This window comes from Sminthopsis crassicaudata, chromosome 3 (genome assembly GCF_048593235.1).
Source record: "Sminthopsis crassicaudata isolate SCR6 chromosome 3, ASM4859323v1, whole genome shotgun sequence".
Classification (NCBI taxonomy): Eukaryota; Metazoa; Chordata; class Mammalia; order Dasyuromorphia; family Dasyuridae; genus Sminthopsis; species Sminthopsis crassicaudata.
Window position 1 is genome coordinate 53,542,284 of NC_133619.1, and position 144,179 is coordinate 53,686,462.

The window sequence follows — 144,179 nt, forward strand, 5'->3', positions numbered from 1 at the left end:
AAGTCTCTCAAATGATAGACTCTTTAAGAATACTTCTCAGGTAGGAATCAACTCTGGTTAACGATTAATGAGAGAATACATATTACAATGAGGGGCTGAGAGTCATGTCACCCTTGGACGGAGAGACTATCTCTAATTACCCCCAGTCTTGGACAATTTAGACAAAAGGATCTATCTCCAACCAAGGTTGATTGAATGGACTTCACCTAAGACTAGAATATCCTTGTAAGATTGGGTGGGGTCAGATAAAGGAGAAGGTTAACTCAACTTTCAGAGACTGAGGTATTGAAAATTGAAAAAAGTGGGAATTTTGAATCTCCCCAAATCAGTACTTATTAGTAATCATTTCTCTCTCAAAGTTCCTTAAGGCAGAGTTTGTTTTTACCTCTCACCTATTGGATAGATACTTAAGTTTATTGAATACTGATTGACATTAATATTACTTTATATTTATAGTTCTTAATTAATAAGCGCTTCTTGATTAACTTATCATTGGGTACAGACTGTATTCTTCATCATACTTAATTTTATATCATTTTGAATGAACTCAAAATAATCTTTAAACAAAATAACCCACCAACCCTGAAGTCAGGAGAATCTGAGTTCAAATCTAGCCTCAAACAGTTAACACATCCTAGCTATGTGAGCCTGGGCAAATCACTTAATCCCAATTGCCTCAGTCAAAAAAAAAAAAAAAAAAAAAAATTTGCTAGGGCAAGAGCCAATGCCTATTATTAACATTGATCATTTCAGAAACTATTTTCATAGTTACAAAATATATAAACAATATCTGATGGAATTATCATAAAGATAATTACAATTAAACTTTGTTCCTTATTAGGTCAGGTGCCCTTTACTCTTTCCTGTTGCTAAAGTACTTGGTCCTTAAATGTTAAAGAACCATCTGCTAAGTGATTAACTTCTGCATATAAATAGACTTAATTATTATTAAGTCAAGTTTCAACCTTTCTCTCAGAAGATTGGATCACAACAAAGGGCAAGATCCAGCGATGAGAGAAGAAAAAGGAAGAGAAAAGAAATAACTAAAAGGTTTTTTCCTATAGATCTTCTCCTAATGTTTACATTAGGGTGTTGACAAGAATCTGTTCATTGATGATTAAAACATACCTAGACAAGCAATGCTAGATAATAAAAGGTGGGGGAAATCCAGCTATGCAAAACTCTGGCTTTGGATCCCTCAACTAAACTTTCCTCAGCTACTTTCTGGTATTTGTCACCATAAGCAAGACCAGCAGAAAGAGGAGAGGAGGAAGAAAGAGACTAAAAGGTCATGGAAGTTGGATTTCTTCAGATCTCCCAAATAACAGTTGAATACATTTGTATTAGGCTCTTGGCCATCTGGGCAAGCAGAGCCAGATAATGTTCGAAAATATACCTACACACACCTATAGAATTCCATTTATAGATAACATGCATATATGCAATATACTGAGCAGCTTGGTGCCACAATGGATAGAGTGCTGGGCCTGGAGTCAAGAAGACTCATTTTCCTGAGATCAAATCTAGCCTCAGACATCCACTAGCTGTGTGACACGGCACAAGTCACTTCACCCTGTTTGCCTCAGTTTCCTCATCTGTAAAATGAACTGGAGAAGTAAATGGCAAACCACTCTACAATCTTGGCCAAGTAAACCCTAAATGGGATCATGAAGAGTTGAATACAAGTAAAAAATGACTTAACAATAAATATATATATATATATATATATATATATATATATATATATATATATATATATATATATATATATATATATATCCCATATGTGTGTGTGTGTTTAAAGATTCTTTTGGGAAGACTAAGTGACAAAGCACATCTCTACTGCCACCCCCAATAAAAAGGCACAATAAAGAACAATAGTAAACAAGATCAATTAGTAATAAGAACCACCAAAAAACAAAACAAATAAAAAAAATTAGTTTTCACAAATATGGAAGTCAAGAAAAATGTTTTGTTGACTTTAAGAACTTGAATTATATTTATATTTCTTCCAGGTCCAAGTAATAATTAAAGTATACATGTAGAATCCACATTGGGCTACTTTCCCAATTTATATTTACATTTCAGGTAGTTGACTACTCTTAGTTTTAGAGTGGATACTCTATAGTTACCCATTTCCAAAGCTATGGTTCACAAGCCCCCCATTGGTGTGTTCCTCAACAATCAACTAGTAGATTCAATCATTTTGTAGCAGAGGCATAACATTTTTTACAGTCACTATAAAACATTCCTCCACAGAGCTATAATGTATTCTCCCACAAATATACATTGTATGGGAATAGTGGGCATAGAGTAAAAATTGGAATGTTACTGAGTTCCTCTTTGTGAATGCATCTATGCCAAGACAACTCCCAATTCCAGAACTGAAAAGCCCAGAAGTCCTTTCTTTGAGTAATCCTCTCAAAGATTCCTTTTCAGTGTAACACTTCTGCTGATCACTCCTTGTGTCCAAAAGTCAGAGCTATCTCTAACTAAACTCTAACAAGTTTAACACCTTGTTACTATATCAGGATCTCATAATTTGTGATGTAACTACATCGCCTGAGTTGTGAGGCAAGGAAAAGAATCACATCCTCTTCCCAGTTTATTGGAAGAACCATTAACTTAATTAATTTTAGAATGAATGAAAGAACAGTTAAAAAGAAGTGGGGAATTGGTTCTCTAATCTCTAGTTTATGCAAATGAAATGTTCCGGAAAAGAAAGGAAAAAACAAATTTTTATATGAATGAGGGTGAGACATGGATATAAGAGAAGTATAGAAGAAAATTAATTTCCCTTCTCTCTCTCTCTCTCTCTCTCTCTCTCTCTCTCTCTCTCTCTCTCTCTCTCTCTCTCTCTCTCTGTGTGTGTGTGTGTGTGTGTGTGTGTGTGTGTGTGTGTGGATATCTGTGAGATAGAGGGAATGCTTAGAATGGAAAAAAAATCTGGTAATGAACAATGGAAATAGGAATAGAAAAGATGCTGTGGGAGTATAAAACAGATTGCATGATGACCTCTAGAACCAGATCTCAAAACAACACAGAGGTGGGGGTATAGTCATTATGTAGGTCTTGAAATATTCACACATCTGCTCAAAAACAGTTGTTATTCTGTTAAAAAGCAGAGCAGCTCAGTTTTTAAAATTGTCTTAATAATGTCATTTGCAAAAAGTGAAGAGCCACCTAGGAAACTGAAATTCTAGACTTGGCATTGACCAGTTGGAGAAGTTGGATAAACAAGTGGAGACATTTGGAACCTTAAGAGGAAGCAACTCCAGGGGATCAGATTTCAGAGGAAAAAATAATTAAAATCCTATGGCCTGGAATTCTTCAGAAGAAGTTAGTTCATGAGCAACATGCAAGGACTTCTGATAAAATTGTAGAACAGTAAAAAATCAGGGAATCCCAAATTCCTTCAATTATTTACAAGAATTACTTGACTTATTATGCTTCAATTCAGAAAGACTTGATTAAAGACTAAAAAGAAAAAAATTATTTGGACAAGAGTTGCTATAACTACTGTAAATAGAAATTTGCTATATAGCTTCCTGGGCAAGGCCTTCAGAACATTATGCCAATTAGCAACCCAAATAGAGACCACATATTATCTTCCATTTAACTCTCACAATAAGTAGAGGAAGTACAAGTTGCTGAATGTTTCTGCCACAACTCCTGCCCCTATATATTTGTCCTTGGACAGTCAAGACCTGATCTATCTCAAAGTTGATCACTAGTTATAGTAGAACTATGGAGTCTCTACCACTGCCACCAAAATCCCAAAAGTTCTTCAAGCTCATAAACTTACTCAACATCTACCTCTTCTTCCTTTACCTAATAAGGATCTTAGGACCTAATCAAATACTCAGGGAGCCTTTTGGAATCTTCACTACTACTATGATTATTACTACTGCTGCTACTGCTACTCCTGCTATTACTATTACTATTATTACTCTTATTCCTACTCCTACTATTGCTACTACTGCTACTACTACTGCTGCTGCTGTTGTTGCTGTTATTACTACTACTACTGCTACTACTGCTTTTAATACTGCTGCTACTCCTACTCCTACTGCTGCTGCTGCTCCTACTATTACTACTACTACTGCTGCTGCTACTCCTATTCCTACTATTGCTGCTGCTACTATTACTACTACTACTACTACTGCTGCTGCTGCTACTGCTGCTTCTTCTGATGTTGCTGCTACTACTATTACTACTACTACTACTACTACTACTACTACTACTACTGCTATTACTACTGCTTCTTCTGATGTTGCTGCTATTATTACTACTACTACTGTTGCTACTGCTGCTGCTGTTGCTACTACTACTGCTGTTACAGCTGCTTCTCCTACTGCTGCTGCTACTACTACTACAGCTACTACTACTACTATTACTATTGCTGTGTTGCTGTTACTGATATTACTGTTACTACTACTGCAACTACTACTACTACTATTATTACTTCTGTTGCTGCTGCTGTTGCTATTACTAGTAGTATTAGTACTACTACTACAACTATTACTACTACTATTACTACTGATGTGCTGCTGCTGTTGCTATTACTACTATTGTTTCTGCTGCTACTGTTATCACTGTTGTTGATATTATTACTTACTAGCCAACCTGCTAACCTTTAGATAGTACTTTAAGGTTCACAAAGCACTCCACAATTTGATCCTTACAATAGCTCAGGAAGTAGGTGCTATTTTTATGCATTACATAATATATGGATATATATATCATGAATATTATAGGTATGTGTATATTACATTATGTGTATGTTATACATATGATATATTGTATATATATATATATATAATAATCATTGTTATTCTTATTATCTATCATGAGACCAGAACAATGGTATCTGGTCAAAGTTGAATTAAAACTATAAAACACTGAATGGCAAGGGCATGATTTAATGGTGAAAGGAAAAATGGATAGCACATCTATATATAGACTCATTTTTACAAGCATCAAATTTTGACAACTAAATACATAAAAGAAATATTAATTATAATAAAAGAAAATACAAATATAATAATAGTAGGAGATAGCAACTCTCCATTACCTGAATATGAAAATCTAATGAAAATAATTAACATTAAATATGACTAAATATGCAGGTCTTAATTGCATTAATTATTAATTTATTACTAATGAAATTAATTTATATTTGAAAAGAATTAAATTAGAAGCAAGGAGCACACAAATTAATTTTAAGTAAACATGGAGTATGCATAGGGATTAATCATGTACTAGATTATAGAGAAGCCCTACAAAGACTAAAAAAAAAAAATACAAGTGATAATACTGTACTATCATACTGTAATACTGTACAACACAATCTAACAATAGAATTAACATTCTTACTGTGATTTTGAATGACTGTGAGTCACAGATCATTATACTGTCTGAAGAATTAAAGTTGAAGGTTGTCTAAAGGCAAATGTTGAAGAGCATGGTAGACATGAAAAGGTCTTTCTTTATACATTATAATTTACACATTAGAGAAGAAATTATGAAAGAGATGCAGTGTAAAATGTGGTTGTGGTTAGATGATATTATCGAGGAAATGTATGATTGAAAAAGAAAATGAATTGGACATCTGATAAAAACCAGAAAATAACCACTAGATAGTCCGTATTCTACATTGATTGCCTCATAATGTCAAGAAAATGTGAGATAGCCTTCTATCACACTGGGTAGACTCCTTTCTGCAGCTTATTTTATGTGAAGACATGAACAAGAGCCAGCCAGCATATGATTTACAATTTAGATCATTTTAGGGAATATGCACAGTTCTGTTAGAATATTAACACATAGCATTAGCAATAGTTATAAAATTGTATAGAAACTACAAATCAATTTACTGAACCATGAAGTTAAAAAAAATAAGAAGAGACTATTTAAAAGATAATAACAACCACAATATAAATCAAAAGTTATGGGATACATCCAAAGAAATTCTTAGAAGCAAATTTCTCTCTTTGAGTGCCTGTTTAATAAGAAATAAAAAAGGAAATAGTAAATTAGAATCAACTAATTAAAAGTGTTAAAAAGAAATAAAGCAATAATCCACGGGAAAATTTTAAAAGATTGTGCACCTAAAAATTTAGATCAGTAGAAAATAAAAACATAATTTAATTGATAAAACTAGACAATAGTTTTTGGGCAGACCAATAAAATTGATCAGCTTTTAGAAAAGTTAGACAGAAATGGAAAATTCAACAAGTGAAATAAAAGCAATCATTGCAAACACAAAATACATTAAGAATATTACTAGAGGGACTTCCGGCCAAGATGGCAGAGAGGAGGCCCACAGCTACTTGAGCTCCACGTTTTCTCTCAGAATTTACTTCATGACAAGCCTCGGAATTAATGTTTGACCAGAAAAAAATCCACAAATAATTACCAACAGAAGACATCCTTTAAATTCACCAGAAAAGGTGGCAGGAAGCTCACACTGCTCAGACCAGAGGTGGGAGAGGTGCGATCTCTGCTGTTTCTGCAAAATGACCTTTACCCCAGTGTGGTTATTCCATCTTGGCAGCAAGCCAGGATCAGCAGAGAAGGTGTAAACACCGGAGGTGAAGAATAAAACCCTGGAAAGCTAGCGTCTCTCCAGGACTGCAATTCCCACCCTCACCCAGAGTGATTCAACGTGTTCTTAGAGCCTCAGAGCCTCAGAGCTCAGAAACAGCGCAGCTATGGCTATCCTGGTAGTGCCTCGCTGCTGTCTCCTGCAGTCTGTAGGGGAAGCTCAGTAACACAATCCAGCCCCATTCCCCCCAGAAACAGACCAACTGTTTCTCTTGTCAATTTATTTTCTTCAATTCTGCTCTGACAAAATGAATAAAAAATTTAAAAGGGCTCTAACCATTGACAATTTCTGTATGGATAGAGAGCAGACTTCAAACCCTGAGGAGACTAAAAGCAGACTGTCTCCATAGGAATCTCCTAAGGGGGATATGATCTGCTTCTCAATACACAAGACTCTCATAGAGGAAATCAAAAAGGCTCTCACAAGAGAGCTAGAAGAGAAATGGGAAAAGGAAAGGGAAGCCTGGCAAGAGAGTCTGGAGAAGTCCATCCCACACATTTAAAGACAGAGTGGATAAAGAAATCAAATCATTGAGAAATAAAATTAGTGAGTTGGAAAAAAAAAACAGCTCTCTAAAAAATAAAATTGATGAAATGAAAAAAAATTCCATAGAAGAAAAAAATTCACTTAAAAACTCAATTGGACAATTACAAAAAGATATAAAAAAAAAGTGAGTGAAGAAAATACATCATTAAAAATCAGAATCAAACAAGTAGAATTGAATGACTCAAGGAGAAACCAAGAAGTAGTCAAGCCAAACCAGAAAAACAAAACAATGGAAAAGGATGTTAAGTACCTTATTGGGAAGACAACAGACCTGGAAAACAGATCCAGGAGACACAATTTGAGAATAATTGGACTCTCTGAAAAATATGAGGAAAAAAAGAGCCTGGACACTATTTTCCAGGAAATTATCAAAGAGAGCTGCCCAGATGTTTTGGAAACAGAAGGTAAAATAGACATTGAAAAAATTCATCAATCACCTACTGAAAGGGACCCTAAAATCAAAATACCAAGAAATATAGTGGCCAAGTTCAAGAACCAATAGACGAAAGAAAAAATATTGGAAGTTGCTAGAAAAAAGCAATTCGTATATGGAGGAGCCACAATAAGGATAATCCAGGATCTATCAGCATCCACATTAAAGGAACGAAGGGCCTGGAATATGATATTCCGAAAGGCTAAGGAACTTGGTATGCAGCCAAGAATAACTTACCCAGCAAAAATGAGCATTGTTTTCCAGGGAAGAAGATGGACATTTAAAGAAATAAATTAATTCCATCTATTCTTGATGAAAAAACCAGATCTACACAAAATGTTTCATCTTCAAATACATAACTCGAGAGATTTCTAAAAAAGGTAAAAAGAAATCTTGAGAACTATATTTCTGCCATAAAGATATGTAAAGAATACATGTATAATTTATCCTAGAAACTAGAGGTGGAAAGGAAATTATATCATAAAAAAAGGGTAAAGTGGTGGTACTACATCTCATGAAGAGGCAAAGGTTACACCTATTATAGAAAGAAAGGAGGGGGATGAACATAGTGTGTATCAATAGACATATTCGATTTATGGTGAAACTTCTTCCACTTCATTGAAAAGTGGGAAGGAAGGAGTAAGCTAAGGGGAAGGGAATACAGAAATTGTGAGGAAAAGGGGTAAAATAGGGGAAGGAACTTTAAGGTAGGGGAGAGATACTAAAAAGGGAGGGCTAAGAAAAACAAGTGGTGCTCACAAGTTTAATACTGGGAAGGGGGGTAAGAGGGAAGAAAAGGAGAAAAGCATAAGCAAGGGTTAACAGGATGGCAAGCAATATAGAATTAGTCATTCTAACCATAAATGTGAATGGGGTAAACTCCCCCATAAAGAGGAAGCAGTTAGCAGACTGAATTAAAAGCCAGAATCCTACTATATGTTGTTTACAGGAAACACACCTGAAACAGGTTGATACATTCAGAATAAAAGTAAAAGGGTGGAGCAGAATCTACTATGCTTCAGGTGAAGCCAAAAAAGCAGGGGTAGCCATCCTCATCTCAGATCAAGCAAAAACAAAAATTGATCTAATTAAAAGAGATAAGGAAGGGCATTATGTCCTGCTAAAGGGTAGCATAGATAATGAAGCAGAATCAATATTAAACATATATGTACCAAGTGGTGCAGCATCTAAATTCTTAAAAGAGAAATTAAGAAAGCTGCAAAAAGAAATAGACAGCAAAACTATAATAGTGGGAGATCTCAACCTTGTACTCTCAGAATTAGATAAATTAAACCACAACATAAATAAGAAAGAAGTCAAAGAGGTAAATAGAATACTAGAAAAGTTTGATATGATAGATCTTTGGTGAAAGCTGAATGGAGACAGAAAGGAGTACATTTTCTTCTCAGCAGTTCATGGAACCTATACAAAAGCTGATCGTATACTAGGGCATAAAAACCTCAACATCAAATGCAGTAAGGCAGAAATAGTAAATGCATCCTTTTCAGACCACAATGCAATTAAAATTACATTCAATAAAAAGCCAGGGGAAAATAGACCAAAAAATAATTGGAAACTACATAATCTTATACTAAAGAATGATTGGATAAAACAGCAAATCATAGACATAATTAATAACTTTACCCAAGAAAATGACAATAATGAGACATCATACCAAAATGTGTGGGATACAGCCAAAGCAGTAATAAAGGGAAGTTTTATATCTCTAGAGGCCTACTTGCATAAAATAGAGAAAGAGAAGGTCAACGAATTGAGCTTACAACTAAAAATGCTAAAAAAGGAACAAATTAAAAACCCCCAGACAAACACAAAACTTGAAATTCTAAAAATAAAAGGTGAGATTAATACAATTGAAAGTAAAAAAAACTATTGAATTAATTAATAAAACTAAGAGTTGGTTCTATGAAAAAACCAACAAAATAGACAAACCCTTAGTAAATCTGATTTAAAAAAGGAAAGAGGAAAAGCAAATTGTTAGTCTTAAAAATGAAAAGGGAGAACTCACCACTAATGAAGAGGAAATTAGAACAATAGTTAGGAGCTACTTTGCTCAACTTTATGCCAATAAATTTGATAATTTAAATGAAATGGAAGAATACCTCCAAAAATATAGCTTGCCCAGATTAACAGAGGAAGAAGTAAATAGTCTAAATAGTCCCATTTCAGAAAAAGAAATAGAACAAGCTATTAACCAACTCTCTAAGAAAAAATCCTCAGGACCAGATGGATTTACATGTGAATTCTACCAAACATTTAAAGAATAACTAACTCCAATGCTATATAAACTATTTGAAAAAATAGGGATTGAAGGAGTCCTACCAAATTCCTTTTATGGCACAGACATGGTACTGATACCTAAACCAGGTAGGCTGAAAACAGAGAAAGAAAATTATAGACCAATCCCCCTAATGAATATTGATGCTAAAATCTTAAATAAAATATTAGCAAAAAGAAAATCATCCCCAGAATAATACACTATGACCAAGTGGGATTTATACTAGGAATGCAGGGCTGGTTCAATATTAGGAAAACTATTAGCATAATCGACTATATCAATAACCAAATTAACAAAAAACATATGATCATCTCAATAGATGCAGGAAAAGCATTTGAAAAAATCCAACATCCATTCCTACTAAAAACACTTGAGAGTATAGGAATTAATGGACTATTCCTTAAAATAATAAGGAGCATATATTTAAAACCGTCAGTAAACATCATATGTAATGGTGATAAACTAGAACCTTTCCCTGTAAGATCAGGAGTGAAACAAGGTTGCCCACTATCACCATTACTATTCAATATAGTACTAGAAACTCTAGCCTTGGCAATAAGAGCCGAGAAAGAGATCCAAGGAATTAGAGTAGGAAATGAAGAAATCAAATTGTCACTTTTCACAGATGACATGATGGTATACTTAGAGAACCCCAAAGACTCTGCTAAAAAGCTATTAGAAATAATTCAGAATTTTAGCAAAGTCGCAGGATACAAAATAAATCCACATAAATCCTCAGGATTTTTATACATTACCAACACAATCCAACAGCAAGAACTACAAAGAGAAATTCCATTCAAAATAACAGTCGATAGTATAAAATATTTGGGAATATATCTACCAAAGGAGAGTCAGGAATTATATGAGCAAAATTACAAAACACTTGCCACAAAAATAAAGTCAGATTTAAATAATTGAAAAGACATTCAGTGTTCTTGGATAGGCCGAGCGAATATAATAAAGATGACAATACTCCCCAGACTAATCTATTTATTTAGTGCTATACCAACCAGACTCCCAAGAAACTATTTTAATGACCTAGAAAAAGGAATTTGTGACCAAAGGAGAACTAGAGATCATTATTGATCACAAAATAGAAAATTTTGATTACATTAAATTAAAAAGCTTTTGTACAAACAAAACTAATGCAAACAAGATTAGAAGGGAAGTAACAAATTGGGAAAACATTTTTACAGTTAAAGGTTCTCATAAAGGCCTCATCTACAAAATATACAGAGAATTGACTCTAATTTATAAGAAATCAAGCCATTCTCCAATTGACAAATGGTCAAAGGATATGAACAGACGATTTTCAGATGATGAAATTGAAACTATTTCCACTCATATGAGTGTTCCAAATCACTATTGATCAGAGAAATGCAAATTAAGACAACTCTGAGATATCATTACACACCTGTCAGATTGGCTAAGATGACAGGAACAAATAATGCTGAATGTTGGAGGGGATGTGGGAAAACTGGGACACTGATGCATGGAGTTGTGGAGTTGTGAAAGAATCCAACCATTCTGGAGAACAATCTGGAACTATGCCCAAAAAGTTATCAAACTGTGTATATCCTTTGATCCAGCAGTGCTACTACTGGGTTTATATCCCAAGGAAATACTAAAGAAGGGAAAGGGACCTGTATGTGCCAAAATGTTTGTGGCAGCCTTTTTTGTAGTGGCTAGAAACTGGAAAATGAATGGATGTCCATCAATTGGAGAGTGGTTGGGTAAATTATGGTATATGAATGTTATTGTTCTGTACGAAATGACCAGTAGGATGAATACAGAGGGGCTTGGAGAGGTTTACATCAACTGATGCTGAGTGAAATGAGCAGAACACAACACTACCTTAGTTGGGCAAGTCACTTAGCTCCAATTACCTCAGCAAAATTAAATAAATAAACAAACAAACAAATGGATGAATGAATGGATAGATAGATAGGTAGATAGATAGATAGATAGATAGATAGATAGATAGATAGATAAAAGTAAATGAATAAATAAAAATAATAATAGAATATAAATATAAAGATGGGAAAATATATATATCTAACATGCCATAGTAATATACTTCTTCATAATTAATAAAGGTTTTACTTTACAAATATTATCTCATTTGATCCCTATAGCAACCCTGATAAGTGTTGTTTTTGTTGTCATTATTATTATCCTTTTTATGGATGAGGGAATAGAAGTTGAAGAAGGCAGTGACTTTCCCAAGACCACACATCTAATAAATGTCTGAGGCAAGATTTGACTTTGGATGTATGTCACTCCAGATCCATTCTATCCACTGGATCCCCTAGATATCTCTAAGATAATAAAATAAATAAAGAAGTAATTATGAAAAACAATTATGTATTGATCATATAATTAAGTTACATAATACATAATTCTATAATATATAATTATTTAATGTACTTCAAATAATATATTATAATAAATTATATTGTATAATTAAATACAAACATATTATTTATATAATTAAAACTTATACTTGCATGCTATATAATAACATAATAGGTATTATACACTTATATATATTTAATTGTATAATCAACATACCAATGATTATATCTAGTATCTATTATATAATTATATTTCACATAATCATAATTAAATTATTTGTTATCATAGTTATATTAAGCAATACAGATAAAGCCTCTGATAAAACTCTAACATAAACTTGAAAATAAGTACTGAGGATAAGAGTATTTTTAATCAGCTTAAATAAAAACGCCTACCTTAAACCAAAAGGCAGTACAATTCTAATAATTGTTAGTTATATAGGATTCTAAGACTTACAAAACTATTATTAGCTTAATTTTACAGATGAAGAAACCATGGTTCAATGAGATTTATTCATGCTCACACAGCTAGTAAATGCTGTAGAATTCATGTTTCTCTTGACTTCAATTCCAGTGCTTTCCCCACTATACTATAATGCCTCTTTATAATATAATCCAAACAAAATTTTTAAAAATGCAGTGGAGAAACATCAATTACATTTAGCTAGGGAAAAAAAGACATATTAAAGGGATGAATGTGGAAAATAAAAGAGGCAAAATAACATTACTTACCAATGACATTTTAGTATATCTAGAAAATCCAATATTAATCAAAAGAAGAACAGAATACAAGAATAATCCACAAAATAGTTCTCTTTAGTAATTATTTACAATGGTCAAGAAAACATCATAAAAACTATTTATAACAATCATAAAAGCTATCTTAAAACTCCTATGACCTGTACAAAAACAACAATAACTTCCTGTTTTAATGCAATAATAACTAAACTATAAGAATGATTTAGCATAGAATCAGATGAAATTCATATGGAAAAACAAGCAGGCAAAAATTTCAAAGGACTACACATTTGAAGAGAGATGTTGATGAAGATTGTTTTAGCTTTCCAGGTTTTACAAACCAATTACAAACTTTTTGGTCTACACTCCTAAAATTAAAGTGGATCATTAAACTAATTAAAATACTGATAAATTTATAAAGAATTAAAACTGGAGACTAGTGTTAGCAAATGTATTTAGGAAAACTGATAGGAATTTGACTTTAATTTTTATTTCAGTATACAGTCCTCTATGAATTCATGCTACATAGTTAAACATCTTCAAACAGAAATTGAGGAATAAAAGAAAACAGAAAAATGGAACAATAAACTTATCTCATTTCTCTAGCAGAAATGGCTTATTTCTTTAAGTAAGTAGAAAGAATGATTAGAGACAAGATGGCTGTCCCAAATTATTTTTAAAATTCTACCTTAATTATGGAATAAAAAGAAAAATAATAGATTATGAAAAATTACTAATGGTAAGTATAGAAGATTTTTAAATAGCATTTAAAATATATAAGGAATGGTCAAAATGTTACAAAGATCACTATTAGATCAATGACTTACTGCTCAAATGGTAGGAAGTCAATTTTCAAAAAAGAAGCAAATACATGGTAATAATCACCCGAGAAACTGTGTTGTATCATTAATAATCAAAAAGGTAACACATTAAAACATCTATGATATTGGCAAAAAAAAATTAAAAGCAATAAAATTCTATGTTGATAGGGTTCTGAAGATGTGCATCTATTCAGTCATGGAAAGAAATACAAACTGCTGGAATTTATTTGGTGAGCAATCTGATGGTACAAAATACATTTTTCAAGAAACCACATCCTTTTACCCAGAAAATTCATAGTTTAGATTGTACTTTTAAAATGTTATCAAAATTAATAAACAAAAATTTTTTCACAACCACATTATTTATAATTTCCTGGATTCTCTGCCTTCCCCACATTCAAGGAGAATCCAACTCCTTTCCCTCTGTTCTAAGTTCTTTCTCCTTCAACCTAATTCACACAATTCCTAGTTTTGATTCTGAGGGTCATGATATTTTAACCTTGAAATTTATTTATTTAATGTGAATGTTGCAAAGCAAATTTGGGGGGAAAAAAAGGTAGAACTACCCAATTCCAACTTTGGTTGTTGTTGTTTCTACAAAGGAGGATGATCTTCAAATTGGAAAGTATATGGAACAAAGATCTATAAGAGGAAATTCAAATCCAAAGTAATTGAAGAGAGAGTAAGAGAACTTAGCAGGTTTCAACTTATTGGATTTAAAAAAAAAAAAAAAAAAAACTGCCAGGATATTAAAGTAATAATTCAGTGTAATTACTGTACTTTAGGAAAGTGACAGAGAATGGAAGAGGTTCAATATTACTGGGAACAGATATTGTCTTGGTTTGCAAGAAAAGGTCACAAGATGGATTTTTCATGCCATAGATTGTTGAGTTTGACTTTGATCTTTAGTAAAATTATAAGAGTGGATAGGTGGTACAATGGTCAGAGTATTGGACCTGAAGTCAGGAAGACTCATCTTGTTATTATCAAATTTGTTATTATCAATTATTTGTTATTGTTATTGTCAAATAACCTATAGTCAATATATTGGTATTATCAAATTTGGGCTTAGCCACTTAGATAAACACTTAACCCTATCTGCCTTAGTTCCTTATTTATAAAATGAGCTGGCGAAAGAAATGGCAAAACATTCAAGTCAAGAAAATCTCAAACAGGGTCACAAAGAGCTGGACATAACTAAAAAACAACTTAACAATAAAAATTACAACCCCCCCCAAAAAAAAAAAAAAACAGTATTAAGGGAATTGAGTTTGTAAGCATTCACAAAGTGAACCAATATGAAACACACTTGAAACAGAGACACTAAGAGTTAAAATATGGGAATGGAGCAAAATTTATATTTAGCTGAGCTTTAAAAAAAAAAAATGACAGGGATAAGCAATAATGATCTAAGAAAAAGCAAAAGCAAAACTAGACCTAATTTAAACAAATAAATGGGAAACTACATCTTGCTACAGGGTTACACAGACAATGAATTAATACAAATTCTTAACATAAATTCAACAAATGGAATACCATTTAATTTCTCAAATGAAAAATTTTGTGAATTTTAAAAAATAGACAATAAAACTATAACAGTGGGGTATCTCAACCCATTGAGACTTAGAGAAATATCACCATCAAATAAAAAAGAAAAAAGCTAAGAAGATGAATACAATTTTATGAAAAATGGGTTTACTAGATCTGGAAAATATTGAAGAATACTTCTCAACTTTATTAGGCATAGACATATTAAGACATAAAATTCTCACAAAAAAATGCAGAAAAGTATACATACTCAAGGCATTTTCTAAATATAATACAATAAGAAATACATTTACTAAAGGACCTTTAAAGGACAAATTAAAAATTAGGAAACAACAATCTTAAAAAAAGAATGGGTCAAAGAATAAATATAAATAATTAATAATTTCATTAAAGATAATGATAACAATTAGATGACATACCAAATTTGTGAAATGTGGGGAAATTATATATTTGAACACTTTCATCAATAAAAGAAAGAGCAGATCAACAAATCAGGCATGGAAGCAAAAAAAAAAAAAAAAAAAAGAAAAACCCTAAAGAATTCTAACAAATTAAAACCCACTATTAAACATCAAAATAGAAATAATAAAATTAAAAGAGATTAACAAAATTAAAATTAAAAAATTAAAATAAATCAAACTAATAAAAGAAACTGGGAGCTTTCAAAAAAACTTAATAATATAGATAAATTATTGGCTAACGATTTTTTAAAAGAAAGAAGAAAATCAAATTATTCATATCAAAAATTTGAACTTAAGACCCATGAAGAAGAAATAAAAGCAATTTTATTGAACTATATACCAATAAAACTAACAATGTAGATGATATAGATGAATATTTGCAAAAATATAAAAAACAGGAAATAGAATGCTTAAAATGCTTAAATAATTCTATAGAAAGAAAAAATTGAACCAATCATAAATGAACTCCAAAAGGGGAAACAATCTTATTATAGACGGATTTATAAGCAAATTCTATTCGACTTATAAGATCAGAAGTAAAGCAAGATCTGCCCTATTTGCCTTGGTTACCTCATTTATAAAATGAGCTAGATCATGAAATGGCAAATCACTCCAGGATCTTTGCCAAGGAAAACTTAAATGGGGCTAAATATGACTGAAACAACTGAAAAACAACTATATATAATGTGTGTGTATATATAATATATACACTATATATGTTACACATAGTATACATATTATATAATATACTATATATAATGTATGCATATAGATTTATATAATGTATATTTAGCTGACTGTTTGGATCTGGGACCTTTTGTTACCTGGAACCCAATGGCCCTTCAGTTTCTGTGGGTTGTAATCACAGTAGTGGTAGCTGGCTCTTGCTGCTAGTTGCCAGCTACCTAGCTGCCCATTTAAGACAATGTGAAGTCATGAATCCATGGTTATGCTGTGGCTTCCATTCCTAGTGTGTCTATTTTTTTTCTACCCTAGGTAAAGGAGATAAAATGGATAACACTATGACCTTAAAAGCATCAAAAAGTTAAGAGAGCCCAAGTAGGAATTTGGACAAGAAACCCAATCTTTATAAAGGCTAGATATAACATGATTGCCTTCTTTTTTATAAAAATTAATTGAGAAACAATAATTTCATCTGCTTTTTAAAGGTTATTGTTTTTATTGTCTATATTTCATGGTATTATTATTATTATATATTTACTTATAGCAGATATCGACTTTCTATACTTTTAGTCATCTTATGTAAATGCTTGATTTTGTTTTATTCTTGAAATTAGTCATGTGTCGAGTGACATGAATTTAATTGAATGGCTAAATTTATTGTGATATTTAAAATGATTGTTTGTAGCACTGATTGAATATAATCAAAACATCCTTAAAAACTGAGTAACATGTCACTCTGGACATTGGCAGGAGTATCTCAGAATCAGAAAAAATGGATGGTCTACAATCTGCACATTGGAAGGAGTATCCAATTTCTTACTATCACATAGTATCAGAATGCTGCATGTTTCACTAATCACCAATATGTGTTTTCTTTCTCTTGCAAAGAAATCACATTTTAAAGGTGTAACCTATATTCAAGGGCAAACTATATTTGCATCCATATTGCAAATACAAAATAAATTTGAAGTTATTTCTTATTTGAAAGGAGAAAACATGTTATTTTATAATTGATCTCCCAGTTTTCTGTGTATATCATCCATAATATTTCAAAACTCTAATTTTATAGTTGAAAGGAACCTCTTTGGTCATCTCATACAGATATATCATCTCTTCAGAAGAAACATACAATAGGGAAATTTGCTAATTGGCTGAAAGTGAGGCAATTGAGCAGTATCTAAATATTCAGATAAGAAAATTCTGAACTAACTAGGAAATGGGGCAGGGAATGAGGAGGGATATATTGAATTAGAAAATGTTTTCTTCTAGGTTAGGAAGGAGCAAGATGGTTCATGAATAAGAAGGAATTGTTGACCTAGTTAGATCCAGGAAAATAGTAGCTGGATCAAATAAAGAGCTCTCTTAGAAATTAATAACATCTAGCCCAAGGTGGAGTAGTTTTATTTTATTTTTCAACTATCTTCCTCTGGTATGCTATTTTTTTAAATTCCACAGTCTCTTTTTTCTTGAAAATAAGCCCTAGAAAACCTACTTTTCTGATCTGTGGTATCTAGTAGACAAAAATAAAAAGTGAAGAAGGGGAAATCAAACTCTATTGGAAGTTGCAGAAGGAGAATCAGAAAGAAAATCTTAACTCAGAGATGCATTCAGGCTTAGGGACCTCCAAATGCCAGAGGATTTGGAATCTGGAACTGGGATTCAGGGAAGAGTAAAAATTTAGAAAATATTGAAAGTCCCACCACCAAGGGACAAAGGTCTTCTGAACCAGTCCCAAGGATAAGCTGGAATTCCCAGGGAAGCTGATCTAAGTCAGTAACTATAGCCTATGGCTGCATCCTTTATATTTCCTGGTACAGGAACTAAGTTTTGCTTCTTCTCTGTCCTTTCCCAATGCTACTTTAATGCTGGGAACAGACTGTGCTCAATAAATAATCATTGAATAAATAAAGAAAGCTGTCTTTCCAAATGGGGAACTGACTCACCCAACTTCCCAGGGCTTTGTAAAGTTCTTTTATTATTAACTCTACACCTAGTTTTTAAATGAACTGACATGAAATAGAGGTGAAACCTCTTTGTGATACATATCATCAAAAGAACAGGAGGTGAAAAAGAGAAATAGTCAACATTGACAAGAGCCAAATGGAAATTCATATCTTAAAACCTTCAAAGTGTTGGGGTCTCTTCTCCAAGTCTCAAGAATAGCAACCAGCTCTTCCACTCAGGCTCCTGAGTTCACAGATTAAGGGCTAGAAAGGACCTTAGAAGCTAACTAGTGAAACTCCTTCATTTTGCAGATGAGAAAACAAAGACCCAGACAGCTGAAGTCATTTGCCTAAGGTCACGGAGGCACTTACCATTTGATTTGATCCTAATTCTTTTGGCTCCATATCTCATTGTTTCATACCACCACACCTCAGATACTAGTTGCTTATTGTTCTTTTCATTTTCACAATGAAAATTCATACGTTTCCTAATATAGCTAAATTTCTGCAAGGAATCTAATCTTGTTCATCCAAGGACCAGATAAAGGGATATAAATTGAATGGGAATACAGTTGGGTGAACTTGAATGATAAAGGCAGAGATTGATGAAGAAATGTCAACCTAAAATGCCACAGGATTCCTTCTTTAGCCCCATTCTTTTGATCAGTACTCAGATGAAGGAAAAGATGGTAACCTTAACAAAACTGTTAATGACAATCTATATTAGATGCTAGAATCTGGATCTAAGAGGATCCCCAACAGTCAAAATAAAAGATTGATTCTAATAAATTGACATTTAAGAGAGATAAATGTAAAAATCCTATAATGAAGTTTTTAAAATCAACTGTAATACATCAAGGATAGAACAGTATAGCTAGATAATAGTTCATGTGAAAAATGTTTATGCATTTCCTAGTTTTTGGAACTATATAATGCATTTCCTAGTTCCAAAAACTTAATAGTATAACATTGGGAATTTAAAAGTTAATATGAATATATATTGAATCAACAGAAATACAGTCTCCTGTATTTGTGATACCATAGCTGGAATATTATATTCAATTCTGAAAATCATATTTTTATGTAGGGAAAACTAAGAAAAATGGAGATTGGATGTATCACTAGGGAGAAGTGAGACAAAGTTCACGTCTTTAGTTTTCTGTAGATAGCCCACCTATTTTTGTCTGTATGGGAAATGGACTGGTATTTCCACAACTCAAATGATCTACAGCCCTCTCCTATTTTAGTTTTCTTTTCATTTTTACTTATACTAAATTTCAATTAGAGTTATTATAACTTGCATAAAATCTATACCAAATCTATTGGTGTAGAGGACTTCCAATGAGGGAACTCCCTTTAACAATACACATTATCAATTGTTTTGCAAGTGATTGACTTGGTGCTGAAGCAGTGAAAGGTAAAGTAGGAGGCGAAGGGAATAAACATTTGATATACCATCTACCATGTATGTGTTGGACCCTCCAGTAAGCACTTTGTACAAATATTATCTTCAATTTCCATAAGTGGCTCTGCTTATTTTTTTTTCTCTGGGGAACATACGCCTCTCCCAACATAATCTTATCACCTGAAATCTCAACACCATACAGATTGATTCAGATGTTTTGTTTTTGTTTTATTTTGTTTTCTTCAATTCCCTCTTTTGCCTTTCTCCCCTAATTGAGGAGCCAGTAAATTCCTTAAAAAGTCTTCCTTTATACGAGGCTTAAAACTTTCTAAAAATTTATTTTTCCCTTATGTTAGGTTCTTACTAAGTGCTAAAGAGATAATGAGATATTAGGTTCTTACTAAGTGCTAAGTCTTAAGTACTTAACAATTCTCTAGTTCTGGCCTTTCCTGGTAGTCTGACTTGTGAATTCCTAAGGAAGAGCTTGCCTGCTTGGGAGGAGCAAACTCATTGGTTGAAGTGGTTCTTCCCAGAAGCCCTTACATTATCCCATGCCCATTCTCTTTCCTTAGGAGTTCACAAGTCAAACTACCAGAAAAGGCCGGAACTAGAGAATTGTTAAGTACCGACTTAGCACTTAGTAAGAACCTAATATCTCATTATCTCTTTAGCACTTAGTAAGAACCTAACACCCTTAGTAGTTTTTCTTAGTTTCTACTTCAGGAATATCAAGCTTTTCTGCTGAGTATCGTTTTTTGGTGTTTCTCCCCCCTCCCTTTTCCAAGGCCATGTGTATATATGTATTGTCTTCCCTCATTAGTTTGTAAATTCCTTGAAATCAGTCTTTCTTTTTCTTATTTGTGTGTCCAGCACTTAGCATGGTACCTGGCATATGGCATTGAATTGAATATTATCTTATTTGATTCTCACAGCAACTACTATTGAGGCAAACTGAGGTTAATTGACTTTTCTAAGATGATAGAATCAGTATGTGTGTTAAATGCAGGAAGAACTAGTTTGCAAGTTGTCCTGACTCTCTAGCTAGCCTTTTCATCCATTACATCAAATATTTCTCAAAATCAGAATATCAGAAATTAGAGTTTAACTTCATTGAAACACACACACACACACACACACACACACACACACACACACACATTTTTCAGTTCTTTTAAGTTGGACTCAATTAGCCCAGAATTTTGTTTCTGATCAGTTGCTCCTAGCAGAAAACAGGAAAATGTATATTTCCAGAGATTTTCACTAATGACCAAACCTTGTCGATTGTATCCAGTTTGTGGATGTGATACAGGACCTTGGAGTTCTCTGCTAAGGTCCTCAAAAAAACTGCACAGACTATTGCAAAGGCAGAACCGTAGTCAGCATGGGCTTTCTATGTAGGTGCACTGCTTCTGTTGCCCAATTCCCAAGAACATGGATTTTATTTACATCTTTGTCCCTGTCAGAATCCAAGGAGTTTCCCCAGTATAGGAATAGGGAAACCACCCGGCTCTCACCATCTCACCAAGGTAGCTGGAGGGAGAGAAGGGATTGGCACCTTTAAACAAATTGCCATTTGCTTGATCCTATTCAAGAGAGACATAATATACAGGGAAAACAAAGCTGAATATAGAGGCTGAGAACCTGGATTTAAATCTAGATTTTTACCATGTACCTGGCTAGTTTGAACAGGTCATAAGGGTCTCAATTTCTTTTTCTGTAAAAATATAAATAAATTATTAAATAAAATATATAAGATAAATAAAATGTAAAAATAAAAAAAATTAGTTTTCTATTTCTGGATGGACCAGAAGACCTTTAAGTTTTCTTCTACCTTTAAATTTAAGGTGCTTTGTAATACTAAGTATTGTATTCTATTCTTTTAAAATTATTTTTCTAAGAAAGGGTTCATAGACTTTATCAGACCAGCTGCCAAAAGGGACCATGACATAAAGAAATAAATAGAATCATGAATATAAATATCCAAGAAATTATTGTGGATTATTAAAGTTTGCCCCCAATCCTTTAATCTTGATCCAATATGCCTAAAATTATAAATAATCAAAAATAATTATGCTTATAAATGCCCTAAAATAGAATTTATTAATAAACATATGCCACTGTAATATTCCTAATTAATTGTTCTGGGGACACAGTCTTCATATCAGTCTTCTGTAATATTAATAGTGATCCTAAGTGGAAATCAGGCTGTTCATTTTTCATTTCTCCCACATTTATTTTGAATATCCTATTTCCAAACTTCAACTATCTTGACATGAGTCCTTTATTTTGAACAAATCCATCAGTTGCCAGATTTTCCCCCATTCAAATTGATTTTCAAGTTTATAGAATTTTGCACTTGTTTTCTCTCTTGATCATTATAACTTCCATCTTTAAACATTTGTTCAATAAGTATTTGTTCAGTGCCCACATTCTAAAAGGAATTCTGCTAGAAGCATACTAATTTTCAATGGGAATCTGTAACTATTAAAGAAATTAGAATTTAAGAATCAGAAGACCTGGGGGTTATGTCTTAGTTCTAGTGTGATGACATTTTGGGTAGGTCTCCTCAAATCTCTGAGGTTTACTTTCCCTATCTGTAAAAATATAATGAATTTACTTATTTTTGCTTTCATTGTTATTTCTATAAATATATCTGTATAGCTCACTTACTTAACTTCTCTTCCCCTGCCCAACCCCTCCCTTGTTCTAGTCCAAGAAATGCTCATGATCTAAACTTATTCTAATCCTTCTCCAGAAGATCTACAGTACTTTTAAACATATTTATATGAATACACACATACACACACATATACATACAACTATATCTATACCTATATATGTGGATATGGCAGAATTTTCACATTGATAAGAAGGGAAAAGACAATGTTCCCCAATGGATAGAAAACTGGCATCAAAGTCAGGAAGAACAGTGGTCAAGTCTGGCATTTAACATATAATAGGTCTGTGGACTGAGCAAATCATTTCCTTTTTCACTGACTCCCAAGAAAAATTCTGAAACTACAAATTGGAGAAAAAAATGCTAATCTGAGTTTCTACATAGGTAAAATTTCTCTGCACTGGTCCAGTCTAAGGGAGTAAAGACTTTCTATTATTTTTTTAATTTTATTTCTATTTCTAGATTTTAAAATATGTATAGTTCTAATTTCTTTAAATTATTTCTATATAAATTTAAGAAATAATTTCTTGACATAGGAAGGAAAAAATGCTAGTGGGTAGAATCTGACTTATTTGAGACTGAGAATGAAATGAAGTGTCAAGAATATGGTGGCTAAAAGAACCATGATGAAAAAGAATTCCAGGTACTGGAAACAGTGAGTGAAAATGGCCCCCAGTTGGGAGAAAGGGTGCCATATGGAACAGCATATCACTGGATCCTGGAATATATAGATGGGTAGAGGATGTAAGAGAAGACTGAAAGGTAAGAAGGAACCATGTTATTGTTATGGTTCCCCTTGTCTTTTGTTTTTTAAAAGGACCGTGATATCAGGAAGTTCATACCATGACATACAAGTAAATTGGATTTAAATGAGGGAGGGTTGTACAAGAGTCACCTGCTTCCCTTTCCCTTCCAGAGACCTCTGGGTTGTGTGGCCAGATACAGATCTGGATAACTGGAGATGGCCCTGGATGCATGCAGTAGGAGACCTTGGGCTATTTAAGCTATGGTCTTTAGTAGATTTCAGTTTGACAGGCAAAGGGGTAAGAACTGAGGCAAAGAATGGTCTGTGGAAGTTGTAAAAAAAAAGACTGGAAAGGTAAGAAGGGATCAGATTAGGAAGGGCTGCAAAAGCTAAATGAAATTTTATATTTAATTCTGGAGGTAACAGTGAGTCACTTGAGTTTACTGAGTGAAAGGAGGCAGAAAGGAAAGCAGCATTGTCAAACTTGCCTGTAGGAGATACTTGAAGGATTGATACTCTTGCTTTGTCATTACATCAGACCACACAGAAATTACTGTACATGTTTATGTCTTGGGCATGTGTGCTTATGTTTATTCTGTCTTCCCATCACATGGTTGTTGACTTCCTTTTTAACCACTCATGTCTATCACACAGCACTGACTCAAATGATGTTGACTGGCTAGATATAAACATTTTTACAAAGTAATAAACCAAATTTATATCATTTTAGTAATAAAATCTTGGGTACATGCTGAAAGTTTAGATTAGGTATACTAAGACATAGAATAAGGTAGGACAGAAAAAAAACTAAATTGAATTTATATCCCAGGAAGTTACATATAACTATGGATTAGTGGTCTCTGAATCCAGATGAGAAGAATTGGAGCAGAATGATGAGGAGGAGTAAAGTGCAGGAATATATTCAGTGGGACTATAAAGTTTCCAAATAAGTTTCTCTATCTCTGTCTCTTTGTCTCTGTTTCTCTCCCTTTTTCTTTCTTTTTCCTTCCTTCCTTTTTTCTTTCTTCCTTCCTTTTTTCCTTCTTTTCCTTCTCCTCCTCCTGCTCTTCTTCTCTCTCTCTGTCTCTCTCTATCTCTCTGTCTCTGTCTCTCTCTGTCTCTGTCTCTCTCTGTCTCTGTCTCTCTCTTTCTCTGTCTCTGTCTCTCTCTCTCTCTCTCTCTCTCTCTCTCTCTCTCTCTCTTCTCTCTCTCTCTCTCTCTCTCTCTCTCTCTCTCTCTCTCTCTCTCTCTCTCTCTCTCTCTATCTCTCTCTCTCTCTCTCTCTCTCTCTCTCTCTCTCTCTCTCTCTCTCTCTCTCTCTCTCTCTCACTTTCTCTCTCTTCCTCTTCCTCCCTCCCTCCCCTCTATTTCTCTCTGCTTCTAACTAACTCAACATGCCCTATAAGGAATCTTCTTTCTATTGCTGGTTAAGATGTTTATGAAAATAACATGCTATTCTCAGTGAATGACACATTTGTAAACAAACAGTTTAAAAGCTTTTGCTGGTTAGTCATGTTGTTAAATATAGCTAAGCTGAGAAGTAAACACCAACAACATTTCTCTGCAATCGGAAGACATTAAATTCTGCCTTAGCTCCCCACCACATTCTTATTCTAAAACTTCTGTGATTCCTTAGCTACTAGAAAAAAATAAGAACTCTTCTATTTGGCTTTTAAAACCCCTTCAAGGGCAAGCTAGTAGCACACTGGCCCTGAAGACCAAAGGACCTGAGTTCAAATTCAGTTTCAGACTTATTAGCTGTTACCCTGACAAGTCACTTACTCCAATCACTTCCACAACCCCCAAACCTTCATAATTTGTTGCTAACCTACCATTCAAGGCTTATTGGTTATTGCTCTTCTTCATGCATTTTATGTTTTAGCCAAACTGGCTAACTTACTTTATCCTCAAGCCCAACTTTCTATCTCCCCGTTCTATTTTTTGGCTACCTGCATGCTTGGAAGGCACTCTCACTTCACCCCTGCAGAGAATCCCCAACTGCTTTTAAGCTCAGTTCCTATGTTGCTTGCTATATAGCATCTTTAATGATCCTCCTCCCCCACCCCAACCCCATTAGATTTTTATATTCCACACTACTTCAAAATTGCTTTGCATTAATATTATATTTACTTGTGTATGTGCATGTTGTTTTCTGAAAAATAGAATGTGAACTACAGGAACTACTTCATTCTGGTTTATGTATCCCTCGCGCCTAGTACAGAGCTTGGTACAACTATACACATTAGATGAATGCTAGTTAAATTGAATTGAGTATCCTCTGGTTCCAGGACAATTAGTATAACCAGAATAAAATTGATATATGTACTTGGTATTTTAACCAAATTAATTAAATGATTTTCCAAGAGATTACAAGTGTCAATACCAAATATCTTCCCAAAGTCCATATTTACATACTATGATCTGGGTGATGACTTGAAGAGAAAAATAGAAAATCATATTAAATTAAAATATACTTACCAAGAGTTAACTAATCAGTCAATAGGCATTTATTAAGCATCTCTTATATGCCAGATATTGTGCTAAGAGCTGGGATACAAAAGTGATAAAGAAAATTATCCCTTACAGAACTCTGAACTTGAAACAAAGGATTCTTACAAGGTACTAAGTCAGTGGAATTGATAGAGACAATAATTAGCTAATTTAGCATGGTTCAATATGATTGATTTAATCCTACAAGAAGATGTTATGGGCCACAACTTGAAACAAGGTATTAAATGGAATTGAGGAGACAATGGTTAAATCTAGTTTAGCATTGATTTAATTCTACAACAAATAATGGTTTCCTAGTGATATAATGATTGGTTTTTACTCAGTGTATTATATTTTCTTTTACAAAAAAGAACTTGTACAGACAATAAATTGGAACACTTCAGGAATAATATAACAGAATGTAACAATATATTACATGATGTTTGACAATAATGTTGTTAGCCAAAAGAAGAAGAATTATAATTAATATAAAAAAACATTGTTGGTACTATTATTGGGTTCTGAAAATAAAAAAAATTCAACAAAAAAAAAAAAAAAAAAAAAATTATCCCTTGTCCTCAAGAAGCTTACACTCTAAAGGGGGAAGATAACATACTAAAGAAAGTTGAAAAAGGGGAAGTGGAAGAGAATATATCTGGTGTGGGGGTCATGATGGGAAAAGCAAAAAAGTTCAAAAAGAGTGGGAAATGAGGTGATGGCTGTGTTGGGCTTCCTTTTTTTGGGGGGGGGGAGATTTTAGAGTTGTGGCTCTGCCCTCTAATCATTAGAGGTACAGATAGTATTAATGAAATATGAATATAAAGGCTGATTAAATCTTAAAGAATGAGATTTTGTGTTCATGAGGTGTTAAGTCCGAGTTAGCTCCCTGTTGACCTCAGGATCAGCCAGAGTCAGGATAAGCAAAAGTCTTTGGTCTTTAAGGGGAGAAGTGAAGGGGATTGCTCAAGCTCTTCACCATTGACCTCCCTTCTTATTGTCCTCCTCCAAAGTGACTCTGGCTTGTCTTACTCCACCCCCTAATCCCTCCTACAAGTATCTGTATACACCAAAAGATGAAGCCAGCATAGACTAGTGGGCTGGTCCATTTTTCCAAGCATATGCTAATACAGTATTGGCCAATAGGTAATTAGCTTTAAGTGCTCAGTTGTCTGATTCCAGTGCACCTATTCAGAGTTTTAGCCCTTTACAATGAGGTTTGTGGAAGCATGATAAAGTGAAAGAAATCCCAAAGGAGTGCAGCTGGGTGGAAAAATGTATCTGACAATATCTATCATTTAATCTCTGAAAATAAAGATGATGGAATAAGACAAATACCAGTGTGGATCTGTGAATTCATCAGAATAAGGAAATCTCATTGTGTAATTTTTTTCCACTAAATAACATTATGATTTAATAGATAAATCTTGGGCAATTGTCTGAGGTACAGAGAGTTTAAGTGACTTCATCTCCAATTTAGTCTGACTATACCTCGTTTGTACATTGTTGTTTGCATGTGCATCCCTCCTGACTAAGTTCTTTAAGGGATTGTCTTTTGACTTTCTTTGTATCCCTATCATTTAGTCCAGTGTCTAGCATACAATAGGTACTTAAAAAGTGCTTGTTGACTGATTAAAATACATAAAAGACTGAATTTTGAACTCAGATCTTCCTGGGTCCAAACTGAGCAGTCTCCATTATATTTGGCTATCTAAATGTCAATTATATTTGCCTATTTCTAACATACCTCACACAATTATACTGTAGAGAATTTAGCTCTCAATAGATTACAATATGTATTAAATCCTCATTATGTTTATAATAATATAACCATAAAAATTATCATGTGACTTACTGACCACCTTTCAAATATGGGCTACAACTCAAACTTTAACTAAATGCAATCTCTCCTTTATTAACTGTCCAACTTAACACACACTTCAAAAAAATTGTACATACAATACTTTATGGAGTGAATTAATCTATCTCCATTTGAATTGAACTGGTTAATGCATGAATTCTCTCTGTGGAATTTTTTTTTTTTTTAACTAGAGTTTTTAATTTTCAAAATATATTCATGGATAATTTTCAAAATTCACCTTTTTAAAATCTTGTGTTCTAAATTTTGCCCTCCCTTCCCTCCACCCCCTCCCCTAGATAGAAAGTAATCCAATATATGTTAAACATGTGCAACCCTCCCTCCCTCCCTCCCTTCCTCCCTTCCTTTCTTCCTTCCCTCCTTTCTTTCTTCCTTCCTTTCCTTCCTTTCTTAAGACTATACATATTATACATACATACACTCATACATATACATGGAATATTTTTAAAATAAGTTCCTTGAGGAGAAAGACCAGATGATGTTTGTCTTCACATCTTAAGTGTTTACCTCATACAGGGCTTTGTATGCTGTAAAGGCTTATTAAGTGTTTGTTCATGGTATAATAGAGGATTCATTGCCCAATAAGATCATTCCTTATAAGCCTGCACAAAGTGCTCAGCTGATATAAACTTCTCGGGAAATTTGAAGCATGCACATTATGCTTCTGTAGCTCTGAAACTGCTCCTGGTGTGGAAGTGATGGGACCTCTACGTTTGATTACATAGCCAGGATGAGGAGCATTGAAAAAGTGCAAGCCAAGGAGAACTTGGTCCTTTTCTGAATGACATTTCTTCCTGTATGATGGTATTCCAGTGAAGGATATTGAAAATGGAGGTCCAGGAGTGGAGGCCAGGACAAGTTTTCAATCAACTCAGCATCGATGTCTTAAGGATCAGCCTTTGAGATCTAATATATCAGTAGTTAAGAGAGGGATTCATCCAGCACAAATGTGCTGAACTTGTTGGAACCACTTCTATGCAGAAATGTCTTTAAATCTGAGTTCATTTCCCCCCAAACCAAGGTAGTATGTGATTTGTACCTTAAGATGTTGGAGGTGGTACTGTTTGTATTTCTGTAGTTTCTATATCCCTTTGTAAAAACTAGTTGATATAAGTTGGTTAATAATGGAACCAGGGCACACTAATGGAAGCTAATAGTTGGGGTAACAAACCAGAATGGAATATCAAGCTGATAGAATTAGAGGAAGACATTCTCAGTCCATTAGGGTATACCTAGCACTTGAGAGAGAGTAAGAAGTAGCTAATTTCCCTCTAGGAAATTGAGGAAGAGCTGTTTGCTACAGTGGATTCATAAGATCATACATCTTGAGGTGGTAGTGACTTCAAAGACCATCTATTCCAATCCCTTCATTTTATAGATGAAGAAATTGAAGCCCAAATGAGATTAATTCATTTGCCCATAATCAAATAGATAGTATGGAATTTTAACTTAATATTATTTTTCACAAATTTAATATAAAAATCCTAAATCTTAAATCTGGATTTTTCTATTATAAATTAAAGGTCTGATTTATGTTGAAGGGGAAAAAAAATCTATTCCTCATAGGTCAACCCAGTATATTTAATCAAGCTGATTCATGTATTTTTCAAAGTAACCACTTAAACATATAAAATCCTGAGAGAATTGGAAGATAATTTAAATTCTTAATATCCTATTGTTATTTTAATGTAATACTATCCAGGATGGAATTCAGAAGTCTTTGCCATTATAGAAAGCAGGATAAGATATATGACTTTCAAGGCCAAGATTTGTACTTATATGGACAACTATTCAATTTGAGAGGCTAGCATATGTTAAATCCAATTCAATGTAATTTTGAATTAAATTTCAATGATCAATAAACTGTAAGTGACAGATAAGGTCAGTAAAAACTAAATCTAAATTAACTCCTCCATGGAAATAACTCTGCATATACCTACAGGGAACCTAAAAGAATAAAGAACTAAAATTCCTCCACAGCACCACTAGGCATCCATGCATAATTAAAAAATACTTTTTGACGTCTGTTTGCTAAATTATAAAAGCCATTTGCAGTATAATCAAGATGATGGAACAGACAAGGAGAAAGTGGAGGTTTTGTTTGTTGCTTTTTATTTTGGGTTTTATTAAAACATTTGAAAATAGTTTTCTTTGTAAGCACAAAAGCAATAGAAAAAAACATGAAAATTACAGGCTATGGAAAAAAAGATTAAATATAGAAAGGAATAAAATCAGGAAAATAAAAGTTACATATTAGAATTCAATATAGTTAATGTATCTCATTTAGGCTGTTTTTTGCCTTTGTTTTGAGTACTTTGTATTGTTAATAGCAACATTCTTCAATCTCAGAAGTCCCAGTGTTTGAGGGAAAAACAGAGAGAAGTGAAATAGATAGGCAGAGATAGAAGAAAATCTTACCTTCATGCTGTACATGTGCCCCCACACATGTTGGTGATTCCTGGAGGCCTTGTTCTGATCACTCCTTTCTAGCAGCAGCATTGCTTCTTACAGCAGCACTGCTGGCAGCATTTCTGTTGGCAGCAGCCCTTGCCACAGCCACAGCCCTTACCACAGCCACAGCCGCAGCCACAGGAGCCACAGCCACAACCCCCACAACAGCAGGTGCGGCGGCAGCAGACCACTGTAGGGCTGCAGCAGCCACCACAGCAGCCACAGCAGCAGGGGCAGCAGCCAGAGCAGCAGCCTACCCGGCGGCAGGTACAGGTGGTACAGCAGCCGCCACAGCCTCCGCATCCGCCGCAGCCACAGCCACCACAGCCACCGCAGCCACCGCAGCCACAGCCACCACAGCCACCACAGCCACCGCAGCCACCGCAGCTGCCACCACAACCTCCACAGCCACAGCAACCCATAGTGTCAGTACAGAGGGTACAAGCAAGGTGAGGGGAAAGATCTCAGGAGTGGTGAGTGAAGTCTGATGCTCTCCTTCTCTAGGATGATCCTTATATATCTTACTGGGGGTTGGCCCAATATGTCACAAGGTACTTTCTTCTTGTTTTTTTTTCCTAGTTTTCCTCCAGATTTTCTTATTTATGTCTCTCTTTACTTCCTCCTCTGAAATATTTTTACTGTAATTAAATAGCTTATTTTAACTTTTACTAATTTACTACTTTGTTACATTATGATTCAAACACACACACACACACACACACACACACACACACACACACACACACACACACACAGGGGAGCTGACTTTGTTTTCCATCAAGCCATCTGTCAAGTTTTTGTCATGTGATTATGGCCCAAGACCCTTCAACAACAGGATATTTCCTTCATTACTTACCAGGGTTATCCAGAAAAAAGTTATTGCTCACAGATTCCAAAGGAAAGTCTTCAAGTGTAATTAGCATCCCTGTTGGACAAAGAAAAATATGTAAATCTAAAACACGGACACATTTTCTGCTGTTTGAAATGCCCCATGTCAAATCTAGAACTTGAAAAGGAAGAGATCATGGTCATTCTTCATTATTTTCAGGTCCATTTGTGACCCTGATTCACTCAAGATAACAAAAAGAATCTAAAGACAGCTTTTGAAAATAACTCTTTGGGAATTTTTAATCAATCAATCAATCAACATGTACTTATTAAATATTTTCTAAGTTCCAGGTATTATGCTAGGAGCTGAGAATGGAAATTGTAAAACTAAAATTGTCTTTGTCTTAAGGAATATACCTTCCATTATAAACTACATATATACTTATAAATAAAAAAATTAATGAAATCAAAGTAATTAAACCAAATATTTCCACTATTTTTTAAAATTTTGTAGTTTCTCTCAATATGTTACAATCGCATCAAGATATAAACCAAGTTTCATTGACTCCAAATCCTCTTTCCACCACTCCCATTGTTTTGTTCAGTCTAATGTATTCCAAAGTATAAATCATCTCCCAAAACAAAACACACACACACACACACACACACACACACACACACACACACACACACACACACAAACACCTTCCATAAATCATTTTTATGTTAGTTTATAATGGTAAGTTATTATTACACCATAAACTAGTCAGCTCTACTTGTAGCCAGTCTCTGGGAAACTGAATCTAAACATTAAATGCATCTCCACTGGAAGCAGAGCTGAGACAGTCAGAATTAGAAAAATGCTGAGAGGAAAAGATAAAATTGACTCCAGATATACCAGGGACTGAATACAATAAATTCCAATGACTCCTTGGGCAGGTAGTTGGTACCATAGATAGAAAGCTGGACGTGCTGTCAGGTAGAGCTGAAGTAGAACTCAAGACTTTTTAAATTTCTCCATTATGAGCACATACTTCCATCTTTTTTTTTTTGTACCCTGATCTTCCTTTCCCTCCTAGACTATAAATTTTTTGAGTGGGTGGAATGTGTCCAGTTAAAGTACTTTATTGTCTTGGACATAATAGTTACCTCTTCCTTTGGTAGCTACTGAAGATATGTGAATAAAGAATATTGATTTCAGAAGCATCTAGGTGGAACAGTGGATAGAGCACCAGCCCTCAAGTTAGGAGAACCTGAGTTCAAATCTAGTCTCAGACACTTAACATTTCCTAGCTGTGTGAGCCTGGGTAATTGCCTGGGGGGTGGGGGAGGAGAATATATTACTTCATCAATATATGGGGACTCTTAGTGGGGAGATTTCCTCCATCAATCCATAGCTTCGCTGAGTTGGTAGATGAGTCTTTTGGAATTGCCATAATTCACAGGATTATAGAGAAAGCAAGAGAGTTTCAGAAAAAAACAAACAAACAAAAAAAAAAAAACTTCTATTTCTGCTTCATTAACTGCAATAAAGTTTTTGTATGGATTTTGTTGTGACAAAATGTGAAAAGTCCTCAAAGATATGGAAGTAGCAGATGATCTTATCTCCTGGGGAACCTGTATGTAGGTCAAGAAGCTCCAGATAAAACTAAACATGAACAAAGTGACTGTTTTAAGAGTGTAAAAGGAATACAAGAAGACTGCATAGTGTTACCTGATTTATTTAACTTAAAAACAGAGCACATAATGCAAAACACCAGGCTGATTGAATCAAAAAACAGAATTAAGGTTACTGGGACAAATAGCAATAATCTCAAATATATAGACAATACTACTCTGATGGCAAAAAGTGAAGAAGAAAATTAAGAAGTTTCTTGATGAAGGTGAAAGAGGAGAGTATAAAGACTTACTTCAAGTTTAACATCAAAAAAAAAAAAAATCCTAAGCTCATGGCAAGTGATTCTATCACTTTTTGGTAGATAAAGGAAGAAAAACTGGAAACAGTGTCAAATCTTTTTATCCTTGGGCTCAAAAATCACTTACAGCTATGGAATTAAGAGACACTTGCTTTAAAAAAAATTTTTTTTAAGATATTTGCTCCTTGGAAGGAAAGCTATTGAATATTTAGACAAAGTACAAAAAAAATAGAGATATTACCCCACTGACAAAGGTCTGACTAGTCAAATCTATGGTTTACCATTAGTATGTATGGATATAAGGATTGGACTATAAAAAACCAGAGTGTCGCAGACCTGACATTTTCAAATTGTGGTGCAGGAGAAGACTTTTGAAAGTCCTTGGACAGCAAGGAGAGCAAATCAGTCAATAATTAAAGATATTAATTCATACTTTTTATTGTAAAGATAAATACTGAAGCTGAAACTTAAATCCTTTAATCACATAATGAGAAGCAGAACTCATTAGAAAGGACTGATCTTGTGGGAGATTAAAAGCAAAAAGAGAAAGGAATGGCAGAGGATGAGATGGATTGATAAAGTTATGAAAGTAATGAACATAAGCTTGGACAGAGTGCAGGAGAGAATAGAAGTTAAAAGATAGTGGAGGATGGAAGGGTCTAACATGCTAAGGGACATGAGTTCAAGAAGAGTCTGAACAAATGAATAAACAAACTTTGCAACTGCTTAAGGAACATAAAAGCTAAACAACTTGAGCCACCACATCACATAGCTATCACGAGTTACACAGTAAGTGTCAATAGTGAGTACAAAGGTGGAATTTGAATCTTGGTCTTCCTAACTATAATATCAGCATTTTATCCACATACTAATATGTTTCTAGTTTGTTTTTTTACTATAAAGAAGAAAATTTAGAAACACCCTACCTTCAAGGAACACATATATATTTATAAACCTAATAATATATGCATGCATATTCAAATTCATTATCTGCCCAACTGTAGGTATATATACATCATGTGGTTTGTGAATTTAAATAAATTCCTTGAAGGCAGAAACTTTTTTATGTCTATTGTCCTGGGATTGTAGATTTCCCCAGGTCTCTGTCTGAGTCTTCTTTCAGTTATCTGATGGTGTCTTTTCCTATAACTTTTTCTAAGGTTGTCATTTGAGAGAGAATTCAATAGAACAAAATCTTGATAAAGCATATTTGTAGAGGAAAAACAAAACTAACTCATCAAGAGCTGAAGAATTGAATATGTTATAAAAATAAGTTCTTCAGAAGGTTTTACAAGGGTCAGTGTTGAAAAATTACCTATGTATATGTTTTGTAAATAAAAAGCTATTAAAAAAAGAAATAAGTTCTTATTAAGAGCACACACTTGTCTGGTCTTGTTCTCTGGTGATAGGATATCATGGTTATACATGTTAGAGACAGAAGATTTTAGAGATCACTGAGATAATTAAAATCCACGGCAAAACACAATACACATTTTCTGTTAGTTGTTTCTTTATTTTATTTTATTTTATTTGCTGAGGCAATTAGGGTTAAGTGACTTGCCCAAGGTCGCATTAAGGCATTAAGTGTCTGAGACCAGACTTGAGCTCAGGTCCTCTGACTCCAGGGCTGGCACTCTATCCATTGCACTTACTAGCTGCCCCTGTTTCTGTTTTGTTTTTTGTTTTTTAATTTATTTATTTAATATTTTCCCCAATTATATTTAAAACTATTTCTTTTTACATATATTTTTAAAACTTTTGAGTTCCAAATTTTCTCTCTCATATCCACTCCCAATTAAAAAAGCATTTATGAAGTTATGCAAAACAATTTCCAAAAGAACATGAGAGAGAGAGAAGAGAGAGAGACAGAGAGAGACAGAGAGAGACAGAGACAAAGAGAGGAGAGAGACAGAGAGACAGAGACAGAGAGAGAGACAGAGAGACAGAGAAACAGAGAGACAGAGAGAGACAGAGAGACAGAGACACAGAGAGAGAGAGACAGAGAGACAGAGACAGAGACAGAGAGACAGAGAGAGAGACAGAGAGACAGAGACAGAGAGAGAGACACACACAGAGAGAGATAGAGACATAGAGACAGAGAGAGAGACAGAGACAGAGACAGAGAGAGAGAGAGAATGCTTCAATCTGTATTCAGACAGAATCAGTTTTCTGGGTATGTATTGGATTTTTCAGTTCTTCAGACTCATGGTGGATCACTGTACTACAAGTTGTTTCTTTATCAATAATGTTACCAAATAAAGTGTTACCAACTTGAATAGATATCCTTGATACTTATTTGCTCATTTGAGCTATCAATAGAGAAAGATCAGTGAAGGAAATAGACCCAGAGAAAAAAGAATGAAGAAAGGTGTCTGATTTTTATCATAGTAGTTTGAACCTCTGCCCACTGAGGCAGATGGGCTAGTTGCAATCAGCTGATGAAAAACTGGTCTGTGACCCAAAGTTCACGTGAATAATGAATTGTTTCTTCCTCCTTTTCCCCAGTTCTCTATCCAATAAGAAAGATGACTAAACCAAAATATTTCTGACCCCCAGACTTTTGTACTTACTGTTTTAATATGTATCAAAGCCATCCATAATAATGCCTAAATTTTCATGATGCTTTAATGTTTACAAAATAAGTTGTATATATTATTTGTTCCTTACACCAACCACGTGAGGCAGGTATTACTATTATCTTCATTTAACGAATGAGAAAATTGAGTCCCAGAAGGTTTAAATAATTTGTCCACAATCACAGAACTAGTACACACCTGAAGCAGCATTTGGATTTAAGCCTTACTGATTTCAAATCAATATTCACTATGCCATCAAACCTAATTATTCCCTTTTGTATATATCATTAATGGAAAGGAAAGGGAAAAAGAATGGAACTGGTGAATAGCTTATGGTACACAGAGATTTTTAAAAGGCTCAAAGTTTGAATATTGGTTTAAAATGCCAGGCTTCTATGGGGCTCTAACTTAAGAGAGAAAGAATCTTAATTAATTTGATTTGTTAATATTTATAAATGCCCCACTGTAAATGTTGATGCCCCAGGTCAAAGCCTTGAAAGTCCCAGACTAGTTAGGATTCTGTAGACCTGAATTTATATTATAGTCAATAGTTAATAAACATTCATTAAGCACCTACTGTATGTCAGGTACCATGCTAAGTATCTGTCTTAAAAATGAAGCACATCACACTGAAAAAACCCATCATTGAAGATTACTCATTCATGTTGGAGATTCAGTTGGGGAAAAAATATCAGCAATTTTTCCCAAGTAGAGTGTGAGCTCTACAAAAAAGGAACATCACTGGGACCACTGTAAATTTATGTTATACAACTTCATCTGAGCTCTCACTGCTGCTAGGCAATCCTGCTATACCTCCTTTATCACTCATTATCCCATTCTTTACAGTAACTCTGAGCTGAGAACTTTTGCCTTACTTTTATGTTTTAGAGGGAAAAAAATCAAGGTCATTCACTGAGAAATCCCTCTTCTTCCTTCTTTCTCATCTCCTGACATCCATCTGCCTTTTACCACTCTCTCTTTCTTCACCCATGTCTCACACAATGAGATGATGGTTTTTTCTTACCAAAGCTAATCCCTCTACTTAACACAAGTGATCTCCATTCGGTCTCCAACATGATGTCTCCTACCTTTCTCTATTCTTTTACTTATTTTTAATCTCTTCCTGTCTACTGACTCATTTCCTACTGCCTACAAACCTGATCCTGTCTCCCCAACCTGAAATAAAACCTTCCTTGATCCTTCCATCCCTGATAATTAGCATCCTATATCTCTTTTGTTTTTTTGAAGCTAAATTTCTCAAAAAGACTGTCACAATAGGTGTCCACACTTTCTCTCCTCTCACTCTTAATCCCTTATAATTGGCTTCCTACCTTATCATTCCACCATCTCCAGAATCACCAATCATCTCTTAGTTGGCAAATCTAATAACTTTTTCTCGATCCTCATCCTCCTTGACCTCTCTGCAGACTTTGAAACTATTGTTCCTTCTCTCTTATTTGCTCTCTCTTCTCTCTGAGTTTTTGGGACACTGCTCTCCTGGTTTTCCTCCTACCTATAAGTCTATTCTTTCTTTGTATCCTTTGCTAGCTCCTCCTCCAGATCCTCTATCCACAGGTGGCCCTAAGCATTCTGTCCTGAGCCTTTTTCTCTTCTCAACAGCTTGGAGAAGTCAGGAAAGACTTCATAAAGAAAGGTTTACATAATAAGAGGTTTTATCTGTTTTTCCTTTTATTCCCTTAAATGTTTAAGGACATGGTAAATTACCCAGAAATGTGCCAGACACAGGGGATAGAAAATGCAATAGCCCTGTGCTAGTCAGGTTGGGTTTCAAGGAACAGTCATATCCAGTTGATAGAAAAATAGAGTCGCATTAGTATAATTATGGTGTACTTCCCTGCTGTCAGTTGGGTCTTTGTTTTCTGTGTGACTTCTTCCAGGAAATGGGGTCTATCCAAACACATAGCAGCCATGGGATGGTTGAAAAGTGTTAGTTGTTGTTGTGTAATTTTCTACTGTGTTAGACAAAGCAAGTGAGAATCTTTTAAAATATAAAAGTCTGAAGGAAAACATAAGGTATTTCTGAATACTTCAATCATGAGTAATTTAGTTATGGCTAACTACAAAGATTGGGGGAATCTCATCAGCTTCTATGGTTTTAAATATCTCTATGCTGATGATTCTCAAATCTGCCCCAATCTCACATCTCCAAAGATGCCTTTCAAATACCTTGAATTGGATTCCAGTAGACATTTTAAATTCAGTATATCCAAAATAGGACTCATCTTTTCCTTTAAATGTTCCTCCCTCTTCCCGTCCCTATTACTGTAGTAGGGGACAACTGGTGTCTCAGTTCCCTAGGGTCTCAATCTAAATATTATCCTTAATTCCTCTTTCTCTCAAAACCCTTATATCCAATCTGTTGCCAATCTTTCAACATCTCTCAAAAATACCCTCTTCTCTCATTGGACAATGCTACCACTCTATTACAGGCCCTCATCACCTCAAACCTGGATTATTACAATAGCCTCCAGGTGGGTCTGATGGACTCAAATCCCTCTCTGCTCCAATCCATTCTCCTTTCAGTCACCAATGTGTTTTTTTCCTAAAGTTCAGTGTTTCTCACACACACACACACACACACACACCCTCAGTAAACTCTAGTGTCTCATTCTTGGTGTTCTTTCAGAGACTACCACATATTGGCCAGCTTACCTTCTATTCTGAAAAGATTAAGCCAGTCAGTAGCTGGAACCAGATCAATACATTAAAAGACTCTTGAATCCTCTTTTTTATTTAATTTTAGAGGCCTTTTTAAATTCTCATCACAGTCTACAACTTTTAACATTAAAAACAACTTGCAAATATTAGTAAGATGAAACAGGAAACTACATATAGGACAGAGCAAAAATGAATCATTTTTTCCCTTGTTCTACAAAGGTCAGGGATTAAATATTTCACATATATCTCTATTCATCCTTAGCTCTGCTGGCTACCATGCTCTCAACAGGGTTGTTCTGCTGTTAACCTGTGATCATCTCACAAAGAGCTGGTATTTCTGTTTTGCTCAAGAACTCAAAGTTATGAACTGACCACCTTCCATTTCACAGACATTTAGAGATAGCTTCAGAAGCAGTCTGCTTCTCATATATTTATAGCCTTAAGAGCCAAATACTATATCAAACTAGTTTTTCTGGGAAGTTATATGACAAGAGCCAGATTAAGCTGTCAAGAAGACTGGTTAGACTGGGATCCTTATCCAAAGAGGAGGAAAGGGAACCTGTAAACAGAGATGGTTAAAATGACTGATAAGCATCCATGAGTATTGCCTTTGACTCCAAAAAAATTTCCCCAACTTTTGTGGTTAGACATAACTGAACTACTCATGATTGAAGTATTCAGAGATGCTTTTTGTCTTCTTCCTTCAGAGTGCTATATTTCTAAAAAGCTCTCATTTGCTTTGTCTTCCCCAGTAGGAAACTTCACAACTCCTAACTCCTTTCAACCATCCTGTAGCTTGAGTGGATAGACCCCACTTTCTGGGAGAAGTATTAAGAATAGTTTCTTTCCCCTGAAACACACAAAATGCATGGACCCAGCTGATAGTAGGGAAATAGACCACACTTTTCTTGCACTTTTTCACTAATGTGATTTGAATGGTTCTCATTGGCTCTATTTTTCTATCAGCTAGGTCTGACTCTTCCTTGAAACTCAGCCTGATTTGTTCAAGGCATTTGGGGTTTTTTCCCCTGTGTCTGACATGTCTCTGGGAAATCTATCAGCTCCTCAAACATTTAAGAAAAAAAAAGGAAAAAGATAAAACTTCTTATGATGTAAACCTTCCTTTATATATATATATATATATATATATATCTTTCCTGAATTCTCCAAACTGTTGACAGGTGTGCCATCATTTAATTAGAGCTCTAAGAAAATAACCAAGCTGGTGTCCTGCAATAAAGGGCATTTTCAAACATACTCTACTTATTACTCAATGAGTACCTGCATGTTACAGCCAATAACAACAACCAAAAAAGAAAAAGAAAAGAAAGAAAGCCTTCACATTTCTATTGTGTATTCAGGCTTACAAATACTTCTACAAAAACTATACATAGTCATTGCTATTATCTCTGTATTAGAAGTCGGAAAACTAGGTCTCAAGATTGCAAGGTGACTTGTTTACATCATGCAACTGGTTTCTTTCCATTTCTATTTTACCTTCTGATTGTAGACTATCAGAACAGATTTTCTTGATAATTTTTTGAAAGATGATGTCCAGGCTCTTTTTTTGATCATAACTTTAAGGACCAATAATTTTTAAATTATCTCTCCTGGTTCTATTTTCCAGGTCAATTGTTTTTCCAAAGAGATATTTCACATTTTTTTTATTTTTTGGATTTTGCTTTATCGTAACTTAATTTCTCATGAAGTCATTAGCTTCCATTTGCTCAATTCTAATTTTTAAGGAGTTGTTTTCCTCAGTGAGCTTTTGTACCTCCTTTGGCCAATTTTGCTTTTTAAGATATTCTTCTCCTCATTAGCTTTTTGTATTTTCTTTTACACTACTCTCAGTTCTTTTTCTGATTTTTCCTCTATCTTTCTCACTTGATTTTCAAAATCCTTTTTTGAGTTCTTCCATGAGATCAATTCTTGTTTTTCTTGGAGACATTAGACTTTTTTCATCATCTTCTGAGTTTGTGTTTTGATCTTTCTTGTCACCCTAGTAACTTTCAATGGTCAGAAACTTTTTTTGTTGTCTGCTCATTTTCCTAATCTATTCCTCAGCTTTTAACTCTTTGTTTAAGTAGGGTTCTGTCACCAGAGTAGAGGGTTCATTGTCCTGAGCTTCAGGGGTTTTGTGCAGCTATTTTCATAAATCCTTCTAGGAATCTAACTACAAGCACTCTTTTCTGCCCTGGATCTGTTAGGTGTGTCCCTGCCCCACTATAGCTGTAAGATCTGATATTATGCAACTAATTTCAAAGATATTTAGGTTCCAATCCTGACTGCAGGTCACCATAGCACATTACTTTTGTATGGAGAAGTTCCCAGAAATTGAGGAGAGCCCCATACCTCTCAGGTGGAGAGTTAGTCTTCCTAGTAGAGGGTCACCGGATTCCTTAAAATTTTTATATTATATTCCCTTTTGTCAATCTGATAAAGTTTTTGGACCCTTCTTAGAAGAATATTTTTAAATGCACAAAATAAAACACCAGAATGACAAAGAAATTCAATTATACTGAAATTGATATTGATTATATTAAAAGTTATCAAACTACTTAAAGAAAAACAATTTGATGGACAACAAGTTAAGGATCTCTGTTAGAGATATGGAAAGAAATCATTCAGGGAAAAGGTATTTCTAATCCAGGAAGGTTCACATGAACAGGTAGGTGGAGCAAGGGATACTCACTAGACCAGGAGACAGAAAGATTTGAGTTCAAATAAAGTTTCAGACAAGAGGGGATCTAAGATAGATATCTCCTCATTTTCCCACCTGGCTTTATTTCTTTGACTTCTTTATAATAGCCCCAGTCTTACCCCACAAAATACCCCACTCTTCTTCTATTTCTTTTTTGTATTGTCTTCCCCCATTAAATTGTAAGCTCCATAAAAGTAGAAACTATCATTATTTTTCATATGTGTGCCTCTCAGATCTTAACTCAGTGCCTATCATGCAGGAGGTGCTTAATAAACACAGCGGCTGATTGATTACTTAGTAACTCAGTCAATTCACTTAACCCCTCTGTGCTTCAGTTACCCCATTTGTAATGAAGGAATAACAATACCACTTACATATTAGAGTTCTGGTAAAGACAAAATGAGATTCTAGTTGTAAAGCACTTTGCAAATCTTACAGCATAAAAATGTAGGTTGATTGTTATTATTATTATTATAGACTGCTGATGTATTCTCAACAAACATCAAATGTCTGTTATGTGAAAGACATCCTAGGCACTGAGAGAAATAAAAAGATAAATAAACTTAGGGAGAGTAGAATCCAAATGACTGGATTCATATAACTTAGGAATCCTGAAATATTAGCTTACAGTAAAATAAAATTTTCATAAAAATATAGAAATCTCTTGATTTATTTATAATTTTACAATATAGTTTTACTAATTTGCAATATATTTGAAAGCTTGAGATTTACAACCCCTAACTCTTTGGCTGCTTCCTCTCTTCACTCTCTGCCCCCCAATCCCTCATGTTCATGCAACATTCTCCATTTTGGTCAGACTGGCCTGTTAGCTATTCTCCATTCATGACATTCCTGATCAACCCACTTATTGGCCCACTCTCAGAATTACTTTGTCTTATGTTGTATGTACTTGGAATGCTTTTACTGGTATGTATATTATATCACCTTAGAACAATGTAAGTTTCTTAATGACTGGGACTTTTTTTTTCTTTTTCTTTCCAGCACCAAGAGTGCCTTGTATACAGTTGTTCAGTTGTTTTTTTCAGTCATGTCCAACATCTTTGTTACCCCATTTGGAGTTTTCCTGGCAAAGATGCCAGAATGATTTGCCATTTCCTTCTTCAGCTCATTTTATAGATAAGAAACTGAGATAGGGTTAAGTAACCTGCCCAGAGTCACACAGCTAGGAAGTGCTAAGCCCAAATTCAAATTCAAGTCCTCCTGACTCCAGCATTGACACTCTATCTACTGTACCACCTAACTGCCTTGGATATAATAAGCACTGGATAAATAAATACACATATCTATCCATTTATCATTTCAACAATTAACATTCCTTTTAATTTACAGGACTCCATCTATGCTTGTGTCTAATCTATCACTACTACACCTTTTCTTACCAGAGAAATGTATCTCCTGTACATTTCAACCCACTCTGCCATTGTTCACCTAAAACACAGGATCATATTTCAGTGAATTCAATGGCTATGTTTGTGATGTCAAATAGCAATAAAGCAATAATTTAAAACTGGAAAGAATAGGATAAAATATATGACATATTTTTCCTTGGATTCTATAATTCCAAAAGAAAGCAAAATTTATCTCATTTCTCTAATAAAAGCACTTTGATCTTGGAATCTAATTTAAAAGTTTTGCTGACATAAGAAGTGAGTAATTAAGCTCAGTGCCATTTTTATATCTCTTGTCTTCTCTCATAAAAGGGACTCTTGGGACGAGGTACACCCTGGGAAGCCTAATTACATGCTCCCCAGATGAGGCTTTTTCTGCTCATACTCTGGCTTCGTTACATCTATCTAAATGTTGTCTTAGGAATGCTCCCAATATAGCTAAAGTATAGCTCAGGTCTAGGGTCTCTCTAAAAGAGATTAACAGGGTCCCTTCTATCCTTCAATTAACAAACATTATTCTAGGCTTATTATGCACAAGACATTGGGCTAACTGCTGAAGATACAAAGAGAGAAAACAAAAAAGGCTCTCCCATCTCCTCTTTGCATTCTAATTGAGAAAATAAGAAATATAAAATCAGTATTTATGTAAACATATATAATATACATATAGATTATATACACTTATGTATACAATAATTGTATATACATATATAAGATATATACAATAAATGTATGTAAAATATATACAAATTATACATAATTATACATAGATTAAGTACATATAAGTTATGTATAAATATGGAAGGAATTCTTAGAGGGAAAAGTTTTAGCAGCTAAGTGGGCTCAGGAAAGGCATCTTAGTGAAGGAAGCACAATTAGAGAATTATTAGCAAACAGTTGTTCTAAAAAAGCCACAGTAAATTTTGACTGACTGATTACTTACAAGTAATGTGATCTGGACTATTCACTCAGACTCTTCAAATATAAAATAATGGTAATAACAGCATGTACATCCTAGGGTTCTTGTGAGAATAAAATGAGATGAGGATGGAAATGAGGGGGAGGTTCAATATGAGTTAGCAGTGTGATATAGCAGCAAGCCTCCAGAAAAGAGGAGCTAATAGTTCCACTACTTTGTCCTTGTGAAACCTCATATGGAATAATACTATGTTCAGTTTGGGGCACCACAGTTAAGACGTGCATTATTAAGGGGCAGCTAGGTGGTGCAGTGGATAGAACACTGGCTCTGGAGTCAGGAGGATCTGGGTTCAAATCTGGTCCCAGAAATTTACTAGTTGTGTGACTCTGGGCAAGTCATTTAACCATGAGGAAGAAAAGAAGGACAAAGAGAAGGAGCAGGAGAATTCAGCAAGTATTGGAAGACCACCACACTAAGGATAGTCCTGCCTTCAAATATTGGAAGAGCCACCCAACAGATAGATTAAGCATCTTCTATTTGGCCCTAGAAGGTAGAACCAGAAATAACAGAGAGAAGTTGACAATTTAGGCTTGATGTAAGGAAAGACTTGCTAATAATCAGAGTTCTTCAAAAGTGGAACCAGGTGCTAACAATTAAGGAAAATTTCCTTGGAAATTTTCAAGCAAACATTGGATGACTACTTGTCCAACATGCTACAGTTGAAATTCCCTTCATAAAGTGGTAAACTAATTGACTTCTAGGGCTATGGCCCAAATCTCAAATTCTGTGATTCCAAAACAGGGATAAATTTAAAGTCTTATACTTGGATGGAAGAAATCACCTCAACATGTATATGATGTAGAAGTCACAGTTAGAAAGGACTCTTTTTTTCCTAAAAAACATCTGGTGATTTTAATGGATTGAGAATTCAATATATAACAACAGTTTGCTATAGCAACCAAAAAAACTAATGTGATATTAGACTTCATTAAGACAGGTTTGGTTTAAACAACTGTTTGGACATGTATACATATATTGTATTTAATTTATACTTTAACATATTTAACATGTATGTATTGGTCAACCTGTTATTTGGGGGAGGGGGAAGTAGAGGAAAAGTTAGAACAAAAAGTTTGGCAATTGTCAATGTTATAAAATTACCCATGAATATATCTGGTAAATAAAAACTATTAAAAAAAAAAAAAAAGACAGGTTTGACTTCTGGAAATCCAAGCATTCCCATTTTGCCCTTTTTGGAACATGACTGAAGAATTATGTTCAATTCTAGACAGCAACAAAAAATAATGCCTAATATTTATGTAGCGCTCAAAGATTTACAAGGCGGGACTTCTACATATATTATCTCTCTCTTTTTTTCTTTTTATTTAGGAAGGATATTGATAAGCTGAATAAGAACTAGAAGACAGAAATGAAAGAAATAAGGACCTCCCTTCCATGGTGCAGGAAGATTTGTTGAAGAGATATTTTTTAGTATTCTATGTTATGGAAATACATTTTTTATTCCACAAATTACAAATTTAATAAATCAAAATTTAAAAGGAAGAAGAAGAAACTGGAAATGTTAAGCCTGCTAGGGTTTTAATTTTTTTTTAATTTATATGATAATTTTACTATAATAAAAGGAAGTTATATCTAATAATTATATATAATAAATTTGGAGTTGTATGTGCATTTTTATTATACTGTATTATGGAAATGTTTTATTCCATAAATAAAATAAATAAATGTGAGAGACAGACAGACAGACACAATAGACAGAAAGAGAGAGACAGTAAAGAGACAGAGAAAAACAGACAGATAAAGAGAAAGAGAGAGAGACAGACATGCAGAGACACAGAGAGAGAGAGACAGAGAGACAGAGAGATAGAGAGAGGAGAGAAAGAGAAAGGGGGAGAGAGGGAGGGAGAGAAAGAGAAAAGGAGAAAGAGGGAGGGAGAGAGGGAGGAAGAGAGAGGGAGAGGGGAAAAAGACAGAGAAACAGAAAAAGACAGAGACACAAAAAGACAGAGAGACTAAGAGAGAAGTTTAATGGGGAATATGACAATTTTGGAAAAGATCAGGCTTTTCTTTTTGTTCCCAGATCACAAAGTTAGGAATAATTCATGAAAAAGGCAAGAAGGCAAATTTAGGGTTGATATCAAGGAAAATTTCTTAATAATTAAAGCTACACAAGGTGGCTATCTCTTAAAGTACCTCTCTCTAGAGATCTTCCAACAAAGATGAGGACTCTACTTGTTGGATATTTTGTAATGTCTCTTTTTTTATTCTGGCTGTGAGTTAGTTGTTCATTGTCTTGGTTGTTAATCTATATTGTATTGTGTTTTTATTTGTTTTGTTAAATATTTCCCAGTTACATTTTAATTTGGTTTGAGCTGTACTTGGGTATTCTGTTTGATATCTCTGGTCACTGAGATGTTAAGTGATTTTTGTCCAGTTCTCCACAGTCAAGGGGGCATCGAGGTGATACAGTAAATAGTATATAGGCCTGGAACCAGAAAGACCTAAGTTCAAATATGACCTTAGATATTTACATGCTGTAAAACTTTGGACAAATGACCTCTTTTTTTTGCCTCAGTTTCCTTATCTGCAAAATGAGCCAGAAAAGGAAATGGCTAAACCCCATAAGTATATTTGCCAAGAAATCTAAATGGCATCACAGTCATACACAACTGAAAAATGACTCAACAAATGGGCTAAATATAATATTGCATTATTCTTCAACTTTTGTATTACTTTTTTTTACTATGTCTCACTTATGCTCAAGTTTAAACCTATTTGAAGTAGAAGACTGTGAGTTGAAGTCTACAGAAAGATCTCCTCAAAAGATCTTTTCAATTCAACAAGAGCTTCTGGTAAAAGTAGATCACATCTTGGTGGAAAATAGGTTTATATTAGCACCTTATACAAGATATCATATTAAATTTCGAATAAATAGTTGATCTAATTTAAAATCACATCTTGAAAAATTAGGAGAGATGGGAAAGTTACATCACAACTTTGAATAAGGGTGGATTTTTAGTAGCAAAATAGAGAAAATTAAATATAGAAAATAATTATGTATATTCATAATTTTTAAAGTATAATAATGCATAACATACATTTATAACCCATAATAAAATTAGTTGCTATGAATTATTAACATATAATCATAGTATATATGTTGGATATTATCTTATACTATGTGATTATTTAATTAGCATAATTATACATTCTTGTTTAGTTATGTCCGACTTTTTGTGACCTTATTTGGCAAAGATACTGGAGTGCTTTACCATTTCATTCTCCAGTTCTTTTTATAGTTTTGAGGAAAATGAGGCAAAAAGGGTTAAGTGACTTGCTCAGGGTCACACAGTTAGGAAGTGCTTGAGACCAGATTTAAAGTCAGGAAGATGAGTCTTTATTATTCCAAGTTTACCACTCTATCCACTGAATCATCCTGCTGCCTTAATTAATAATTGATACATTATTATTGTATGTATTTGTATAAGTCTGTGTGTGTGCACGACAAAGGTAATGTGGATAGTATATACAGAGGTGGCTTCAAAGCCACTAAAGACTGCTTTAAGACCCATATTGACTTATGGCTGTTCTTTGCCCTCTCAATGCTCAGAGTTGTCAAGTGACCCCAAAACTCCCAAACCAGATGCAAACACAAAACCATGTACATCTGAAGAAGAGTATAGAAGTCTCCTGAAAGTGTAGAAAGTGAAAGGGATAAAGGTTAAATTTTTATTAATTACAAAAAATAAAATTTAATTTGAACATTTTAAAATTATTTAATAAAATAAAAATATAATATAGATAAGAGTTAAAATGTTTCTCTTTGATTTTGGCACCTGCTGCTCTGGGCAGCTCTGTAAGATGCTAAGATGCATCAAAGATGTCAATTTTTTTTGGTATGGGTGATTTTTTCCCAGAGTTGAGAATCAGAGGAATAGTACCTATTCCTAATAAATTCATTGCTATAATGGAACTTCAAATTTGTCTAACCTTCTTAGGAAATTGTGAAAGCAAAGTTACCAGAATATTCCTAACTTTTAACTCTGGGGGTTTGTATCCCAAGGAGGTTCCCAAGTAAGAAAAGACAACATCTGAATAAAATTACTCACAGCAACATGATTTGCAATGGCAAGAAGATGGAAAAAAAAAAAAAAAAAAAAAACCAACACTGTATGACCAGTGGTTGGGAAATGGCTGAACAAACTATAATTTGTATCTGTAATGGAATGTTATTGTTCCATGATGAATATGAAGATTTTTAAAAATGTGGTAAATGACATGGATCAAAGAGAACAAGATCCATGTATATACTCACTGATTCCAATTATAACAAAGAAAATTATTTTAAAGGGCAACTCAGATAAGAAACACTGGACAATGTTGATTCATTGATTAACTTATCAAGTTATAGCACACACCCTTCATTTCTTTTCACAAATAGCAAACACTCAAATAAGAAGATGCATATACTGTGAATCCTATTCCTTTTTTAACATTCTACTTCATCATTTTCAGTGAAAGTAAGAGAATGAATGTTGAATATAGAGGCTTTGTTTCTGAAACAAAATAACAGTTAAAAAAAAACCCACAAAATCTTTCCCTTTCCCCAAATATTTTCCCACTGATTAGCCTAAAATTCTTAGCATCAGATATTCATTCCTTTGACTGTGGGTTGGGTATGTAGAAATGTTCCTGGGAGGGATTATACCTTCAGTCATGCTATATTCAGAAGATAAATGTATCTGATCCTCCAACCAGAGAGCAAGGTGAATGAAAATAAAACATAGGAGATATCATTTTGATGGGCCTGTTGGAGGGATGGGTCCAGAGCATAAGACAAGATCCAGAATTGGGAGGGTAGAGAGGGGAGGGAGGGGGCTAAAATGATTCTCTAATAAGAGAAAAAAACAAAATTTTTCAAGGTTATTTCCTGCATGAAGTTTTATTATTATTATTTTTAAGCTCTTGATCCCCAGTATGAACACTTTAGCTATGATCTAATTATCTCAGATCTATTTCTCTATGTATGCATTGTAACCTCAAATAGAAGATACTTGGGGTTAGAGAGGTTAGAGAGACTGTTTTTCATTTATGTTGGTATCCCAAATCTAGCGCAGCATTTTAACCACAATAAGTACTTTTTTGGGGGAGTTGATTTGAATTGGATCGGGTAGAAGTATGTAGAATATAGGATTGGGAGCTGGGAAACTTGACTTTTTTAAATTTACATTATAGTTGTTATACATAGTACCATCCTATTAGCTAGACCCATTTCACTTTACATTTCATGTAACTTTCTAATTATTTTTCCATATCCCTCATTACTTGTGGTGGGGGGGAGCAGATGGAGTGGGAAAATCATATTTTTGATCAAAGGAATTGACAGTAAGGGAACTCTCTCTATCAAGAAAGATATCTCCTTCTTCTATAACTTACAATTTTGAAATAAGGATTTATGGGGCAGCTAGTTGGCACAGTGGATAGAGCATCAGCTCTAAAGTCAGGAGGACCGGACAGATATCACATCCTGGCTATGTGACCCTGGGCAAGTCACTTAACCCCAATTGCCTCAGCAAAAATAATAAATAAATAAGGGTTCATGACCTTTTAAAAAAGCATTTTCAAAATTGTATTCCGATATAATTGATTTCCTTTGTAATCTTATATATTTGATTTTGTGCATTTAAGATAATGCAGTTAATAATAATGTAACAATATATTGCATATATTATATAAATAATGATTTAACAATAACAACAAATATGCATTAAAATACATTCTTTTTGAAAGGGATCCATAGGTTTCTCTGGACTTCCAGTAGGATTCATGATAGCTTAAAGATTAAGGATTTCTGTATTAGAGGATTGCCATGGGGACTAAGAGGTTGTGATTGGTCCAAGTTCATGTCACCAGTATGTTTCATAAGTGAAACTTCATTGCAGGTCTTCTGGATCCAGGGACAGCTCCCTTTCTGTCATACTACACTGTCCTATTTTATACTGTACAATAACATTTTGTTGCGTTCACATATTGGTTTTTTTTTCAGGTGTTTCTCAATGGATGACGTCAAAGAGATCCAGTTAGACAACACACAAAGCCTTGTGCTGTGGTTCAAGCATTCAGTCGAAGAACCCCAAGTCCCTCAAGAACCACAGAAATATCCATCCCAAAGTATCAGCACTGGCAACTTTATAAGAGAGAAGAAAAAAATGAATAGTCGGGTAAAGGGTTTCATCACCCCCTTGTGAGAGGGTAGGTAGTTGAAAAAGCTACCAGAGTCAACAGGAAGGAAATAATGGTCCCTAAATCTTTAAATGGTTGCACAACCCATTCAGGTTACAGCCTTATTCACTGGGAAAGTTCCTCAGTTACACAATGATCTGTAGGCACTCCCAAACTCAAGCAAGTCCAGGTCATTTACATCAGAAATTCTTCGAGTCATGAAAGAAGTTACAAAAGGACCAAAATGAACTGGAAAGTAACTAAGTAATCTTGGTCAAAAAGGGAATCAGCAAACTTTTGCAGTTAAATCCAAGTTGGTAAGGGTTTCTTTAAAACTTTGAGAAAAAACTGGAGACAGACAAGCTAAAAATCAAAGTTCCTTAAGTTAAAAAAGTGTGTCTATGAAATTTATGTAACAGGGTTGTCAATGAAGATTCAGTCCTTCAAGCAGTCTCACCAAAATGTCTCCATGGTATTCTAAATGGCCAACTCCTCTTACATATTCATGTTCATATTAAAAACTTTCAGGCTATAGTGCTATTGTTTTGCTCATTTGGGCTTGAATGAATAATATATGATTATAAATGCAAGTTATTAGCTAATTTTCCCCTATCCCTAGTAGGAATGCAAAGGACAGCTACATCACTGGATTATGAATTGTCATTATCAGAAGTCTTCAAATACATTAATTAGCCCTACTTAATTTCTGTTTTTTATCTCAGAGAAATTTAATCTCAGTTTTCTTTTTTGTGAATTTCAGAGAGAAAGATTATTATGTGACTATAGAATTAGAACTTAAAAAGATCTTAGAAATCAATCCCTTTCTTTTATGAATGAGAAAACTGAATCTCAGAGAAAGTAACAGACTAGTCCAAACTCAGAGAGGTATAGATGGAAAAACCCAGATTTGAATCTAGCTCCTAAGCCTATATTCAACCTATCTCTGCTCAATCCAATTCAAATCAATTAAAAAAAAAAGCATTTAATAAATCCTTATTGTGGTCAAACAAAACAAGTCAGTTCCCATCCTCAGGATACTTACTTTCTACTGGGTGTTACAATAGATACACAGAGAAATAGATCCGAGATCATTAGATCATGGCTAAATTGCTCACACTGGAGATCAAAATGTAAAAAAAAAAAAAAAAAAAAAAAAAAAAAAAAACATAATAATAAAACTTCATGCAGAACATAACTTTCAAAGAAGCCAGGGATCCTGAGAAGTTAAGAATGAATGAGGATAGAGCATATTCTAGGCATGAGGAACAGCTTGCACAAAGATTCTCAGAGAGAAATCTACAATGAGGAGACAGTATGTAGAAATAAACTTTAATAATAGTGGCTAGAAACTGGAAGATGAATGGATGTCCATCAGTTGGAGAATGGTTGGGTAAATTGTGGTATATGAAGGTTATGGAATATTATTGCTCTGTAAGAAATGACCAACAGGATGAATACAGAGAGGCCTGGAGAGACTTACATCACCTGATGCTGAGTGAAACAAGCAGAACCAGAAGATCATTATACACTTCAACAATGATACTGTACGAGAATGTATTCTGATGGAAGTGGATTTCTTCAACATAGAGAAGATCTAGTTCAGTTCCAGTTGATCAATGAGGGACAGAATCAGCTTTTCCCAGAGAAGGAATACTGGGAAATGAATGTAAAGTGTTTGCATTTTTGTTTTTCTTCCCAGATTATTTTTACCTTCTGAATCCAATTCTTACTGTGCAACAACAACAACAAAAAAAAAAAATCAGTTCTGCACACATATATTGTATCTAGGATATACTATAATATATTTAATATGTATGGGACTGCCTGTCATCTAGGGGAGGGGGTAGAGGGAAGGAGGGGAAAATCCAGAACAGAAGGAAGTGCAAGGGATAATGTTGTAAAAAATTACCCAGGCCTTTGTACTGTCAAAAAAAAGTTATAATTATAAAATTAATTTTTTAAAAATAAAAAAATTTAAAAATTAAAAAAAGAAATATACTTTAAAAGGTAACTTGAAATCAAATTATGGAGGGATTTAAATGTCAGGCTCAAATATTTGCATTTTATTCTAGAAGCAATTAGGCAACCATTGAATATTTTATTTTATTGTTGAAAATATTTCCAGGAGGACCCAAGTTCAAATCTGATCTCAGACACTTAACACTTCCTAGCTGTGTGACCCTGGGCAAGTCACTTAACCCCAGCCTCAGGAAAAAAGAAAGAAAGAGAATATTTCTAAAATACATTAATTCTGTGATTAAGAATGCTCCTCTCTGAAGTGCTAGTTGGCACAATAGATACAGGATTGGACTTAAAGTCAGTAAACTGAATTCCTATCTAGTTTTAGATACTTATTGGCCATGTGATGCTGAATAAAGCATTTAACTTCTGTCTGCCTCAATTTTCTCATCTGTATAATGGTGCTAATAATAGAACCTACCTCCTAAAGTGATGAAGATAAAAATGAGATAAGATTGACAAAGTATTTAACATAGTATATGGGCACATGTTATTGTTATTGTCATTGTTGTTCAGTTGGTTCAGTTGTTTTGCATTATTGGAGATGTTTGGGGTAAGGCAAGAGAGAGGGGAAAAGAAGAGACAGACAGACAAAAAGAGGAGAGAAGGAAGAGGCAGAGAAAGAGAAAGAAAAAGAGACATACAGACAAATACAGAGAGAGAGAGAGAGGAGAGACAGCAAGAAGTAGTTCACTTTGGCTGTCCTATATTTATTTGGAAGTGGCTTCTAACCTCCATCCCTCCATTAAAGCTTGTATCATTTGCGGGGGGGAGTTCCCTCGAGTTTCTGGTGTAGCAAGCTAGAGATAAGTAAGGAACAGAGGCTAACACACCATTTCATGTGGATTTTTCCTCAGAGGTTTTTTCTCCCTTCAGCGATCTAAGGAGAGGTTGGAATGGCCATCTTCTCTCTTGAAACTAGAAGTCAGAAGAGCTTGAAAAGACTGATGAGAACAAATCTCTCTTTTCTCTTGTTCCTGACAAGGCCATCCTGCCCCTCCTGCAGATATCAGGGTAGATATTTACCGATGAGTGGAGTCTCATGTCATGGGCTCAATGGACATTGAGGTTCTGATTGCAAACGCTGATTGCAACCCACTCCCTTTTTGCCCAGTCTTTGTGACTCTTGCCCATACCTTCCTATATACTAGAAATAAGAAGTCCACCTAACACGTCTTTCTTAATCTCTCCTAACATCCCAGAATATGTTAGAGGGAACTCTGGTTGCCCACCTATCAGCCCTAACCCTCATCCCTCAGCCAGTACGTTTTTTCTTCCTAACAAATGTCTAAACCTTAATCCTAAATTACTCTCACAATTTCACTCCTTCACTCCTACTCACATACTGTTAAATGGAACTGGAGAAATTTACTGTGCTGATTGGGTCCATCTACAAAATTTATATTAGTTAACCCAACGGGGTCCTCACTACAGCAAATAATCTTCCCATTACTCCTTTACTGATTCCCTGTCCCACTCACGACAAGTAGCTAGGTGGTACAGTGTAGAGAACTCCCAGGAAGCTAAAAACTTCGGTAACTGGGATGTTCCCTCCTCCTTAGAGTAATCCAGAGTGCATTTAAGCTTAAAATCATGAGAAAACATAAACTCCTGGCACAATTACTGGGGCACTGTGAACTTTAAATAAGATGGAATCCCTAAAAACTAAGAACACGCTTCAGAGAGTTACATCATAGAAAACAGAAACCAGGATTGGTTGCAGAACAATGCCTTTCATTGCAACATATGGTTTTAAGATATATAAGCAACATGATTTCTCTCAATAAATGGTTCTGTTGAATTACCAGCAACTCCATCTCTCTATTTTCATTCACCACTAGACCATTTATGTTGTGCTGGTCACAACAATACAGTAAATAGAGTACTAGTCTTAAAGTCAAAATAACCTGAATTCAAATTTGGCCTCAAATACTTATTAGTTATATGATCTTGAGCAAATCACTGTTTGCTCAATTTCCCCATCTATAAAATGGGAATAATAATAACGCCTACTTCCCAAGATTACTTTGAGAATCAATTGAGGTGATATTAGTAAAGCACTTAGTGTTTGACAAATAGTAGGTGCTTAATAAATGCTTGTTCCTTTTTCCTGTTCTATACCTTTTCCTCTCTCCCATAACATCCCTGAATCTCCAACATTTCTACTAAGAACCTCACCTCATCTTTCTGTGGAAACAATTGAGGCCATTCTTTTCCCCTCTTCCTTATCTCACCTCCTTCTGACATCATCCATAATCATCATCTTGTCCTTCACTCCAGTCTCTGATAAAGAGGTAGGCCTTTGCTTCAAAAGTGATTCCTTTCCCATCTTTTCCCATAGATTATCTCAGTCCCTATTCCCTCTCTCTAATCATCAGTCTCTCCCACTCACTCCTTCTCTAAGGCCCATGAAAAATATTGAAGTCTCCTCCAATTTGAAAAAAAACTTTCAGCAGTTCCTAGTTATCAACTAATATTTTTCCTTTATTTTTCAGTTAATCATTAAAAGCCATATATAATAATGTCCCTACTCTCTCTTTTCACAACCTCTGCTAAATTCTGCAATTTGACTTCTAATCTTATCAGTCAACCAAAAGTTACCAATGATATCTTAACAGCCAAATCTAATGATCTCTTTTTAATCTTCATCCTGCTTGACCTTTCTGCAATCTTTGATTATTTTTGTTTCTTTTTTTTCCTGTATTCTTTCCTTTCTGGGTGTTATGACTCTGCTCTCTGTAGGGTCCCCTCTTTTTTGTCTTATTTCTTCTCAAATCTTTTTTGTGGGAACTATATCTATGTCATGGTGGGTATCCAATAAGACCCTCTTGTTGCTCCCCTTTTCTTTTCTTTGAACATTTTCTCCATTGATGGCTTCATTCATTCACATGGTTTTTATTATCACTTCTCTATAGGTGTTTTTCATATACATTCATCATTGGACTCCCTCCTGGGTATCATTCTGGTATCTCTAATTTTCCATTGGAAACTCAAACTAGATGTCTTATAAAATATCTCAAATTCAAGATATTTACAATAGAACTTATTACCGGTACTTCAAATCCTTTTCTTCTTGCTCCAGCTTCTACCCCTCATTAACTTCAAGGTTACCTCCCATGTAAACTATTTATCTACACTTTTGATTTCTATACATTATCTCCCTAAATGGAATGTATGTCCTTAGTAGTAGAATTTGTATTAATTTTGATTTTTTTTCCCATTAAACATTCTTATTGTGTAATAGAATTTAAAAAGTGTTTAGTTAGTGGCAGCTACATCATAAGCTTTAACAAATGCTTGTTGTTGATTGAATTTCTTCATAAAATCTTTTCTTTCCTAGAAGTTTCTCCTTGATTATAAGTTACAGCTTGGTCAAAAATACCCCTTGCTATTATGTCCTTAGTATGATGAAAATTATTTCAGTAGTTCATAAATTATTATATTCCATATTTCAGAGATTTTCAGCACTAGTAGAAGAATGCTATTTTTAAAAAATAGATTTTTATTTCAAGGAGAAATTTGAAGTCATTAAAGGAGCTGTGTGATTTCCAGACAGCAATCCAACCCTTTTTTCTCTTCCAGAAAAAAGAGAAAAAAAGAAAGTCCTAATCTTAAAAATATGAATCCAAGACTAATCTTCTATGACCCCTATTAAGTACCACTTAATTTGGAGGCAAAATTCAAATCCTAACTGCTATTTGTTACAAGGCATTTTTCTACTCTAAATTCCAGTTTCCATATCTGTAAAATTAAAAGCTTGGAGAAGATCATCTCTCTGTCCTGGATAGCTCTATCATCTTATTGATCTTAAGTTGTACAACAAACCTTCATTAGAAATAAAACCATTTTCTCTTCAAACAAAGTTAGGGATTCTATAGAAATTTTAAAAGTACAATGGTAAACATCAGAAAGAAAGCTTTCTGATTTTAGAGGGAAATGGACCAACAAACTAAAAGTATGTGATGACTTAGGTAACTTTTTGGGTCTCTTCTCTGTGATTCATGTTTCTCTCTCTATCTCTGACTTTTTCTCCCCCTCCTCTTTTTTACCTCTCACCTCCTTCCTTCCTTCCCTTTCCCTCTCCTTTTGTCTCCTTCTCCCATGCCTTTCTGTATATCTGTCTGTCTGACTGTCTCTCTCCCAACACTCTCTCCCTCCTTCTCCCATGGCTATCTGTCTATCTGTGTCTGTCTCTCTGTATATGTCTCTTTCTATCTCTGCCTTCTGCCTCAGTTTTTCTCTATCTGCCTGCTTGCCTCCCTATCTGTCTGTCTTTCTATCTATCTGTCTTCCCCAACTTTCTCTCTCCCCCCCTCCCTTTGCCTCTCCCTCCCTCTTGGCTTCTCCTTCCCTTTCCCCCTACCTCAGGTTGAATTCTATCTAGTCTAGTCTAAAAATAGTCTAGGCTCTGAAGATCATCTGGCAGGATAAGGTACCATACACTGAGGTCCTTTCTCCCACTAAACTGCCAAACATTCTAACTCTACTGCAGAGAACACAACTCCATTGGGCTGGCCACATTGTATTGAATGCCAAATGTACACTGGCTAACAGGCAAGACTATTTTATGGAGAATTTAATACAAGACAAGCACTCACAAAGTGGTCAGAAAAAGCAATACAAAGATGCTCTAAAGAGCTCTCTTAAGGAATTTAGAATTGATTGCACTACATGGGAGACACTGGCACAAGACCACCCAACATGTTTTTACCTCATCAAAGAAGGTGGTAAGCTCTATGAGCAAAACAGAATTGAAATAGCTCAAAAACACAAGATGCACAAAGTTAAAGAAACCTCCCAAATGTTCATATGGACAATGTGTGCCCAAACAGTGGCATAATTTACCTCTCAGAGTGACATCATTTTGTTCCTCTTCAAGAATGGAGGACGACAACCATAACAATAGATGAAGAAAAGAGAGCTAAGAAAGCTAACATGACTAAAATCACACACAACTACTAAATAACAGCCAAGATTCAAGCCTCAGTGATGATTCCAAAGCTAATGTTCTTTCTGTACCATTTCTCTGGAAAGTAGCAATGGCTTTGTGTTAGGTTCTTACTAAGTGCTAAAGAGATAATGAGATATTAGGTTCTTACTAAGTGCTAAGTCGGTACTTAAAATTCTCTAGTTCCGGCCTTTCCTGGTAGTTTGACTTGTGAATTCCTAAGGAAGAGCTAGAACCTAACAGCTTTGGACAGTGCACTGACTTTGTAATCAATCTAATCCTGTCTTTGTCATTTACCCATCACCTGGATAACTTTAATTGTGTCACTTGACCTTTTTGAGGCTGTCTCCTCATTTGTGAAAGGAAGGGGTTGAACTATATGGTCTCCAAGATTCCTTCTTGTGCCAAATCTTCCATCCTATGACTATAATTTGGGCTTCTTGACTCTTCAGGATCCTACAGGCTCTAGGGATTTCTGCCTTGAACTTCAGGGCTTTTCAAGTTACTATTTCTTTTTTCTTCTTTCTTCCTTCCTCTCTCTCTCTCTCTCTCTCTCTCTCTTTCTCTCTCCCTTTCTTTCTTTCCTGAGACAATTGGGTTAAGTGACCTGCCCAGGATCACATAGCCAAGAAGTGTTAAGTGTCTGACATCAGATTTGAATTCAGATTCTCCTGCCTTCAGGGCTGGTCCTCTCTATCCATTGTATCTCCTAGCTGCCCCTCAAGTCACTCTTTCAAAGAAAACAGAATGAAAAGGGAGTTAGAAAAAAATCCCAGACTAACTCAATCATGTTTACAAATGAGAAAGTTGGAAGTTTTCTTCCAGATGGAAATGACTTGCTCAAAATCACTCAGAGCAAAGATGGCATTCAAACACAAGATTCTCTACCTCTAACTCCAGTCTTCACTTAATCACACCAAGATGTCTTTGGACTCTAGCTAACCTAGGAGCTGCTTATCTCAGATTTGACTTTGGTAGTTGGGTCCAGAGCCCTGTTGAAAGGGTAAAATAATTCTTAAAGTTAAATAAGGTGGAAGAAAAATATTAAGCCATTGCAACACAGTTCCATAATTCTTCATCTCTTCGGCTCATAGGATCCATCCTGGATGGGTTTATGCAATCAGGGTTACACCCAGGGCCAACCAGTTCAGACATGCTGGAGTTTCAGGTAAGGAAGAATGTCAAGTGGGCAGGGCCATCCTCAGGACACTCCTGAAAGGAGTCGGTGTAGTTCTTCAGGTCTGGAGCTGAATGCCAAGACTGGGGTGAAATGTGTATGTGTGGGGATCTCTCTATTCTCTTCACACGCTATAGTCCTGCAGCATAATTCGGAACGAGCAGGTTTGTTCTGGTTTTCCTTTCTTTTCTTTCCCATGTAGACTTTAATTTTAGTCCCCAGCAAAATGATTGAGTCTACTCTGGTATCCTGGGATCCATAGGTTCATTGAATTGAAAAAAAAATGTGTCTATACTAATCCTGACTATTATCCTTGGGAAGGAAAAGATTGTCTTCAAGGAAAAGAGAAAATTCTTTCTCCATGTCTATAGATCAATGATCATGGAAGACAAAAAAAAAAAGTTGTTTTTAAGATTAAGGGTGTTTCCATTTAAAACATATTTTAAAAGATCATATTTTAAAATAGCCATGCTGGAAAATTCACTTGATTCCTCATATAACAATATAGTAAGAAGTGAATTTTGCAAGGTAAATTTGCCCCTGGAAGTTTGCCCAACTCTCTGGCTGATTTAGATGATCAGGTGTGAACATGTGACAGACTTAAAATAGGAACCTCACCTTACAAAATAAAAAGAAAATCCCCTTTGAATTAATGAAAGGTAAAGAGGAATAGGGAAATGGCATAGAATCAATATTATTATCTAGCCAAAAAAAAAAAAAAAGAAGAAGAAGGCATTATTTTGCTTTTGTTGAGTATCTGGAAATTTTGGGAGCTTTTATAAGGAGATTTGTCAGCTCTTCAGCTGAATTCTACAAGGACTTTTTGAGTGCCCAAAATATGCTAGGCTCTGGGCTTTCAGATTTTTTAAAAAACTATAATCACAAATTGACCAACAAAAGGTGCTTTTCACATAATGGAATGCATTTGAGACAAATTATTTTCTTTCAACTGGCCAAAAAGATTGGTGTCAAACTGCCGTAATTGAAACTGATAATTATACTAATTAAATCAATAGATGTAATGACTGATCAACAGAGGTTTCTCAAGCAACTTTGGTTTTCCCACTTGTAAAATGGGGATGATGATGCTTGGACTATTTTACCACATAGCAAAAGTTAGCAAAAGTAACATAGTGATATGCTTTGGGGAGTTTTATTTTTAGGACTTAAAGTGCCAGATAAATATGAACAAATATTATTTTATGTAAAAATTCTTCTGATTTTTTTAATGAAATTCAGATAGAAACATCCTAGTCTATCAACAAGAAAGTATTTTACTATTATTCTTTTAAGTGTATTGTTCAACAAACTATTGTACCAGGTAGGTGTCATAAGTGTCTTTGTAGTTCAATAAAAGTGCTAGGAGAGATGGTCATTTTTTGCAAATTTATTAATTCATTCAGAGCTTCTTTGTAGCAGCAGACAGGATGAGAAGAATATCATTATGATTACTGTTATCCAAGTATTTCATGGAAATGATACATCTGTCAGTCAGTAAGTATTTATTAGGTACCTGCTATGTACCGGGAACTATGCTGGATTCCATCCAACTCTCTGATCTACTGTTCTTGCTTGTTTGGAATACTGGAAATAGTTAGATACCTAACAATGACTTCTTCTGGGAGACAATTTTGTCTCTGATTTCTCTGGGTATCTTCATTCTAGTTGACTAGAGAGTATATATAACTCCAGGCGTATAAATGAATATTAAAGTGGTATGGAGACAAAAGGGAAGCCATGGTGGGGAGGGTAGACTGGGAATCAGGAGAAATGAATTTAATTTCAGCTTTCTGATATTCAATATGTGACCTATGTACATTATCTCTCCTTTCTGAGACTCTTTTTTAATCACTTATAAAATTGATATTCTTATAATAATGATTCTTTTTTTTCTGGCTTTCACTCTTTGTCTCTCTGTTTCTCTGTATATCTCTCTCTGTGTATGTCTATCTCTGTTTCTCTCTGTGTCTCTGTCTCTTAATTTGAGTCTCTATCCCTCTCCCTCTCCTTTTCCCTCCCCCCTCTCTCTCCCCTTTTCCCTCCCTCCATCTCTCTCTCTCTCTGTGTCTCTGTCTCTCTCTCTGTCTCTCTCTCTCTGTCTCTCTCTGTCTCTGTCTCTCTGTCTCTCTGTCTCTCTGTCTCTCTCTCTCTCTCTCTCTCTCTCTCTCTCTCTCTCTGTCTCTCTCTCTCTGTCTCTCTGTCTCTCTGTCTCTGTCTCTCTCTGTCTCTCTCTCTCTCTCTCTCTCTCTCTCTCTCTCTCTGTCTCTCTGTCTCTCTGTCTCTGTCTCTCTCTGTCTCTGTCTCTCTCTCTCTCTCTTTCTCTCTCTCTCTCTCTCTCTCTCTCTCGCTCTCTCTTTTTTTCTCTCTCTCTCTCTCTCCCTCCCTCTCACAAAGTCCCAAAGAGACAACAGCAATCTCATTTGCCTTATCTATAAAATATGTATTAAATTAAACATTTTCTAAGGCCTTTTTCAGCTCTAAATCCATAATCTTACAATCCTGGCAATTCTATCTCCATAATTCCCTTTCTTAGTGTAACCACTGTTTAACTCATTTCTTTTCTTGTTTCTAATACTATAAAATCCCCACCAATTACCTTGTTTCTTGTCTACCTCTTTAACATCAATTTATTGATTGCTTTTCTGAATACCTAACTTAAAACTCCTATTGCCTGTAGGTGATTCATACAATTAATAATACAATTGTACAATTAATAATACAATTAATACAATGAGAAAACTCATCCAGAGGGAAAGAAAATGGCTCAAGCTATCACCAGTAGTGCTATTATTACACTGGAATCAAATCTAAGAATTCAAATAAGAAAGATGGGCAAAGGTCATGAAATGAACATTAACACACCAGCCCAAGTGGAATGTTGGTCATTGTAGAAAAGATCAGATCTTCCCACATATGGAGAGAAGGCCACCACATACTGCTGATAATGTTTGATTCACGTTACTTTTATGCTCAAAAATCTTCACTGGATTTTCATTGGCGACCAACTAAAATATAAACTTCCAATCCTGACATTCAGAATTAGAAGTCCTTCTAATTCCATCCTTCTGACTTCAATTTACCTTTCTATACCTATCTCATACTAATTTCCTTCATGTACTAAATACTGCAGACTCATTGAATTACTTTATGTACCAAAGGCTCATTCTGTCTTCTCCTATTTCCATGCTTTTTCTTGAACTATTGATCAAGACCAGAATTAAATATGTGTACACACCCATCTCTGCTATTTGAAACCTTCTCTCTTTCAAGTCCTATTCAAGTGCCATTTAGAAAGAACCTTCAAAGTCACTTTAGAGACCATGAAATGGTTTTTGTTTTTTTTTTGTCTGATTTACACACACACACATTCTTCCTCTTCCAATTCATTCTAGCTATTCTATATTTCCCCTTTGTATGCATCTCTCTCTTGTTAGTTATTTTAGCATGCTTCTCCCTACCCTCTCCATTACAATATAAACTCCTCCATCTAGCTTTGTATTTCCTACATATAAACCCAACATCTTAAACATGAAAACTTAATAAAATTGTGTTCAATTGAATTAAATTTAAATTAAATGTTATAAGCAGTTGCCACAATGAAATATATTAGCAGATAGACCAATTTACATAGATAGCTATGAATAGATGATAGACAGACATGAATTGATGATAGACAGACATACAAACAATAGGTAAATAGACATATGGATAGTTGATAGATAGGACATTTAAGTGCTCACTAGTCCATAAAACTATGAGTTCCTTCATTAGACTATTAGACAGGATTGTATTTTGCCACTTTCTGCATCTCTACTACCCCTTAGCAATAGACCTAAGGAATACTTTTCCTATTTATCTATCTATATTTATTAATATACTTAATTAAGCATCTATATTATAACATTTAATTTTGATATAATTCACTTCAATACAATTTATGAATCCTCATTTTTAAGACATTACAGTTTGTGTGTTAGGGATAGAAAGATCGATGGAGGAGTTTGTAGTACAGAGAAGGTAGAGGCAGAAAAACCCCAAATAGTAGGTACTTAATAATCACTTTTTGACTATCAATTATATGTCAGGCACTGCACTGCTAGGAAGCCAAAAAAAGATCTCCCAATTTTTATTCTAATGGAGGAAGATAAGGAAGAGGTTGAAAAATCTGGAGACTAAGGCATGAAGTGAGCATGTCCTGACAACTTCATGAAATGATAGTCCAAAGTAGGGATTTACCAATCAGAAGAGAGGGCCAAAGCAAGATGGCACCACCAAATCAAGAAGCCTTCTAGAGAATAGGTGGCAAAGTCTGAGAATCAAGAGTTGTAAAGGGCTAGAACTGAGCAGATGCTAGGTAACCTAGCATGTAGGGCTAATTACCATTTGGACAATTCTCTATTAACATATGCTTGGAGAAAGACCCTCCCCAACTATTCTGTGCTGGATCAGTGGGTGTGGACAAAGAAGGAAAAGAGAGGGATAAGAAGGTGGAGTAGGACAGGCAGGATCATTCTTTTGGCAGTGGAGAGGGAGGAAGGCAGTGTGGAGATTGTTAGATCTAATCCCCTGATGGCAACCCCAAAAGACCAAGAATAAAGACTTTTGCTTATCCTGAATCCGGGTGATTCTAAGATATCCAGGGTCACAACAGAGTGAAACCAGGAATGAAGTATACATAATAAATATATGCTTCAGAAAACATTTAAATTAATAGAAACAGAATGATTTGGGGGAACAGTAGGGTTTCCCTTCATTAGAAATTTTTGAATGAAGGTAGGAAAATCATTTCCTGGAGTTATTTTAGATGAAATTACTGTTAGGGTGCCATTTGGATTAAATGGCCTTTGAGATCTCTTCTCATTCCAAAATTCTGATTTTTGAGGTGGACATGTTAGATGGGCTACTGACCATGAAGCCTCCCATACTTTATGAAATCTTTGGATAGAATTCATGTATTCTTCCTGGGAAAGTACATTATTTCTTTTCTTTTCTTTCTTTCTTTCTTTTTTTTTTTTTTTTTTTTTTTTTTTTTTTTTTTTTTTTTTTTTTGATTACTCATTTGAGTTTCCAGAAATATTTCTATCTGAGAATCCTGTTTGCTTGACAGTTTGGCTCAAGGATATGGAGAGTCTCATTCAAAGGCCAAAAAAGAAAGCTCTTTCAAGCTGATGAGGAAGTTTGTAATGGGGAGGAGCAAAAGTTGGAACTGGAATCAGGAAGTTGGGACTTTGTACCAAAAAGAAATAAGCTAGGCAAAACAAAAGAGAGAAGAGGTACTTAATCTAGACATTTTCCTGATTCCCAGAAGCCAAAAACTCAAGACAGGAAAAAATATATATAGCCAGAAAGACGTAGAGACAGACACAGACAAAGACCCAGAGAAACTGAAACAAAAATAGAGACAGATCCACTCATTGTCATTAGATAGAGCTAAACTCAAGACACCGATTTTGTGGTTTTTAACCTACAGGAAAAAGAGATAAAAGAGAAGACTAGAAGTAGCTTTGAGATTATGAGTTGTGCCACAGGTGTTCATTAGGTAATTAGATGTGAAAGCTTTCATAGAGATCATTCTATTCCAACCCTTTCATTTTACAGATCAAGTCAGTAAGGTCTTAGAAGGATCTATGATTTGCCCAAGAATTTATAGATTGAAATACCAGAGCTCTATTGATAAAATTCTATTGAATTACCCTTCAGGCCGTATGTTGTCAATTTGTACAATGGAACCATGGAAGTATTCCTAGAGCATGTAAAAATAGAGGCAAGCAAGTACTTGTAGCAAGGACTAAGATATCTCACATTGGAAAGATATTTCTACTTTATTGAAATTTTATAAAACATCACTTTTAAAGTTCTTATTTCTCAAGTATTCTAACTCCTGTGAGATGTCAACTCCCAATTTTCCAGAATCAAACTGATATTTTTTTTTCTTTGTAGACAAAAAGACTTTTTCCTGGTGAAATGTGTCCAAATTCAAAGTCAGTATTTGTTAAACAATAAATATAACTATGTAAGACATTGTGTTGAGCTAAACTGGCAAAGATGAAAGCAGTCTAGTGTCTCAGCTTTCAGGAAACTCACTTGACAATCTAGTAAGGGAGATAAGGCTTGCATGCAAATAACTCCTTTGCAAATTAGACAGAAATTGCAAAGGGGAGGCCCTGACAAAGTGCTATGAGAAATATTTGGAGAGCATCAAGCACTTTGATGAATTAGGTCAAATGCAGAAAGCTGTGATTAGTGAGCTCTTAAGAAAATACTGCAGACCCTGCTAACTGCAAAGCCTGAACAAAGAGATATTTGTAGCCAACTCTAACTCCACACAAGCCATCTCTCCCTCACTCTACCTCCCAGTTTGAATACTTCAATGCAGAATTCAACTCCTATAGAACTCAGTAAATGATCTTCAAGACTTACTACAGGCCCTAAATCCATTGCCTTGTGGTCAAGAGTGATTAGTTTTACTAAATTTAGCTAGTTCATCATTCTGCAAATGATTGAAGGATATGAATAGGCAGTTTTCAAAGGAAGAAATCTGAGCTATTAAGAAACATATAGAAAACTCTAAATCACTAATAATTGGAAAAGTGTGAATCAAATATAATTACCTCATATCTCTCAGATTGAGATAGCTGACAAAAAAAAAAGGAAAATAATAAATGTTGGAGAAGCTAGAGGAAAATAGGTATATTAAGTGTATTATCTCTGTTGATAGAACTCTGATTTATTCTAACCGTTCTGGAAAGCAATTTGGAACTGTGCACAAAAAGTTATAAAACGTGTACATACTTTTGATCCAGCAGTAACTTTATTACTCAAAGAGAGAAAATAGAACCCATATGCATATTTATAGTATCCCTATTTGTAGTGGGAAAGAACTGAAAACTAAGAGGGTACCTATCAATTTAAAAACTGCAGAAGAAATGATAGTATAAATAATGTAATAAAGTATTGTTGTGCTTCAAGAAATTTTCTTCCAGAGAACTCTGGGAAGACTTTTAGAAAATGATGCAGAATGAAGTAAGAAGAAACAGGAGGATAATTTATATGATAAAAAACATTGTAAACACAAACAATACTAAAAATCTTTAAAATTCAGATTTGTACTATGACCAACCATGATTTTCTGAACACCAATAATGAAGCATAACAGAGATGTGATAGATTCAGAATGCAAATGTAAATAGAGAGGGGTGTGTGTGTGTGTGTGTGTGTGTGTGTGTAAAATGTTTGGACATGGCCAACGCAGGAATTTTTTTGGCTTGACTATAATTATTTTTACAAGGATCCTCTCCTTTTCCAGAAAGAAAAATAAAAGGGAGATAAAATGGGAAAGGAGGTTTTTTTTTTAATTTTTTAATTAATTAAACTTCAAAAAGAAATGTTATCTTTTAACCACAGGAATAAAATATATATGATATGATTCTCTTCACATTTTAAATAGATGAACAATAAAATGAGGAGAGAAAATAAGTGCTTCATAAATTAATTTCTTTTTAACTCAACAAAAAAAAAAATAATTTAGCTAGGCTGTGTTAGGCCTCTTCTCAAAGACTTTCTAGCTTGATAGAACCTGTGAGAGCTTGTGTTCTGTTGGCACAATCTTTGAGAGACCTGGGGCAATTCCATGCCATGGCCAGGTATAGGAATAGAAATTCAAAGATTTGTAGTAGATAGTAATAAATCTTTTGTAAACTTCCTTCTCTTTTTTCTTCCTTTCTTTTTTCTCTTTTCTCTCCTTTTTTTTTTTTTTTTTTTTTTGCTTTTTTCTCTTTATCCTTGTCTCTTTCTTCCTCTTCTTCCCTTCCTTTCTTTCCTTTTCTCTGATTTGAAAGTTTATGTTCTTTGCAATGTGAAGGTGAGAAGGAAGTGCACAGGAAGTTTATGTGTTTACATCTTTAGAATATACATTTATTCTTCCTGAAAATATCTTGCTTCACACGCCCCCCCCCAAAAAAAAACACCAAAAGCAATGTCAAGTATGTTGTTGAGGGAAGTATAATTTAAAATATAGACATGGTCATCATTACTATGAATTCAGGACTTCTGTTTGATGAACATGAATGAATGAAAAAGCATTCATTACATATTTTGACATGCTTAACATATAATGGATTATTTGCCATCTAGGATAAGGGGTGGAGGGAAGGTTTGCAGGAGTCAATGTTGAAAAATTATTCATGCATATGTTTTGAAAATAAAAAGCTTTAACAACAACAAAAAAAAGAAAAAGCATTTGTTAGTTACTGTGTGCTAAAATACTTTGCTAAAAGGGTTCCCTTAGGTGAGAGCCCTAGATATTTCTTTAAATCAGAGCCCTCTACTTATGTTTAAAATATGATACTGAGTTAATTGTAATCTCTAAATCATGGAAGGGAGACTGCAAGTGTTTACTCCTCTAGAGGCTCCATTCTGTCATCCTCCAGTTGCTATGGAAAACTGCATTCAAAATAAAGTTCAAAAGACATAATGGGTGTAGAAAGAGCAGAATTCTCTCTAACCTTAAGGGGCATCAGAAGCTGGGATTCCTCACAATCATATACCTTAGACTGACAAGGAGAAATACAAAAAGCACTTAGTCCTTTTATGGCTAGGGATACAGAGAAAAGTTCCCTTAGGCTCATAAGATGATACATATAGATCTGGAAGGAAATTTAGAAAGCATCTAGTACAATCATTTTAGTTTACTGATAAGAAAGATGAGGCCCAGAGGAATAAAGTCCTCTTATGTGCAGAGTCATACAGGGAGTGAGTGAAAGAATAAAGAATTCAACCAACCTCTCTGACATCCAATTCAGCATTTGTCCATCTTATTCTCAAGTCATTAACACTCAGAAATGTTACCTTGGAACAAATTGTAAGGAAACCAATAGACTGATGTGCCCTATCACTATGAAAACTTGCCTGTGAAATATTAGCATCTTATCTCTTTCAATAGTTTCTCATATTCAGGAAGTAGCAAGGATGTTTTTTTTGACATTTCAGGATGCAGGACGATGAGCATTTCAGAAATGTAGTTCTCCTTGATAGACAATATCTATTTTTGTTTTTCTTTTGTTGAGCCCATCTCTTCAATCTAGATGCTATGAGTAGGGTAATAAGACTACCCAAAACTTACCAGACATCAATTCCTGAATTTGAACCTTTTGCATGTGCTGAAAATATGCAAGGTGAACATATTGAATATTAGATACAATTCCTCTTCTATTCATATATGACTACCTTGTTATTCAAAACTAAAGGATAACAAAATAGTTCAATGCAATGTTTTCTGGGCACGAGAATCAAGAAAGTAGTTTCAGTCTTACCTTTGCCAGTTCACTAAAGACAGAGACATAACTAGGTCTTTCAGTGCCTAAAGAAAATTCATTTGGAGAGGCACAGAAGGCAATCTCCTCCAATTATATATGTGTTGTTAATGTCCTTCAGAAAACTTGACTTCTGCCCCAACCCCAACCCACTGGAGAAAGCCAAGGAGAGGGGGGATGAGACAATAAATAATCAAGGAAGAATGTAGTGGAGGGAAAATGCACCCAGTGGTCAGATGAAACCCACTGAAAATAGAACTCCATGTCATAGGACCCCATGTCATGGTCCTATAAAGAGCCATTGTGGAGAGAAAATCAGTGCTGGAGAGAAAATTTTCAGTCACCCTGTCCTAGATATATATATGTATGTATATATATCCATAAACAGGGGCAAAATATTCAATTGGCTTCCTACTGAAATATTTTCTTCTTTCCTCTCTGGTGTCTTTTGCTCTCAGATTACCTTCCATGAATCCTGTGGAAATGTTTTATGTATATAATTATTTATTGTTATTTCCTCCATTGGAATGTAAGTTTCTTGATGTCAGGGACAAATTTTGTTTTCTTTGTATCCCAGTGAGGCTGGTGTCTTTGCCCAGACAACTCTCTCTTAAATCTAACTCACTTGTATGTCATGGTGTCATATCTCTGCTGTAAGAGAACAAAGGATAAACAACAACCATCCTAATATTAATGCAATGTCTAGTCCACAGTAAGTAGTTAATAAATGCTCATTAACTATTTCAAAGGGATATTATAAAAACAAATAAGGTAATCTAGGAGCTTTGAATTTATTTCAAATATATCATATATGCATATACATGTGTATGTATGTAAATTCAAGTCCACATTGCCATTTCTTGGGGACTATACCATTCACACTGGCTCACTCTTAAGAAGAATGGAAAACATTGGCCAGGAGCCAGCTGGAAAGCATTCTGGGCAGTATTTCAGAAAAAAAAAAAAAAGTTGAAAGCCAAGTACCAGGAAAAAACAGACATGTTAATAATTGGATGAAAGAGAAGGACAAAGTTTGAACTCCAATACCAAGAATAAGATATTGGTGAGGTCAGGGAAAAGAGAACCACGGAAGGGAAGGGAGCAGGGAGAATTTCAAGGGCCCCAGTCCTTAAAGTTAACTGTGGTAGAAATATAGATATTTGACATTTCAGACAAAAAGAAAACTTGGGACCACTACAAAGCAATCACCTCATAACTGCTGGCTGGAGAGTTCCTTTGTCAGGGAAGAGATCAGGACAAGATTACTGTGAGATGAAGGAGAGCACATAGCAAAGCCTGTGGCCAAATGCATTGAGGAAACACCAGAAAAATTAATGCTGGACCATGTCGGAGTACAAAAGAAGCCCTGATGTAAATACGGGATTTTTTTTTTTTATGAGAAGAAAAGTAATTTTCCCAAAGAAAAGGTAGGAGATTTGTTTTCAAGAGATGTCCGTTATATTTGAATCGTGTACTTCAAATTGGGCAGGGTTTTCCTTATCTACAAAACTTCCTTCTATAGTCACACTGTTCCAGAGAAGACAATCTAAAAACTTTTCAAACTTGGGGACTCCCTTAATACCTGTGATCATAAATCACATCAGTGACACCTGTATATTGTTTTTGGGATATGTGTATGTATATGTGTGTGTATGTTTCAAGGAAATAAGACATTTGTGCTCCAGGCACTGATTTGCTCAGATATGTTAGGAGGCAGATATTGGGTTTAGTTTATAGATGGAAATGTGAAACCCATGTTTAACATAATGGTGCCATCTTTGTGGCTAGGCAGAGGCCGAGCTCCGAATTTAGCATACTAGATAGTGATTTTTTTTTTTTTTTTGGTCCCTGACAGCACTTACCCTGCAAAGGTTGCCTCAAAGTTCATAAGGTGAGTAGTACTGAACCTTTAACTGTCACATCTGCATTTGTGCTTTCATTGACTCCATTCAATATCAAGTTTATAGTCGTTAGCCTTGACTCCCAGAGTTATAATGAGCAATTTTCATTCCTAGGGCAAGAAACAGAAATATGAAAATACATGGAAAATAATAAAAGTCATCGCAATATGGAAAATTATTTTAAAAAGTAGTCAGTGGAAAGGGGAGAGAATTAATTACGAGAAAAGTTTATAGAAGAATATATATGGCAGTAGGCTAAATATAATATGGAGTTAAAACTAGTCACAAAAAACAATTTTGCTAGTAAATACACATATTACATTCTCTCTATTTTATATTTCATTGTCTTTGGCCTGAGTCCAAATCACCCCAACCTAGTTACAATCTACATCTCTAAGTCTCTTCGCTTTTGGTCAATGAGAATCTTAGTTCTAGTGTCCCCACCATGCTAATTTTTCCTTGAAAGCCTATCCATAGATAGAGCTAAGGTGCTAGACTGGCAGAAATCTTCACAACCGGGATCAGAAGACTCTGGAGGGGAAACTGAGGCAGGTGACCTTGCACAGTCCTCTGTCATTTAAATGCCATTCCCTTGCATGCCATAGCATCACCTCCATGAAGTCTTGGTTTCCTTTGAGAACAAAGGACAAACAACTACAACAATAGCTTATCTCTGCAGTAAAGAAAATCTAAATGAAAAAGTAATGATTTCATCTTTATTCACCCTCCTCTCTCACACCAAAGCTTTATTCAAATGAAGGCAATGAAGCAGACAGCCAGGAAGAAAGAAGGAACTTTCAGTAGTAGGAAGGAACCCAGTTCACCTCTTTTCTGGGTCTCAGTTTCCCCATATGTGAATTGAAAATGTTTGATTGACTAGAAGATCCTTAAGATTTCTTCCAGCTCCTTAATCCTACAAGAAAATAGAAACAGCAGCATAAAATCAGTAAGCAACAGAATCAGCTTTTGCTGCTGAGCTTGTAGCCCGAGTGTTCACAATAAACACAGAGAAGCTGAATGCTCTGAATTTAAAATGGAAAATAAATGTTTAGTGAGCAGCTATTTTTTAGGAGCATGATGCTGCTGCTAGAGCCAGGGTCTCCAGAATGAGGGATAACCCCAGATATGCAATGAGCATCATCAGTAAGGAAGTTCTCCTTCCTTTATTCAGGGGCTTTTAATGGGAGCATCTGAACATGCAAATCCAAGAGAGAGGGGGCAGAATTGGCAAGTGCTGGATACTGAACACTGCAGAGTCCCCAAAGCAACTCTGAAACAGTGTACAAGCTGCTCTTCCCACAGACTTCATGTCAGAAGAATGAACAGCCGCTACTTAATGTTTACAAAAGTATCCTTGGCAGGAAGAGTAGATACACGCCAAATTATTCCGCATTTGTTAGGGATAGTAGCAAGAGAAGAACTATTTAAAGTAGGACATCTTAGAAGCTAGAAAGAGAGATATCAGTAACAAAAAATGAGAAATTTTTCTTTTATAATATATGTGCTTTATGTTGTATTATGGGGCAGCTAGTGGATAGACCACTAAAGTCAGAAAGACTCATCTACCTAAATTCAAATTTGACCTCAGACATTTATCAAGCTGTGTGACCCTGGGCATGGCACTTCACCCTGTTTACCTCAGTTTCCTCATTTGTAAAATGAGCTGGAGAAAAAAATGGCAAAGCACTCTAGCATCTTTACCAAGAAAACTCCAAATAGGGGTCAAGAAGAGTTTGATGTGACTAAAAAAATGACTGAATAGCAAAAAAAAAATATATATATATGTTATATAGATGTATGTAATATATATTCAGGGATGTGAAGTCAATAGACTGGTGAGGTCAATAAATGGCTGGATTTGAAATAAGGAAACAGATAGATGCAAATATGTGAAGTCAATGTAATATAAACTGGGGGGGGGGCTCAATAAATTGTTGGATTTGAAATCAGGAAATATGAGATCAAATACTAATTATATGACCATGGGCAAGTCATTTATGATCTGACAGAATCTCAAACTTCTCAGAAAGTGGTACTCAGAAAATTTACCTCACAAGGCTATTGCAAGTCCTGAATAAGATAATATATATATTTTTTTAAAATTGCTTTTATTTATATAATGCTTTGCTAAAGTTTGCAGAACACTTCATATATGTTAACTCATTTGATCTTCAGAACAATCCTGGGAAGTAGGTACTAGTATTAGCCCCATTTTACAAATAAAGAAACTAAAAGTTAGGTGATTTGCTTAGTGTCTATTTTGTTGGTTTTTTCATAAAATCAAATCTTAGTTTTATTTATTAGTTCAATAGTTTTCTTAGTCTCAATTTTATAAATTTCTCTTTTGAGTTTCAGAATTTCTGAGTTGCTATTTAATTGGGAGTTTTTAATTTGTTCTTTTTCTAGCTTTTTTAGTTGCATGCCCAATTCATTGATCTCCTCTTTCTTTATTTTATTCATGTAGCTATTTAGAGATATAAAATTTCCTGAGAACTGCTTTGACTGTATCCCATAGGTTTTGGTATGTTGTCTCAGTATTGTCATTCTCTTGGATGAAATTATGGCTTGTTTCTGTGATTTGTTGTTTGACGCACTCGTTTTTTAGAATTAGATTATTTAATTTCCAATTGGTTTTTAGTGTATCTTTCTCTGATCCTTTATTGAATGTAATTTTTATTGCATTGTGGTCTAAAAAGAAAACATTTACTATTTCTGCATTTGATTGTGAGGTTTTTGTCCTAAAACATGATTACTTTTTGTGTAGATGCCATGTACTGCCAAGAAATTAAGTTTTCTTTAGAGGTCTATTATATCTAGGTTTTCTAGGATTCGATTAGCCTCCCTAGTTTCTTTCCTGTTTATTTTGTGATTAGTTTATCTGATTGTGAGAGGGGAAAGTTGAGATCTTCCACTGTTGCTTGGTGTCTAACAAGTATCTAAGATAGGATTTGAATTCACATCTTTTTGACTACAAGTTCAGCTTTATCTATCTACTCCAGCATTTAGTGCTCTTAAAGCATTCATTGTCCGTTGTCATCAGTCACAGTATAGAGACATAATGGCAGAGTGAATAAAGAACTGATTATCAAAATTTTACTAAGATTTTCAGTTGTGTGTGTGTGTGCAAAAGAGAGAATGTACACATATGCACACACACATCTAGATAGATAGATGGATAGATAGATATACATTTATTTATAGAGTATATACACTTATGTGTGAATATGAGTGACTACATATAAACAAGCATATATATGTATATATCTATACTTTATTTATTGATAGATGGGCATATTTTAGGTGGCTAGACCAGAAGAATTTGACAGGTATTGGTAGATTATTGCAGATTGAGAGAGCCAGATGCTCACCTCATACTACCGACAAGTAACAAAAGGAACTTACCATCTGCTCAAACTAGATGGCTAGAAATCCACATAGGATGAAGTTAAAATTTGTTGTTGTTGTGTCCAACTCTTTATACCCATTTGAGGTATTTTGGGCAAAAGTGGAGAGGTTTCCCATTTCCTTCTCCACCTCATTTTATACATGAGAAAAGTGAGGCAAACAAGATGAGGTGACTTGCCCAAGGTCACATAGCTAGTAAGCATCTGAGACTGAATTTGAATTCAAGTCTTCCTCATTTCAGGCCTGGCATTCTATCCATTGTACCACCTAGCTGCCCCACTGAAGTCAAAATGAACTTCATTAAAGTGGAAATAATCTTTCTTAAAGGAATATAGTTTTTATTTCGATACCTATGTGTCTTAAGAGTTAGGGGAGAGGGAAAAGGTATTGTGGGGAAGGCATATCTTGGGAATCTTCATTGAAAGAATTAGCCTGATACTTTTGTTGCCACTATTGGGATGAGCAATCCAAACTAATTTTAGCAGATACTATTCATTCAGGACCAGCTAACTACATAACAATTTAGATCAACAGTTACAAAGAGTTAAGAACAAAGAGATGAAGAACACTTTTGTTTGCCTGGGTCAGTCACTGGATCTGTAACATGAAACTAGGAAGTAGAAGGGCTACAAATGGACAACACTGGAATCAGAAAATCCATCTGAGTAGGACCTGAGAAGTCAACAATCTGAAAGGTTAAACATTAAGCTGAAGATGTAAAATTCTCTAAAATTTGCATAGTAAAGCAAGGATGCAAAGAATCCAGGAGCTTCTGATGTCTTTAGACCTAGCAATTTGGACTTCTCAGTTCAACTCTGACAACACAGATTCAGTGAACTAATTCAATTCAACAAAGATTTATTAAGGCACAGTGATAGACAGAATACTGGACACTACAAAATTTAAATTAAAAATGGTCCCTGAAGACATTTAATGAAATTATTTCTCCTATTTTTATGGATTACATAGATATGTAGATCTCAGAAGTGGCTAAATAATCAGACCCAAGGGTCATGCTTAATGTGTATGTAGGGTGAAGTAGGTTTCTGCTTCAGGGCTCTCTCTTAACATTTTTGATGAAGATCTTGATAGCATGCTTAACAAATTTAAAGATAACACCAGGGGGCAGCTAAGTGGCGCAGTGGATAGAGCACCAGCCTTGAATTCAGTAGGAATTCAGTAGGACCTGGGTTCAAATCTGGTCTCAGACACTTAACACTTCCTAGCTGTGTGACCCTGGAGAAGTCACTTAACCCCAGCCTCAAAAATAAATAAATAAATAAATAAAAATAAACCTAAAGATAACACCAAACTGGGAGGGCAACAGACCTATTAGATGTCAATCAGGATGGGAAAAAACCTGTCTGCCCAGGGTAGAACAAACAGATAAATGTAATTAATTGAGATTTAATAGGAAAAAATGAAAAAATGCCATACTTGTTAAAATGAAAATTTAAATTAACAAGTGCAAGATGGGGAAGACATTCTGAGGCAAAATTTCATGTGAAAAATAAAATATCTGGTCATTTTTAGTTTAAAAAAAAAATATATATATATTTGTATACACACATAGAGATACATAGATATACATACAAACATATATACACACATATATATGTATGTGTATATATATATATATATATATAGAGAGAGAGAGAGAGAGAGAGAGAGAGAGAGAGTATTATGGATTAGAATAGGGCTTCTTAAATTTTTTCCAACTCATGACCCTTTTTTGCCTGAGAAATTTTTATATACCTGAGGTTTGTAAGTATAGAAAATAGATATACAAGTCAAACATTTATTGATAACAAATAATAATTTTGTGAACCTCATGTTTAGTTACACAATCCCAGATGGGATTATGACCCACAATTTAAGAAACTTTGGTTACCTTTTAGTGTAATTTAGTGGATTCATAGTAAAAATATATGATACTCTATGGCTTATGATGGATTAAGGTTTAATAGCCAGATCCAAAGAGATATAATTGGAATTCTCTGTTGTGAATAGCTTGGTATAGTATATTATATATTATATAGTATAGACTAAAATCAGAGGATTAGGATTCAAATTCCACTTCTGATGCTGGGAGAGTCACTTAACATCCCTGAGCCTTGGTTGCCTCCTTTTTAAATTCAGGAATTGGAGTAGATGAATCTGAGATACCATTCAATTCTAAATCCGATTCTATTAATGAACATCTCCACTAAAATGTCCACCAAGTACTGTTCTGTTTCCCCCATCCCTTTTTTTTTTTTTTAAGTATCTTGAAAAAAAGCATAGATGGTGTCCTTATCAAATTTGTAGATGGTACAAAGATGGGGGAGAGTCCAAGACACCAAATCCAAAAGAATCTTAGATGAGAACATTGAGTAAATGAAAGATGATTTTCAATAAGCTTAATAATAATGTCTTATACTTGGATTCAAAACCAGGCTCACAAGCATGGGGAGGGTGGTTAGATATCAATTTGTCTTTAAAAAGTCTAAGGGGATTATTGGATTGAATGTTCAATTTGAGCTAATAATGTGATGCAGTGGTCAAAAAATTAATAAGATCTTGAACTGCATTGAGAAAAACATAATTATCAGGAATAGGGAGACAATAGGCTTGCTGTATTCAGGTCTGGCCAGAGAGAGAGAGAGAGAGTTGATAGACAAATGAACAAAAGAATGAATGAACAAATAAATAAATATTTATGTTTAGTTTTGAGTGACATATTTTAAGAAGGATATTGATGAACTAGAGAATGTATAAAGAAGACTGACCTAGAACAATACAGTTCAAGCCAAGTGTGGATCAGTTCAAAGAACTCAGGTTATTTTGCATAGATAAGAAAATGCTTTTACTTTAAAGGACATAGAAGCTATCTTCTGTCACTCAAAAAGCTATCATATGGAAGGAAGATTACATGTAGTCTATTTGTCCCAGAGTATCTATCTACATTGGAAGGAAGTTACAAAGCTCCCTGAAAATTGGAGCTAGCCAGAAAGAGATTGAGCCAAAAACAGAATCTCATTTGGATTCCTTTGAAAAAAGGCTGTATCATCACTTGTAATCTTGGACATTCTTGTTCAGATATGGATTGGATAAGATAGCTGTTAACCTCCTTTCCAATTATGATATTCTCCAATAAGTCAATGGTGCAACATACTTAAATGGATCTGTGATCTTATACATTTGGAAGGTCACTCCAATGATGCAGACTGTAACTAATCCCTTGTCTTCCCATTCTGTGTAGTGCTTATGTCCTTGCATGAGTTCACCAAAGGACATTTGCCCAATGTGCTAAATGTTCTAAGAATCACACAGCTTTTAGAAGATCTGTACAATACAAGGACCAAAACAGCAAGTGAATTTTAGGCTATCTAAAGGCACAGCACCTAGAAGCCAAAAGTGATAGTACCACTGTACTCTTCTCTAATCATATCATTATTGAAGTATTATGTTCTATCCTGGGGATGATATTTAGAGAGGAAAGTTGGAGAACCTTAAAAGGAGGGCTACCAGGATGATAGTGAAGGGAACTTGTCACACCAGGGGCAGCTAAGTGGCGCAGTGGATAGAGCACCAGCTATAAGAACTAGAGATATTTAGCTTGTAAAAGAAAAGAAGGGGAATGTGATAATCATTCTCAAGCATTTGAAGAGACTTCATATGGATTATGGTTTAGATTTCTTTGGATTGATCCTATTCTATTGGTTCCAACTATTACCAATGAATGGAAGATTCTGAAAAGTCACTTTAGGCTTAAAGGAAGGAAAAGCTTCCTAACAATGAGACCTATCTCCAAGCAGAATGAACTACATAGAAAGAGAATGGGTCTCCCCCCCTTATTACACAGACAATTCTTTAAACAAAATGGTCTGGAAAATCTATGTTTGATTCCTAAAGATGCCAATCACTGGCTGTGTATGCTTTCTTGTCCTACAATTTCTTTTCTGTGAAATAAAGGGATTAAACAAATGACCTCTGAGATCCCTTCCAATTTGGAGACTTTTTGATTTGAGGATTATTATTAATAATAATAATAGCATTTATATAATACTTCATGGTTTGCCAACTACATGTTATCTCATTTGATTCTCACAGTAAGATCAAATGATCAGACACAAATACATATAACTTTAATATGTAATATTATATGATAAATCTCTTTGAGAGGTAGATGAAGGAGCTGCTAAAATCTTTAATAACAAACTCCAGGGGGTGGGTGGGTGGAAGCATGAAGAACATATTTTTTAAAGTTTAACCTACATTATTAACATTTTATCCATCATTTTCCTAACTTTAGACAAACAACAAAAGAATAAATCAAGTCCCAATGCAATGTCTTCAATAATTTGAGGTATTAATGATCACACTGAGAGTTTAACAATTTGTTCTCTTAATCCAGTTCATTGATTCAATTCAGTAAATATTTAGTAAGCATCTTCTATGTCCTAGCATTGTCCTAAGTCCAGGGGAGACAGATAAGAAGAAAGACAGTTGCTGTCCACAAGGAGTTTACAATCTAGTAAGGGAAGATGATATACAAGATGAAACACTAAAGATGGAAGGGGTGTCAGGGAGTGCTGAGAATCAAAGGGTCAAAACCAAGTAGAGACAAAGAAAATTGAGGAGTTAGCCTGGAAAGTTTTGAGCCCTCTTTAAAGGAGGGTTTAGAAAGAGTTATTGCTCTACCCTTCAATCAGAGAGGAGAGGCAATTGGAGGTCCTGAGGAGGTATTGAATATCAAAAACTGATATTGCTGCAGAATGATGAGATTTCAAAAGATCAGCTTCTCCTGGAGGTGGCATGAAGTTCAGAGAAGAAACTGAGCAGAGCCACATGATGGAAAATTGACACAGAACTGGGTAAAGACCAAGTGATCTGTGAGATTATGGTGTCTTGTACCACAGGCATTTAAATTTGTTAAATTGAATTGAATTAGATCTGAGGATTTTGTTAAGGGCTTGGTCTAGAAACTGACTGGATTTTGTATGATCACTTCTTGTAGAAGGGGTACCTTCTCTGAAGAGGGAGATAAATCTAGAAGACTATCTAAATATGCCTTGGTCTTAAAGGTTTCAGTCTCCTCCTGGTTTCTAGAATATCCATCTGTGCTTAGTTTTGTCCTCCCCTTTGGTCTGACAGTTTGACAATGGAAAAGATCAAAAAAGGAATGGGGAAAAAAGTCTGGGAGGAACTATTTGTCCCCATATCAGCAGCAGAGAAAGACACTAATCTCCTACATTGCCCCAAACTGCCTTATTTCATCCAGCATGACTGTCAGTTCCTCTCATTTCTTCTTCCTCAGTATGTCAAACCACAGGTCTACAGAGTGGTATAAGGTGGGCTGCTACCATCTTATCCTGCCTGTGCCCACTGGTTTCCAAGTAAAATCACAGAGAAGTAGCCAAAGGAGAATAGAACAAGGGCGAGGAAGGCAAAGATCTCTAAAGGGTAACAGAGGAAATGATTCTCCATTGAGCAATGTGGATAAGAGCTGGTAAATAATAAAAATGGCTAAAGTTCTGAAGGTGGCACTAAGATGGCAGCGTAAAGCAAGGAAGCTGCTCAAGATTTCCCAGGTTTCCTCAAAAATCCCATGAAACCAAGACTTTGAACAGAGTCTGGCAGAATTAAACCACTTTCCAGCTCAAGATAGATTAGAAGGACTTCAGAAAGGTCAGTCTCATCCAGCTTAGATGGTGTCCAGAAAAGCCAGTGAGAGCGTCTTAATGACAGCAGATCAGTAACTAAGATCCTCTGTCCTGGCTCAGTAGCGGAGCAAACCAGTGGGGCAGCCTCCAGTCCCAGCACAGAAGGCAAATTGCCAACCCAGGAAACCAAATTATTGCCCCCACTAGGGCTATCCACCCTAGCAAGACACCAAACACAAGGGATCCTGTGTCCTTAAAGCCAAGACTCAGAGTGGCACAAGAAGCTTGGAATAATGCCCCTATACATTAGGAGCAGAGCTTGACTTTAAAAGTTACAAAATAGGGAAAAAATAAAGAAAGAAAATGAGCAAGAAACAGAAAAGAACCTTAACCATGGAAAACTACAATGGTGGGGCAGCTAGGTGGCACAGTGGATAGAGCACCAGCTCTGAAGTCAGGAGGACCTGAGTTCAAATCTGACCTCAGACACTTAACACTTCCTAGTTATGTGACCCTGACAAGTCACTTAACCCCAACTGCCTTAGCAAAAAAAAGAAAAAAAAAACCTTTTTTTTTTTTAATGGTTCAAAGTTTGCCTATAGGTTTTTGCAGCACTGAGACAGGATACATTTCAGCACAAGACTAACCCAGCTATAAATCAAACTGAGAAGAGAGGAATAACAAGAGTAGAAATGTAGCCAATGTCTACCACTCTGCAGAGACCACAGTCTCAGATGGCACTATCAATTACCTCCTCAAACATTATAGCCACATAATGAACTTGTAGCGAATAGGAAGAGAGCTACATGAAGCATCCAGACATCATCAGACCTCAGAACAAGGAAACATTTTCTGAGAATGCCTTGTAGGTCAGGGACCATCACTTCTCAGCTATCCATGGGCAAATTATTGGCATTGCCCGCATAGCTAAGGTCTGCTGTAATAGTAGTTTATAATTCTTAGTGACTCAGTCACCCACTCTGCCTAAGTAAGGATACCATTGACATTCACACAGCTGGTATTTACTTTCACTGGAAAGGGAGGAAAACTTTTTAATTACCAGTAACTCTGGTATCTTTAGATAGGTTTGATCTGCCCAAGAGTAGGAGTGGATGGTGTAGGCAATGGACTATGTGGTAGGATCTAGGAAGCTACTCCATTGGATACCTGGAATTCCACTATTAGTAATTCATTTCTTTGAGTTTGAGAGTAGGAGTGAAGTTTTAAGTCATTAATACCTTAATGAAAATGACTTTAACTAATACTTTCCTAGCTGATAAGAAAGAGTCAAACACTGGAGGGAGGAAAGGAAGGAAGGAAAAAGAGAGGAAATAAGCATTTATTAAGCATCTACTGGCTACCAGGTTTAGTGTTAAGTGCTTTACAAATAATATTTACTTAGGAAGATCAATAGGAAGCTAAGATAATTGATAATAAAGAGGGAGTTATAAGCCCCAAAAGAAAAGTTCTAGGGGATACCAAAGACCACTTCACAATTTAATTCAGTTTGTAGATCATTGGTAGTATGTAGACATTAAATATATATATATATATATATATATATATATATATATTAGTAACATCAAAATATGTATGAGGGGATAGAGGAAGTGTTAAAATTGATTTTTCTATGAAAATTTGAATTTATATTAAAAAATTGAAACTTGAATAGTATATTTGTATGCAAAGTGGAAGAACATGGTTCATAGGATCTTCTGTCCAGATAGGCAGAAAGGAAAGACTGTGGCTAATCTAGTTATCTCCTTGCTTTAGAAAAGATGTAATGTAGCACACAATTATACTCCTGCCCCAGTAAATGACAAGGACCATCAAATTTCCTGAGAAAAACTGAGATCCGATTCCTTCAATAGTCTTAGAAGTGATGCCTTCTCTTCCCAGAAGAAAGGGAGCCACAGAAGTGTCAAGATTAAGAAGATGACCAATTAAACCATTACTGGCTATTTCAGCACTTTTACCTAAATGAAGCCTCAGAATATTAAAGAAACTTATATTCAAATGTAAGTATAGAAAGTCTTACTTTTTGGGAAAGAGGTATTATTTGCAGTTTGGGATTACTTATGCCATTAACAAGGAAAATTAAGAGCAGGCTGTAATTCTCCTAACAGAATCATCAACTAACCTTGCTTTACATACTTCAAATGCTTTGCCAGGCTTCCATGCCTTTAAAATGGTATCAATTTCTAGCTGGTCCGATAGCATTTATAATACAATATCTCAATCTTATACTTGTCTCATGACAGGAAGTTAAACCAGTCATTGATTATCTAGCAAAGGACTCCTGGAAGTAAGAAATACTGGCAGATGATTAACTTTGAGCTAGTTAACTGGCTTGGTCAAAGCATGATACTTAGGAGCTCAAGCTCCTGCATCACTTTGCACAGAGGAAGACTTCAAGTTTGATGGCTGTCTTGGTGGGTCCTTCCTCATTGGAGATCCCCAAGTAAAGACTGGAAGATCACATTGATTATGTCATTGAAAGGATTTTTTTTTTCAGGTAATGATTAAACTATATAGCCATTGAGGTCTTTTCTCACTCTAAAATGTTTTGATCTTAGCCTTCTACTACCCTATTCCATGCATTTTCATGACTGTTCCCCTTACTCTGTCATTTTTCCCTTCTCATCTGGCTTCCCCAGTTTCCTTCAGGTCCCAAATAAAATCTTACCTTCTATAAAGAGCTTTTTTCCCCCAATGTCTCTTAATTCTATTCTCTTCTCTTTCTCTTGAATATTTCCAGTTGAATTTATATATCGCTTCTTTGTGTACAGTTTTTGTGTAGTCTTCCCTTGCTAATCTGTCAACTCCCTGAGAAAATGGAATTCATATATTTTTTTTTTTTTTTTGCATTTCTTTATATTCCCAGAATTTAGCACAATACCTAGAACATAGCAGCTACTTAACAAATTCTCCTTAATTAGACCATTAATTGTGTTCTTCATCCCACATTACTACAAATACATGTCCCACTTGATAGAAGGGTCCAGGCTGGAAGAAATTCACCACAATCTGTCACCACAATTGAAAAATAATTCAGAATGTGTGTCCTGTTGTAAATCATAGGCCAAAGACCACTGTAATTTCTTTCAAATGACAGGACAGAAATTCATCCACTGAGCAGTCTCCTCTCTATCACTAAGCAGCTGTGGGACTTTGGCCAAGTTTCTTCATCTGGGACAATGAAGGAGTTACTTATACGTGAGGGACTATGGACCCTTCCAACCCTAACATTTTATGATTATAGGGTACAGGGGAAATAATAATGACTTTGGAATCAGAGGCCCTAAGTTTAAAAGCTGCCACTGACTCAACTATGTGAGCTTAAACAAATCATTTACCATCTCTAGGCCTCAGTTTCCCCTTCTGCAAAAATAAGTATGCTGCTCTAGATGACTTTCTTAGGTCCTTCCATTACAATTCTGGGATGAAACAGGACCTGCCCTGTATTATTCTTGAGATCACAATGCCCTCTAGTGTTGTACTTTGAAAGAATCCCTAAAATCTAATCTAAGAGGTCATTTCAATTTTGGATTAAAGAGGTAGAATAGGAAGGAACTTTAGAAAACATAGAATCCAGCCTTCTTCTTTTCCAAATGAGGAAATTGAGTCTAGAGAAATAAAATTAATTTATTTTAAACAGGATATTATATTAATTTAGGTGCTGAAGAATGAACATTAGTTCTAGTCAGAGGCCACCTCTGACTCTGGGCCTCAGTTTACTCATCTGTATAATGGAGACCTTGAACCCTATAGCCTCAGCAGTCCCTTTCAGTCCTAAATCTGTGATCCATTATGGATAAACTTCCAAGTACTATCCCAATTCTTTTGAGGAATTTTGAATTAATCTGTATCAAAATTTGTGTCAAATATTTGCTGATTTTTTTTTAATACAGAAAATTCTTTTGTAAATATAATCATTTTTAACTGTAAGAGAGTGACACATATTAGGTTGGGGGGAGGGGACTTAGCTTGGAATCAAGAAAGACCTAAATTCTAATCCTGGATCTAATATTTACTACTGGCTGGAGTCTGAGCAAGTTAACTTCCAACCTCCTTATCTCCAAGAAGGAGTTAATACCTGTAGTCCCTGTAGAAAGGCATGGAGGTAGGAGATGTGTGAGATGGAACAAGTAGCCCAATATGGTGTCAGTGTTGGAGGCAAGAGAAGGAGAGAGGCATGGGGAAATAATGTGTAAGAGTGGTTATAGTTGTTCAGTCATTTCAGTAATGGCAAAAATATTGGAGTGGTTTCCCATTTCCTTCTCCAGCTCATTTTACATATAAAGAAACTGAGGCAAATGTGTAGGAATAAAAGAGCCAGGAGATGAAGATCTTTAAATGCCAAAGGATTTTATATTTGATGCTAGAGACAAGAGGTAATATCTAGAAAATCTGGAGCAGGGGCTAACTAGAATCATATTTGGGATTTAACAAAAATTATTTTGGCAGCTGTATGGAAGATTGGAATGGAAGGAGACTTGAGGCATGAAAACTAAGTAAGAGGCAATTGCAAGAGTCTAAGGTCTGAAACCTAATAGAAGCTCATAGTAGCTAGGAGACATATACAAAAACTACTGTAGACAAAGACAATATCTCTTGTACTTTGGGAGATTGAGGGAAAGGACTTTGTCAAAGCAAAGTACTAGGACTACGGTGGTAACCTCCAAGATAAGAAAGCACAATGAACAAAGGATGAATTTGGAGGGGAAAATAATAAACTGTTTTAAATCTGTTAAATTTGATGTGTCAGTAAGATGGGGAGGCAATTAGAGAAATGAGATTGGATTAAGAAAAAGCCAAAGATAAGTAGATCAGAGAGTCATTTGCATGGAAATGGTAATTTAATTCGTGGATGGTGATTAGATGATAGGATTTGACCAAGTCTGGGAGTGCCTTGAGGAATAGATTTAGTTGAGGGGAGTGATAAACTGATTAAATAGATTGGAAAAAGGAGTGATCAGCTAGATTGGAACGAAAAGCCAGAGAAAACTGCGTCTAAAAACCTCAGAACATCCTGAAAGAGAAAGCCAATTATATCAAAAACTGCAGAGGACAAGTTCAGGTATCATGCACCAATCAGCTTTGCTGTTCTCAATAGTCAAAGGTTGCAGCCCCACCCTACTGAGTCTCCATGTCTATTGTTTGTTATACTTTTTAGGGGCAGCTGATGGGAATAATACTGTAGTGATCATGAGTAGCTTTTCTTATGGAGAATTTCCATGTATGCAAGTGGTCTTCAAAAGGTTTCTGGGAGTCTACCTTCCCTACCCCATCTCTTCCAATAAAGAAGAGGTTTCAATGGTAAATTAATGAGATGAAGTTGTGTTCTTGGCAACAATGGCAGCAAAGGACAAGATGGTGACAACTTCAGAGAACTGAGGGGGTGATGAGAAGGGCAAATGAGGCAACAGAGATTGCTCCCTTCCTCTAGAATGACATGACGTCTACATCAATCTGACTGAGAACACCCATTCCATTTACCTACCTGCTCTATGGAAGTTTGATTACGTGAGGCTTGTGTCTGACTTTCTTGGAGGAGGAAGGAAACACTATTGTTCTTCCTTGTTAACAAGGCTCAGACAAGAGTCCCTTTTCTGGTTTTTGTGTGCCAAAAATAAACCTGTACTGTGTTCAAATGACTATGGGTAGCATGATATATACAGAGAAGCTGAATATCCCTACAGAAAAGAGAGAATCTAAACAAATTCAGATATTCATAGGGTTTTCCTGAATGGAGACATGATTATTGACAAGGCTTCAAGACTGCACCTTGTAATGGGCTTAAGAATACATTAAGAGCATCAGTGAGATATATATATAGATATAGATATAGATATAGATATATGTATGTATGTATGTATATATATATATATGGCATCTTAATGTTTGCAAAGTTCTTTATATATCTAAGCCCATTTGGACCTCCCAACCAGCCTGCTATTATTGTCTCAATTTTGCAGAAAAGTGAGACAAAAGTTGGTGATTTGAAGTCACATAGCAGGAATTCAGTGCAGCTCTTCAGATGCCAAGCCTTGATTAATTGATTAAAAAGTCTCAAAGAAAAAATAAATAGGGAAAAATGAAAAACTCCCAAAAGAGGTTATTTCCAAATCATCATCATGTTAGTTTATGATAGTAAGTCATTACTATACCATAAAACTTGTAACTAGTCCCTGAGAAACTGAATCTAAACATTAAGTGCATCTCCAGTGGAAGCAGAGCTGAAACAGTCAGAATCAAAGAAATGCTGAGAGGAAAAGGTAACCTGACTCCAGACATAACAGGGGCTGAACATGATACACTCCAGTGACTCCTTGAGCAGGTAGCTGGTACCATGGATAGAGAGCTGGACTTGCAGTCAGGGAGGCCTGAGTTCTTTGCTTTTCCCATTATGAGCTCGCATTTCCATTTTTTGTTGTGTCCTGATCTTCCTTCCCCTCCTAGAGTGTAAATTAGTTAAGTGGGTGGAATACCTCCTGTTGAGCTTTGCATTTCTGCTGTAGTTTTGGATGTAATAGTCACCTCTTGAATTTTGGTAGAGGGAATTTTTGAAGATATATATGAGGTTTCTAAAGAATATGTAGGGATAGCTAGTTAGTGCAGTGGATAGAGCACCAGCCCTAAAGTCAGGAGGACTTGAGTTCACGCCCTCAGACACTTAACACTTCCTAGCTGTGTGATCCTGAACAAGTCACTTGACCCCAATTGTCTCAGCAAAAAAAAAAAAAAAAAAATTCCTCATTTTATCTACATTCCTGGAGCTGCTATTATTATTTAAATTTATAATATTATATTATTATTTATTTTTTCCAGATGAGGAAACTAAGGCAGACAGCAGTTAAGTGACTTGGCCAATCATATATAGCTAGCAAGTATAAAAAATCAAATTTGAACTCAGAGCCTTCCTAATTCTATGTCCAGTTATTTTTTTGTTCATGATAACATATATGCTCCTTGTCCTCATAGGGCTGTGAAGAAAGCACTCTGTAAACTCAAATCGTTAGAAACAGGTGCTATTATTGGCCACCTTGGGAGTAATTAGAGGGCTTTGTGAATAGAAAGATAAATTTGAAGATAGAAAGACCCAAGTTCAAATCCTGGCTGACACACTAGTAAGTGTCTGACAATAGGTAATTCATTTCAATGCCATCTGCCTCAGTTTCCTCAGCTGTAAAATGGAGAAAATAATAGCACTTATCCTCCAATGCTGTGGTAAGGATCAAATGAAGCACTTTGTAAAGCTTGAAATGCTAAATTTTAGCTGTCACTATTATTCAACTAGAAAAATGAGACACCAATCCAAAACAATATTTGTGGGCAGACCAATCAAGAGAAGACATCATCACTGTGAGTGGAAATGAAGTAATCAGGGCAGACTTCACGGAGGAGGATTCTTAGGGAGACAATCAGGGTCACACAACTAGTAAATGTTTGACATTGAATTTGAACTCTGGTTTTCCTCACTCCAGGGACAGCGCTCCATCCACCTCTTTGCTCCAAGGAGGTAGCATTTTGGGCAACAAAATGAAGGCATTCCAGCAAGGGGAATGTCATGGTCAAAGGTCCCAAGGTAGAACCAGCCATCAGGATTTACAGGCAGCAGGAACTGACAAGTTTGGGGGGAGGGCAGCAATGAGGTCACATGTTGGAAAGCTTTGGCCACAGTTTTTAGAATTTATGTGCTAAGTCATGGGGAGACTTTGCAGATTTATGAGGCTAGAAGTAATGATGTTCTTGGAGGATGAATTGGAAAGGAGGAAGGGAAAGAGTAGAGGCAGGAAGGTCAATTAGAAAACTCTTGCATCATCAAAGCTTGAGGTGACATTCTTGGATCCCACTTCTTTTTTTAATCTGTTTTTTCCTACTTAGTTTATTCAGGAATGCCATTTAAGGGGAGGTTTCCTTTGTTTTCAGAATGAATTCTTATCAGCCCAAATCATTGCCACTATCACTGCCTCCCAAGCCTCTCAGGACTCAGTCCTCTCCAGGGTCATGGACCCCCTCACCATCCAACAAAATCAAGAGCCTTATTTTAGTCTTCACCAGTTTGGCAATAATTGCCTCATGTTGGGGCCTTGTACAGGAACAAGGCATTGGTGTTCATGGAGGTCAAAGGCTTCTCATTCCTCCCACAGAAGGCAGAGGTTCATTAGCAGATGGAGACCAGTTAAAGTTGTATGTTATCACCAACCTGGAAAGAGCAGAAATCCAGAAATATTCACACAGACCCAAAACGAAGAACTGGGCTATATTTTCTCCACTTAGTTACTAGTCTAAAGCAGGAGAAAATGGAAGCCCCCAGGCAGAAAGAATTGCAAAGCAGAAATGTTTGTACAACTGAACTGGGCTCCAAAATTCTCTGCCCATTCCTAAGATTTGATTAATGACAATTAGTTGTAGTGCTCCACATATCAGGTAGTTAGAACTGGAGTCAGGAAGCTTCAAATTCAACCTCAGACACTTGCTAGTTGTGTGATCCTGAATAAGTCACAAACTATCTCTCGGTTTATTCAGTTGAAAATGGGGATGATAATTGTATCAGCCATACAGTGGTTGGGTGGATCAGATGAAATAGATTTGTAAAGTACTTAGCACACAGTGCCGGGAACTTAGTAGGTACTTAATGTTGCGGGCGTAGCCCCTTTAAGATTCCTTGTCTGATCTACCTTTGGGACAAGATATTCCTAGGGGAAAAGATCCATATCTGAGCCATTCTGGGCTGTACCCAGCCCCCAGTTGGTTTGGGTTTTCAGCCCCCTTTGATACAAGATCTGGCCAAACTAGTTTGGGCTGTACCCAGCCCCCTACCGGATCTGAGCTGGCTTGGATAAAGCCCCCCAAAAATCTGGCCTTCAAGGAATTAACCTGAGCTCCGCTCATATGGCTTCTTCAAGCAGATAAAAGGAGCAAAGCTAGAACCATCTTTGGTCAGAGATTTGAAAGATGCCAGCCAAGATGCTGGCATCAGAGATTCTCTGTCCCCGCCGCTTTCGGCGTTTATCTTCCTCTATCTAATGCCTTTTACTAACCAGACCTTAACCTTGCTTTCAAACCCAGCAATAAACATCTTTTTACCCATCTAGGTTTTCGGGCCTGTAAATTCATTTACAGGGGACTCTCGCAGCCACTACACCTGATTTAACTTTGTATCCTTGTGCCGAACCCTAAGGGGGTTTCAGGGGAGACTCCCTGTACCCCGAATCCTGCCACTAGACCTCACTTAATCCTATTGAGGTATATATCTCATTATTAGTTATTTACCTCATAATTTGGTTCATGTTACCTCATCATTTTGAGGTTCCCTATTACCTCATCACTTAATATTTTTTTCCTTCCTTCTTCCTTTCTTCTCTTCCTTCCTTCCTTCTTTTTTCCTTGTTTCTTTCTTCCCCTTTCTTTTTTGATTCCTTTTTCCTCCCTTTTCCCTCTGTCCCTTCCCTTCTTATTTCCTTCTTTCTTTCCTCCTTCCCTCTATTCCATACTTCCTTCCTTTCTTCTTTTTTCCTTCCTTTCTTCTTCCTCTTTCCCTTCTCTTTTTTCTTTCCTCCCTCCATTCCTTCTTTTCTGTGTTTTATTTCTTCCTCTTTCCCTTCTCTTTTTTCTTTCTTTCATTCCTTTCTTCCATTTTTTCCCTTCCCTTCATCCCTATTTTTATCTCTTCCCTCTATTCACGTGCACATGAAGCTGAGAAATTAAGCTTCTGCTTGTGGAGGCCAGTTAGCAATAAAAATCATATGAACTGATTCAAAAACTAATAAAAAGAATTTTTTTTTTCTAATTACAAAAAAAAAAGACTGAAATGATCTGGGTACGGAATCCAAATTTGCTAGTGATTTACAGAGGACTGGGCAGGGTAAATTCAGGGTAAGAAATGTTTTGCTTGGAAAACTGCATTGAAATATTTCAAACATAAAGTCTTTTCACTGCTGAGTCACTCTTGGCTAGCTTCTAGGTATCATTTATTTTTGCTTGGGTTTTCATTTGCAATAAACCTCATGAGTTCAGACAGATTTTGAGGGCAATCAGTCAATTAGTGAAAAGTCTGTATTTTAAGACTTAAAAAAAAAAAATCCTTTTATTGTTTGCAAAAACTTCTAATTAAGTAAATTAACTATGATAAAATAGAGGATTTGGCTCAAGAAGCAGTGGATTTAAATCCCAGCATTGCTGGGATTTACTACATGTGTGACCTTGAATAAATCTATTTCACACCTGTAAAATGAGTGGGCTGAACTATATAATGGAAAACAAGACTTTCAGTTCTAAACTGATGACTGTCTTAATAGTCATTTTCCACATTGCTGATATTCATCTCATTAGTTGCCATTCATTAAAGGTTGAGGTGTTTTATTTCTCTTTGTACCTTTATGGCTCTTGACCATAGTGCCGTGCATAGAATGGGCACTCAATAATTACTTGATGAACAAAGTAATGAATGAACAATTGTAACATTTTCACAGACTGGGAGAGCAATACTGCCATATTTCTCTTTATTTCTCTACCAAGCAATAATGGGATGCAAAAGAGATGTCTATTTAACCTTCCCATCTTCTTGCACTGGGTTTGTACGGGTAATTATTTTACCCATTTACCCAGTTTACAGAATTATTTTACTGCACTATGCCACCCAAAATACACCCTTTAAGGCAAAGTTGTTTTGGGCTTCTATAGGTAACAAATATGAAAATTACAAACATAGGTAGTGATATACAAAGTTTTTGTTGGAGTTCATAATTTATACAAATAATACTTGAATAAATACTGCTTGAACTAAGTAATAATGATTACAACTAATAATGCTTGAACTAGGATTTTGCACTATACTATAGGACTTAATGAATTATGTCCATGAGAATTAAGAATCTCTTTCAAGATGGATAATTATTTTGAAACAGTGCATTGTTTGTGTAAAAAAAATTATTTTGGGCACCTTTAATTCATTTCTCTACTCTGGTTCCCATGGAATGATATTTAACTGAGAAAGAACTCTGGGTTTAGATGCCCAAATGATATATAGAGGCAGCACAATGGATAAGGTGTTTGGGCTAGAAAGACTTGAGTTCAAATCCAGCCTCAAATACTAGCTGTATGACCCTGGACAAGTCACTTAATTTCAGTCTGCCTCAGTTTCCTCATCTATAAGATGATGATAATATTTACCTCCTGGGATTTTTGTGAAGATGACTGAGATGATGTTTATAAAAGCACTTAACATGGTTCCTAGCACACAGTAGGTACTACACAAATGCTTACTTCCTTTTTTTCCTCAAAAGACAGCTCTTAGTTTTTGAGATTTTCACACTGAATCTTTTAACTCATGTTTATGGAAGTCAGTTCCATCACAGGGCTGATCACAATTTTTTATCCTGTGACTTCTCATTATATCCTGGTAAGATAGATATGACCCAAGAGATTTATCATCCCAAATTCAATTGTCATTGCAATCTCCTCTCTGCTAAGTCATTTAGTAATGCAACTCAGACAAGACTTGGTGCTTGATATCCAAGCTAATATCCAAGAGATGATGTTTCCAACAGTTCAGAAAAACAAATAGAGAAAGAGAATATTGTCAGTCAATAAATGTTTACCAAGGGCACTCTATATGGCAGACACTGTGCTAAGTAAGCACTGGGGATTCAAAGCAAGGTAAAATTTTCTCTTGGCGAGCTTATTCCAAGAACTCACAATTCATAATAGAGAAGACAATTTGCAGTTAACTGTGTGCAAATAAGCTATAGAAAGGAAACACTAGGGGAAGATGACAGAGGAAAGTCAAATGAATTAAAAAGGATCCAAAAAGGCTTCTGGTAAGAAGTGGGATTTCATATGGGACTTGAAGGAAGCCATAGAAATTAGAGAGAGGAACATGAAGAGAAAATGTTCCAGGAATGGAAGACAGACAGTAAAAATGTCGAGAATTGGAAGGTGGAGTATCATATCTAAGGAAGAGCAAGGAGACAATTGTTGCTGGATCACAGATCACAGGAGCTTGGAAAAGTGGCATGTAATAGGTAAGAAGAATGGAAAGGTAATGGGATGGGGGTAGGTGAGTAGATGGAACAAAAAGTTATATATAAAATGCTTTGAATGTCAAACATGGTTTTATATTTGATCCAGGAAATAATAGAAAACTACTGGAGTTTATCGAGTTGGGTGATCAGTCATGTGCTTTAGGAAAATCATTTTGACTGCTGATTGGAGGATATTTTAGACTGGGGAGAGACTTGTGGCAGACAGCCCAACCAGAAGACTATCTCTGTTAGGATTACTAGGTGAGAACTCAGGTTGTCTGGATAATTATAAGGTGAGAACTCAGGTTGACTTGACAGTTCTCTGGCTCAGACCTTTGGTTTGGGCCTTTAAAGGGAGTTTACACCTTAGGAATTCTAAGAGGAGCAATCTCATTGGTTGGAGTACTTCTTCCCAGAAGCCCTTGCATTACCCCAAGCCCATTTTCTGGGAGGATAAGAGAGGACAGCACTCCAGAGAAAGGAGAAGCCTCTCCGCTACATCTGGCTTGACGGGGCTCTCTGCAGGAAAGGAAGTCACTTCTTTGGACAAGAGTTAACGGCAACTGTCTGGAGACAACGGTTCTCTACAGGAAGAAGAATCTGTCCGAGAGATTTGAGTTGACACAGCAGATCTCTTCCCAGAGAGCGATCCATCGGCAGCTTCTGGAGACAACAGCACGTTACATATCTCAATAATCCAGGTATGAAGAGATTAGGGTAGGGATAATGTCAGAGAAAGAAAAGACATTTGTGAAAAAATATTACAAAGATATTATTGATTTGTTGATAACAGATTGTGTGGGGGAGAAGGAATGAGAAGGTGTCCAGGAAAATATCTAAATCAGAACCTGGGGGACTGGGAGGATGGTGGAGCCCTTGTTAGTTAGGGGTAAAGAATGAATTTACTTTTGGGCATAGTGAGTTTAAGATGTTTATAGTATCATTCAGTTGTAGGTGTCTAATAGGTAATTGGAGATGACAGGATTGGAGGTCAGAGGAGTTAAGTTAGGATAAATAGATCAGACACTATTAGCAAAGAGGTGATAATTGAATCATCTTGAATAAATGAACAGTGACTGATTATCTTAAATGAGACAAAACTGTAAATTACTTAGAATAGGACCTGGTATTTAGTAGGTATATGCTCAGGGGCAGCTAGGTGGTGCAGTGGATAGAGTGGACTCCTGGAGTTAGGGACTCTTTTTCTAAGTTCAAATCTGTCCTCAGACACTCGATAAGGTGACTCTGGGCAAGATACTTCACCCTGCCTGCCTCAGCTTCCTCATCTGTAAAATGATTTGGAGAAAGCAATGATGCTCCCTTTCCAGTCTCTTTGCCAAGAAAACCCCAAATGGAGGCGGCAAAAGTTAGACATGACTGAAAAACAATGAAGAGGTTTATTATTATTATTTTAATGAAGATGTGTGCAGCTATATAAGCAATGAGGAAGCATCAAGTAATCAGAGAGAATCTGGAAGTTGCTACTGGGAGCAAAGGACTGTCCAACTCTCCTAACCAGTGAGAGAATGGGTGAAAATAGTCAGTGCTAGGGAGAGAAAAGGTCGGAGAAAAACTTAAAGGAAAAGAGAAAAAAGAGAGAAAAGGTAACCTAGAGAGAGCCAGGTCTCAGTGAAAGTAATCAAGTGGGAGCTAGGTCTCAGTGAAAGCCAGAAGATCCGAAGGAATAGAAAAGATTTAGCTGAAGTCAAGTTTGTTGCCTATGGAAGCAGGCTTTCCAAAGAACACCTAGGAAGGGGTAGATTTCTTAGCTGCCCCTGAACATATACCTACTAAATACCAGGTCCTATTCTAAGTAATTTACAGTTTTGTCTCATTTGAGATAATCAGTCACTGTTCATTTATTCAAGATGATTCAACTATCATCTCTTTGCTAATAGTGTCTGATCTACTTATCCTAGCTTAACTCCTCGGACTTGGAGGGAAGAAGAGGGAGAAGTTGTCAAGGGCTGAATGAATCTCTGAGCAGATGCACTTGAATAGCCAAGCACTTGAGGCTAATTGCCAATTGAACAATACTCTATTAACATATACTTGGAGAAAGGCCTTACCCAACTATTCTGTGCTGGGTGGGTGTATACAGTGAATAAAAAGAGGGTGGAGTAAGACCTGCGGGAGTGACTTCTTGACTGGGGAGAGGGAGAAAGTAGGAGAGGGGCTTCCTGCGTCCATTTCCTCTCATTTCCACCAAGAATAAGGACCAAGGACTTTTGCTGATCCTGACTATCTAAGGTACTAACGGGTCATTACTGTCAGTAAACTGGGAATTAGAATCACTAAAATGGGGAGAGTGTAATGAAAGTCACTTGTTAATCATTAAGGGAAATTTTTAGATTCTCATTGTTTGGTTTCAAAAGAAAGTCCTTTCAGAGTCTTGAATGGTTCAGGCCGGAAGGAGCTATTTGGGAGGCCAGTGCTTGGACAAGAGGAACTGTCTTTTAACTGGTGCTCCTGTTTCTTAACTAAATCCCTGGAGCTCAATGGAAAACACTGTCAAAGTGACATAAGCTTAGAGAAAAGGCTATAAATGAAGGTATTCACCCTAGTGAGAAAGTTCTTTACTACATTCACCTTAGTCTCAGCTAAGACCTAGGAAACAGGATTACATTTTAGTCTTTCATGTTTTTCAAGTTCACATTCATTGTTCTTAACTGGCTTTTCATGATTCATAGAGATAGTCATTCATTTAACGGGAAGAAATAGGCGGGGCATTGACTAACTAAGTAAAAATACTATTCTTCACAAAGAAAGAGGTGACTACTCCATCTAAATTGGGCAAATCGATTTCACAGATTAACTTGGCAGAGAAGTATGGAATACTCAGCTGGTGAGTAGTCTAGTACCAGTTTATCACTTTTACTGCCCCACCACTTCTCCCCTTGGGGCAGGACTTTCTACTTTAGCCACTTGGCTCAGTCTTCCACTCTGGAGGAGTGAAACCAGACTAAAAGTGGAGATCTGCCTCACAATTTGAAATAAGATAGATTTGAAATTAAAACTTGATTTCCCTGTCTACTACTTTTCTCCCTTGAATTCTATCTGGACAGCTGAAGGTGGCATTTTTTCTAGCTTCTTAGGATTTCTCCAAAGACACTTTGAAGAGAAAAGTTTTTTTTGTTATCTTTTATTTCTAAAAAAAATTTGCCACTAGGCAGAGTGTGAGTAAAATAAGGGACCAGGAGAGAGTTATTCAGTCATTTTAAGGGGGTTTTCTTGCAAAGATACAGTTCTCCATTTCCTTCTTCAACTCATTTTGCAGATTATGAAACTGAGGGAAACAGGGTTAAATGACTTGCCTAAGGTCACAGCTAGTAAGTATCTGAGGCCAGACTTGAATTTAAGAAGATGAATTTTCTTTTCTTTTTTTTTTAATTATAGTTTTTATTTACCCAATATACACATGGGTAATTTTACAGTATTGACAATTGCCAAACCTTTTGTTCTAATTTTTCCCCTCTTTCCCTCCACCCCTCCCTCAGATGGCAGGTTGACCAATACATGTTAAATATGTTAAAGTATAAATTAAATACAATATATGTATACATGACCAAACAGTTGTTTTGCTGAACAAGAAGAATCGGACTTTGAAATAGTGTACAATTAGCCTCTGAAGGAAATAAAATGCAGGCAGACAAAAATAGAGGGATTGGGAATTCTATGTAGTGGTTCATAGTCATCTCCTAGAGTTCTTTCCCTGGGTGTAGCTGGTTCAGTTCATTACTGGTCTATTGGAACTGATTTGGTTCATCTCATTGTTGAAAATGGCCACATCCATCAGAACTGATCATCATACAGTATTGTTGTTGAAGTATTTAATGATCTCCTGGTCCTGCTCATCTCACTCAGCATCAGTTCATGTAAGTCTCTCCAGGCCTCTCTGTATTCCTCCTGCTGGTCATTTCTTACAGAACAATAATAATTCCATAACATTCATATACCACAATTTATTCAGCCATTCTCCAACTGATGGGCATCCACTCAGTTTCCAGTTTCTTACTATGATAAAAAGGGCTGCCACAAACATTCTTGCACATACAGGTCCCTTTCCCTTCTTTAAGATTTCTTTGGGATATTAGCCCAGTAGTAACATTGCTGGGTCAAAGGGTATGCACAGTTTGATAACTTTTTGAGCATAGTTCCAAATTGCTCTCCAGAATGGCTGGATGTATTCACAATTCCACCAACAATGTATCAGTGTCCCTGTTTTGCCACATCCCCTCCAACATTGCACATTATCTTTCCCTGTGATTCTAGCCAATCTGACAGGTGTGTAGTGGTAGAAGATGAATTTTCTTGACCCCCACCTCAGTGTTGTACAACCCCACTGTTTTTGGAGTCAGGAAGACTTCAAAGCTAGCTTCAAACATTTATTAGTTTTGTGATCCCTCGCTAAGGGCTAATCTCTGAATCTGTTTGCTTCAGTTTCTTCACCTATAGAGATAAAGATAATAACAGCACTTACCCCCCAGGTTATTCTAAGGGTTAAATAAGGTAATTTGTGCAAAGCACAAACATTTATTTCCCTTCTTCCTTGCTTTATCCCATTCTATTCTCTATTTCTAAAAAAGAATCCCACAAAGTGACAAATGACAGGATATAAGACCATATGACAATCACATTCCATATCCATAACCTTTAGCGCTCTAGAGAGAAGAGATAGATGGTTTTTCTTATATAATTCATCAGTTTGTCTATTCTAGATGTACCTTTGGAAAACAAGTTTAAAACTTAGCAAGAAATTATTAAAAAAAAAAACTAGAACAGTTTTTAAGACCGTACTCTGATTTTCCTTGATCAATCTGTCGCTAATTGATAGAAACTTCAATTTGACAGTAAGATGATTAGTGGTAACAAATGCCCCAACAAGCGATTGAATAGAGGGAGTGGCCTGTGCTTTAGGAAAATTATTTTGACTGCTAAGTGGGGAATAGACTGAAGTGAGAAAGATTTATGGCAGATGGAGCAACTAGACAATATCAGAGGAAAGAAGGGGGTACATGCTAAGATCACTAAGCTAAATAATAGAGAGAGAAGAGTCCTGAAGACAGTCTTGTGCAGAGTTCTGTGCTTAGCTGGGGTGACCTGGACAAAGACCTAAGTAAGGATACTGGTCAGAGAGTAGGAGGGGAACTAGAAAATAGCAGCATCACAAAAACCTAAATTAAAGTATGGTACAGTGCTCCAGAAGCCTGGAGAGAAGAGAACATGGAAAAGGTGATCCCATAGAGTGCCAAAGGCTGCAGAGAGCTCAAGAAAGATAAGAACTGAGAAAAGGTCATTGGGTTTGGCAATTAGGAAACAGTAGTAACTTTGAAGAGAGCAATTTCTGATGAATGATGAGGTCAGAAGCCAGGCTACAGAGTGAGAGAAAAAACAAAGAGTTAAGGGAAATGAAGGGGAGCATCTGTTGTAGGCTGTTATCTTGAAGGTATTTAGCCACAAAAACAGGAGAGGAAAAAGTTTTTTAAAAGGATTTTTTAAAAAGTTTGCAAAAATGGATGAAATGAAAAGTTTTTTTTTCAGTTGGGACAGAAATGGGCAAATTTATAGGTGGCTGGGAAGCACTGAGCAGACAAAGAGAAATTGAACATAAAAGAAAATGTAAATAATAGAGGGAGCAATCCACTTCACATAGAAGAGTTAGCCTTGGAAATGGGAAGGACCACCTTTTTATGTTAGACAACAGTAAAGGAGGAAATAGTGACATAAAATCTTTAGATTAGATATGAGATGAAGAGGAGCAGAGAAAAGGGAGCTCTCAAAAAAATGTTTATTTTTAGTAAAATAAAAGACTGGACTCCAGCTCAGAGGATAGGGAGAAGACCCAAGGGAGATTTAAGGAGAGATGAAAAAGTTTGAAAGAGAAACTATGGTGAGTGAGATAGTTAATTAAGGAGGTATAGAAGGTTGCTTTGCATTGGTGAGGGCCCAGTTCAGATTATGTAATGATCCATTCCTAGTGGAATGTGAACGAGATGAGGTGAGATCTTTCAAGACAGTCGTGAAAATCGAGTAAGGCTTCATCTACTTCAGAGTTTGAGTAGGCCTGAAGGACTCTGAACCTCTAGTCAAGGGCATAATTGCATTCCCCTCTCCTGATATCATCTCCCTATTTCAGCCAAATATGGGCAACTATGTACTTATTGGTCAAGTTCAATTTCAAGGGTAGATCTGAGGTTAGAATGTAAGACTCGCAGCCAATGAGGATGATGGTCAGTGCTGGGAGGGGGTGTTTTGCTTTAGGGATTAAAGGTGCTGTCCTGCCCACAGGAGGCCCTTCCTCTCTTCATTGTCTGGTGGAAGAGTGGCACGCCCTTTTCACCTGAATGTAAAATAAACTTTGATTTTCTCTAGAGATCTCTCCAGCTTTTTTATTAAATAGTGACCCCTCACCATTTCTGGACCACACAAATGTCAACATAGTTTCATGATTTTTCCAGATTCACGTGTGGGAACAAAGACAGTAGATGATGGCAGTAATCTGAAGTCTAAGGCTTGGCAGGCAAAATTAATAATGTGGATAAGGGGGAGAAGGGACTTGAGGACAATATTGAAATGAATTAAACTCACCAAGGGGCCAGGATGGGGAAAAGAGGAAAGAGTAGTTAGAGCAGGAAAGATGACCCGGGAGAAAATTAAGGGGTCAGAGAGAAAGCTTACTCCAGGAGTAAGGCTCCAGTTGCTGCTCTGTTTGAGCATTAGCTTAGTATCTTTCTTCTACTTGGGTTTTCTGCACTAGAGGCAGTATGCACGGAGCCTTGCACAAAAGATCTATACTTACTCCCTGTGTGACCTTGGTGTCCTATCACTTTAACTCCTGTCTGCTTCTTAACTTTAAGAATGAGGAAATTGGATTAGATGGTCTGGATGACACCTCCTTTTGCAGGATCCCTAGAGTTTTATGATTTTATCTATAAGGGAATAAAGGCTACTCTGGTAGTCATCACTCCTCAGAAATCTGTTTCCAAGGAGTGAGGAAGAATAGCCGCTTTTTTCAATTACTATTCTTTGGTCTTGAGTTGATTCCATTATTGAGGTAAAAGGAAGATCTCGGCTTGGACTAGTAATCCCCAATTTTTGCAAAATGTAATTTAGCTTTATCCTTATGGGAGAAACTTCAAGCATCATTTTCTGTTCATGGTCTTTGCTTTGTTACAGCCTAACCAGCCATGGATTGCTATAAAAGAATGAGTCAGTCCTGGATTTTCCCCACCACCATCCTCTGTTTGAATGGATTTTTCTCCACAATGAGACCATCAGAACCATTTTTGGTACCTTATTTAACTGGACCGGATAAAAATCTAACCCTCAATGAGGTAAGTCAAATGACAAGTTAATTCAGAATCAAGAGCATGTTTGTAATATTGGGGGCAGCAGGAGTTGCATATGGACTAAGTTTCACTTGCTCTCCAGTTGCAATCAGGAGTCATGGCAATTTAACTCAACTTGGAGTAAGATTAACAAATAAGTTGGAAGGGTATTTATTGAGGGTAAAGTTTAGTATCTTAGCTCCTCAACTCCTTCCAAAAGAACCATTGTCCAAAGAACTCCAACATGGCCATTTTCTTCCACAGTCTTCCAAAAAGTTTACAAGGATAATGTACTGGCTTCCCTTGGATTCTATTACTTTTCACTCAAAAAAAAAAAAAAAAAAAGTCACCTTCCACTTGAGAGTACTCATCTAACCTGGATAACAAACACTGGAAAGACTTTTTCCCAAGAAAGGAAAAAAGGAATATAACTTTGTTAATCATTTTCTATCATGTAGAAACAATATGTCAGTTTCTCTACTGTTTTATAAACAGGAAAAGATAAAGAGAAGCATTTCTTTCCCTTTAGACCTTAACATTTTTAGAAGGAAACAAAGAGAAGTTTAAATTCTAACTTCTGCTTTGTTTTTAGATTGCAGAAAATTCCAAAAAAGAAATACCATGCTTATTTTCTTAGGATGGGGGATCTAGAATTGGAAGATAGCTTAGAGATAACTTTATCTAGTACAACCCTCCTTTCCCTGTTTTACAGGTGAGGAAATGGAAACACAGAAAATATGGTTTGTACAGAGTTGCACAAATGGAGCCAGGGTGCCAATTCTGGAGTGTTAGGATTTCAGCTTTAGCTTAAGCCTTGAAATGGGTCCTAAAATAATAACATAATGATAATGACAATAGCGAATATTTCTAAAGTGCCTGCTATTTTCTGGGCATTGTGTTAAATGCTTTACAAATGTAATTTGATCTTCACAACAACCTTGAGTGGCAGGTGCTATTATTATCCCCAGTTGATAGATAGGAAAACTGAGGCAAATGGAGCTAAGTGATTTTTCTAGAATCATATAGCTAATAGGTTTCTGGGGCCAAATTTGAATTCAGGTCTTCCTTCTGGTATATTAGCCATTAGAGAGTTACTATTTGTTACTGGGTAATTCAGGTGCTCAGAGGATGTCTCTGCTTTATTAACTCTTAAGAGACTCTTAGGACACGTAACAGGAAGATGAAAACTATAGGGACCAGCAAACCAGGAAAAAGTCTTTCCTAATCTCAAGACAATATTTGTAAAATGTTTAACATGGTGCTGTCATTCAGTTTTATGTGTTAAAAATATTTGTTGTTCAGTCATTTCACTTGTAACTAACTCTTAGGGATATCATTTTGGGGTTTTCCTGGAAAAAATACAAAGATGTGTGTACATTTATGTATTTGTGTTTGTATATGTCTATGTCTGTATCTATATCTGTACCTGTATGTCTGTGTGTGTCTGTGTCTGTGTTTATGTCTGTCTGTATTTGTGTCTATGCCTATGTCTGTGTCTATGTCTGTGTCTATATCTATGTGTTTGTGTCTTTGTGTCTATATTTATGTCTACATCCATGTCTACGTCTATCATGTGTATCATAGCTACATCTATGTCTGTCTATATTTTTGTGTAGATTGATCAAAAATATCAGCTAATTATTAGTTCACTGTCTTCCATGTGCTTGAGAAAATTTGAGTTGCTTCATTGTCATGCATTTCTTCTGAACCCCACAGGTTTCCAATCATATGCTTCCAGTTTGGACTTACTCTTATTTGGTGCTGCTGTTCCCTGTGTTTGTGCTGACTGATTATCTTCGGTATAAGCCCATGATCATCTTACAAGGAATTAGCTTTGTGATCACCTGGCTGTTGCTTTTATTTGCCCAAGGATTATTAGCCATGCAAATTGTGGAATTTTTCTATGGGTTGGTCACGGCCACGGAGGTAGCCTATTACTCCTACATTTACAGTGTGGTCAGTGTGGAACACTACCAGAAAGTAACAGGTTACTGTAGAAGTGTCACGCTAGTTGCTTACACTGTCGCTTCAGTGCTGGGACAGCTCTTAGTCTCCCTGACACACACATCTTACTTTTACCTCAATGTTATAACCATGGCTTCTGTGTCATTGGCACTTGTTTTCTCATTTTTCCTGCCAATGCCCCAGAAAAGCATGTTCTTCCATAAAAAGTTGGAAGGAGGAATTCCTCAAGGGTCACTAGACAAAAATGTCACAGTAGTAGAGATGCCTGATAATGGAAGCACATCATGCAGGCAAGAAAACAGCACCACTTCAGAATCATCAGTCCAATCAGGAAGACAGCAACAAAGCCAGTCAACTGACCATCAACAAAGAGCCCTGGTGCTGAGAGTATTTCTACAGTGCTGCCAAGACTTGAAGGAGTGCTACTCAAGTAAACATCTTCTTTTCTGGTCCATTTGGTGGGCTTCTTCCACAGCCGGCTTTAACCAAGTATTAAACTATATCCAGCTTCTATGGGACTACAAGGCACCATCTCAAAACTCCAGTGTATACAATGGAGCTGTGGAAGCTGTTGCAACATTTGGAGGTAGGTAGACAAAGCTGAAGCTTCTTTTTTTTATACTTACAGTCAATTAACAAACAGTAACAATGCCAATCATTGGAGATATAAAATAATTTAGGTAATCCAGTGGATAGAATGTTCAATCTGCCTCAGTTTCCTGAACTGTAAAAATGGGGATAATAATAGCAGCTACCTCTTAGAGTTGTTGTGAGGATCAAATGAGATAACATTTGTAAAGGCTGACACAGTGCCTAGTACCTAGGAGGAATGATATAAACATTAGCTATAAACAGCTACATAAAGACAAAAATGAAATGGCTCCTATATACAAGGTACTATTATTTATACTATATTGACTGTTTCAAGATACTGAGTCAACCAAAGAAGAAAGGGAGAAAAGGAGGTAGGAAGGAAGAGAAGGAGGAAAGAGGCAGGAAAAGGATAGAAGAAAGAAGGGAGGGAAAAAGAGAAAGAAGGAAATTGTTAATATTATTCCCATTTTATATTCAGGAAATTGCAGCAGACTGCACTCTACCCACTGGACTTCATAACTACATAAATAAACAATAAGAGCAATTGTCAGCAGAATATTAGAGAATATCCTTATCAGAAGTTCTCTATACCAATGAAATCAGAGGTTTAAGCCTAGATAGATAGATAGATAGATGAATACAAATACATAAGCTCACATTCATAATAGAGCTTCAATGTTTACAATGTTTTCTGTATACCATCAATTCTGGGAGATAGTGTTAAGGATTATCCCCCCTTTGTAGATGAAAATATTGAAGCTCAGTGAGGTAACGGGGCTTTCCCATAGTCATATGGCTAAGTGGCAAAATCATGAATTAAACTCAAATTTTCTGGTTTCTAGTTTCAAGTTTTTGGTTTTGTTTGCTGTTTTTCTTATCAACAAGATCTTGAAGGGGGAAAAAAAGACCCCTCAACAAAGAGTACTGTTTAAAAGACTTGGATTCAGAATGGAGCATAATTCCCAAGGGATAGAGTTATTTTTCAGTGGACTTTTAAAGGAACTAAAATACTCAAGGAATTGACTCTGCTTCCAAATTCTTACTGAGTCATTAAGGATTTGATTTATATGACACTTCCTCTTTTGTGATCTCAAAGTGCTCAGACATATTTCCAAAAATATGCCCTTTTTAGCACTTAACTGAGGAGGAAGAGAAAAGGATATGGATTTGGAAGAGCTTTCTTTGACCAAAATCAAATCAGAAAATCTCAGGGATTTTAGGAACCTTGGAGATCCAACCAATTTTTGTAAAGAAAACCGACAAGACCCTCAACAAGTAATATTTCTTCCTAAGCTTAAGTCCCTTTAGTAACGTAGGAAAGCAGAAAGGAGTAAGCATTTATATAACTATATTATAGGCACTGTGCTAAGTACTTTAAAAATATTACCTCATTTGACCCTCACAATAACCCTGCAAAAGAGATACTAGCATTATTCCCATTTCCTAGATGAGGAAACTGAAGCAGGCAGAGGTTTAAGTGGCTTGCCCAGAATCACACAGCTAGTAAACATATGAGACTAGGTTTGAATTCAAATCTTTCTGATTCCAAGACCTTTTGCTTTGGGTTGAATTTGCTTTTGTTTGTAGGCATCTACATAAACACTCCCTGACTGTTCACTCCCATTTCTACTCCTCCATCTTGATTTTCCCATCACTTAGCTTATTTTTATGTACTAAAGCCACATTGCTGATGCAGGTTTTCCTGATGAAGAACTGCCTACTTCCATATGTATATTCATATACATATACATTCATTAGTACTCTTATATTGCCAATTATACTTAGCGAAACCTCATCCTTCCCACAATTTGTCACCTTTGTGCCTCCACACAAGCTTCTGAAAGAAGGTGAAGAAAATATGTGTGACCATTCTGAGTCCCTCACAAATTTATGTTACTAGCAGTAAGGGCCCATTTGAAGTTGTGTAACAATCCTATAATACCTCTCATCAACTCATTAATCTGCTTTCCATAGTTGTCATTCCAGACTTTTGACTTCCTTGTCCCATCCTCCCTCTCTGTGAGCTGAAGACCTTGTCTTTTATGGGAAAAAAAATTGAGGTCCCTCACGGGGAACTGCATCTTCTCCCCTCTTTTGTCTCCGTTCTCAGGTGCCTTCTGCTCTTTCCTCTCCTTCACTCCTGTTTCATATAATGGAGTGGCCTTAACCTTATCAAGGTGATCATCTTTACCTGTTCAAGGATTCCCACTCCATCCTGTTTCCTTCAGCAAGTTAAGCCCTCTATCCTTCCCCTATCACTTGTTTCAATCTCTCTCTCTCTTCTGGCTCATTTACTGCTCCCTACAAACATACCCACAGCTCCCCTATCCTGAAAATTTCTTCTCTTGATCTCTCCATCTCAGCAGACTATTGTTTTGTATCTCTTCTGCCCTCTGTAGCCAAACTACTAGAAAAGACTATCTACAATGTCCCTCTCTTCTTTCTCTTTTCTTACTCCTTTTTAAAAGGCCTAGAATTCTCCCTCCTCAACTTGCCTCTTAATCTTCATAGGCTTCAAGCTAAAATTCCAGCCTTCTGCAAGAGATCTTTCCCAATTTTCTTAGTACCTTGCTTTCTAAGTTACCAGTAATTTTTCATGTATTTATCTTGTTTGAACATAATTGTTTGTCTCCCTCATTATTTCTGTGAGCTACACATGAGGGTAGGGATTGGTTGTTGTTTGGGGGTTTGGGTTTTTTGGGTTGTTTTTTCTTTTTTCTTTGGTTCCCTAGATGTCAGACCTGGCACATGGGAAGTACTTAATAAATACTAGTTGACTGATCTGACTTTGGAAGTTAACTCGACAATAGAGACATTTGTTTTCCTAATTGAAAATCAAAGGAGACTTTGAAGATATTTTTCTAGGAAGTCACATGGTTCCACACCCATGTCCTTATTGAAATTTTCAGGAAATCCACTGTCAAATTCATTCTTTTTCTTCTTGGAGAGTCTGATTTGAGCCTTAGAAGTGGAGAACTGTTCTTTCTGGTTGCTTCACTTGAGCCCCATTTCCTTTCCTTTTGATTTTCTGTACCTGTTTCTGGACAGAAGCCATATATCCATTTTCCCCCCTAGACATTAACCTGTGTTTAAACAGGGTCAGATTTTCACATAATCACAAAAACCTGTCTCTAAAGGTTCCCAGTTTCTAAATGTTTTCATTTCTTTGTATAGAAAAGAATTCTATTTTCAATTTCCTAAGCAAACTGTGCAATATGTTTCTGTGTGTGCATATACTTTTTTTCCCAGTGGAATGTAAGCTTATTCAGGTCAGGAACTTTCTTCTTTTGTCTATCCTGAGCACCTGGCATCATGACCGGCACATAGTAAGTACTTAATAAATGTTTTTGATTGATTGGCAGTCCTTAAGATCACATAAAAATTGGAACACATTACAAGGGACCAAGCAGAAGACTAATAAATAGTTTTATCTAACACCCTAATAATACCCACTGTGCTGGAAATGGTGTCATATGTCAGTAACTGTGGTTATTGAAAATGAAAGGGAGAAAGTACAGAGATGTTGCACTTGTAAGGAACCTATGGAGAGGGGAGGGAGGAAACACTTTGAAGCTTAGGTATAACAAAAGGGCATTTTAGATCCAGCTAGTTCTAGCTTGGCAGATCTGATTATTAAATTTTCAGCATGAATGTTTGCATCTCAGAAATCAGCACATGCTACAAATCAGGGCTTGATTTATTGTTTCATCAATGTCTGGACTTAAGAAAGTGATGGAGAAAATATTAGTACAAATTAAAATTTGAAAATGTGTTACATTTTTTTCAGAGCTGGTTATTAAACATTTACCAGCACACTGTAGACATCCAGTCTTTGCTGAAAATATGGGAAAATTAAGTTCTTAATTTTCTCTAAAAAAGAAAAATATGAGAAATTCTCCCTGGAAGAAGAAAAGGACTGAATGTAATAATAAAAAGTAGAACAAACATGTTACTGGGAGAGTAGATGACCTGAGTTTTTAGTTCTCATTTTCCTCATGTGAGCAACCTCAATATCCCCTGGAACAAAACTTCAAAAGGAACATTTCATTACTGATAAGAAAAATATATAGGAATTTTTAGCAAAGTGGTATATTTTTGTCAAACCAAAGTCTCAAAGGGATTTTCCCTTTATAACAGTCTGGTTCTACATTCCTAATTTCATACCATGAATTTATTGGTATTGTTTTATGCTACATTTGATAAATTATACAGTAAGTAGTGTCAAGAGTATTAATATTCAAAAAAGCAAACTGCTCCAGGATTATGAAAAGTTTGGTAAATATTTCATTGGTAACACTTGTAAAAGTAAGCAAGGTTGTGTGAGATTTTTTTTTGTGTGTGTGTGAAAAATAAATCATAATTTTCCCACAATCTGTGGAATACATAGGGCAGAAAGAGTAATAGCAAAAGCGAAGATGGAGAATATCCTGCTCTGTACTTGGTGTGAGATCAGAAAGACTGCAAACAGCACAAGATGGAACTCAACCATTCAAAGCCCCACCTCCCAAGATTGCCTTCTTTTTTTCTCTCCTGTCCTAGAACTCATCCAGCACCTAATATGGTCTTTAGAGTATAAAGCTGACCATGCTTTAGAGTTCCAAGTCATACCAAGATTTTTTTTTCTTTTTGTTTGTTTGATTTTATATATAAAAGAATTGCTAACATTATCTGAACTTGGGTCAATTTGACCAGTAAGGCTATTTTTGGTCTCTTACATATCTGACCAAAGTACATTATTGGGAAAGTTAAAATCCAAGAGGAGAAGAGACAAACAAAACAAATTTTCTTTTAATAAAAAAGGCATCTGTAGACTTTCCATATCTAGAATGTAATCCCTCTTCACCTTCATCTCATAGAACCTCTACCAGGGCTTCTCAAACTGCTGCCCGTTGAGGATGTTTATTCAGCCCACCGGGTTATGGCAAATGGGCTGAGGGACAGAGGCAGAGTGTGAGGTTCTGTTTTTACTATAGTCCAGCCTTCCAACAGTCTGTGGGACAGTGAACTGGCCCCCTATTTAAAAAGTTTTGAGGACTACTGCCTAGACTTTACAAGCATAGCTTAGCTGTTAGCTCTTCCAGGAAGCCTTTCCTAATCCTCCTCATTGTTAGTATTCTAGGCCATTAGAAAGTGCAGAATTCAGAATCATATTAATTGGTTTTAAATATTACCTCTTTACACATGATTTCTAATTTTTTTTTTTTTTCTAAATAGATGCTTCCTACACAAATAATATTCTCTTTTTTTACAGGTGCAGTGGCAGCCTTTGGAGTGGGATATGTGAAAATCAACTGGAATCTTTTAGGAGAGTTGGCTTTAGGAATCTTTTCGGCCATAGATGCTGGATCACTATTCCTCATGCATTTCACCAGCAACATCTGGGTGTGTTATGCTAGCTTTCTGATTTTCAAATCAAGTTACATGCTTCTCATAACCATCGCAGTGTAAGTATTGCTGTGTATTTCTCTCAATATTGTTTAATTTGTAATTTTGAAAAACACCCTTCTCATCTTTGGATAGCTGCATCATTTTAGCCACTGAGTATTGAATGCTTCTTTGTTTTCTTGTCAGAAGCAAGGTAACAATTTACCTCCTACTTTTTCTAAATTTTGCTGGGGATGATGAAACTAGCAAAAGGTCATTCGTGCTAAACATAGGTTTGGTAAGGATGTTATCAGGTTTTGATTTGATTTTGTTTTGTTTTGCAAATTATAAGAGGATGTGATTCCACTGTGGGCTCACTGTTAAGGTTTCTTTTTGTCTTTATCTCTTATTGGGCAATCCTAGCATAAATACCTCTCTGTGAAACTAGTTTTAGAAATGTTCCCAGGAAAGTGAAATGAAGATGCCCTGTAGAGATACAGAGATTATGGAAAGATCAAAATCCCACAGATATGTCCTGATTCATTAAAAAAAAGTCAAAATATGCTATCAGGAAATCATTAAAAGAGCTATAGATATAAATACTCCATGATGGGAGGAAAAAACACCTGAAGGGATGAAGCATTCATTGCTCACAACTTCCTATTTGGTAACTTAGTGGAGATAAAATGATAAGCTGAGAATGAATAGCATCCCGGCTCTACCACTCATTGATTTGCATAATGTTGGAGGGAGTAGGATACACACCTTCTAGCTTAGAACCTATAATCCAATTACCTTCCCATGATCTTCTCTGGGAAATAAAGTAACATCAGCCCTTATTCACTTTCTCCAGAACTGCAAGGTCTGTTCCAAAGCTATGTGGATGACAGAACCCTCATTTAAGCTTCTGCAAAAAAGAGAGTATATCAGTGCTTGCTTCTGACATTATTCCATTCTTTGAGTGAAATAAATTATGAATGGAAATTTATTAAATGCTTACCATGGCAATATGGTAGGGATCTAAATAATTCAGGTACTTCTTAACTAAAGCTTTAGTGCTGTGGACTTTTCTGGCAGTCTAAATTCTACAAAACACATCCATTTAGAGCCCTGTTTCTTAAGCTGTGTGTCATACCCCATTTTGGGTCTTGTAACTGAACGTGGGGATCACAGAATTATGATTTATTATAAGTAAATGTTTGATTTGTACACCTGTGTTATATTCCTATATACCTGGGATCACATAAAAATTTCTCAAGCAAAAAGAAGTTTTTCCACTTGTTAGTGGAAAAAGCTTAAGCACTGATTCAGAATATGAGCTCATTCCCCAAACATTATATAGGAGGGAAACCATAGATTGTAAGGTCACAAATTAGAATCACACACATTCTCAAAGGTCATCTAGTTTCCATATGATTTTGAAAATGGTTGAACTGATTCATTGCTTGACCAATAGGATATAAATATGTCACCCAACTGGACAGGTGTGAAGGGAAACTGAAAGGGTTGCTTTCAATTTCTCATAGTGTTAATGATTAGGAGCACTTTTTTATAAGATTTTTTAATTGACTACTTATTGATTGGGGAATGGCTCTTGGTCTCATGGGGCAAGTTGGTAGCACAATGGATAGAGCCTGAAGTCAAGCCTGAGTTCAAATCTAGTCTGAGGCACTTGCTAAGTGTGTGATCCTGGCCAAGCCACTTAATCCCTATTTACCTCAGTTACTCATCTGTAAAAATGAGTTAGAGAAAGAAATGACAAACCATTCCAGTTTCCTTGCCAAGAAAATCCCAAATAAGGTCACAAGGAGTTGGAAATGAATGAACAACATCTTGATCTTATAAATTCAAGCAACTTCCCCATCTATCTTGGATATCAGACTTTTATCAGTGATTTTCCAATAATTAATCTTACACAAAAGTTCAAACATGACTTTAGTTTGTAAATTCAAGGTTTCCTTACCCATGCAACTTAGAGTATTGAAAATTATCCAAGTGTTTGTTCCATATTTAGAATTAACTACAGCACAGAGCCTGTATGTGAGTATAGAAGTTCTGGTCAAGGTTATGGCATTTCTCCCATTATATTCCTAACACACACACATAGGAGGAAGCCAAATTAACGATCCTTCAAGGGAAGGTATAGTAAGGGATTTTATTTATTTAAAAAAAAAAGAAAAAAAAGCTGGTCACTTTAATGCCTGCCTACTGATTTAAGTATTCATAAACCACTGCCTTTATAGATCTTGTCTAAATCTGACAAAGTTTAAATGTCTAAACATTTATACAATATGAACCTAGACCCACAAGGGACAATATGCAAGCCAAGAGAGTAACTTGTTTGTTTGAGCCCCAGCCTCTAAAAAGCCATTCTAATAATTGTTAATTGAGATTTTAAAAACTAGAAAATGTAAGTATAGTGAACATATCTGATTCAATAGATAGAAGGATGTGGAATTCAAAAGATTTGAGTTCAAATCTTACCTCTGGCACTTAATGCATGACTGAACAAATCACTTAAATTCCTACCTACTTACAATCTACATCATTGAAAGTGGTTCCACCCCGAAAGCTACCCATGATAACAAATCATAGTTTCTTTAGAGGTATTGTTTGATAAGACATCTGTGAGTGAGACTTCATTTTTTGTCCTGAATTTTGTGATTTTTCCATTGGGATTACGTACTCTGGTTCAATTGCATACTTCATGTATGGTTTGATTTTTGTTGTTGTTTTTGTTAATTTGAGATTACAGTTACTTCAGTCAACAAACATTAATAGAACTAAGTAAAAAGCAAAGAAAATATGACTTTTTTTTTCCAAGGAGCTTACAATCTACTAACATTGTAGGACTTAAAAATCAATAGAATAAGTATTAGAATGGGAAAAATGCTTATATTAAGTATTATCAATAAAAGACTAATATCCAAATACATGGGGAATTAACATGGATATGCAACACCAAGAGCTATTTCCCAATAGGTAAGTAACAAAAGGATAGGAATAGATTTCAAGAGATTTTGAATATATGAATGATCTTTGTTTTCAGGAGGATCCCTCTGAACAATATATAATCTATAACTTAGTAAACAAGTTGTAAAGTACAGAGAAATTAAATGACTTGTGTCCCAGAGGGGCTTTGAACAGAAAAATATCCACAATATGTCCTGTGCTATTAGTTCTTAGTTTTGAATATCAGGACTCCTTTCATTTATTTATTTACTTTGGGGAGCTGGTTCTCCCTTTCTTGCTCAGTTTTGAAGCACAGTGGCTACTCATAGCCCAAATTCATTACTGAACAGAATGGGAACTTTGACATGCCCCGCTTCTGATATGGGTTGGTTTGTCCTTCTTTATGCAATTTAATAAACCCCCATTCCCAGGGGTTCACTCTTGATCACAGACAGAGTGAACAGCTTTAGCACTACTATAGTTCAGAACTTCCAAGCTCAGGAGATCTATTAGAATCAGCTTCCCCAGGAGCTGGGATTTCAGGCATGTGCCACCATATTGTACCAAAGATAAGGAATAAGGCTTTAACAGCTGATCTAATTTTTCCCCTCTTTTCACCTCCCACTCTTAAGTTTTCCTTCACTTCACTTTTCATTGTTTCTGGAAAAAAATGACTAAAATTAGAATAGACATCCCCATTAGGCCAATGATTTATCTCTCCCAAGGGCCATATGTATAAAGTCAACAATGAAATCTGTTCATCTTCTGCTCTTACCCTTTTTGTGTTTTAATAATATATTGATAATGGTATTTTGATATTAATGATATTTACTGACCATTTATATCATGTTAGATTTCAGATTGCAGTGAACCTCAACATGGAGCGCTATGCTTTAGTTTTTGGAGTTAATACCTTCCTGGCCTTGGTAATTCAGACCATAATGACATTCATTATAGTTGATTCCAGAGGTCTGAGTCTGCCCATCAGCATTCAGGTAAGTTTCCTTGAACAAATTCTCCTGGATACCAATGGCAGATAGAGTGTTGGACTTGGAGTTGGGAACGCTGGAGATGGAATCCTGCCTCCTAGCTGTGGAGAGAGTCAAGTGAATTAAAATATTAAAGCCCTTTTGCAGGCCTCAGAGAACTTTTAAGTCCCAGAGAAAGCTTCTTCCCTGTGATAGCTCCATCCTCCAGCTCTGGTCTCATTCTCTCATCACCAGCCAGGTCACAAGAAATGCAAACTTCCAGGCTTTCTCAGGGTAATTTTCCCCCACTATAGCCACACATATTTCACCTTCAGTTATTAAAAGGGAATAAAAAGGGGGCAACTAGGTAATGCAGTGGATAGAGCACCAGCCCTGAAGTTAGGAGGACCTCAGGCACTTGATAACTTTTTTTTTTCCCCTGAGGCAATTTGGGTTAAGTGACTTGCCCAGGGTCACACAGCCAGGAAGTGTTAAGATTTGAACTCCGGTCCTCCTAAATTTAAGGATGGTGCTCTATCCACTGCGCCACCTAGCTGCCCCCAACTTAATACTTTTTAGCTGTATGACCCTGGGCAAGTCACTTAACCCCAATTGCCTTAAGGGAAAAAAGAAAATAAAAATGTCTAGTTACAACTCTTACATTTCATAAGAAAATCCATAAAAAGCACACATTTCTAGCTTTAGAAATCAAAATCATCATAGAAAGATGGGAGTAAAGTATAAAGTCCCTTATCCTATTAAATTTTCTTTAAACTTATTTTATTTTTAATTTATGGAATAAAACAAGAATTTTCATAAAAGTGTGTGTGTGTGTGTGTGTGTGTGTGTGTGTGTGTGTGTGTGTGTGTGTGTGTGTTTTAAAGAGAGAAAAGCAAGAGGTAATTTAGTAGAGTTCTTGAACTCATTAGCTCCTTACAGAAATTGTATCTTTTTAGAAAACCTTATACTTCTATATATTTTTTATCCTTTTTCCATGACTCCTTATTGAATGTGATTTTTAATGTATTGTGATAGGAAACATTTCTGCCTTTTTTTTTTTTATTTTTGATTGTGAGGTTGATGGGTGTTTTTTTTTTTTTAAACAATTTGGTCTTTCCTGGTTCTCTTGCTTGTGCCTTTTTCTGTAGAGTTATTTTTCATTTATCTAGTATGTCTCTTTAATACAGCTATTTATATATTTGTCTCTTCCATTTGAATGCAAGTTCCTTGGAGGCAGGGACTGCTTTTGCTTTTGCTTTTTCCTCTAACTCCAATACTTAGTGCCTAGCAGTGCTTATTGACTGAATGGGAGATGCACTGGCATTTGGCAGGCATCTTATTCTGTTATCCCATCAGTCTTACCACTATTCCCAGCTCAGAAATTTCACTCTCAGTACTCTGCTTTTAGCTTTTCTCTCAAAATAAAGTGAGAATTCCAAATTAAAGAATGAAAACAAAGATGAGGTGACAAAAAAAAAATAGAGATGATAAATTGTGGCAAAGTGTTTCTTTGACATGAGAACAACAGCTGCTCCCATTTGGATAGTCCTCTGAGGGTAATGTAGACGGGTGCTCTCTGTGACATCCCTAGTCCCACTTGGCATCAAACCATTCTACTCAGTCTTTAGTAACAATGCCAAATGAGCCTTGAGTTGCAGAGTCTATTAGATTAGTCATCCAATGATGGATATTTGTTTTTATGCTACACCAGATAAAAGCAAAATGCATGAAAATGAGAAAATAATTCCTAAGAGAGGCTATCTATAGGAAGATATAATGTACTCAATGCATAGAATAACAGAATGCACTTCTTTTTTTAAATAAATAAAGTATAATTCAATTATAGATTGGATACTCCACTTTTTTTTAGTGGAAACCAGCTCTGTTTTTTATTCTTTATATGATCTTAGCTAATACCTTTACCTGTCTGGTCCTGTTTCCTCAAATACAAAATTAGGAATTTGATTGAACCAAGTGACCTTGAAGTCACTGAAATCTTGTCCTAAACTATTAATCACAAATATTGATCTTTTTAAATGGGATTTAAAAAGTGATGTGCTGGTAAATGTTTAACAGTGAGTTCTCTGGGGGAAAAAATGCACAGCCTTTTAAGTTTAATCTGCACTATTAACATTTTTTCCATCAATAAGTCTAAACAATCTACAAAACAATAAATCATGCTATTATTTGTAGCAGTTGTAGATCTCCAAGATATTAATGTTCTTACTGGAAATTTAACCACTGACTCTCTTGAGCTGCTTTAAATTGGTTCTAGCTCATTCTTAGGTTTAAGAAAATTATTAGACTGACAAGGTATTGAATAGCAAACTTGTTAATTTATACATTCAAATATTCACAGGAGTATATATTATACATTATAGTATCTTCATTGGGAAGTTAATTTTTTCCCATAATCAAACCCAACCTGATAAGTGTGTCATAATATTTCTCCTATGCCCAAAACTCCATTTTTCTCTGGGCACTTAGCCCAGACATGGTAAGAGACCAAACCTAGATCTCTCCCACAACTAGAAGTATTAGGAGCAACATAGTTCATTTTTATTACTTCAAGTGGTCTTACCTTCAAGTGAGGGTAATCATTCAACTGGGCAAGATTTCAGTCAGTCCTTCCTATCCTGTGCAATTAATATTAAAAAATCAGTGATGTGGGAGTGGGGAGGACAGGGAGGATGTACTTGGTCAAAAGGAAAAAAAAAACCAAACTTTTTTCCCACATATTTTGATTTGAATTTCAAAGGAGGGGGAAAGTGAGCTTTGGATCTGGAGTCAGACCATTTAGGTTCAAATACCCCTCTGCTTCCTCCTCTTTGTCTCTGGACAAATTATTTAAATTCTCTGTGGCTTTTGATCCCTCAACTCCAAAAATAGGTATTTGGAATAGATAATTTCCAAGGTTCTTTACCTCTTTAACTTTCTATTAAATCCAATGAATGTTATAGATAGGAACTTTATATTCAGGAATATAATATCCTTCCATTGAAAAAACTTACTCCATGAATTTTTTTCCCCAGTGTAGTGATGACTTATACTTTGTTATTTCACCTTGTCTTTTAGCTAACAATGTACTCACAGAGCAACGAGTTAAGAAACAAATCCTATAGACTTTGGAGACGAGGTTCTCTTTGGCATTTAAAGTCCTTAACAATCTGTTTCTTTCCTACTTTTCTATTTTTATTACCTTTTATTTACCATCCACATATTCTATGCTCTAGCTAAATCTGGTATTCCTCACGCATAAAACTCCATCTCCCAACTCTGGGCTTTTTTCACTGTCATTAATACTTGGAAGCCCCTCCCACCTCAATTCTATGTCATGGCTCTTGGCTTCCTTCAAGACTCAGCTCAAATCCTAAATTCTCTAGGTAATTTTCACCAATTCCTCTTGCTGCTAATTCTTTTCCTCTGAGATGACTTTCCATTTGTGCTATCTGTATCTTCTATGTACATTGTAATTTACATACTATCTCACTAAAAGAATTTGATTTCCTTGAGGTTAGGAACCCTGTTTTTGCCATTTTTTTTTAATCCCTTCTAAGGGATAAACACAGTGGCTTATAGTAAGCATTTAACAGGTGCTTATTGAGTAACTAAATATGTTATTCTAACCGTGCTTTGAAAAAATCTCGTATGTGACCTTGTTCATCTAACCAAACCAAAAGCGTCATTATGTTTCAACAGGATACAGCACTGGTATTATGTATGTGTGTGAATGACTACATCTGTTTGTTTTTCCAGTTCCTAATTTATGGAAGCTACTTCTTAGTCATCGCTGGAATTTTCATAGTGAGAAGCATATATGTACTCTATTTAACCAAATGCAAAAAAAAGAAAATAGATACTTTAGCCAATCCAAACTCAAATGAAGCAACACCAGAGGAATGTATCGAATCAACACAGCTTTAGCTCTGCCCACATTGGTTTTTTTTTTTTTTTTTTTTTTTTTTTTTTTTTTACAAAAAAATTATTTTGACTGAAAATTTTTGAAAACTGGTTGATCGCCATGAATCAAAAGATATGAACTGACTAGATACCAGTGGGGGTTTTCTAAACAACCATCAGTCTCCGTCCCACTGGACCAGGTCTTTATTTGACCTCAGGTCAAATTGGGTGCTCCTAAGAGATTCAGTCACTGATTAATCCAGCCTTTCTACATGGACACAGTGAAGAACAGAGATGTCCAAATCCCCAGTGCAGCACTCACAAGTCATGGGGTCAGGACACCTGAAGCTTTTTGACAACCTAAGAAGATGATGTGAGCATTCTCTCTGTTCATAAATTTCTAAATGGACCAGCCAGAATTTCCTCCCCACAGATGTCTGCTTATCTATCAAACTATATTGTCAAGAAACTAAAGCACTGGGAAGATTTCAGAAACTCCTCAGAATGCTAGTCCTGGCCCTGACCTCAGCATCCAGAGTGACCTCTAAGCCTCAGTTGCATTCTCTTTCATTTGACATTGTTATTATTTTCTAAAAAGAAAGGACCTACTGGAAAAGATTTCTGAAATTTCTTTATTCTGCTCTCCTTCAAGAGAGGGAGATTTCCAGAAATCTTCTCCAGTGGGTCTTTAAGAATATTGTCTATTATTTATTAATTGAACTTCATTGTCAAATGTCTGTTGGTGCTAAATAAATGTGTTTTTTTTTTTATTGTGAGAAAGTTCTATCTAACCATCTGTGAGTAATTTTTGCTGATCATTAGTGCTTGTTCCTGAAAAGCCAGCATGACAAATTAAATGGGAAATTTCTAAAACAGTGTGTAACTGAAAAGATAGACCCCAATGGTAACTTTAAGGTCTAATTATCCCTGCTGCTCACTCCAAAAATGAACCCAATGATTAGGCAGTTTGCAAATACAAAAATTTACTATTTTTTAATTAAGAATTTATAAAGTCAAAAGCTATCTACCTCCAGAGAAAGAACTGATTAAAAAAATATATATATACGTAGTATGATTTTATATACATTATAAGTCTGCATTAAATGGTGGCGTCTAGTGCAATGTGGTGGGAGGGGGGGAGATGAAGGAGAAGAGAGAGGGAGACAGTTCAGAACTTAAATTTTTTTAATTTTTTTTAAAAATTTTAGGTCAAAATCAGGTTTTGAAAGTTCATTGATTTCTGGAATTATATTAAAAGGGAAACTGACAAATCATAACAGTTGCTCAATTATATATTATTTCATTCTTTTAACTTCTCAGACCAAAACACCCTTCCCTGGTCACCACTCACTTCCCTGTCTTTCCCCTCCTATTTGAAAGCTGGTCCCAACTGCTTAAAAATCTCTACACAAAGATTTGCTCTGGCTCAGCCAGTCTTCCACAGGTCCAGAGGAGATAGCCCCAGGTGAATAATTTGTTCTATCTCAGCTTGATTTATATCAGGAATGAGAACAGTCATTGGGCCCAAGAGAAAAGTGAAAAGGGCTACTTCAGGATGCAATGGGATTCCCCAAGATGGAAGTCTTCTTACAAAAGCTGGATTACCAATTGCTGGATACATTGTTGGAATTTTTTTCAGTTATGGGTTGGTCCATTACAGGTATCAGACATGCTGCTATAGAACCATTATGCTAAGCCTGAGAATAACAGTACAAAAATAAATAATGGCAGATCTTCAAAAGTTACAGTCTAATGGGGGAGATAATATTAAAAAAAAAAAAAAACTTAAAAATAAGAGAAAAGGGAAAAGGAAGCTATTCAGGGACATGATGGAGCATGTTGGGATGGAGAAATCCAAAGGAGTGCAAGAGGGTGGGAAAGGAAGAATTGGTGGTCTAGGCAGAGGAAGAGTAGAAGGAGAACAATTATGACAAGCATTGTTTTCTAAGAAAGAGGTGAGGCAAATTGCAGGAGATAAACAGAAGAGATGAAACAAGGCTTGTTGAGAACTTAATTAAGCAGAGAGAGCTAACAGGAGTCCTTTTCAACCCCTTTACAAACTTTGTCCAGTAAAAAAGTCACTTTGTCCAGTAAATCATTTATTCTCAAGATACCTCCTCAAAGGCCCCTCCAAAATGGAGGAGAAAAATAACCTTACAGTATTTATACATAATACCAAAACACATAAGTCTCATAATGTTCCACTTGTCTGCTTTGTGAATTGGATTGGCCCTTATCCAATCCCAGTGAAAATAGACCACTATCTATGGAGAACACTCTATTTGCTGGACTTATCGAGGAAAGGGAGCCTGGGATGTTTCAGGAAAGAAGAAGCTTCCCATTAGCACAATTCTTTGATCAGCAGAGTAACTACCTATCAGTGATGCTACAGAGCATCTGTGTGATTGAGAACTTGGACCAGTCAGTCTTAAAAGATCTTTCTACCTCAAGATTCCATATTTCTCTTTCACTACATGATCTCTCAAAGCCCCTTTCAGAATATAATTCAATGAAAAAGAGGCTGGTTACTGCAAACAGGAGAAAAGGTAAAAAATAAATAATTCAGATGCTTTTAGACTAATATGCTGATTCACTTTTTCAGAAAGGCCATTGCCTCCTGAGAATACTGTGATACTTTGTCATTTGGGTAAATTAAATCAAGTATTATGGAAAGGGTTAAGACAAAGGACAGAAAAAGAAGAAATTTCTTTAGTGAAAGCTAGCAATTTCTCATGGAACCCTCTCCTGTTTCTGTGTATATGTATAAATCATTTCATACTCTTGGTCTTTCTCCTTCAAAGCCTAGTTCAGATACTGCTTTCTTCATTGAGCTTTTTTCCTAGTTCCTCCGTTCATTTTATTCCCCACCCGTCCCAACTAAAAGTACTTTCTGTCTCAAAAGATTTTTCTAGAGCATTTGTTTTTTGATTTCTGTTTTTTTTTTTGTTTGTTTTTTTTTTTTTTTTTTTTTGGACCTATCACATTCTACTTTGTATGTCAAGGATGTGCTAGTAAGTATTTAACAACAGCTTTCTGGGAGAAGACATGAAAACATAAGTATGATGTACTTGCAGATTTACTCTATATCTTTAGCATTTTCTTCACTTTCTGAGGTCCAGACAGTCAACAAAACAATAAGCCAAATTTCCAAAGTGTAAATAAACACACTGAATTTTTTTTATTATGGATTTTTATTTACAAGATATATGCATGGGTAATTTTTCAGCATTGACCCTTGCAAAACCTTCCGTTCCAACTTTTCCCCTCCTTCTCTCCACCTCCTCCCCTAGATGGCAGATAGACCAATACGTGTTAAATATATTAAAGTATATGTTAAATGCAATATATGTATACATATTTATACAGTTGTCTTGCTACACAAAAAATCAGATTTAGAAATAAGGTAAAAATAACTTGAGAAGGAAAACAAAAAAGCAAGCGGACAATAACAAAATGAGTGTTGTGGTCTACACAACATAGTTCCCATAGTTCTTTCATTGGGTGTAGCTGGTGCTGTTCATCATTGATCAGTTGGAACTGATTTGGTTCATCTCATTGTTGAAGAGGGCCACGTCCATTAGAATTGATTATCATACAATATCATTGTTGAAGTGTACAATGATTTCCTGGTTCTGCTCATTTCACTCAGCATCAGTTCATGTAAGTCTCTCCAGGCCTCTCTGTATTCCTCCTGCTGGTCATTTCTTACAGAGCAATAATATTCCATAACCTTCATATACCATAACTTATTCAGCCATTCCCCAACTGATGGGCATCCACTCAGTTTCCAGTTTCTGGCCACTACAAAAAAGAGCTGCCACAAACATTGTTGCACATACAGGTCTCTTTCCTTCCTTTAAGATCTCTTTGGGAGATAAGCCCAGTAGTAACACTGCTGGGTCAAAGGGTATGCACAGTTTGATAACTTTTTGAACATAGTTACAAATTGCTCTCCAGAATGGTTGGATGCATTAACAACTCTACCAACAATGTAACAGTCACATTGAAAACTTCACAAGTGCTCAGGGACCAGTTTGAGCTGACTCCAGCATGTCCTATACCAGTAACTTGTAAATCTGAGGGCAGAGACCATGATGTTTATTTTTATCTAACAGTTACGTAGCCAAGTACCTCATATATGGCAAGTACTTCACATGGACAAGAGCAGGGTTTAGGGAGGGGGCATTGTTGGCCATATGGCTAATGAGTGTCCACATCAGTAAGCCACAAGGCTTAAATCTAAAGTATAAAACTTTAGATTCTCCTCTTCTAGTCTTTCATCAAGGGATGTTTTGATTCTTTCTAGGAAGGACCAAGAGTTTGAGAGAGTATAAGTCTAAAATCATATCTATGTGCCCCTAATTGTTGGACTAGGAAAAATAACTTTTAAATTCAAGCTGAGCTCCTTAATCACTGTCCCTTAATAGGAAAGGAATGATCCAAACTAAATATTCAAGTTTTGACTCCCCACTAAATGGAGTTTCATAAAGAATATATATAGCAAATAGCAAACAAAACACTTATTCAAGCAAATAGCGAATAGAAATGACAAAAGGTATACAGATGAGAATAAGTGCCAGACAATGTAGAGAATGAATGAGCATTCACACTGGAAATAAGTTATTTCCACTCAACCAAGATTAAGAGAAAATACTGGAAGTCACCCAAAGATAAATGTCTCAAAGTCTGGAAGTAGGGACATGATTGAAGTGCTGAGTCCTCTACATGACAGCTAGAGTCTTTCTCTCCCTTCAGGAACCTGAAGAGAATCTGGAACCATACATATTTTTCCTCAGAGCTGGAACTCAGATAACCAAGATCTTCTCTCAAATTCTTGCCAACTTTAAGCCTATAGAACTGAGTAAAAAAATCTCATCCTCCTAATGAGGATGGCCCCATGCAAATAGATTTTGAGTTGTTTATTTAATATAATTGAGTTGAAATAAATTAATCCCTTTGTTCTTGCCAGTCTCTATTCTTATATTGTACTTTTGTTATATTCACAATTGCCAATTCACAATTTTATGTGCTTTCTAGAGTATATGATGAGAAGAAATGACAAGTTTCTGTCCTCAGTTTACATTCTCCTAGGACTACACAATATGAATAGGAATTAGAGTTCCACTACTGAATTATCATTTTTATGTATACCTGGATACCATGGTGAAAATGAATGCAAAATGCCTGCTTTTATTATGTAGTGTTGGGAGTGGCTCTTTTGAGATTAACTGGACAACTATAGCAGAAAAAATGGTGGCCCTCACACCAACTCTATGCAATCCCCCTTTTTATCCCCCCTGTATATTGGTATTCTTAAAGCATTGATCTAATATGTTTTGGGGTTTTGTTTTTTGGGGGAAGTTTTGGTGAAGATGGTAGACATTTTGAAAGAAAAAGACACAACTTTTAATGGAAGTTTAGTTTGTTTTATTGAGGAATTTATAAAAAGATAGTCTTGTATCTATTAATGCATTTTAGCAGTAGGAGGAAAAAGTATAAGGTACATACAAAAAGAACAGAAATACCAGTGTAAAAGTTATAAAGGATTATGCATTTCAAAAAAAGAAAATATTAGAAATCATCATACCATTTTGTTTAACTCAAATATATATGTATATATAAAGACACTCTTATGGCACTTAAAAATCAGAAGATTAATACTATCCTTTTACACGTGGAACAAAGCCACAAAATCTTCTATGATACACAACAGTTTAAAGGTCTAAATATATAATTACTGATTGCATGCATGTCATAGAGGAGCAGATTTTGTGCAAAAGGAGAAAATCTTACCTTTCTGCTATACATAAGTCTCCAGAAGATCCTTCTGGAAAGCCAGTCTCTGATCACTCCCACCTAGCAGCAGCATTGCTTCTTACAGCAGCACTGCTGGCAGCATTTCTGTTGGCAGCAGCCCTTGCAACAGCCACAGCCCTTGCCACAGCCACAGGAGCCACAGCCACAACCTCCACAGCAGCAGGTGCGGCGGCAGCAGACCACTGTAGGGCTGCAGCAGCCACCACAGCAGCCGCAGCAGCAGGGGCAGCAGCCAGAGCAGCAGCCTACACGGTGGCAGGTACAGGTGGTACAGCAGCGGCCACAGCCTCCACAGCCTCCACAGCCTCCACAGCCACCACAGCCACCGCAGCCACCACAGCCTCCACAGCCTCCACAGCCACCACAGCCACAGCTGTTGCAGCTGGTACAGCTTCCTCTACAGCCACAGCAACCCATAGTGTCAGTACAGAGGGTTCAAATGAGATGAGGAGAGAAAGGACTCAGGAGAGGTGAGTGAAGTTTGATGCTCTCCTTCTACAGGACAGCCCTTAAATACTCTCCTGGGGGGCTACAGTTCAGGACACATGACACTTGTTTATTTCATTTTCTATGGGAAACACTTTTTATTTACTTCCTTATGTGACTTTTCAGTTTCATTAAATTGCATATTTTAGTTTGTCCCAAAATAATTTGTTTTACAAATGTATTCAAAGAATGTTAAAAACAAAATAAAATCCTAGAATTCTTCATGGTAAAGCATTACTTTTTTTCAGAGATGTTTCTTTAAAAAAGTCCCAAATTCATATGCAAAATCATCTACCTTGAAATAAAGATCAGAATGGCAATATGTCTTTTGCAATGATTATTGGGTTCTCCCCCAGTGTAAAACTATTTTCCTTTCAAAAGACTTTCAAAAGCTATCCCCTAAACTAGGAAGATATTACTTTCACTAAAGACCACATCTGAGTCTAAAATGTAGGCAATCCAAATGTACACTTTTGCAAGTATTCACTCTTCACATTAGAGTCATGCCATTCTGTAAACCATATTTATTTTACATTCCCTCTTACAAATTCCATTTTCCTCCGCAAAGGGATGATTTTTTTTCTCTTATCTCCATTTTCAAGCTTCCATATATCCTTGAAAAAAAAAATGGGATAAATTCCCTGGTAAAGAAAATTTAGGAAATGTGAAACTGATCCATTATACCATTTTGTTCAATTCAAATACATATATATACAGACACATGTATAAATATACATACATACATTTATATATATATATATATATACACACATAACTTCTCTTTTGGCACTTAAAAATCAAAAGATTAACACTATCCTTTTATACATGGAACAAAGCCACAAAACTGGCTATGATACACAACAGTTTAAAGTTTAAAAATCTCTCCTATTCAAATATAATACTCTAGATGAGCAGTTTTCATATTTTTTAACCTCAAGATCCCTTTGTACTTTAAGAAATTATTGAAGACTCTAAAGAGCTTTTGTTGATATGAGTTATAGCTTATATTTTTCATAATATAAATTAAAATATTTTAGTGTTATTATGAAAGCAACTTTGACCTCTCACATGCAATAAAGAGGTCTCAAGTTCAACTCTAAAATATATATATACATATGTGCTAATTAAGTATATATACATATTTCTTTAATATGTTACATATATACATGTATATGTATTATATATATACATGTATATATATATATATATATATAAATTATAACTGTCTTCTTTTATGGGACTTAAAAATCAAAAGATTAATACTATCTTTTTACACATGAAACAAAAACCACAAAATCTGCTATGATACACAATAGTTTAAAGGTCTATAATCACTGACTGTATGTATGCCAGAGAGGAGCGGATCACCACAAGGTTTTCCAGACCATACTTTGAGGACTATTGATCTAAAATTTCTTTTTTTTTTTTAATAGTATTTTATTTTTCTAAATACATGCAAAGACAGTTTTCCACATTTACCTTTGTAAAACCTTGTTTTCCAATTTTTTTTCTCCCTTCCTTCCTTCATTCCTTCCTCCCCAAGACTGCAAGCAATCTGATATAGGTTAAATGTATGCAATTCTACTAAATATATTTTCATATTCTTTATGTTACACAAGAAAAATCAGAATAAAATCACAAGAAAGAAAAAAAAAAAACAAGCAAACTAACAACAACAACGAAAAAAAAAAAAAAGTGAAAATACTATGCTTTCTGCAATCCACATTCACTTTCCATGGTTCTCTCTGGATGCAAATGCCTCTTTCCATTCTAAATCCATTGGAATTGCCTTAATTCACCTCATTGCTGAAAAGAGCCATGGTTCTTGTCCATGGTCTCAGCAGTGTATTTATTCTCTTCATTATCAGGTCACAAACCACCTATTTCTTTCTCTTTGTGATTAATTTCCACTTCTCCCCCAAATCTTTCACTGAGATTTTCAATGTGCTAAAAGTCTTTAAGGCCTATAGATATTTTTTTTGACATCTTCTATGAATAAGAGAGTCCTTGGTTTGTCAATCTCTGTGATTGCTCTTTCCCCCCCTTAAAAAAATGTTCCCACAGTCATCAATCTAGCAGTTCTTTCTCCTCAAATTTCTTCAGGTCTTTTGTCCAAAATCCATATGAATCCATCCATAAGCATTTTTTAAGTATCTATTATATATGTGCCTGGGGCATCTAGAATGCCAGCCCTGGAATCAAGAAGATTCATTTTTCTTAGTTTAAAACTGACCTCAGACAGTTGCTAGCTAGCTGTGTGACCCTAGGCAAATCACTGAATTTTGTTTGCCTCAGTTTCCTCATCTGTAAAATGAGCTGGAGAAGAAAATGTCAAACCATTCCCATGTTCTTGCAACTGACACTGCAATGAGAAGGTCAGGACTCTGCAAGATACTATAACGTGGATGTCACACTAAGACTAATGAGTCATCAAATTAATCCAGAGCATACAAGAAGAAAGTAAATAAGAGTCATCTTAGAAAGTTGTATAAACAACAAAACATCCCATGTCCCAGAGCAAGTCTCCTCAGGAGGGTATATAAGGGCTGCCCTGCAGTAAAGAGCATCAGACTTCATTCACCTCTCCTGAATCCTCTCTCCTCACCTCACTTGAACCTTCTGTACTGAAACCATGGGTTGCTGTGGTTGTGGAGGCTGTGGCGGCTGTGGCGGCTGTGGCAGCTGTGGCTGTGGCAGCTGTGGTTGTGGTGGCTGTGGTGGCTGCGGTGGATGCGGAGGCTGTGGTGGCTGTGGTCGATGCTGTACCACCTGTACCTGCCACCGTGTAGGCTGCTGCTCTGGTTGCTGCCCCTGCTGCTGCGGCTGCTGTGGGGGCTGCTGCAGCCCTACAGTGGTCTGCTGCCGCCGCACCTGCTGCTGTGGGGGTTGTGGCTGTGGCTCCTGTGGCTGTGGCTGTGGCTGTGGCAAGGGCTGTGGCTGTGGTAAGGGCTGCTGCCAACAGAAGTGCTGTTGCCAACAGAAATGCTGCTGCAAGAAGCAATGCTGCTGCTAAAGGGAAATGATCAGTGCTGGACCTCTGGGAAGGAATTTCTGGGGTCACAAGGTAAGACTTTCTTTTCTTAGCTTGTCTTCTCTCTCCAAAGACATCTTTGGGTTCCAAAGTGTGGAACACTTAACAGCCCTCAGTATCTCTCAGGTACTTTATTTGGGAAAGTGCCCATTTTAAAAAGAATGACCTCCCAAATAATGGAACAAGGACTCAGTCCAGTTTTCTTAAACTTCATTCATACCAGGAGGACAACAAATGGAATCATGAATTTTAACATTTTTTCCCTCTTGAAATGTCTCTTACAAATGCCTCTAAGTCTATTCTTTGTTTATGTATTTACTATACATTCACTGCCCTTTCTATAATTTCTGTGTTTTACAATGAATATTTCTTAATAAAATGGACTAAATTTCATTTTTAAAAAATGGTTTCCTTTTGTTGTTGTTGTTCTCTTGTGTCTATATTGTGTGCTGATGAAACCTTTAGGAAAGTGATGTTGCTAAACTAATAGTGGCAGCTAAATGATCCAAAGAAACTCGATCCTAAAGGAATGACTGTAGCCATTCAAAAGAGTTTAGATAAAATTCATGAATGATATGTGCATCATAGATTTTAATGAGGTCACATCTTTAAGATTTTAAGGTAGATATTATAAAGAGAGGACAGTTGCAAACATCTCTTGTCCCATGTCACTGTCAAAGCCAGAATACTGGCCCAAAAGACCACAGAGCAGAGGTGTGTCATAGATTTAGAAGTGAAAGCGACCTCAGAGCTTTTCTAGTTCAACCTTCCCATTTTCTAGATGAGGCAGAGAGGATAAATTGATTTACCCAAGGTCTCACAAATAGTGATGGGAAGTATCAGAGCAGGGATTCAAACCTAGGTGCTCTGATTTCAAGCCGAATATACTTTTCACAATATAATATGATCTTTCATGCTTACAGCTTGTTCAACTGATCACTTTGCATCTAACTTTTCTAATAGACGTTTCATCTTTGGTCATGCTCTGCTATTACATTGGTCAACAACCACCATAAGTGAGAACACAAAAGTCTACCTGTATTAGTCCCACAATGAATTTCTAAGTGTTATATCCCACTGAATTCAAGGCCAACGTGTACAAAGATTAGGATTCGGGAAAAAGTATTCCTACCTAGGACCAAAGGGGAAGTGTCCAAGGTGGGAGATAAGTAAACAAATATGGAAAAAAAAATCAGGCCAAGTTGATAACAAGATATCTCAGGATCATCAGAGCCCAAGGAGTTAAGAAAAAAATAGGATGAGGGCTTTTTTGGACAAGGACTGAAAGCCCAGGAGCACGTCCCAGAGCAGTAAGCCAAATGACAGGTACTGTCCAAGGAGCTGATCATTTCTATGCCTCAGCCTGATTTCCCACATCTTCAGTCTTTCAAGTGCAGCTGCTTTTATCTTCACATAGTCATGGATTGCTTTCGGTCTCTTTTGAGACACCTCCATTAGGCCATTGGTCAGTCAGTCAATAAGCATTTATTAAGTACCTACTATGTGCTGGACGCTAATCACTTCAGATAAAGAAAGGTAAAAGTTCTCAATGATCTCACAATGATCTCTATGGTTATACACAATAGATCCCCAGTACCTCCTTTTGCTTCTGCTCTTTATACAATTCAAGTGAATTTTTCAGGACATCTACACTTATTAAGTGTTTGCTACATCCTAGTTGTCTCTGAAAAAGTATTTAGGGCAAAGTAAAGGATACTGAAGAAATATTGAACCCAACACTGGTCAAGATTTGCCTATGAGCAAAAGCAGTTAATGAAACAAAGGGCATGTATTCATTCCTTACAATATGCCAGATGCAAAGACAAAAATTTCACTCCTTAATTTCAGGTAGCTTACACTCACAAACTACTGTTCTTTTTGGTTTTTTAATTTGATTTTAACACACACACACACACACACACACACACACACAATCAGCACTCAATGAAGCCAAAATGGATTCATGCCTGTGCATCAAAGTTCCCATATCTGATGTAGAGTACACACATGCCTACTTGGTATTCACCATGCACAGCTCATTCTGAACCCCAAAATTCACAGAATTGTGAAGGGATTGACTTTCTTTTACAACCTGAAAGAGGCTTGGAAATCAACTGCCACTTGTTCAAGTGAATTTCAGAATCAGGACCAAAAAATGTATGCCCTTATTCTCCATATATGGTTCTTTCCACTATACCCCCCATGCAGTATATTCTAGAGCCTGCTCAACATGAGGTAGGAAAGATGGAGAAACTATTTATATAGAATAACACAGTAGGTCCAATAGTGAGGAAAACTGTCCACTCTCCTTCTTTGTTCCTCTAAGAGATGAAAAGTTCACGTCCCAGTTTCATCATCACAGATTTTGGCTAAAGAGGGTCTATCTAACAGGCCATCCAGTAGAACCCCAGTAGAAAAGAGACCCCGAAGAGGACTCCCTGATTTGGGAATTTTCTAGAGCTTCCTCTAAGTAGCTTCCTACTTTGCCCATTTCCTATAGTTACCTCATCTGTAAAATGAGCTGAAGAAGCAAATGGTAAATGACTCAGTATTTTTGTCAAAAACAAAAACAAAAAACAACCAAAAAAAAAAAAAAAAACCAACCAAATGGGATCATCAAGAGTCAGGCTGAAAATCACTGAACAACAACAAAACTCAATGAAAGTCTTATGCTCATAAGAAATCAACTACAAAGTAGATGTAGTCTATGGGAGACATAGTAGCCTAGAGTACAGTACCCTCATACAGCCATCTGACACAACTGAAAAACAACTCAGCTACAACCACCACTAGTCACAACTGCCTAAATATTAACAGAATAGCAGACACCTTAGTGAGACCCATGGAGCACCAGGGGAATTACTACCCCTCAAGCCATGACCCCAAATCTAAATTGTATGCCTTCAAAAAACCCAGAAGATTTCCAAGGTTAGGACCTGGATCAAGGTTCCATGCCCTAGGCTCAAGAGGCAGTTTGCTTGGGGATCAAGGGAGGAATTTGTACTCGGGACTCACTTGCAACTCATTTTATTACTACACAGCGTGAGGAAAATTATAGAAGCCAAAAGGTGTTAGGGAAGGGGAGGGAGAGGAAGGCTGCACAAACAGAATCTTGGTCACAGGGGAATACTCAGGTGAAGAGAGGGCACAAGGTACAGGATGCAGGACTTAGCTCTTAGCTTTAAGGTCCAGAAGATCAAGAGGGAGAAGGATGGTGGTCTTATCCAAGCCACCTGAGGATTAGTTCACTCCCATGTGAAGCTTAATAACAGCCACCTATTCCTTTGGGTGAGTCACATAGGAAAGTCATGGAAAACAACCCAAGATCCCTTTGTTTACTGTGGCCATTGGGGTCACATACTTACAACATTATGATAAACACCTCCATGTCCTTTGTGTGGTCTATTCCAATTCATGTGTCTGTCATGTGTCAAGAAAATAGTTTAATAATTCCTACATCTTGATCAGGTGATACTCCAAAACAGAAGTCTGGAAAGGAACGACTGCTTCCAATTAGCTGCATCTACAATGGGTACTTTTTCCTAATCTAAATAAATAGCTTTAAAAGGAAAAGATAGACTTTTGTCTCTTTCTCTGTGTCTTCCTCTTTGTCTGTTTCTCTGTCTCTCTCTGTGTGTATATCTCTCTGTCTCTGTCTGTCTCTCTTTCTCTCTGTCTCCTCTCTCTGTTTCTCTGTCTCTATCTCTGTCTCTCTCTTTCATTTTGTACATTTAAAATTTGATCCTCACACCAGCTCTGGAAGGTAGATGCTATGATGATCCCCATTTTAAAGATGAGGAAACTAAAGCTCAGAAAAGGTCAAGTATTTTCTCCAGGGCCACAAAATAAACATAATAAGTGTTTCAAGCAGAATTTGAAGTTATATCTTTTTAATGCCACATTCAATGTTTTACCTGCTTCTCTACTCATATGCCTCAGTAGCCTAGAAATAGTCTTCCCCTTCTCTCATTGTCAAGAGATGAAAAGGTACCAGAGGAGCATTCTGTCAATTAATCTGTCAAGTGAAAAGAGTTTCTCTCAGACTCCATTGGTCATGGAGAACAATAGGAGTGACAGGATTTGGAGTATCACCTGATGAAGATGTTGGAACTATTAAGCTATTTTTCTTTGTTTCCTTTTTAATTTATTAAAGCTTTTTATTTACAAAACATATGCATGGGTAATTTTTCAATATTGACCTTTGCAAAACCCTTCTGTTACAAATTATCCCCTTCTTTCCCCCACCGCCTCCCCTAGATGGCAGGTAGAACAATACATGTTAAATATATTTAAAATATAAGTTAACTCCAACACATGTATACATATTTATACAGTTATCTTGCTGCACAAGAAAAAAACTGGATCAAGGAGAAAAAAAAACTGAAAGAAAACAAAATGCAAGCAAACACCAACAGAAAGAGTGAGAATTAAGCTATTTTTCTTGACACTTATGAAAAAGGTGTCTGCACATGACAGACACATGAGGTGTTTATCATAATGTTGTAAATATGTGACCCCAATGGCCACAGTAAACAAAGGGATCTTGGGTTGCTTTCCATGACTTTCCCATGTGACTCACCCAAAGGAACAGGTGGCTGTTATTAAGCTTCACATGGAAGTGAACTAATCCTCAGGTGGCTTGGATAAGACCACCATCCTTCTCCCTCTTGATCTTCTGGACCTTAAAGCTAAGAGCTAAGTCCTGCATCCTGTACCTTGTGCCCTCTCTTCACCTGAGTGTTCCCCTGTTACCAACATTCCTCTCCCTCCCCTTCCCTAACACCTTTTGGCTTCTATAATTTTCCTCACGCTGTGTAGTAATAAAATGAGTTGCAAGTGAGTCCCGAGTACAAATTCCTCCTAAATCCTTGATCCCCAAGCAAACTGCCTCTTGAGCCTAGGGCATGGAACCTTGATCCAGGTCCTAACCTTGGAAATCTTCTGAGTTTTTTGAAGGCATACAATTTAGATTTGGGGTCATGGCTTAAGGGGTAGTAATTCCCCTGGTGCTCCATGGGTCTCACTAAGGTGTCTGCTATTCTGTTAATATTTAGGCAGTTGTGACTAGTGGTGGTTGTAGCTGAGTTGTTCTTCAGTTGTGTCAGATGGCTGTATGAGGGTACTGTACTCGAGGTTGCTATGTCTCCCATAGACTACATCTACTTTTACAGTTGATTTCTTATGAGCATAAGACTTTCATTGTGTTTTGTTGTTGTTCAGTGATTTTCAGCTTGATTCTTAATGATCTCATTTGGTGTTTTGTTTTTTTGTTTTTTTTGTTTTTTGTTTTTTTGAGTCATTTACCATTTGCTTCCCCAGCTCATTTTATAGATGAGGCAACTAAGGTAAACAGGGATAAGTGACTTGCCCAGGTTCACATGGCTAATAAGTGTCTGATATCAGATGAGTCTTCCTAACTCCAGGCTCAGCTCTTTTCCCACTGTGCATAGAGATTGACAGTGAATTAAGGTGAGATACGTTGTGCCAGGACCAGAAGGCTCTCCTAATAACAACAATGAATTATAATAGCTTGCAATTTGTAGAGCATATAATGGTTGACAAAATACACATCCTACCTCATTTGATCCTCAGATAATTCACTGAAATAGGTGGTAAAGATTATTATTATTCCCATTTTACAGATGAGAACATTTAGATTAGGAGAAGTGAAGGGAATTACCCTATATCATGTAGATGATGTGTTCTTGAACTTTGATTTAATGTAATATCAGGGGAAAGGAAGCAAGACCTCTACCATGGTGGGTAGGTCCCCTGACATGAACTTTTGCCCAAGAGTCACACAAGATGTGTAGGCATGGATGGGTTTTGATCTTATCATTGAAGGAATTTTCTAAATCTACTAACTCCAACCCAGTATTCTTTTCACCTTGTGACCTTTGCCTGAGCTTTCTGGACCTCAGGATTCCTCATAAGTAAATGGGCATGGTGTATTAGATAATCTTTATAGAGTCCAAGTTTTGCGATTCTTCTAGGCAAATAGGTGGTACAATGGATAGGTCCCGAAGGAAGGAATTGTGAAGACCTGAATTCAAATCTGGTCTCAGACACTTGGGGTTGTGTGATCCTGGGTGTCATTTAATTTCTCTCTTCCCCAGATTTATTCAACTGTAAAACAGACAGAATAATAGCATCTTTCTCTCAGGGTGGTTGTGAGAGATACTACTTGTATTGTCTTCTCTATGTGTCAAGTCCTTAACTCAGTGCTTTGCACACAGAAAGAGTTCATAGATGATTCATTCATTTTTTTAATGCCTCCAGCATGTATCTCCTCTGGCTATACTTGGTGCAATTCAGCTACTTTGCCCATCTTTACTCTCTTAATACCATTTTTACATCCTTAATAAACTCTTTGGTAACTGTATTGTTAGGGTCTAAGTATCCTCAAAGGGAGAAGCAGTTTCTTGAAAAAATTTGATAGATCTTTTTCTATCACTTTTTTTTACTTGTTTGCACTCTTTTTTTCTAATTTAATTTACCTTGGTTAAACTTTCTGTAAGGCTTGAACAAGAAGGTCAAAAGTATAAAGGAGCTCAGATCACAAGAAAATCTCTGAGAAACACAAAATTAAATAAAAGAAAGAAATCTCTGAAAAAAAAGAGAGGAAATGGGCAAAGTAGGAAGCTACTTAGAGGAAGCTCTAGAAAATTCCCAAATCAGGGAGTCCTCTTCAGGGTCTCTTTTCTACTAGGGTTCTACTGGATGGCCTGTTAGATAGACCCTCTTTAGCCAAAATCTGTGATGATGAAACTGGGACGTGAACTTTTCATCTCTTAGAGGAACAAAGAAGGAGAGTGGACAGTTTTCCTCACTATTGGACCTACTGTGTTATTCTATATAAATAGTTTCTCCATCTTTCCTACCTCATGTTGAGCAGGCTCTAGAATATACTGCATGGGGGGTATAGTGGAAAGAACCATATATGGAGAATAAGGGCATACATTTTTTGGTCCTGATTCTGAAATTCACTTGAACAAGTGGCAGTTGATTTCCAAGCCTCTTTCAGGTTGTAAAAGAAAGTCAATCCCTTCACAATTCTGTGAATTTTGGGGTTCAGAATGAGCTTTGCATGGTGAATACCAAGTAGGCATGTGTGTACTCTACATCAGATATGGGAGCTTTGATGCACAGGTATGAATCCATTTTGGCTTCATTGAGTGCTGATTGTGTGTGTGTGTGTGTGTGTGTTTGTGTGTGTGTGTGTGTGTGTGTGTGTGTGTGTGTGTTAAAATCAAATTAAAAAACCAAAAAGAACAGTAGTTTGCGAGTGTAAGCTACCTGAAATTAAGGAGTGAAATTTTTGTCTTTGCATCTGGCATATTGTAAGGAATGAATACATGCCCTTTGTTTCATTAACTGCTTTTGCTCATAGGCAAATCTTGACCAGTGTTGTGTTCAATATTTCTTCAGTATCCTTTACTTTGCCCTAAATACTTTTTCAGAGACAACTAGGATGTAGCAGACACTTAATAAGTGTAGACGTCCTGAAAAATTCACTTGAATTGTATAAAGAGCAGAAGCAAAAGGAGGTACTGGGGATCTATTGTGTATAACCATATTGTGAGATCATTGAGAACTTTTACCTTTCTTTATCTGAAGTGATTAGTGTCCAGCACATAGTAGGTACTTAATAAATGCTTATTGACTGACTGACCAATGACCTAATGGAGGTGTCTCAAAAGAGACCAAAAGCAATCCATGACTATGTGAAGATAAAAGCAGCTGCACTTGAAAGACTGAAGATGTGGGAAATCAGGCTGAGGCATAGAAATGATCAGCTCCTTGGACAGTACCTGTCATTTGTCTTACTGCTCTGGGACGTGCTCCTGGGCTTTCAGTCCTTGTCCAAAAAAGCACTCATCCTATTTTTTTCTTAACCCCTTGGGCTCTGATGATCCTGAGATATCTTGTTATCAACTTGGCCTGATTTTTTTTTCCATATTTGTTTACTTATCTCCCACCTTGGACACTTCCTCTTTGGTCCTAGGTAGGAATACTTTTTCCCGAATCCTAATCTTTGTACACGTTGGCCTTGAATTCAGTGGGATATAACACTTAGAAATTCAATGTGGGACTAATACAGGTAGACTTTTGTGTTCTCACTTATAGTGGTTGTTGACCAATGTAATAGCAGAGCATGACCAAAGATGAAACGTCTATTAGAAAAGTTAGATGCAAAGTGATCAGTTGAACAAGCTGTAAGCATGAAAGATCATATTATATTGTGAAAAGTATATTCGGCTTGAAATCAGAGAACCTAGGTTTGAATCCCTGCTCTGATACTTCCCATCACTATTTGTGAGACCTTGGGTAAATCAATTTATCCTCTCTACCTCATCTAGAAAATGGGAAGGTTGAACTAGAAAAGCTCTGAGGTCACTTTCACTTCTAAATCTATGACACACCTCTGCTCCGTGGTCTTTTGGGCCAGTATTCTGGCTTTGACAGTGACATGGGACAAGAGATGTTTGCAACTGTCCTCTCTTTATAATATCTACCTTAAAATCTTAAAGATGTGACCTCATTAAAATCTATGATGCACATATCATTCATGAATTTTATCTAAACTCTTTGGAATGGCTACAGTCATTCCTTTAGGATCGAGTTTCTTTGGATCACTTAGCTGCCACTATTAGTTTAGCAACATCACTTTCCTAAAGGTTTCATCAGTACACAATATAGACACAAGAGAACAACAACAAAAGGAAACCATTTTTAAAAAATGAAATTTAGTCCATTTTATTAAGAAATATTCATTGTAAAACACAGAAATTATAGAAAGGGCAGTGAGTGTATAGTAAATACATAAACAAAGAATAGACTTAGAGGCATTTGTAAGAGACATTTCAAGAGGAAAAAAATGTTAAAATTCATGATTCCATTTGTTGTCCTCCTGATATGAATGAAGTTTGAGAAAACTGGACTGAGTCCTTGTTCCATTATTTGGGAGGTCATTCTTTTTAAAATGGACACTTTCCCAAATAAAGTTCGTGAGAGATACTGAGGGCTGTTAAGTGTTCCACACTTTGGAACCCAAAGATGTTTTTGGAGAGAGAAGACAAGCTAAGAAAAGAAAGTCTTACCTTGTGACCCCAGAAATTCCTTCCCAGAGGTCCAGCACTGATCATTTCCCTTTAGCAGCAGCATTGCTTCTTGCAGCAGCATTTCTGTTGGCAACAGCACTTCTGTTGGCAGCAGCCCTTACCACAGCCACAGCCCTTGCCACAGCCACAGCCACAGCCACAGGAGCCACAGCCACAACCCCCACAGCAGCAGGTGCGGCGGCAGCAGACCACTGTAGGGCTGCAGCAGCCACCACAGCAGCCACAGCAGCAGGGGCAGCAACCAGAGCAGCAGCCTACACGGTGGCAGGTACAGGTGGTACAGCATCGACCACAGCCACCACAGCCTCCGCATCCGCCGCAGCCACAGCCACCACAGCCACCACAACCACAGCTGCCACAGCCACAGCTGCCACAGCCGCCGCCACAGCCACCACAGCCGCCACAGCCACCACAGCCACCACAGCCGCCACAGCCTCCACAACCACAGCAACCCATGGTTTCAGTACAGAAGGTTCAAGTGAGGTGAGGAGAGAGGATTCAGAAGAGGTGAATGAAGTTTGATGCTCTTTACTGCAGGGCAGCCTTTATATACCATTCTGGAGGGGCTTGATCCAGGATGTCACAAGACAGTTCCTTGTTGTTTATCTTAGTTCCCCATGAGTGCATCTTATTTTTTGACTTTTGAATGTTTGTTTGGTTTTCTTTTTTCCCTCAGTGGGCTTCTTTGACTTAATTTGATTACTAAATTCAACTTTTTCTTGTTTACCTTAAAGTCACAGTTGCAACAGAATAACTTAAGTGATTTGTGAGAAACTCATTTTTAGAGAGGAAATATTATATATTTGCTTCTGAATTAGCTGAGGAATTCTATAGAAGGAATAAACTGAAAAGACCCTTTCAGATGCCCATCTGATCTGATTCCTCTTTTTATAAATAAGATTGAAGCCCATAGAGGGAGTTGCCTATGATATAAGGAAAACAATTCCAAAACATCCTTTAGGGCATGGGTTTTGCCGGCTAAAAACATAGATCACATGTGTAGCATGCCCAGATTCATCTATCTATTAGTACAAGATACCTCAGTAAGTAAAATAAGCAAATCACATTTTCATCAGGTGATTAGTCCTCTCTAGTGATTGTTTCTTATGCAAGAACTAGTTGGTAAGCTATTTGTTTGTTCATGTAGCATCTATTGCTCAAACCAAGGGACCTACATATGTAATGCTTTATGTTCAACACTGACAGATATACAAAAAAAAGCACAGCAATGTTCCCTATCCTGAAAGGCTTTAGAGTTTAGTAGAAAGTACAAGTTACATATGCAAATACACAATAATCATATAAAATATAATGAAAAATAAAATAAAGACATACATGGCCACTTGTCTTGGAGGCAATGGGATAAAGTAGAAAAAACACTGATTCCAGTTTCAAATGGATCCCTGGGTTCAAATCCTGTCTCCAATGCTTACAGTCTGCATGACCTTAGTCAAGTCACTGCTTATGACAACATTCCAATTGCCTCAATTGTAAACTGAGTGGTTAGACTAGATGGCTTCTGATGTTCTTTCTAGCCATAAGTCTATAATCCTTTAGGAGCTTATGTTCAAACTTTATTAACAAAGTGTCTGGTTCTTTTGTGGTGGCAAGGTACTAGAATGCTCATCAATTGGGGAATGGCTGAATAAGTTATGTTATATGAATATAATGGAATATTATTGTTCTATTAAAAATGATGAGCAGGCTGATTTCAGAAAAACCTGGAAAGATTTGCATGAATTGATGCTAAGTGAAGGGAGGAGAACCAGGAGAACATGATCCACAGTAATAGCAAGATTGTATGATGATCAACTATGATCAACTTAGCTCTTCTTAGCAATACAGTTGCCCAAGACAATTTCAATAGACTTGGGATGGAAAATACCATCGTCATCCAGAAAGGGAACTACAGAGATTCAATGCAGATCAAGGCATATTTTCATCTTTTGATTATTGGCTTGTTTTTTCTTTCTCATGGTTTTTCCCTTTTATTCTGATTTTTCTTTCACTAATAACTAATTTGGAAATGTCTTTTAATTGTCTGTACATGTATAATCTATATCAGATTGCTTGCTCTTTAGAAAAGAAGAGAGATAAGGGAGGAAAGGAGAAAAAATGGTACTCAAAATCTTATAAAAGTGAATGTTGAAAACTAGCTTTACATGTAATTAGAAAAAAATAAAATATTATTAATTCAGGAGGGACTAAAGTAGCTGGTTCTAACTAATGATCTCTGTATCACCTACTATTTCCTGATAAAGACATGCAGTTTTTTATGGATTATTTTTTTTAATTAACCAATTGTTATTTTCTTGCCTTGATGCCTTGTAGAATGCAACATCTTTTCAGGGCTTACTCAGTATTCCCAATTTCTGCAGATAGCACACAGAAGGGATGATGCCAGATCTCTATTTGGTCACCATAGTGACAGCCGAGGAGGTTTAGCTCATCAGCTCTCTATTGCCACATGCTACAGAGATAGACAGCCTAGTCATTGAATCTAACACTCTCACTTTATAGCTAAGAAATCGGGAGCCAGAAAAGGAATATAGCTGGCCCAAAGTTACATAGCTAATAAATGTCCAAGGCAAGATTTGACTCTCTGTCCACCGTACCAGTCTGCCTTTCAATGTGTGTCACTATTGCCAAAATAATAAAGAATTCTGGAATTATTTAGAATTGCCATCTTTCAAAATCTATTCACTTCATGGGAAAAAGAATAACAAAAGGCATTAGCCATATATTTTGGGTTATATGGTTCCCAAGAAACTTCATGTTATACCCATTATTTATAGTCCCACAATGCCCGCATCTGAAATATTCTAATAAAAATTCAGCCTCCCCTCATGAACATTTTCCCCTTGGATTGTATAACATGACAGTTTCTTGTGAATGTTGCAATATGCTGTTCTTTCCATTTCTGGAAGGAAAATTTAAATTGCAGACAGGGGCTTCAACATTTATGCTGTAAAATACGCTGTAGAACCACCTCCCATCTCTGGCTGATATGGCATCAGTTTCTAACACAGATTCTGCCTACCTTGTTGTGAAGGGCTTCAAGGACTGCCACATCCATGCCCTCCAATCATGTGGATGTCTTTGTTTCAGGAGCTTCACACTGCTTTCCAAATGGTTTGCTAGCAGCCCAGGCTGGCCGGCCCACTCTGTCATCATGCAGATCTGCCAGCACCAACTGTTTCTGCACAAAGCTGTCTCCATCTGCTTCTATGTTTTTCATCTCCTAAGGTTGAAAGAACTCAAGTTTCTGCCAACAAGAAATACACACAGAATATGGGTAGAAGCCCAAGTGGGAAAAGGATAATGAAATACTCCCATTTTTATTTAGACTCATTCCTTCAAATCATATATTAAAATTAGGTGTGTACAGTGCATTCAGAGGAAGAGGAGCAAGATAGTGGGAATCTTATCTATCATAGAAGAATTATTGAAAGGAATCCAGATCACATGTCAATGGATTTTAAAAGGGCCTTCAGAGGTCATTGAGTCATTCTCTACACTCCCCCCTGCCCATTTTACTTGGGCAAGCATTTAAGTGTCTTAACTATGGCTACCAGTCAGTAAGTGTCAGAGGCAGGATTTAAATCCTGGTCTTTCAAACTCTAAGTCCAGCATGTTATTAGCAAGCCATGTTGTCTCTCAGAGATGGCAAACCTGAAAGATAGAAGAGGCAAGGATTTGTGGGGATCAAGAAGACTTGAGTTCAAATATACCTCAGACTCTTACTAGCTGTGTGATTTGGGGCATGCCTTAGCCTTGGACTTGGACTTAACCTTGGTTTGCCTCAGTTTCTTCAACTGTAAAATGGGCATGATAATTACTCCTACCTTGCAGAGTTGTTGTGAAGTTCAAATGATATAATATTTGGGAAAAAAACTTAACACAATGCCTGGAATATAATAGGTGCTATGCAGATGCTATTATTTTTATTATTAGCGTTGAGCAAAATTCTATGTCAGGGTTTGATTTATTGTTTTCTTGGTTGTCTAGGTTTAAGAAAGTAGCAGAAAATGCTAACAACTTAGGTTAAATTTAAAAGTCTGTCATTTATATGTGTTTTTTGTTTTTTTTAAAGCTGATTGTCAAACATTTATCAGGCACTCCTGGATGGCATTGTGACATATCAGGTTAAGTGACCTCTGAGCTCACTCCCAATTCTGAAATTTTGTGATTCTGTGTTCAAAGGCCAAAAATCTTGATAACTCCCATTTCCACAGTCCTGCATAGTTTACAGAACAATTTTCTCTCAGAAATATATTGGATTATTTAATTCAAATCTAAGAGAATTTGAAAAAAAATTAGTTTAAAGCAACTTTGGTAAGAAAGGACTGTTCAAAAGAATTCTTAAATTAGAACTTTTAAAAGTTTTTCCACTCACAAACTCCTTTTCACCCATTTCACATGATCTTGGGTAACATAGGTATATAAAATAGATATACAAATCAAATATTTACTGATAATAAATTATAATTTCACAATCCCCACATTCAATTACAAGACCCCGTAGCGAGTCGCAACCCACAATTTCAGAAACTGGGCATTAGATGGTGTTGAGAAATCCCTCTCCAGAACATACGTGTTTATGCCAATATTATTTACATATATGCATGTGAAATATATGTACATATAATCAGATTTGACTGGACATTTCGTTTTTGCATGACTCTCCTGCAGAGGCACTTCCTGCAGGTTAGTACTTCCTTTATAACCTATGATTTTAAAGAGTTACTTGGGTCATTAAAGGATTAATGGACATATCCAGAGTTCACAGCAAGTATGTGTCAGAAATGGGATTAAAATATTCTATTATGATATGCACATACACATATACACAGGCATACATACATCGGATTTACAGATATTATCTCTTGTGAGCATAATTGCCCACTCATCTCTGTTTTTTCTTTGCCCTAAAATGGTCAATTCTTTGTAAATCAGAGAACTGGAATTCTTTATAAGGGATTATTGAAGTTTAGAGATGCCAAGGTAGATTTTGATCTCAAGCAAAATGCTTTTTTCCTTTAATGGACTCCAATTCCATTTCAGATTGTTTATCTCTTACTTTCTCCTCTGATAAGCCATTTGAGCATTGTCCAATACATCCTTGTAATTTTCTGCACCTGAATTTTCTGATAAGAGATATATTTCCCCCATTGTCCTTCACTTGGATTTGATAATAATCAGGATTAGGAAGGGTTTTCTGACATATTTACAGAATACCATGTCTACTGAATCAAGACACTGTTTGTGAATGGCAATTTCAAGTAGATATTTTTCACAGCACATAAAGAGATTCTTGGTTAGGACTTTGTCTTAGGTTCAAAGCATGATTTCAAATCCTTATCAGAATAGTTCAGACAAATAAGTATTTATCTGGAACTAAGTGAGTTCATTAAAGTCTTATTTCCATGTATAAATGAAGCATTAGAAAATGATCAGTATGCAAATGAAGTATTATTAGGAAATCAAGCTTTATTATTGGATAAAACTTATACTTTGAAACTACTGATCAACCAAACATGAGGGTGGTAGCTAGTTCAAAATTGTATAAAAATTCTGGACTACCTAAAGAAGTTTCCATCAGTTGGAGAATAGATGAACAAATTATACTTTGTAGTTTTGTGGCAATGAGGTACTATTGTGCTGTAAGAAATGACAAAGGGGAAAGTTTCAGAGAAATCTCAGAAGATTTATTTGAAGTGAAGCAGAGAACCAGAGAACCAGTGACAGAGGCACCATCCACAAAATATGCAGAATTAGAGAATTAGATTTTTTCTTTTTTGGATGTGGCCATTGTAGGAGTTTTGTTTTGTTTTGTTTTGTTTTGTTTTGTTTTTTAACAGGGCTATAAAATTTGTTATGGAGTTTTGGTTTTCTTTTCTTTTCTTTTTTCTATTGAGGGGATCAGGTGAGAGGGAGAAAAAAATTATGTTCAGTTTTGCTATTTTTATTTTTAATTTAACTGCTATCAACACATTGCAACTTGGTTATCAAATGCTTGGAAATAAGTGTTATGTTTCCCCTAATTTTTACTTTCTCCAGGAAAAAAAAATCCCTCCTTCTAGTTGTCCTTATATAGCAAGATCTCCAAGCCCTTCACTCCTCTGCTTGCCTTCTTCTGAAAGTTCTTTGGGTGAATAAAAATGGCATATAACATAGAACAAAGTTCTAGATACTCTTTTCAGAGCAAAAGACAAGATTATCACGTCCCTATAAACTCCTCATCTAACCATGCAATAAAAGGTCCTTATAGGAGAGATCCCAATAAATGTCTTAACTGCCATACAACTCAAAATTCCCAGATATTTTTCAGACAAATGACAACCTGTTGCCATCTTGTATTTGTTGAGTGAATCTCTTGAACCGAAATGTTGTTGTTGCTCAAGTCTGACTCTTCACATCTCCAATTAGGTTTTCTTGGCAGAGATACAGGCGTGGTTTGCCATTTCCTTCTCTAACTCATTTTACAGATAAGGAAACTAAGGCAAATAGTGTCTGAGACCTGATTTGAACTCAAGACCTCCTGAATCCAAAGTTGGCACTTTATACACTATGCCATCTGGCTGTCACAACCCAAGCATAAAACTTTATATTTAGATTAAATATCATCTTTCTAGATCTAGCCTAATGTTCTAAACCTCTTATCATACATTCTCTTATGACACATATTGTTACACTTAATCACTACAGAGTGAGAGTTTGTCTTTACTCAAGAGGAAGTTCACATAGTGAAGGAATATATGAAAATAACTGATAGAAAAACAAAAGGAATCAATAAAACATTTTTAACATGCCAAAAGTTCATTGTTGGTGCCAAAGACTGAGATTCAATCACAAAAATCTTTGATTAAATCATGATATTATCCTGTCCTCCATATGTATGCCGGAATATGTTTCCCTTGAAATGTTTTGGGTTTTTGTTTTGTTTGTTTTTTTGCTGAGGCAATTGGGGTTAAGTGACTTGCCCAGGGTCACACAGCTAGGAAGTGTTAAATGTCTGAGGTCAGATTTGAACTCAGGTCCTCCTGACTTCAGGGCTGGTGCTTTATCTACTGCACCACCTAGCTGCCCCTGAAATGTTTTATTGTCTGACTTTAAAATACTAGAGAGCTTAGTGTGAGAGAGTTGGGAAAAAAAGAGGGGGAAACTCTATAGGCTTTCTTCTGTGGGCTGAAAGATATCACAGACTAACAGTTGACATAACAGTGAACCCAGAGTCAGCAAAGCTGGCTCCAAAGACTAGAAATAAATGTTCTGCTATTCACTGAGTTGCATAAGTATGAACAAAAACTCTTTTGAAACTGAACCTCACTGATTTCAAAAAGTCTGGAAAGACTAATTGTAACTGATGGTGAGTGAAGTAAGGAGAACCATGAGAACACTGGACGTGATAATAGAAAGATTGTGTGATGACCAAATATGACAGATTTAGGTCTTGTTAGCAATACAGTGATCCAAAACAATTTCCATAGACTTGGGATGGAAAATGCCATCTACAACTAGAGAGAGAACTATGGAGACTGAATGCAATGGAGACATACTATTTTTACCTTTTTTTCTCATGATTTTTCCCTTTGTTTTGATTTTTCTTTCACAAAAATGACTAATATGGAAATATGTTTAAAATGGTATGTAGCCTCTGTCAGATTTCTTGCTGTCTTGGGGAGGGGAGAAGAAAGGAAGGGAGGGAGAAAAAAATTAGAACTCAAAATGTTACAAAAGTGAATACTGAAAGCCATCTTTATATGTAACTGGAAAAATTTTTTTGAAAAAAATATTAAGTGGGAGGGAAAGAAACTAAGCCTCAATATCTTTAATGATTAAATGGGACAATACTACAGTCACTGTCAGCCTACCAGGGTTCTAAGGAAAACTCATTGTCAATTAGAAAGGAATCTGCAGGGGGTCCCAAAAAATCTTGATGCAGGTTTGATTTCTTGAGGTTTCAAACTGCACTAAGTTTTGGAGATACCTCCATCTAAATGTGACTTACTGTTGGTAGGGAAAAGGGAATGGCAGAGAACAGTAGATGTCATTATCTAGCCAGGGCAAGGGTTGGCTTGTGTATCATGAGGCTGGAATGAGAGAACAGTGTGTTGTTTGATCCTCAGCTTCTGAGTCACTGGAACTGAACCCCCTGACCTTAGTTTATGCCCCTGCCTCTGGAAAAAAAAGTCAATTCTCTTCATCTTTCTATAGATCAAAGGTTTGTACATTGCTTCTTATCTTAACCTCCTCCTTTTATCCTGAGCTTTTGCCAGGAAGCCTTGGGGCTGATTTGCATGGCCTGGCCCAGCTGCCATAGACATAGGCAGGGAAGGGGAGAAATTGGGGAAAAGCCCTTCCAACGGGCACCTAAGGTGTGGTGGAAGAAGGATCAATAATGTCCTGACTCTGGAAGGAGTGTGGGGCAGTGGTGCATCCTGGGAAAGATAGGAAAGATGGGGGTGTGACCTGAAGCAGAAAATAGAATAAGAACAATTCATAATTATAAATATTTAAATTTTTGCAAAGCACTTTATACACATTAGCTCAGATAAATTTCACAAAGAATTCTATGAAGCAGGTTCCACATAAGCATCCCAAAAGTCTTGTTTTAGTTTTAAGCTTTCATAATAATTAGCTATTAAAATATATCATATATTAAAAAAGGGAACGGGACCTATATGTGCAAAAATGTTTGTGGCAGCCCTTTTTGTAGTATGAAGAAACTGGAAATTGAATGTATGCCCATCAATTGGAGAATGGCTGAATAAGTTATGGTATATGAATGTTATGGAATATTATTGTTCTATAAGAAATGACCAACAGGAGAAATACAGAGAGGCTTGGAGAGACTTACATCAACTGATGCTGAGTGAAACGAGCAGAACCAGGAGATCATTATATACTTCAGCAACAATATTATATGAAGATCAATTCTGATGGACATGGCCCTCTCCAACAATGAAAGGATCCAAATCAGTTCCAATTGATCAATAATAAACAGAACAAGCTACACCCAGAGAAAGAACTCTGGGAAATGAGTGTAGACCACAACAAGCATTTACATTCTTTCTGTTATTGTCTGCTTGCATTTTTTATTTTCTTCCCAGGTTATTTTTACCTGCTTTCTAAATCCAATTTTTCTTGTGTAGCAAGACACCTGTATAAATATGTACACATATATTGTATTTAACATATAGTTTAACATATTTAACATGTATGGGACTGCCTGCCATCTAGGGGAGGGAGTGGAGGGAAGGAGGGGAAAAGTTGGAACAGAAGTGTTTGTAAGGGTCAATGTTGAAGCATTACCCATGCATATGTTATGTCAATAAAAAGCTATAACAAATTTAAAAAAGAAAGTAAAAAAATAATATCATAACATAATGCAGTGTTACATGTTACAATGTGATGTGATAGAATATTATTTTACATTATGTTACACAGTCAATCTTCAACATTCTCATGTTTAACTTACAACTTCAAGCATTCATATGATTTTGTTAGTAACTTCGTTTCACTTTCATGTTGGCAATCTCATTCATTCTTGGCTAGTAAAGAAAAAAAAAAGAGAGGATGAATATGCTCAAATTTGTGGAGTGGCTAGTGTCCTTCTAGACACAATCAGCAGCTGGCTATAGCCATCTAGGCTGCCCTTCCCATTATCCATCGTAGCCTCGAGGTTAAGTGTCAACTCACCTCTACTATGTTCCAATATTCTGAGATCCTTAAGACTCAAATGGTACATGAGCAGACATCACTGATGGATTATATCAAGTTGGTGCATCCTTCATGACTTCTAAGGTCATTCACCTGAAGAACAGAGTATTAGAGATCACCTCTAAGGTTCAGACCTTACCTTTCACTGGATAGCAGTGAGTAAAGTTACAGCAACCTCTCCATCTTAGGATGACCAAAGTTGAGAGGTATACAGCAGTATAGTACACAGTAAGACACCCTCACATTGCCAATTAACATGGCAGAAGATAAGACTCAGATTCAAAATAATTTTAGTTTTAAAATTTTTATTTGCTATATAGTACTTATGATGCTGTAGATTTCGTGTGTTATTTTTTTAAAAAGTGAGTGTTGTCTGAAATCAATATGTTGGGGTTATTTTTGAGTTGTTAGCATAAAAAGTCCCAGGATTCGAGGGAATTGCTGGTAATAAAAAATATTTTGCATGTTACCAATTTTATTTTGTGTGATGCGTTTTATCGGTTATTTCATAGTTACTATATTAAGAAAAGTACATATTATCAGAATTAAGATCTTGTTATAAAGAATTATTTTCCAGAAAGTATATTTTGAACGATTTCTAGTGAAAGATTACGATTTTTAGTGATTGCAAAAACCTAACCCTTTATCTCCCATTAGTTCAATGTACCAACATTGATCTATTTTTATTTCTGAGTCATTTTCTGGGAACATTACCCCTGTGAAGGTTGAGGGGTGAGTGTATTATATTAAATAATGTTACATAGTTATATTATAATAGCTTTTAAAGCTTAAAAACACGCTAAGATTTTTGAGACACCCTATGTCCATATTTATATCTACTAGATACTGATAAAGGATTGAGGAAAGTTCCTCTCTGGAAGACATACATACAATTATTTTATGTATAAATATATGTGTATACAGATATACCTATATATATATATGTACACATATATCTATCTATCTATCTATCTATCTATCTATATATATATATATATGTGTGTGTGTGTGTGTGTGTGTGTGTATAGACTGGCCTGAAAATTTCATTGCTTAGGATATTAATGTAGAATTGGTAATATGGGTAAAGGAAGTTCCTCTCCAGGAGGCATATATGCAAATATTATATATATAAATATATGTATACATATATACCTATGCATATGTGTGCATGTGGATCAGCCTAAAATTTTCATTGCTTTAGGACTTTCAGTGAAGAGCTTCCCATCCCAGTGCGTATATCAGCAGCTGCTCTGAAACTTATGAGCTTTGAGAATTACTTGGGGTTCTGAGAAGTAATAGAAATATTCAGCCAGAATCACACATCCTGCAGAAGTCCTCCTTTTAAATGAGAAAGTTGAAGATCAGATGGTTAGGTGATCTGCCCATGATCAGTAGTAAGAGTCACAGGGGGTATCTGAACCAGGTCACTTTGAATTTTGTTAAATCCAGCTTTCTATCCACTAGTTTCCATTGTCTCACAAGGATAATGAGTATTTTTTTAGTCAGTTTTTCAGTCACACCTAATTTTTGTGGCCCCATTCTGGATTTTCTTGCTAAAGGTACTAAAGTGGTTCGCATTTCCTTCTCCAGCTCATTTTACAGATGAGGAACTGAGACAAACAGGGTTAAATGAGGTGTTTGAGACCAGATTTGAAATCAGGAGAGGAATTTTCCTGATTCAGCCCTGATACTCTTGCACTATGGCTCCACCTAGCTACCCTACAGTGAGTATATCAGATTTATTATAAAACTTTTCCCTTACTTTATTCAGGTCACTATATTCTGGACAATAGGCTTGTCCTGATGTAAAGTCGGTCTTGTGGCCTTACATCAGCTAAGGATTACAAAGTTGTCATAGGATAGCTGTCATGAAAGCACTGTCTTGTAGTATTCTATGGAATAATAATAACATTATTATCAATAACATTCCTAATAATAATAACATTATTATCAATAACATTCCTAAAGTACTTTAAAATTCTCCAAGTATTTTATATTAGATTGGGTGACACAGTGAGCGGAAAATTGGACTTAGAGTGAAGGAGTCTTGAGTTTAAATTTGGCCTCACACACTTACTAGCTCTGTCTCCCTCAGTTTCCTCATTTGTAAAATGAAAATAACAGTAGGACCTACATCCCATGGTTATTGTGAGGATCAAATGAGAAAACTTTTGTACTAAATTTTGCAAACCTTAAAGTATTATGTAAATATGAACTATTATTATCACCTTATTTGAGCCTCTAGAGACCCTGTGAGATAATTATTTCCAGTTTCACAGATAATAAAATTGAGATTCAGAAAGGTTACATGAATTACCTGTGATCACATAGCTAGTAAATTTCAGAAACAGGAAGTGGAAGTTCTGGAACATCATATGAGGAGGTCCCTCTGATGCAAATGTTTTTCATGCCTTTTCACGTCTCACATGAGTATTTTATATTTTTGGCATGTGACTTGTCCCTTTTCTGTTTATCTAAGACCTCAAGAATTCAAACAACAAACTCCCATTTCTCCTTCATTACCACACCCCTCTTTGTCATTCACAACAGAAACAGGATATTCTGATTGACTTCTATTTCTTATTAATAAAAATTAGAATACTTGACAATAAATGAGATTGAAGGTCTTTGATTGTTTGTGTTTTCCATCCTTTAACACCCAAGTACTACCTAATTTCTCTCAAAGAAATGAGATCCACATTTTTTTTTTTTTTTTTGGTTACTTTTTTTTTTTTTTTTTTTTTTTTATTTTATAATTATAACATTTTTTGACAGTACATATGCATGGGTAATTTTTTACAACATTATCCCTTGCACTTACTTCTATTCAGATTTTTTCCCTTCCTCCCCCAAACCCCTCCCCCAGATGGCAAGCAGTCTTATATATGTTAAATATATTACAGTATAATTTAGATACAATATATGTGTGTAGAACCGAATTTTTTGTTGCCACAGGAAGAATTGGATTCAGAAGGTAAAAATAACAGTTTACATTCATTTCCCATTGTTCCTTTTCTGGATGTAGCTGGTTCTTTCCATCATTAATCAATTGGAATTGGATTAGCTCTTCTCTATGTTGAAGAAATCCACTTCCATCAGCATACATCCTCGTACAGTATCATTGTTGAAGTGTATAATGATCTTCTGG

At 36.0% G+C, this 144,179-nt stretch overlaps 1 protein-coding gene across 5 annotated transcripts; it reads left to right on the forward strand.

The window, feature by feature from the left end:
• The first annotated feature begins 57,553 nt into the window (after positions 1 to 57,553).
• Positions 57,554 to 114,126, forward strand: SLC19A3 (solute carrier family 19 member 3). Of its 5 annotated transcripts, XM_074298495.1 has the most exons (11): positions 57,554 to 57,654; positions 67,974 to 68,228; positions 68,657 to 68,692; positions 79,526 to 79,770; positions 80,014 to 80,267; positions 90,198 to 90,482; positions 96,958 to 97,115; positions 98,826 to 99,660; positions 104,920 to 105,112; positions 108,838 to 108,979; positions 112,709 to 114,126. In XM_074298495.1, the coding sequence occupies exons 7-11, from the start codon at positions 96,969 to 96,971 to the stop codon at positions 112,874 to 112,876; spliced, it is 1,485 nt and encodes a 494-aa protein (XP_074154596.1). In that variant the 5' UTR covers positions 57,554 to 57,654; positions 67,974 to 68,228; positions 68,657 to 68,692; positions 79,526 to 79,770; positions 80,014 to 80,267; positions 90,198 to 90,482; positions 96,958 to 96,968; the 3' UTR covers positions 112,877 to 114,126. The 5 variants fall into 5 exon arrangements, with proteins under 5 accessions (XP_074154596.1, XP_074154597.1, XP_074154598.1 ...); XM_074298496.1 differs by lacking the exon at positions 57,554 to 57,654 and having other exon boundaries at positions 67,889 to 68,228; positions 79,652 to 79,770; XM_074298497.1 differs by lacking the exon at positions 57,554 to 57,654 and having other exon boundaries at positions 67,889 to 68,228; positions 79,655 to 79,770.
• The last annotated feature ends 30,053 nt before the right edge of the window (positions 114,127 to 144,179 follow it).

Excerpts from the sequence above, each read along its gene's own strand:
- SLC19A3 (XM_074298495.1), top strand. The coding sequence starts at position 96,969 with ATGGATTGCTATAAAAGAATGAGTCAGTCCTGGATTTTCCCCACCACC. Across the intron at positions 99,661-104,919 it reads AGCTGTTGCAACATTTGGAG|GTGCAGTGGCAGCCTTTGGA; the intron begins GTAGGTAGACAA and ends CTTTTTTTACAG. Across the intron at positions 108,980-112,708 it reads GTCTGCCCATCAGCATTCAG|TTCCTAATTTATGGAAGCTA; the intron begins GTAAGTTTCCTT and ends TTGTTTTTCCAG.